A 134,436-nucleotide genomic window follows, 5' to 3' on the forward strand; every position below is an offset into this window, starting at 1 on the left:
TTTTAGCCAAGAAATTTTAAAAAACTTGAATGTAATTTTAACAAGTTCGAATTTCAATGACATAAATGATCTGACTAAATTAGCTGATAACGTTTGGGAAATTATCAGTAAAAATGAAATTGCTTTGATAAACAGTTCTCAAAATTCTAAAGGAGAAAATTCTATTATTACTAATTTGGTCAAGACAACATCTTTAATTTGCCAAAATTTTCACAAATTATCTTTGGAATTAAGTGAAATTAAGAAAGAAATTAGTCAGAATTTTTCAAGATCACGTTCAACAAGTAGTAATAATTATAGAAGTCCTGTTAGATATCGTTCGAAATCTCGTGATAATCCCAACTGGTTATGTAGATATCATTACAAATTCGGGAATAAAGCTAGGAGATGTGAAGACCCATGTGCGTTTGTAAAAAATAGTAATCCAACAAACTAAAATGTTCCGTTGTTGCAGCGACAAGTAACGGAATTTCAGAAATATCAACTCGTCGCTTATTTATATTTGACAAAGAAAACAAGTTAAAGGTTTTGATTGATAGTGGGGCAGAAATTTCAGTGCTTCCAGCTTCGAAATTCTCATGTACAAAAAAATCATCAGATATTATCTTAACAGCAGCTAATGGTTCGACGATTTTTACATATGGAAAAAAATTTGTAAATGTTAATTTAGGTTTAAGGCGGGAATTTCCTTTTGTGTTTTTGATCGCTGATATAGCGAAGCCGATTATAGGTGCAGATTTTTTATGCAAATATGGACTTCTTATTGATATTAAAAACAAATGTTTAATAGATCCATTAACAAATTTATCAGTTAGCACAATTTCGTACTATTGTAACATCTCTCTTCCAAAATTTCTTTCAGTAGAAAATCAATACACAAAATTGTTGAAAGAATTTCCTTCTCTTATAGAAGAGCCAAATTATTCAAAACCAGTTAAACATACCACAGTTCATAGACTAGTTACAGAAGGTAATCCTTTCTCAAAGCCCAGACGTTTAGACCCAATCAAATTTAAGGTAGCTAAAACTGAATTTGATTTTCTTGTAAAAACTGGAATTTGTAGACCATCAAATTCCTCTGTAGCATCACCACTTCATTTAGTACCAAAAAAAGAGAGTAATGATTGGCGTCCCTGTGGTGATTTTAGAAGACTTAATACTGTTACTGTTCCTGACCGCTATCCTTTACCACATATTCAGGATTTTAATATGAATCTAAGAAATAAAAAGATATTTTCAAAGTTGGATCTTGTTAGAGCGTATAACCAAATACCAATGGCATAAGAAGATATTTATAAAACAGCGATTACTACTCCTTTTGGTATGTTTGAGTTCATTCGAATGCCTTTCGGCTTGGCTTGAGGAACTCAGCACAAACTTTTCAAAGATTCATCAATGAAGTTGTAGGTGAATTAGATTTTGTTTTCACGTATATTGATGATCTTTTAGTTGCAAGTGAGAGTGAAGAGCAACATTTTAAAGATCTGCGTATACTTTTTGAACGTTTGTCTGAATATGGTTTAAATGTTAAACCAAATAAATGCATTTTTGGTGTTACTAGAATTGATTTTCTAGGGCATAGTATTTCTGAATTAGGAATATGTCCATCTGACGATAGAATAAAAGCTATTCGAGATTTTAAACTACCAAAAACCATTAAGCAAACACAAAAGTTTATTGGTATGGTTAATTATTACCATAGATATATTTCACAATTAACAGAATTTACTGGAGTTATATATGATTTAATTAACAAACAAGATGATGAACTAAACAATCTTGTATCTCAACAATCATTTCAAAATTTAAAATTAGTTCAAATTCCTTATTTAAATTTCTATATATGGTGCGAATCATCCAGAGATTGTCCTAGACCGTTCGTTCCAAATAATTTATGCAAAAATGTATTTGATAAGTTGCATCCGGTTACTAAAGCTACTCGCCGTCTTATTATTAAAAAATATTTTTGGCCAAACATGAATAAAGAAATTAATAGATGGTCCAAGGAATGTATTAGTTGTCAAAAATCTAAAGTTTATCGACATACGAAGTCACCAGTTAGTAAAATTTCAATACCGAACAAAAGATTCGAACATATTCATTTAGATATTGTAGGACCTTTACCTATTTCAAAGGGACATCGCTATATTTTGACTATTATCGATAGGTTCACGCATTGGCCAGAAGCATACGAATTAAGAGAAATTTCTGCAGAAACAATTGCAAATAAATTTTTACGTGAATATATACCTCGGTTTGGTGTACCTCTAGAAATAACTACCGATCAGGGTGCTCAATTTACTTCAAAATTGTTTACAGAATTAACAAAGTTATTAGGCAGTCATCAAATTACAACGTCAGCTTATCATCCTCAAGTGAATGGCATGGTAGAGCGATTTCATAGGCAATTGAAATCTTCTTTTATGGCTACAAATGGAACCAGAGATTGGTATGGAGAGCTACCTCTAATACTGTTAGGCTTGCGATCAACATTTAAAGAAGATATTTCGGCTACACCGGCTGAAATGGTTCTTGGACGAAACTTACGATTACCCGGTGAAATTATTGTTTCAACATCTGAAAATTCATCGTCAAATGAAATTTTGAGTAAATTACGTGAAAAATTTAGAAATGTTCATTCGAGTTTAAATCCTCATAACTCTAATGTTGGTTTTTATGTTCCGAAAGATTTACAAACATGTAAATTTGTTTTTGTTCGTTTAATTAATAAGCGTTCTTTACAACAACCATATGAAGGTCCATACATGGTACTTGGAAAAAAAATAAGAAGTATTTTAAAATTGAAATTGATAATGAAATCAAAACTATCCCGACTGACAGGCTAAAACCAACGATAATTGAAACGTTACCTAACAATTGTAACACTCTTCACAATAATATTGGAACAAAAAAGAAAGTCACATTTAATTTATTTAATGTTAATTCTCTCGAAGGGGGAGTAATGTAGGGTTCTTATTATTTTCATTTAACTTTGTGTTTAAATTACTTTGAACTTTGTAAATTTAATATGTTTTACCAATATTTTAATTTTAAATATTGATCTTGTAATTATCAAAAATTTTCTTTACATGAAAAATTGGGTTCGATAGAAACGATTTAATAAATATAAAAAATATATTAAGCAACCATATCATATAACTGCACCATCTACCGCATGCAAACCATTGGGAAACCACGAAATAGAAGGGTGGTTCATTTGGAGATGCTAGCAGCGTTTAGATCAGGAAATTTGTCTGATCGGGACGATCAGACTTAGGTGGAGGGCAGTGTGACGAATATTAGCAACACCAAGGCATACTATCATCTCTAAGCCGATACTAAGCAGTCACTGGTACCTACATAAATAAATCAATCATTATGTCTACACATACGTACATAAAGCAGCGGAGATATACTCACGAAAGTATACAATCATCAGCAAAGTAGTTCTCACACATACACATGCATATGTCTGAGATACTCACAAAAGTATGCAATCATCGCGCATATTGCTATGCGAGAAGCTATAAACGTGCATCTGGAATTTAAAGCTGGTGAGTTTATAGCTGGTAAACAAGTAGTAAATTCTAGAAGGAGAAACGCCTAGAAATATTCAAACGAGGAAAGAGAAGAGTATAAAAGCAGCACCAGCTAAGGCATGGGCAATCAGTTTGATTTAAGCACGCTATCAGTTGCGATGTATAAGTGCTATTGTGGAGTATTTTCAAAGTAGTCTAATAAAGACGATTTTGCAATATTGAATATTGGAGTTATTTATTCAACAATTTAGCGATACGAACGTTAGCAGAAGGTGTAAAATAAGCGGAGCTTCCATAAATTCGTTACACTATAATACCGTCATTTCTCTCATTTATTCTCCACTAACTTTTTCTCCTCGATTTTTCTCCCACTTCTACTCTTTCTCACTTTTTTTGGATTATTCGTATAGTTTTAAATTTACTTCTCTTTCTGCAACTTTTTTCCCTTCTTCTTCTTCTTCCTCTAAATTACTCCCACCTTATTCCTATCTTCATCCCTCTTTTTTCCTGTCTTTGGCTGTGCCTATCTTTCTCTTCTTCTCTTGCGATGCCTCTCTCTTATCCATGTAGATCAAAGCTGACCAAAAGTGAAACTTTGGCTGTGTTTATTTAGTCTTTGATCAATGAGCAAAGAGGCAAAACATTTGCATGCACATTTGTTGTAAATATGTTATAAAAATAGTATTTTATTGCTTAAATCTACAAAAGAATTAAGACATAATATACTATCATCATTAAAAAGTTCAAACATTCTGAGGATAAGCGTTTGATGAAACAAGCAAATAAACAATAATCTCTTCCGAAGATCCTGGGTTCAAGCCCCGAGCAAAGCAGGATCTAAAATTTTGAATCAAGTTTTCTGAATTGGAAAAAATTTGGTCTAAGCAGGGCGAAAATATACTTGGTTTGCCATTTGGTAAGCACTCTCAGTGTATTTCTGTCGGGAAAACCTTCTCAGTGAAAACGTATATACCTTTCAAATTCCGTTCGGAGTCGGCGTAAAATATGTAGGTTCTGTCCCGCCAAATTTAAGTTGAGAGAAATATGACGCAAATTGGAAGAAAAGTTACCCAAAGTTTTCTTTCTTAGCTGACGACTTTTGCTTGCGATATTCCATTTCCTTCGGTTCTCCGTCTGTATATCTTACTCCCTACTACACTACGAATTCAAGTATCCCAAATATCAGCTTAACCAGAAATGGAACTATTTACCAAATTTTAATCAATTCGTATCATGAATAAGATTTTTCACAATAAGAAACCCTGTTGCACTTCCCATAAGAAAAAGTATGCTAAAGCCAAAAGCTATCTTTACATAACTTTTAAAGGGAAGCGCATCATACACACGATTCTTTGGAATGGTCAGCCCTGAAGTAATATATCCCAAATATTGAAATGGTTGCCCAAGTAATAAATTTTGAACACATCGCACCATAAATATGATTTTTTGAAATGGGTTGTCCCTGGTAAAGGAAAGTAAGTGAAGTACCCGTTCACCAATTTTCAAGCAAATCCCAACTTAAATAGGTTTTTTTGGTCAACTTCCCGCAAATAAAAGAAAGAGTAGAGCTATTGTGAATTTAAGCCATTCCCTAACTGCCTGAACTCACACAAAAATTGATCAAAATCGGTACAGTTCTTCAACCAGAGTTCAGTGCCATAAACACACACACAAGAAATAAATATTTATAGATAACTAACGTTAGATAGCAATGTTTGATGCAACTTCTTCCACATATTTTTATCAACTACGAGGAAGTATCTATGGGTTTCTGCCTGCCTTGTTGAACTTGCCATGGGAGAGACGATTTTGGGCGCGGGATGTTATAATTTGCATTTCTCTGGCGGAGGCTTCATCACTCAGTATGCCGAATCTCGAACTGTCTATTTCCTCAATCATTACAAATCGCCAAGTCCCATTCATTTTTCACCGCCTTACAGCATACCAGTAGTGTACAATATTTTTATGGGCCCATAAAATCGATTAAAGGCGCAATTTTTCGAATAAGAATTGAGCTTTACGATAGCACAAAGCCAAAACTGGCTTTATTAAAATTAACAAGGGATGATTGAAAATCTCATTAAATATTTCAATACAATGCTGAAGTATTTATATCAGCCGGATAAGGGTGCACATCATCCTTTATGTCAGGTCGTTAAGTAATAAAATTAGGTTGAGTTTTTCTTAAAATGGTGATTCTTATTTTGTTACAATCTGATGTAGATTTGTTTGAATTATCGGTTGCAGAAATCGCTATCGCGTGTGTCTCTAGGAATTACTTCATTCGATGCTTACACTCAGAGAAAAAATCTTTCTAAAACGAACGAAACAAGTTCAAAATTAAGAACATTCGTTGACAAAAGTCTGCTAAATACGCTTTTTCTTAACTCGTGACCAATGGGCTTGTTTTAAGAACAGTTTTTCCAAGCACAGCGTTCGTATTTCATGACCAGTTTGGTATTGACATTCACACATTTCTGTGCTCATTTCAAGCACTACTTATGCTCAAAATAAGATTTTTCGTTCTCACGCTTCGAGAAGGACTTGTGGTTCATTTAAGAGTTTTCTTTCTCAATTGAAGAACGGTTTGTGCTTGATCATTGATGGGAGGGGAAAGTATTTTTTTTTTCAATAGGTACACATTTATTTTTTATTAATAATAATTTGTTTGTCATAAATAAAAAATATTTATAACAAAGAAATTTTTATTAAAATCCAAAATTGTATGAAAAAGTGCATAATATTCATTTCTTCATATGTTTCTCTTATTGAGAAATTATTCTTATTTGAAGATGTAATCTGCATATGTACTTAAAACATTTCATAACAAGTTTGAGAATTATCTTTGCATAAGTGAATGGAAATATAATTGATCGAAAAATAAAAGTTAAAAAAATCTTAGAATTTGACGGTGATTGAACTCGCCCCACGCGATCGCAACCACAACATTATAACCGCTGGGCCACCACGACTAATTTATAGCTTGTATCAAATATTGTATTTAACATTTTATTTAACGAATTGTACCGTTTTTTTTTTTTTTTTTTTTTTTTTGTTTAACTTAATTTAAGAACATTCTTCTCTTTATTAGAACATTTGTTCATATTTTAAGACCAGCCGTTCTCTTGTAAAGAAAATGGTGTCAGTTCAAGCACAAAGTTGTTGCTTTAAGAACTGGTCGTTCGTCTTTCAAGAACCAAAAAGTAAGAACATAAAAAGCTTGATTTGAGTCCGGTGGTGCTGGAGTGTAGAACATAGAATTTGACCGAAGTAGTGGTTACACTACAACCAATAAAACTAGCATTTGTGTTTTACATCCTAAACTGCCACCTTCTGCGGTTACGTGGAACAGCACGTTCTGGATGGCTTCGAAAACACGTGTAGAGGACTGATAAAATATATGAGGGGGTTCACAGGGTAGGCCTTATGCACAGCACTGCATGTGTTCATTGCAGACATGCTTTTCATCATACTTGTTTTCCATGCTCAGCTGATCTATCTTCTTCGATATACAGCAAAGAACATAAAAATAGTAGTGCAAATTTTGTCTTGCATTACATCAATTAAATTCTTCTTTTTGGATTTCTAATATTTTATGAAAAAACTTCTGACTGGCTGTGCAATCCAATCTCAAAAACGTTTTCGGAAAATTCGAAAATAAGAGAAAATTTTACGAGATTGGCAAACATATTATGTGCGATTTTTGGAGGATGCAGTTTTGTAGCCCTGTCAATTTTAACATAAAAGCGTACAAGTTAAAGGTCGTATTGATTATAGAATTTATTTTCCGAAAGGTGGTTTTCTTACATAAAAAATTTCAAACCTTGTGTGCAGGAAAATCAAAAACAACCAGCTGCAAAAAAAAAAATTCAAAAAAAAAATGCGAATTTCGAGAGATTTCTAACATGTTCTTTGTAAGACTAAAATTGGTTGGGCTTAAAAGTGACTGGTTAAAAAAATTAAGAGAGTTCCAAATAAAAAGTTAAAATTTTTTCGAATTAATATATTTTAAAAACTTTTTGTGTTTCATTGGCATAATTTTCAATTACAAAACTAACAAAAATGTTTTGTCGAAATTTGATAACTACAATTTTTGTCTTCGCTGCTGCACATACATATAAAGATAGTGAGGGACAATCTTGTTGGACATAATTTCGCCCACAACGATGATTTTGGAGTAAAAGGCTGCGGACCAAAAAGCCAATGCTGAAATAACATTACGTTAAACCTAAATCTATATTTTCTTTCCTTTTCTTTGCCTATCCCTTTCTTTCTCTTTCCCTCTCTCGTTCTATTTACCTATTGTTTATCGTCTCCCTTTCACCCCCTATCTTTATTTTTCTTTTCTCCCTCCGCAATCTTCATCTTGTTCTTTTCCGCTCTTCTTCTTCTTCTGCTAACTATTTTCTCTCCCTCTACGTTTCTCGCTTTATCTACACTGCCTCTTTTTCCCTCTCTACCTTCTTTTCACTCTTAGCCTCTTTACTTTTCTTTCTTCCTTTCACATCCACTTCACATTCCTCTCCGTTCACACTCTCTTTTATTCCTCCTGTTTTCCTCCCTCTCCTTTTCACTCAAGTATTTGTTGTCGCCGATGTAATAGTAAAATCACCCTCAAAGACTGAGGTGAGTCTCGCGGATCAAGGTAGTCGCCTTCCAGATATGAATCCAATACTAACATCCTCTGATAAAAGCCCGGCTTCACGGGCACTGTTCATTTTCTTATTTCCTTCTGCGCGTCTTATTGGAAGTTTATTCTAAACCCTTAATTCATTGGGATTGCTTTTTTCCTTTTCTCTTTTCTGTATCAGTTAAACCTTTCACCGATTTAATTCTACATAACAGAGTCTTAGAATGAAAGCTTCCTTTGCACTTTAACTTTAGCATATATCCGAAAGAAAATACTATAAATATTCTTCGTTTATATTTATAGATACGGGCATTTACTTACATATACATATATTTATATAAATACTTCCTATTGTGGGAGCACATTTGTGCATGGAGCCGATATTTTATTAATCATCACGTCCTCTACATTCCGTATGAATATACCTGGCCAATGTACATGTCGAACACGTAGGTGAGTACTATAAGAAACGATTGCACATCCAAACCACATTCAAGGATACACAAAAACAAAAATTTAGTTAAATAAATTAACAAAAAAGTATAACTATGCAATTCAACTTTTCGACAACTTTAAACAAGTTATCTGCAAAAAACATAAAAACATACAATGTAATCACTTACATATAAAAAATATTGAAATATGTACTCATTCAAGAATATGTAGTTGCTCATACGAGGGAAGGCCCATGAAATATAAATTCGAGTAGGTGATTTTTCGCTGTGCTATCGGGAGCCTAATTGCTAGCAAACCTGCTCGATAAGTTTGTGTTTTAATTTTCTAAAATCAGTGGATTAAGTTTTGAAACACTTCATAGTTCTCAAAAATTTTTTCGCTGAAATAAATGAGAATTTGTTGATAGGTACGAAATGATTAGTTTTCATTATATCATCGCTTTGTCGTAGTTGAAAAAAGTGATGATGTCGGGGTGGACGTCATTCCTAAAACTATGGCAGACGTTTGTTGATAGTTTTGAAATGACTAGTTTTCCATCTATCATTTTCTCATATTTAAAGAAATTAAAAATTTATTTTTCACGTTGTCGGGACGGACATGTTTCCGAGCACTATACTGGAAGTTTATTTATGGGTTTGATATTATAAGTCCATGATCGTAACTCTCTTCTGTCATAAAAAACAAACATTATATTCCTGATGATGTTCGGATGAATCGTGATTCACCACGTAGAAATTAGTTGGTAGGTACGAAATGTTTAATTTTCAATCAATTATCACCTTCTCGTTGCTGAAAAAAAGATTGTGTTGTTGTTAATATCGGGTTGGACGGGACTACAAGCACCATAGTAGAAGTTTGCTGAGAAGTTCGAAATGACTAGTTTTCAATTCATCATTCCTTTCTCTTAGTTGATATTTTTTAATATTTAGGTACAAAATCATACTTGAAAATAAAAATTTTAATTGTTTATGATTTCGGAATGGACGGGATTCCGCTTGTTTTTCAATATATCAAGGTTTACTCCTAGTTGGTTCTCAACGTGTAGTCAACAGCTCATTAATTTTTAATTTGAATTTTGTAATTTTATTTTGCCGTGAAGATCTGTACCTTTACTTGTATATCCGGAAATTTATCAGTCAAAATGAACGAAGCAAGCTTTCGAGTTTTAGACAGGGGTGAAGGCAATGCGGTTATTATTTCTTCCCACCTATAGAATGTGGATAGCATTGTCGAGTATCATTATAGAAATATATTTGTGATCTTTATTATATTTCTAACTTTTTGCTTAAATTTTCTTTTTCTCTCGCCTTCGCCAAGGAGTCTGATACTTTTATTATAAAATGTACTATTAACAACAAACAGACATACAATTAGTCTATATATGAAATCGGTTAACTATAGAAGCGTACAGAAAAACAGCATTGGAAACTTTTATCAAAGTATGATAAGCTATTTTTATATAGAAAAAAGTTTGAAACAGCCTTCGAAAAATATGTTAAAAATCAATGCGAGTTTTGAAAGAGCTATAACTTGCACTTTGCATGAATAAAATTGATTGGGCTACAAAACTGTGTACTTAAAAAAATGTGAAAAATTGGAATTTTTGTAAAAGTTATTCGAAACATCGAGCATAGATTCAGTTATAAAATTCATAGAATTTTTTCTTAAAATATCGCAAACGATAAAAAGAAGCCTTAAATTGACAAAATTTGATAAATACTGCCAATATTATTTTTCTATTCGCTGCTAGACTTTACTAAATTAAATTAATTAAATTTTTGAGTGCATTTTCTGTTCATCTAACCCACAATACCTAATTTTTTTGTGTAGTAGTTGCTAGCTCTGTATTTATCTTTGTACTGCATGATGTATAAGAGTGTTTAGTTTATCCCTGTGTTTAACTCTTGTTGTATCCGAAGGCCTTCTAAAATCGTCCTCACATATCCTCTATTATCTACGCCCAATATTTTTGTTTTGCGTAGTCCGCTATGTGATTATTTCCATTCTTTATCATATTGGGCATCTTTTTCTAGAAGACGTACATGCTTTGGGATCGTTTGGAATATCTGCAGGTGCATGTCGGAACCACTTCGATTCAATTTCGATAGTGTATTGGTACAGTTTAAGCGTAATTTTGGAAACATTTGGATACTAATATAGCACTTCTTCGAGACCCTGTCAGGAAGCATTTTGGGACTTTTATACACAGCGTGCTTTGCACACAGAGTATATTAACTCTGATTGGATTACGGTTGGTTGTACAGGTACAAAGGAATCGAGATAGATATAGACTTCCATATATCAAAGTCATCAGTGTCCAAAAAAATTTGATTGAGCCACGTCCGTCCGTCCGTCTGTCCGTTAACTCGATAACTTGAGTAAGTATTGAGATATCTTCACCAAATTTAGTACACGAGCTTATATGGACCCAAAATAGATTGGCATTGAAAATGGGCGAAATCGGATGTTGACCACGCCCACTTTTTATATATATAAAATTTTGGAAAACACATAAAACCATATTTTTTTTTAAATAATACACCGTTGCGTGATTGTAGCGTGCTCCGCCTACCACATCGTATGCCCTGAGTTCACAGCCCGGGCAAAGCAACATCAAAATTTTAGAAATAAAGGGTTTTCAATTAGAATAAAATTTTTCTAAGCGGGGTCGCCCCTCGGCAGTGTTTGGCAAGCGCTCCGAGTGTATTTCTTCCATGAAAAGCTCTCAGTGAAAACTCATCTGCCTTGCAGATGCCGTTCGGAGTCGGCATAAAACATGTACGTACCGTCCGGCCAATTTGTAGGGAAAATCAAGAGGAGCACTACGCAAATTGGAAGAGAAGCTCGGCATAAAATTTCTTCGGAGGTTATCGCGCCTTCGTGAGCCATAACTTGAAGAAAAATTAACGGTATTACGATCCGACATTGGGTACTCAAATTTTCCTTATAGCAGGAAATATTTCTAAAAAAAAAATGGACAAGATTGGTTAAAGTCCACGCCCACTTTTATATGAAAGATTTTTAAAAGGGTCGTAGATGAAAATAAGCAGTTATAACTTAGCAAAAAATAGTTTTGAATCAATGACATTTCACTTATCAAGTATTATTGTAAGAGGAAATGGAGAGAAATTATTTTTTTGAACGGGCGGTGCCCCGTGTTATGTAGAACAGTAATTTATCTGAAATGAAATGTACAATTGAAGCTCACGCTGAGTATATAATGTTCGGTTACACCCGAACTTAGACACCTTTACTTGTTCAGTTTACTTTTAGCATAACTAGGTCTACTTTGTAAAGATTATATCGGACAATATGAGTTGTTATCTGGACAATTTCTCCGTCACTTTGCAACTTTGCGTTATTTATGAAGACCATTTCCACATTATTGCCGAACCTTTTTTTTCACTTCTTAAGGATTATTTAGAGACTATTTTAGGTTAATTCGAGATCACTTCCCAACAACTTTGGGGGATTTTTGTTATTGTTTTGGGCATCTTTTTTGTTATATTTTACGCCAACATATTTATAGCTACTGCTTGACATTATAAATTCGACCATCTCTAATTTGCATGTGTATGTTAATACATGTACATTTGGGTGTATGTATGAGTTTGACTGCCTGCTAAATGGATTGTTTTTACAAATGCATAGCGAGCAATGCAAAAACGGTGAACTTTATTAACGAAATCGCAAACCTGGTAACGATGACGAGTTGCCAACAAAACACAAATAAAATCACTATATAATCGTGAATATGCCAGTTGAGCAAACATGGAAAACTGAGGTGAGTGAATAGGGTTTGTGAACTAAAAAGTTGAGTATGAAAAACAATTGACTGGTACACAGAGGTAAAGGTAGTATTAGCGCATACGCACACACACACACACAGACGAACTGAAATACTTTCTAGCAACTGTGTTTACCTTTTTTTAATGTTTCCTTCCTTTTTTTTGCATTCTTACTTCAACGCAAACGTAACAGTTTTTCTAATAAAAAAAACCTCAGCACAATAAAACTCATTCGAGAAAATTAAAAAAAGTTTACAAAAAAAAGTTGAACATATTAAAAACTCTTGTCAATTCTCCGACGTAGCCCTCATCATAACCAACAAGTTCTCATCCATACCAATGCATCCCGACCAAACAGCAGGTATTTACTTTTAATTAATTAAATTGGTTAGCTGAATGATAAAAAAACGCGCAAACTTTTATAGGAGCAAACGATGCAAGCAACGATGAGCACAACCTTAACAGCAGTTTTAGCGCCACAGGCAATGTTAACAGCAGCCATCGGCGGCAAAAGTGCAAAGCCAGTGTGATGAAACAAGGCTCTTGTATCCTACGGGATATAACGTTAAAATTTCTTGCAATTGTTCGTGAAAATTTCATAATTTCAGCGCCTGCTGGGAAATGAGTAAAGCTAACTGAAAAACTTACATACAAGCGTATGAAAACAATGAAAAAATTGTGCTGTTATAAAGGCAAATATACTCACATATGTATGTGTATGTACAGTGTTGTGAAATAAATTTGCAATATGCAATATGGACGATGTGGTAAAATGCAGTGACAAGTTGCAAAATATTTACCCAAAGATCAGATACTTGGTAGCTCTGACTATGATTTTTTGAAGGACCAATACTAATAGCTTATGTTTTGCTTTTGCTAAACATTTTGATCGGTTTTTGTTTCGAAGTTAAAAAAAAAAACGAAACATCAATAAGACATAAAAAATCTAAACTAAGGGTCATATATGTATGTAGACAGGAAATGGCACCCCCTCTAAAAATTTCTTTAATAGATCATCATGCATAACTGAGAGGCTACTTGTCCTACACCAATGATTCGAAGGGTTTTCGGGATAATTTTGAGGCTACTGATGGATCAATGTGGAACCATTCAGGATTAATTTTATGATATCCGACCAATTTCGGGAAATTTTTGAAACTTTTCTTGGGAGCTTTGACGTTGGTTGTGTATACTTTTTGGCATAATTCAATAAATATCGAAAAGTAAGCTATTCTTGGATAATTTTGAGAATATTAAGACATTATTCAACGACTGTTTCCGGATCATATCTGGACTGTTTTCGGAACTATTTCACAATGGTTTCGAAACTATTTCGGCATGATTACGGATTTTTCCGGAACTATTTTCGTATTATTTGAACGATATTTCTAGATCACTTAGGTTCCGTTTCGAGTTCAGATCTTCAGATGATTTCGGGATTGTTTCCCGAAAAAATTCGGAACTATATCTTAATAATTTGAGGGCCGTTTTCGAAATCATTTTGGGATTATTTCGGGATAATTTCTGGATCGAGAGTGTTTTGTGAGAACTATTTCGAGATTGTTCACGCGAATCATTTCATAAATATGTTCGGATTGTGTTATAGATGAATATATGACCCTATATGAATTTCGGAATAAATATCGATATCGTTTCAAGATTAATTTCGGATAAATTCTAGACAGTTTTGGGAAAGTGTCGATACGACTTGTGGTTGTTTTGGGCTAATTACGGAAACAGTTCGAAACTAGTGCTGGCCTTTCCGGGAATACTTTCGTGTTCGTTTCTGGATTATGTATGAGTCATTTGCGGGATGGTTTTGTATAGTTTCCTGTATCATTTCTTTGTTATCTACCAATAATTCCGAGGCTCTTTAACATAATTCCGCGAATATTATATGTAGGCCATGATTCAGGGACTTTTTTTGGATCATATCTGGACAGTTTTCGGGACTTTATCAGGATAATTTCGAAATTATTACGGCATGATTTCGGATTATTTTGTGACCATTTTGAAAATATTTTGTGGACATTTCAAAATCATTTTGGTGCTAATTCGGAATCAGATCTATTATTATTTTCGGGGTTACTTAGGAGATTATTTCGAAATAACAATTAGGATTATTTCGGGCCTAAATTTGTATTTTGTTTGGGATCACTTCGAGATTATTTCAGAGCAGTTTAAGGATAATTTCAGAAATATTTCATGATTGTTCCCGGTATCATGTCGAAAATATTTTTGAATTATGATCGAGTGCGCTTCGGTACTATTTTGGAACATTTTTTTAAGAATCGTTTAGGGACTTCTTTGTGGTAATTTCGAGATAAAAGAGTAATTTCGGGATGGTTCCAAATTATCTTTTGATGATTTCTGGAAGAGTAATTTCGTTTATATTTGTGATTGTTTCGGGAAATATTTTTGAAATAATTCGGAAACGGTGCAGGAAGTTTCCGGAAATGCATTCGAAATCATTTAAAAATTGTTTTCGGCATAATTTGGAATAATTCGAAATTAATTTAAGAATATCTGAGGAACTATCTTGTGTACAGGATTGTTACACAATTTATTCAGAATTATTTTAGAATCAGTCTGCAAATATTTCGGGATAATTTCAGTATAATTTTTAAACTCATTATGGGACTGTCAGCTAAATTCTAAGGAATTGTTTTCTTCACTATTTCGGGATAATTTTTTAGAATATCTCCAAATGTTTTCGGCATAGTTACACAACCTGCTTCTCTTCACGAGGAAGTACAAGCCACCTGCCTTCAGACTACCATTCTTAAACGGCCAGCAACTAAACCAGTCATCGAGTACCAAGTATCTGGGACTAACAATTGACTGCAAGTTGAATTGGAAAGTATGCATCGAAGAGCGGGTACGTAAGGTCTGCGTCTCCTTCTATGCCTGCAAATCAATGTTTGGTAAGAAATGGGGACTCAAACCAAGCATGGTACCTTGGATGTACGAGGCGGTGGTGCGACCGGTACTTACCTATGGTTCCATACTCTGATGGGAAGCTCTAAGTAAGAGCTACAATCTCACCAGCCTGCAAAAAGTCCAGCGCACTGCGTGCGTTGGTGCCATAGGGGCCGGACGCACTTGCCCCACAGCAGTTTTTGACGCCATTTTGCACCTGCTTCCGATCGACTTGCATATACTTTGTACATCGTCATAAACCGCACTGAGACTCAGGGAGTCTAGGTGTTGGAAGGATACTCAGCAAGGGCATAGTAGTATCCTAAAGAAACTGAAACTTCCGGATGGTACATGTAGTACCGAGACAGATTAATACCCTCGCAAACTGAATTTTTGGTACGGTTGTAACACCGCCATTCCAAGCAGGAACGAGTGGAAGAGAAACCCGGGTATAAGGGTCGATGACAGCCAAATCTACACTGACGGCTCCAAGATGGAATCGGGAGTGGGGTCCGGAGTCTTCTCTGAGTCCCTAGATTTGTCTGCATCATTCAGACTCCCATCGCACTGCAGCGTGTTTCAAGCAGAAGTTCTAGCTATTTGGCAAGCCTACAAATCACTGGAGGGCTTGAATGTAGCTGGTAAATTTTGCATCCTGTCGGATAGCCAAGCAGCGATAAAGGCGCTTTCCTCGCCACACATTAACTCAAAATTAGTGTGGGCTTGTAAGCGACTCATATCCCAGTTATCCACCAATCTAAAACTACGCGTTATCTGGGTCCCGGGTCATAGGGGGATACAGGATAACGAGAAGGCCGACGAGCTAGCACGCAGGGGCTCATCGGAGATGAACGAGGAAATAACCAGCAGTAGCCAAGGGGAATATCCAAAAGTTCTACTTGAAGAAAGCACAAACAACATGGAATAACATCACCATCTGTGCAATATCAAACTCCATTTGGCGAAACTATGATGGAAAGAGGACGAGAAGTCTTCTGAACAAATCCAGGGTTAACAACCGCAAACTTATAGCAGTCTGCACGGGTCATTGGGCAATAGGTACGCATGCGGAAAAGATGGGCATTCCGTATAACGACTACTGCAGAAGCTGCAAAAATCCAAATGCCAGGGAGACAGTAGAACACTTTAACTGTAAATGCCCGGTTCTAGCTAGAGCCCGGCTAAGGTTCCTTGGAACCCCGTTTCTAGAAGATCTCAGAGGATTATCTGTGATAGCATTCCCGAATATTCTTAATTTTATCAACAACTCTGGATGGTTGTAATACATTGACCGTAACATTCCGTCGGTTTTTAAACGAGTTACATGGCATCCAAACGCCTTTAAATAGCTACTTGGGCGACCAGTATTGCAGCCATTTCATCTACCTAATACCTACATAATTATTCCAGAAACATTTCGGAATTGTTTCAAGGTCATATTGCTATCAGTTTTTTTTTTTTTTTTTTCATTTTGGGTTTGGTCGAACTAGCTAAGCCAAGACGGAATTTAACGTATTTCAGATATGAAATAGATGGTTGAAGCTTATTGCTTAGTCGAACCTTAGACTAAAGCACTTCAAAGGTTTGCTTGTACTACAATTTTATTTCACATCACTGTACATACAAAAGTGAAGCAAGTGTTGCACTAAAAGATGGTCACAAGAGACAAGCTTTCCCTTGTTTCCTTGTATATGTTGATGAATGTAGTGCAATAAGTATTAGTTATACAACAATTTATGTACACATACACACACAGACTTATACACGCTTGTGTAAATATGATAGTTATAAATATGCGCACACATGCCCTTTGTTTTTGTTATGCGCCTGCAGTCAACTTTAGTTCATTGTCCCGACGGCTATGCGCACTGCAGCAAAATTGCTGTCGGCGCTTGCACTACACTGTGCGCCTTTAGCCAACAATACAACAACAGGCAAATAGCAAATAAATTCATACATTCTTTAAATTGTCGCAATGTTGATGAATGATGGTTGTGTGTAAAATGTATATTTGCAAATACGCATGCACACACAGACACACTGTATGTATGTATGTATGTTGGTCGTTAACGAATTGTTACTTGGCTGGTAAATTAACTTTTTAATATTGAGTTATTTGCACTTTGATGAATCTGCTTGCCGTTAATTAAGCACTTTAAGTGGTTTTTCTGTGAATCTCATTCGCTCCTTGCCCATCAGCATTCTTGTTTGGATATGCTTCCTTCGTCCCGTTCGGCATGTCTCTCACAGTGCATAATACGAAATATCTCGTTTTCTTTTCAAAGCCTTTTTTTACCATGCACAATTGTTTCTCAGCGTTTCTTTGCTGTAACCAGCCAATCGCTAGTTATAATAAAGCTTCTTAAATTATGGTATTGCACTGTTGGTCTTACACAGTGATAATTATTTATTAATTATGTAACAGCAGTTTAAGTAAGAAATATTGTGTGATTTTTATAATTTTCTGCGGTTGCTGGAGTGTAATAATATGGTGCAAGCTTATGAGGGTGTTGACACGCTGTTTCATAATATCAAAGAAATTTAAAAAAAAAAATTATTCTCCCGCTTCTTTTAATTCTGTATTAAATTATCACAAATATATTCGTATACCGGTGCATATACTTAACATCATAGCGATTTTTATACCCAGCTGTACTTGTACACAGGGTATTATAACTTTGATTGGATAACGGTTGGTTGTACAGGTATAAAGGAATCGAGAAGGATATAGACTTCCATATATCAAAATCATCAGTATCGAAAAAAAATTGTTTGAGCCATGTCCGTCCGTCTGCCCGTCCGTCCGTCTGTCCGTTAACACGATAACTTGAGTAAATTTTGAGGTATATTGATGAAATTTGGTACGTAGGTTTCTGGGCACTCATCTCAGATCACTATTTCAAATGAACAATATCGGACTATAACCACGCCCACTTTTTCTATGACCTTATAGAAAATTGGAAAAATTTTGGACAATGGGCGTAGCACCGCCACTTTTAAAAGAAGGTAATTTAAAGGTTTTGCAAGCTGTAATTTGGCAGCCGTTGAAGATATCATGATGAAATTTGGCAGGAACGTGACTCCTATTACTATATATGCGGAAAATAAAAATTAGCAAAATCGGATGCAGAACACGCGCTCTTTTTAAAATAGTCAAACTGTAACAAAAAATTTAATATCTTTACAATATATAAGTAAATTATGTCAACATTCAACTCCAGTAATGATGTGGTGCAACAAAATACAAAAATAGAAGAAAGTTTCAAAATGGGCGTGGCTCCGCCCTTTTTTGTTTAATTTATATATAAAAAGAATAATTTTAATGCCATAAGTTGAACAAAAATTTACCAATCTTTGTGAAATTTGGTAGCGGCATAGCTACTATGACGATAATTGTTTTTGTGAAAATGGGTGAAATCGGTTGAAGCCACGCCCAGTTTTTATACATGGTCGATCGTCCTTCCTTTTGGCTGCTAACACGATAACTTGAGTAAAAATCGATATATCTTTACTAAACTTAGTTCACGTACTTATCTGGACTTACTTTATCTTGGCATAAAAAATGGCCAAAATCCGATTATTACCACGCCCACTTTTTCGATATCGAAAATTAAGAAAAATGAAAAAAATGCCGTAATTCTATACCAAATACGAAGAAAGGGATGAAATATGGTAATTGTATTGGTTTATTGACGCAAACTATAACTCTAGAGAAAACTTTGTAAAATGGGTTTGATCTACTTGTTTTATATACCGACTCCGAACGGCATCTGCGAGGCAGATGAGTTTTCACTGAGAACTTTTCATGGCAGAATTACATTCCGAGTGCTTGCCAAACACTGTCGAGGGGCAACCCTCTTAGAAAAATTTTCTTCTAATTGAAAAACCTTATTTCTAAAATTTTGACGTTACCTTACCCGGGGTGTGAACCCAGAGCATTCGGCGCGGAGGGCGGAGCACGCTACCAGCACACCACGGCGTTTATTATTATTATACATAAATAAATTAGCGGTACCCGACAGATGATGTTCTGGGTCACCCTGGTCCACATTTTGGTGATATCACGAAAAGGCGTCTAACTATAGAACTAATCATTCTATAAAATAGCAAACCTACATACTATACTGGGTAGATTTATTGACCTATATCGCGCCATCGATTTTTCAATATAATTTGGGCTCAGGATAAAAAGTTCCACTACGCATACCCAAACAAATTATTTTTGAGCCTGCAAAATTTCAACGATTTTTTCGATTTTTTATGCATTTTTTCATATTCAAGGCTCCAAATTATTTTTTATGTATTTTTCTTCATGTCAATTGGCAAATGCAAAATTGGTAAATGCAGCTTTTTGAAAAAAAAATTTCTTTTATGGAGATTTAGAAGAATTTTGGTCGAAAAAATCGATTTTTTTTTTGCAGGCTCAAATAATTTTTTTGGGTATGCGTAGTGGAACTTTTTTTCCTGAGCCCAAATCCTATCGAAAAATCGATGGCGCGATATTGGATAACTTTCGTCCATACAAATCGACCCAGGTTACTACATACATTTAACTTCGTTATTCCCATAGATACAAAATAAGGTCTTGCTTAATATGTTTAAAATGTTTAAGTTTTTTTCTGACCACTCTATTACATATACATACATATATCAAGTAATATAAAATTGAAGCCTATTTGCATCTTATTTACAGCAGTTTTTCTTTCTCCATATAAATAAGTTCCCTCAGTTTAATTTCCCGTGAATGACAATGCAAGTATGCATTCAAATATCCGTCGATTTTAACAATTAAGTATATTGTACGATTTTAATTGCATACTTACTACCATTCCTTATTTTGTTTAAATGTCACTGGCAGTCGGGCTTAATTATACATTCTTTAATTACGAATGCAAGTTGTACAATCCAAATTGTTTCGAATGCAGAAAATTGGGGATGAGTAAAAAGTATGTGTAAATTTTTGAATACTAAGTTAAACTTACTTAGTTACGTAAAGGTGGTTTGAAATGAAGATAGATATAGCCTCCTTTATTTGAAAATTATCAACATTCCTCTGTAAGTTAATTACAAATTAGAGTTTGAACTCAGAATGAGTTTAATATCACAATGAAATTTGACAGAGAATTTACGCTAACTGCCAGCAAATTTGATTTGGCGTCCTTGTTTATGAATATTTGTTAAAAAATGTATAATACCGATATATTGCCCAGGTAGTACTATGGAAGCGCTTATTAAAAAAAAATTTTCAAATTTTAAAATTGACCGTGGCTCATTTTGTGTTACTTTTAGAGTTCACTTGCGAAGTAAACTAAAGCTCCAATTCACCTTCATGTTTACCTTTGTTTGACTCAAAGTGCTCTCGAAAATTCTACTTCAAAATTTATTAATAAACTAAGTTCAAGTTCGAAAAATTTGACATTACAAAATTATTCATATAAGTATTCGAAAATTTATCTATAAAGGTCAGATTATGTATTACGCCGTGACATTTTGAGTCGCAGTCAATGACAATCACAGCCACCACTACAAAATACCAAACATGTCATAAAGGCATCCAGCCTTACTGTCACTCACTGAAGTGAATGAATGCTCTTTTATGAAAGGAATTTCGATTTACGCGAGAAAATATGACTGGTGCGTTATAAATTATCAGCTCCTTAATTAACTGACCATACAATTCGTTGTTCGAAACGTAAGTTTTCTCCCAATGGCTCCCTTCTTTTATTTTTTCTTTTCCGCAACCTCATCTTTGTTTTTTCTACTTCTCTTTCCCTTGATATTCCTTCATTTCCTTCTCCCTCCCCTTTTCGGTTAATCTCTCCTTCCCTACTCTTTCTTCCTCTATTTAATACTCTTTTTTCTTCTTTTCTATAGTATTCTCTCTTCTTTTTTTCTTGGTAACCTTTAATTCTTTTCATCTTTTCCTTTTCAATCTACTTCTTCTTCTACTTCTCGTTCTCATTCTCATTCTAATTCACCTTGCCTTTTCCTTCTCCTTGTATTTCTCCTTCTACTTCTCCATCTCCTTATCTTTCTTCTTCTTCCTCATTTCCTTTTTCTACTTTTTTTTCCTTTCTTAATCTCCTAACACTTTTCTATTCTTTCTCTTTTGCTCCTCAGCTTTCTCCTTCTGCTCCTCCTACTCCTTCATCTTATCCTGCTTCTTCTCTATCTCTTTCTATTTCTTTCTCCTGCTGCTTCTGATTCCTGATGGTTGATTGCTCCTTTGACCGACCAGAGAGAGCCGGATCGAGTAATGCACATTCTCCTTTCACAAATTATTTAATAAATTGATGTTAAGTAAAAAAACTTGCTGATTTCCTGCTGATGATGATGTCTAGGGCTAGGCACTCACCAAGAAAGTGGGTGACCTTTTCTTCCAAACTCACTCGGCCGAGGCTTCCACTATTAGAACACCTAAATGGTTAATGCTTTTAGCAGTTGGGAGAAGAGCCCCACGCTAAGGTCGTATGTTATTTTGAACTCTTCCAAATCAAGTGATATGACAGCCTTTTACATACCATTCGGTATACTATTTATTCTCGAGAAAGCCTCTTCTTAAATTTCTTGTCAAAGCTCAACATGCGCCAAACAAGTCAGTTCTCCAATCCATACCAGGGAATCTATGAAGACAGAGTATACTCTCTTAGTTTCATCAGTATTATTGGTCTCCATCCACAAATCAGGGCACTTTGTTCGTCTAGAAAGACCGCTATTTATAGTGCATTGACTTTTCTACAAAACCCATATGCTCATGGATGGTGGATAATGTTTGTTATCTGCTTTTCGTATGAGCATTTTAGACCTTGTTATTCATGCCTTAGGTGTATGCTGAAAAGTCTCTCAAAAAACTTAGATATAACGGATGTGAGACTTACTGGCCTGTAGTATGTTTGCCTAACCACTGCATATGATTCAATGTTACTCATACGACATGTAGGCCCGGCCCAATTTCAACTACTTTTGTGGTTAGCTGTACAAAAATGGTCGTATTAACTTTATTCAGATAATTTAAGATGTTAAATTTTATATTCTTAATCTCATTGGAATATCTGCTTATTTATATTTTTTTTTTTTTTTAAATTTCAACTTTCATGGCAAGATGTTAAAATGGGGCGTTGCTACAATTTGCGATATGTCAAGCGAATTTACAACCAAATATCAACCTTAAGGATTCACAAAAACAAAAACATTAACGTTAGCATGAAAAATAGATATGTTCATAATATAAAACAAAAAATTACAACTAATAAAATTCAACGATTACCGTAAATTTACAATATGACAACCAAAAAAAAACTAAAACAATCACTTTTTTAAGACAACCGTTAAACGCAAGGCTATAAGGCAAATCAAGATGAGCGAAGTAAAAACATTGAACAGTGTCACCGCTCGCTGCTCTTGTTAATGGGCCACGCTAAAGTTTGCTGTTGACGATGCGAGCAACAACAATAACAAGACGATGAAGAAATAAACTGGCATTGATGTTGATACTGATGTTGATGCTGTTAATGATGATAGTAACAATGACGAAAACACTCATAAAGTGTGTGATAGCACACAAGTAAACAACAACAGTAACAACAAATCTTGCATGTTGATGATTACGACGCGGTAATCGATGCTGGAACTTTGACTGCTGCTTTGCTTGTATTTATGTATGTTCGTACATACTTGCAGCTCTATAACTTTAGACAGTCAGAGTGACTACGAGGCATTATTGCTGACATTGTTGATAAAGCAAGGTTTTTATATCAAGTAGTGTAGTGGATATAATGACTTTGTTTGCCCCAATGTAGATCGGAATACTTAACTTGAAAATCATCGAGATCAGCATCCACAACCATTATTATTTCATCATATGAATATAGAAAATTACAAAAACTAGAAGAAATCGTTTCTGAGTAGCACCACCGTCGGCTTCTCCCTTCTTGTTCCGTTTATAATCTATAACGGTTTCCCCTATTTCAGGAGCCATTGACTCAGAAGCGCGCGAGTAGGCTGCGAGCTTCTAAGGAGCTTATCTCTCGAATATTCCAAAAGTCGTGATTTTGTGGTTGTAGTGATGCCTTAAATACTACCCAAAGATGTAGAAGTGCATTACCGAACGTCGTCTAACCCTGCTTGACTATTTTATCAAAAGCTTTTGGAATCAACAACTAATAAAGCAAAGGAGAAGCCTAGCATTATAATAGTGGAGCTCTATATCAATACAGGTCTACCACGTGCAAGGTTAGGTTAGGTTAGGTTGGGTTAAAAGAACGTGCATCGGAATTTCCTACACTTCAACTTGGAAATATTTTTATTCTTTGTTAGTACCCTCATTAACTGCTGGGTGGTGGTACATCCATCCAACAATATAACTTCCTTATCCTTATAATTCTCAATGAGCCACTTTCTTTCCCTGATGCACTCTAGTAGAAGTGAAAGGTCTACCTTGCTAACCTCTTCCAGACTGTCGGAAAACAGTGAGGCCAGAAATCTGAATAATTTTGTTTCCATTTCTGTACAAAGGCAAAGAAAGTGATGAATTAACTCATCTTCTTCCTCATCCTGAGACCTTTTGAGGAGGTTACTATCATTTGAATTCCTCCACTTGGAATGCGAAAGCTCTAACCAGAAAACAAAATGCTGTACTGCTGATTTTTGTCATATTGAAACCAAATCAGACATTAACACCATACAAGTAATACACAAGTTGGGGTAGTAGGAAAATCAAGTCTTTCGGCATCTACAAGTGTGACCAGCAGGTTAGGGGGCTTAGAATAGACCCAAGGCAGGTATGCCTGTCGTAAAAGGCGACTTAAGTACCAAATTTATTCAAGGAACTGTGTAGCGCAACCCTTGCCAGCGTAATATATAGCTTTTCCAACCCAATTGTTAACCTCACCTATCCGTGGCGAAACCTGTTTCTTTAACAGCCGATGCTCTGGCGACCCCAAATTCCTTATGGATCTAGGCGATGGGAGGGCGGTATGGCCTAGAAGGTTTCATGTGGTCATACTAAATCGTTCCCGAGATGGTCGGGCTAGTTTATGGTGCTTGTTACCGAAACATACCGGATCTGCATCGGCAAAGAACCATCAATATTGATAACACTCGCCAAGGCCTTCGGAAGTATCCTTACCGCTACAACAACAACAACCATGTGGAGCTTCCACGATATGGGCCGTATATCAGAAAGCCCTTTCTGCAGTTTAATCGCCACAATCGGGAGATCTTTAGTACAGACACTACAAAACATCAATGACAGCAGGTGTTTTCTTACCGTTTCTGCAGTTTATACAATTTTTCGTACTAATAAGTGCTTTGGCTAATGTATCAGCTTCATATCGAGCCAATTCTCTTCAATGAGTCATGACCCTCCTAAAACCAGGCTTTCGCCTTTAGTCGATCGATGCTTCTTTTTTCAAGCCTGGGCTTCGAACTTTTTCGAACGCATCACATGCCCACAACAAACACTTGCTCTCATGGTAGGCTGGTTCGACTAGGGCTTTCAAAGTGCATCTGGTCCCCTTATCGACAATATTACTTTCTTTTTACTCCAAGTGTGCTCCCTATTAAAGCCTACCAGCGTTACATTTATTTTTTAGCACCAAAATACTACTTATAGCGGTTCCTTTTACTCCGGAATAATCTCTCTCCCTTCATCCCCAATGCTGTTTAAAGTCTCGGAACTAATCATCTATGCAATACCTAATCTTTATCATCTTTTATATAAAGTGTACTCAGCTATTTAGTCGTATATATGAAGCAATATTACTGTACGCCACAGCAGCAGCGTTTATTACGGTGGTTAGACCACCGTTACTTTGTATGGCGGTCTGCTATCGGGAAGAATACAAACAATAGAAAAGATACCTTGGATAAAAAGTGTTTTGAGACGGAAGAGTATAAATGCAGGTCCTGCACCATCGACAGATGGATGGATCTAGTGATGGATATATGCGGCTATGTTGCTGAGCTCACTACTGGGTATGAAATCCTGGCTCAGGTTTCTTCACTGAAAATCGTTTTAAAATATTTCCTTCCTGTTACTGTTTTTGCTAGTTTCCTTAACTTTTTTAATAATTTTTGTTATTATTTTTTCTTGTTGTTGCAGCAGTTGAAGTTTTCTGATTTGCCAGTTACAATGTCCTATGTGGATAAGCCATATCCGCCTATCAGCGAGACCACAATTGAGTTTTTTTTAATTGCTGCGTATTCTTATTTTTGTTTTTACTGTTTTGAAACATTTCAAAACCAACAACCATGCAACAACAATATATTATGTAACTATATCCTGCCAACACGCTAACTAGAACTATTATGCGCTAGTAGCGCTGCGCATTGTGTTAGCCAACCACGGGGAGTCAACATTCAGTAGTGATGCCAAGCCGCTGGCTACTTACTTTTCACTGAGTTTGTTGTCACTACAACTATTGTTGTTTTTAGTGTTGATTATATTTTCTATGTTTTTTCGTTTGTTGACTTTAGCGGTTGCTATTTGACCATTGACTGCGGTTACAGCTGCGTACTTCATAGTTTCTGTTGATTCAAAATTTATCAAGCACTCCAATTCAATGTTTGCGTTTCCATTGTGTTCTCCACTTACATTTTTTTATTTTACCTCGTTATTTATTCTTTACTTCTCCCATTGCATTGCCTGTGCAGCTCATTTGGTTTTTCTTTTTGTTTTACTGCATCATTTTTGTTTCTTATGCCGTTGGCATTTGCTATTTATCGAACGTGTATGAATAATTACAGTAACACCAAAATACAAACAAAAACCACTGCGCTCTTTGAAAGAGCTGTAAGCACGGGGGTGAAGGTGATAGAGCCTGAAACGATTAAGTAAGAAATGCATAATAGCACAACTTTAGTATTGTTGAGATTTTTTTTCATAATTTTTGCTTCCCTTTTTTTTACTTTTTATGTTGGTTGATATTTCTATGGCTTGTCGGTTTTACCTTGTTCTTGTTAAACGTCCAACTTCCACAAAATTTATATACTTACATATTTACAAAACTAATTATTCATCGCTTAAATTGCAACATCGGTTGATATTTAGGGGTAGGGAGACGATATCGGAAAAAAGTACCAAGTATTCAAGAAGTTCTATGTGTAAACAATCAGACTTAGAGTTTACGATTTCTTCTCGAAGACAAGCGATATTTCCGAGACCCGAGAAATCGAGAACTCGTCTGCTCGCGAGATTTTCGTATATCGAAATAGTCGTAAAGCTCGCGAGCTTCTCGACATTCAATTAAGTTGCTGCAATGGCAGTTCTCTACGCATTTCGGTATTTTTTAATTATAGTACTGCATAAATTTTCGCTTGTGCTCCAGAATAAATTGTATGTTCTATACAAAACAGCCAATGCATCGATTAAATGAATTTCGATAAGCTCGCGAGCTTTACGAGTACTTCGAGATTCGAGAAATCTCTTCTCGAACAAATTCGAGAAATCGTAAGCTCTAGACAGATTTACGTCTAAAAAACTAATGTATTTTAAGTTAATGAAATCTCGCCAGGGACTGAAGTCCTACACTGAAAGAAATGGTGCTAGTAGAATCAACAAATCGGTTCTGTTTTACTTAACGGAGATTCGGTGAAATTGATCGAATTATGGTTAATTCGACCGAGTTCTTTGTCAAGCGAACAAAGAAATTGTCGCTCTTAAATTAACAAAACTTTGTAAAATTGACAGATTCCTATTCAATCTAACTGATTTTTCTGTTTACACAACTGATCTCATTGGTCATTTTAACAGCGATCAACAGTCAATACATGAGTAAATTTCAAAGAGAATTTTACGCTCACTGTGCTCTCTACTTTGTACTTATGACGATGGTGCCACTTGTTAAAAAAAAAACACCAAATTAAGAAAACCATCAAATCGAAAAAACACACCAAATTGGAAAACAATAAAAAAAATTGTTTTTCAGTAATAAATACAAAACGTAAAAACCCTTTTTTGAATTTAAAAAAAAAATTATGAGATACCGGGACACCTATTTATCGGGTACAATTTTGCAACTTCTCGTCCAAGCGAAATGCAAAATTGGGTCTTCTTGAACGAACAGGATTTTCCAAAATTAGTAACATTTTGTTCAAGTTTTTATGAATTTTCACTCACGGGAACGGATCTAATAAGATAATGAAAAAACATCCTTTTTTAATGTTGATGGTTCCGACAAAATAAAAGTTTGAGTTGTTTTGGAATCGTTTCAACTTAATGTGTTACGAAAATTAAACTTGCCGAATTACATGTAAAGTTACTGCAGTGGTGAGTTACCTTCTTGCGATTTGATTCTTTACCTTTCTATAACTTACAAGTTTTCTTTTTAAAATGTAACGTCAAACATTTATACTACAAGTTTTTTTCGAAACAATCAAGTGTGGCAACTACATGCGAGAGAAGAAATTGGGAATGAGCTGAGCTGCAACTGAAAGAATTGAGAATCAGTTTTGTGACTACTATTTTCATTTCTATATTCATATGTATGTATATGTAGCAAGCATGGGTATTTATGTATTCACATATTAACGTATTTATATGGCGGCCGCCGTGGTGTGATGGTAGCGTGCTCCGCCTACCACACCGAAGACCCTGGGTTCACACCCCGGGAAAAACAACAACAAAATTATAGAAACAAGCTTTTTCAATTAGAAGAAAATTTTTCTAAGCGGAGTCGCCCCTCGGCAGTGTTCGGCAAGCACTCCGAGTTTATTTCTGCCATGAAATGCTCTCAGTGAAAACTCATATGCTTTGCAGATGCCGTTCGGAGTCGGCATAAAACAACTAGGTCGCGTCCCGCCAATTTGTAAGAAAAATTAAAAAGGCGCACGACGCAAATTGGAAGAGAAGTTCGGCCTAAAATCTCTTCGGAGGTTATAGCGCCTTACATTTATTTATTTATATGGCAACATAAATACTTTCATACAAAGCTGTCGCAACAACTCTTTTTGTTCATTTGTCTACTAAAACGGTCAATTACGAATCAACCATTTGTGCGCAGTTGATTCAATATCTTGTTGCGATGGATAAAAATTGACAGAAATTTCGGTTGAATTGACCCGTACTTCGGTTGATTTTACCAGTCTTTTTCTTTCAGTGTAACATAACAGATATAACTTTTCCAAAAACAAATAATTTCGGACTTTTTGAGAAAGACTTCGTCTGCATCTTATCCGTAATAATCGATACTAACAAGTTATGGTTTAATTTTATAGGTTATTGACGAGCTATCGAGCCGCGGCGAAGTCAATGAATCTCAACGTATTGGAATATAGTTTAGTTTATCAAATGTAGGACCAAAGACTCCCCTTGTTTACCCTCCCGTAAACGTCCGTTACATCAAAACCTATCGTACATATATCTGGTGTCTTACGAAAGGAGTCCTTATCCCCGATGTGGATCATAAACTATTGGTGCTTTGACGCAAGTAAATATTGTATTAAAAATCCTCACATTGCTGTGGTTCATGGTTAGATGATTTTGTACAGTCATTATGGAACACCGAAAGTTTCTATAGTCTTGCAGCCTTGTCTGGTTCCTGTATCGCAGTGATGTTTACCTTTCGCTTCCGAGGTCATCAACCAGCAGAACACCTCCTCATGCATGAATACTAGAACACCCACAGAAATAAAGTGCTAATTTTCTTCCCTCCCCACACATTTTCTGAAAGAAGGGGGATAAAAAATAAGATCTGTAAAAAAATCTAGCCGTCTGTAGTGAAAAAATTCCATTGAAATTTGACCTAAAGGCTAAAAATGCACTACAAAATTGTGTATATTTTTATTGGCTAATATCCCGTAAACCAGTAATTTTAGGAGAACTAATGACTTAACGACTTTTATTTAGATTGGAGTAGCGATTAAATTGCCCATATAAATGTTGTACCTGCGAGTGTCCTTTCAAGGACTTTTAATAAGTCGAAATTAATTTTTTATTTTTTTGTAATGCTCAAATAAAATACATGCAAAATAATGGATTAGATAAGCTATACGCCGTTTGGTAGGATATTAACCACAGTTTCATTTTAACTTTGCATTTTAATTTTATTAACATTTTTGCAATGGTGGCGTAAAACTAAGTAAAAACGGTTTTTAAATTTCTAAAAACATACAGAATAAAATAATTCAGGGGCACAGTTCTAATTTTATATGCTATGTTAAAGCAAAATGGTAAATATTAAGTAAAGAATCAAATTAAATAATAATATGAAACGTTATGAAGTTTTTTTATTATTTTTTTTTTTTATTATTATTTTTTTATATTATTATTTTTATTATAAATTTTTTGGCCTAGAGCTCACAATTACAACGCACGGTTATTATAAATATATTTCCTTTGTGACAATTTAGTACCAGTTTACTGGCAAAAATAGCTTATTTAATAAATTATTTTTTAAGAATTCGTAAAACAAAACCTTTGACTTATGAAAAGTCTTTAAAAGGACACTCGTTGGTAAAAAATTTATATAGGCAATTTATGTTATTATTTCTCCATAAAATACTCGTTTACGAGATGTTACCCAATATAGACATATATGTACAATTTTTAGTACATTTTTAGCCTTTAGATCAAAAGCGCATGGAATATTTTCACTACAGATTTTTTTACAGACCTTGTCTTTTATGTGGAGCGAAGAGGGTTAGAACTTTGCCCCTGAATTATCTCATTCTGTATATTTTTAGAAATTTAAAAACCGTTTTACTTAGTTTTACGCCATCCCACCATTGCAAAAATGTTAATAAAAATGACTCCAAAACACACCATTAAACATACATACATAAATATGTTAAACCGAGCCCGAGTTTATAAAGCTTCTCATTCGCAACGAAGAAGAACTTTACAAAAACAAATCTACATGGCACACAAATTAATTTAGAGACAAAATGCCTCAATTGTGTTGTTAGTGTAGAAATAAGAAAAACTGAATTAAGCATGAAAACAAATACCAGCAGGATAGCCTAGTGGTTAAAGGCAACTGCAGTTTCACCATGTGATTCACGGTTCGAATCCCGGTGAAAACTTTGATAACATTACAAAATTGCCTGACGATGATTACGTTGGCGGTTTTCGAAATGGTTCCATCGCAATATGCCAGTAAATGTTTCTTTCTTTTCAGTTTCTCTTAGAAAACATAATAATTGAAATTCAATTATTATAAGCCGGTGTTAAGCTCATGAATTCTTAAATATAACTATAAACTGAACACACCATTAAACAAGCATACATAAATATGTAAAACTGAGCCCGAGTTTACAAAGCTTCTCATTCGCAACGAAGAAGAACTTTACAAAAACAAATTTACATGGCACATAAATTAATATAGAGACAAAATGTCTCAATTGTGTTGTTAGTGTGGAAATAAGAAAAACTGAATTAAGCATGAAAAAAATACCAGCAGGATAGCCTAGTGGTTAAAGGCAACTGCAGTTTCACCATGTGATTCACGGTTCGAATCCCGGTGAAACCTTTGATAACATTACAAAATTGCCTAATTATGATTACGTTGGCGGTTTTCGAAATGGTTCCATCGCAATATGCCAGTAAATGTTTCTTTCTTTTCAGTTTCTCTTAGAAAACATAATAATTGAAATTCAATTATTATAAGCCGGTGTTAAGCTAATGAATTCTTAAATATAAGTATAAACTGAACACACCATTAAACAAACATACATAAATATGTAAAACTGAGCCCGAGTTTACAAAGCTTCTCATTCGCAACGTAGAAGAACTTTACAAAAACAAACCTACATGGCACACAAATTAATATAGAGACAAAATGTCTCAATTGTGTTGTTAGTGTAGAAATAAGAAAAACTGAATTAAGCATGAAAACAAATACCAGCAGGATAGCCTAGTGATTAAAGGCAACTGCAGTTTCACCATGTGATTCACGGTTCGAATCCCGGTGAAATATTTGATAACATTACAAAATTGCCTAATGATGATTACGTTGGTGGTTTTCGAAATGGTTCCATCGCAATTGCCAGTAAATGTTTCTTTCTTTTCAGTTTCTCTTAGAAAACATAATAATTGAAATTCAGTTATTATAAGCCGGTGTTAAGCTCATGAATTCTTAAATATTAGTATAAACTGAACACACCTTTAAATAAACATACATAAATATGTAAAACTGAGCCCGAGTTTACAAAGCTTCTCATTCGCAACGAAGAAGAACATTACAAAAACAAATCTACATGGCACACAAATTAATATTGGGACAAAATGTCTCAATTGTGTTGCTAGTGTAGAAATAAGAAAAACTGAATTAAGCATGAAAACAAATACCAGCAGGATAGCCTAGTGGTTAAAGGCAACTGCAGTTTTACCATGTGATTCACGGTTCGAATCCCGGTAAAACCTTTGATAACATTACAAAATTGCCTGATGATGATTACGTTGGCGGTTTTCGAAATGGTTCCATCGCAATATGCCAGTAAATGTTTCTTTCTTTTCAGTTTCTCTTAGAAAACATAATAATTGAAATTCAGTTGTTATAAGCCGGTGTTAAGCTCATGAATTCTTAAATATAAGTATAAACTGAACACACCATTAAACAAACATACATAAATATGTAAAACTGAGCCCGAGTTTACAAAGCTTCTCATTCGCAACGAAGAAGAACTTTACAAAAACAAATCTACATGGCACACAAATTAATATAGAGACAAAATGTCTCAATTGTGTTGCTAGTGTAGAAATAAGAAATACTGAATTAAGCATGAAAACAAATACCAGCAGGATAGCCTAGTGGTTAAAGGCAACTGCAGTTTCACCATGTGATTCACGGTTCGAATCCCGGTGAAACCTTTGATAACATTACAAAATTGCCTGGTGATGATTACGTTGGCGGTTTTCGAAATGTTTCCATCGCAATATGCCAGTAAATGTTTCTTTCTTTTCAGTTTCTCTTAGAAAACATAATAATTGAAATTCAGTTATTATAAGCCGGTGTTAAGCTCATGAATTCTTAAATATAAGTATAAACTGAACACACCATTAAACAGACATACATAAATATGTAAAACTGAGCCCCAGTTTACAAAGCTTCTCATTCGCAACGAAGAATAACTTTACAAAAACAAATCTACATGGCACACAAATTAATATAGAGACAAAATGCATCAATTGTGTTGTTAGTGTAGAAATAAGAAAAACTGAATTAAGCATGAAAACAAATACCAGCAGGATAGCCTATTGGTTAAAGGCAACTGCAGTTTCACCATGTGGTTCACGGTTCGAATCCCGGTGAAATGTTTGATAACATTACAAAATTGCCTGATGATGATTACGTTGGCGGTTTTCGAAATGGTTACATCGCAATATGCCGGTAAATGTTTCTTTCTTTTCAGTTTCTCTTAGAAAACATAATAATTGAAATTCAATTATTATAAGCCAGTGTTAAGCTCATGAATTCTTAAATATAATTACAAAAAAATAAAAAATAAAAATTAACTTCGACTTATTAAAAGTCCTTGAAAGGACACTCGCAGGTACAACATTTATATGGGCAATTTACTCCTTACTCCAATCTAAATAAAAGTCCTTATATCATTACTAACTTACTTACTTAATTGACGCTTAACCGTCTAAACGGTTATGGTCGTCCAACAAGGCGCGCCAGTCGCTCCTTCGCTCCGCCAACCGGCGCCAATTGGTCACACCAAGGGAGTTTAAATCGTTTTCCACCTGGTCCTTCCAACGGAGTGGGGGCCGCCCTCTACCTCTGCTTCCATAGGCGGGTTCCGATAGAAACACTTTCTTGGCCGGAGCGTCATCATTCATTCGCATAATATGGCCTAGCCAGCGCGGCCGCTGCGTTTTAATTCGGTGGACTATGTTGATGTCTGCGTATAGCTCGTACAGCTCATCATTAAATCTTCTTCGGTACTCGCCATCGCCAACGCGTAGAGGTTCATAAATCTTTCGAAGAACTTTTCTCTCGAACACTCCCAAAGCCGCTTCATCTGCTGTTGTCATGGTCCATGCTTCTGCCCCATACAGCAGGACGGGTACGATAAGTGACTTGTAGAGTATGATTTTCGTTCGCCGAGAGAGGACTTTACTTTTCAATTACCTACCTAGTCCAATGTAGCATTTGTTGGCAAGATTGATTCTTCGCTGGATTTCAGTGCTGATGTTGTTGCTAGTGTTGATGCTGGTTCCCAAATGAGCGAAGTCTTTTACTATTTCGAAATTATGGCTGCCACCAGTAGCGTGGTTGCCAAGGCGCGTATGCGCTGACTCTTTGCTCGATGACAGCAGGTACTTCGTTTTGTCCTCATTCACCATCAAACCGATCTTTACCGCTTCTTTTTCCAGTTTGGAGAAAGCAGAACTAACAGCGCGGGTGTTTAGGCCGATGATATCAATGTCATCAGCATATGCCAGTAATTGCACGCTTTTATAATATAATATTTCTTATCTCATTATTTCTCCTAAAATTACTGGTTTACGAGATATTAGCCAATAAAGACATGCAATTTTTTAGTGCATTTTTAGCCTTTAGGTCAAATTTCCATGGAATTTTTTCACTACAGATGGCCAGATTTTTTTACAGATCTTATTTTGTATCCCCATTCCTTCAGAGAATGCGTGGGGAGCGAAATAAATGTATACTTTTGCAAATCGCATATATTCTGTGGGTGTTCTAATGAGGACATGTTCGTCTTTAGAAAAAAGGAAATTTCGTCCAAACCGTGATAGAATTTTTCATAGGTAGGTGTGTTCACGTGGTGAATACACACATACCTCGGATACGAAGTTGAACTTTAGTCTCCTGTTAGAAAAGCGATGCCATGACAAAGTTTGTCCTTAACCCCATAACCCACTTATTCTCAACGCCATCTTCATTAAAGATTTCGGAGCCTCCACAAAATGGATCACAATTATGTCAGAGTTGAAAAAGAAGTCTGATAGAAGGGTTTCGTTGAAAGCATCTGGAGATGAATTTTCACTGAGAAACTTGGAGTGTTTGCCAAATCTCTTCCGTCGGGCGACCCCGATTGGAAAATCTAATTAAAAAAAAAAACGGGAGTTGGACCCAGGACCGTCGGTATGGCAGGTAGAGCACACTAGCACCACATCACGGCGGCCTCCTAAACTAACTTAATGTAAAATTTTAGCGGACTTCTTTGTCTTTAAACACAAAGCAGTTAAAACATTTTGGAGTTGCAATTCACATAAACTGACGTAAATAAATTCGAACTCATTAAAAACGCGCTAAAATTATAACATATTTAACGGTCGTCACCAAACAAAAAGGAAATCGCCAACAATGTAAACAAACCAGACGCGATCCCCGACTAGGTCCAAATGTTAAAAAAAAGCAACCAAATTTAAGTAAAAATGTGGATGTAGGAAATATATAAAAGGAAGCGAATGCAGAAAAAATGTTGGATACATAAACCGGTGAAGTGAAGTGAAGTGAAGTGAAGTAAAGGTGAGCTAAAACAAGCAAACCAGCCAACCAAAGTTCAATAAAATAGCTCGTACAAGTGTTTGGTGATGCTGTAAAGTGCATACTAGGATTGTTTCGAACGTAGATGCGGATGTCTCTAAGCTCCTTTTCATCTTCATCCTCGTCCTCATCCTCATTCTCCTCTTCATCTTCATCTTCATCCTCATCCCTATCCTCATCTTCATCCTCATTCTCCTCTTCATCTCCATCCTCAAACTCATCCCCATCTTCATCCTCATTCTCGTCCTTTCCTCATCTTCATCCTCATTCTCCTCTTCAAATTCATCTACAACGGCATCCCCATCGTCATCCTCATTCTCGTCTTTTCCTCATCCTCATTCTCATCCTCGTCGTCATCCTCATCCTCATTCTCATGCTCATACTCATCCTCATACTCAACCTCATCCTCATCCTCATCCTCGTCCTCATCCATACTCTCACCTTCGCCCTATCACGATCGATCTCCGTTCCGAACTATAACTATAAGAATACTCAAATATAAGAATATTCGCCGCATCCCCATTATCTACACATAAAATCTGCTTTTGTTATGCTGCGTTACGTTACGATGACTGCAACCAATTGCTCATCCAGCTGCCAGATTGTATGTATGTTGCTTCAAACTTAAGTAGTTGCTGAAGGAGAAGGTAAGTGGTAAATAGGAAAGATGGAAAATAAGACGAGTGTTGCATCATGCAAAGCACTTTTAAGCTCAAAATACGCGTATTTTCATTGCCAAAAAAGTAACATCAAAAACTGCTGCTGTTCCCTTTCCATTTGTTGACAGGTTTGTGGTTCTTGGTGCTACCTGTGTATGTAGAGTGGGGTTTTGCTACTTTTTCAAATTAGCATGAACGTCATCATGCTCGACGTTGTTTTTTTTTTTCTTTCATTATGCTACTTCACTTCAACTTTTGGCTGCAACTGAGCTTCTTTACTCTGAGGTTTTATATATATATATATATTTTTTTTTGGTAAAGGTGAGTTGGCAATAAAGTAACGGTAAGCACAGCAGCTTGAGGCGATGATGCTTATTCACGAATACCCATAAATATAAATACACGCACATTAGAGAAGTCTTAAGTAAGCACTTTTTGCTCACTCTAAGTGTTAGTGTGCGCGGGGTGTGGTGTGGCAGGTTCTGCGGATTTTGAGGAACAGCGTGATCTTTGACTGTGACTTCTCACTCGCAGCGATTTTTGTAGTGACTATGACTGAACCGAGACCGATAGATGAACAATATGAACGAAGTTGCAGTTTGCAATAAAACTTACGAAAAATCGCGACCGCTGCTCTCGTTACAGCAGAATTATTAGCTGTGATAATCTCAATCAATATTAGTAGTTGGGTTTGAACAGCTATTCTTATTCTCTTCACAAATCACACACTGATTGATTCATACTAGCTCAGCTGACTTTTTTTATGATGATAGTTATTATAAGACCTGAGATTGCTTTGACTGATAAGCGTAATTACGAACGGAGGCAGTCATTTACACAGATTTTTCAGTCACCCTAATAAAATGGCAGGTGCTTGAACGTTTTCCAACTCTAGAGAGACGACGCTGTCGCATTTTAGGGCATAGTATGACTGACTTGTCCACAAAAACTCCAAAAGACTAGGCAGTTGGAGCACATCTCGCACTCCTTACGTAATGGCTCTGCGAAAACCACAGAGTCCCGTCTAAAACAAAGCAAACGTATGCGTGGTAACCTCCATGCGATTTAATGTCTTATGGTATACTCCAGAACTGAACTCAAGGTTGCACATTGAAGAATTTGTTTCATGACTCCCACTTTCAAATGAGTTCGTAATTATCTTACATATTAGTTTCACATTAGGTCCACGGCATTCTCTCATTTAAACATTCATTTTCTCCACCAAGCAAGCATCAAAGGGTGAAAATAACTTAAATTCACACAGACATCAACTCCAGATGTTTAAGCAAGGTATGTACCTCCTACATACATGTAGACGATGAATAGATACTTTATATTTATATTTCCAAGAGTTCCCCGCTATCAAACATCAAGCTAGGAAAGAGTAGCAAAGGTCAACCAACAATTATTCCTTTATTGAATCAAACGATTCGGGATGTACAAGGCTGGACAACCGAAATCGGGTTAAAATGCGAAAAAGACGGGTTGGTCTTATTTACTACGAAATATGTTGTGGAAAATTTTATATCGGGTAGAGAGTCCCAAAATCATTCTTGAATATATCGCACACTGTCGCGAAATATTCCGGGAGATAAGCCCGCCCGCCTTGGTGCATAGAAGACAAGATATACTCTATTTCTTACTCCCTTAAACTATTTTTTTTTTTTTTGTAATTTTCCCAAAGTGGGTTCGAAAAAGTTCCAAAAACAATTTCGATATGATCCGCCGATATTACGGAACTGAATTGTAGAAGTCTCGAAATAATCTCAGGATGAAGTTTAGCGCATTTAGAAAAAAGTTTTTTTTTCAATTAGTAAGAAGTTTTTTTAAGCTTCTTAGTGAAAACTGATCTGAGTTGCTGATGCCTTTTGAAGTCGACGTAAGTTGACCAGTTTGTAGAAAAAATTAAAAAGAGCACGACGCAAATTTGAAGAGAAGCTCGGCCTAAATTTCTTCGAAGGTATTTCGCGATTTGTATTTATTTATTTATTTTTTAGTCTCGAAAACAATCTGGAACCTATACGAAAATAATCCCAAAATAGTCACGAAATGATCTCGACCATATTATTACGAAAACAGAGTTTCTTACTCATCCGAAACAGTTTTGAGAAGATCAGAATTCTCGAAACAGTATCAAAAAATCTATAAATAAATAGCCTGGAAAAGTTTCCGCAAATAATACCGAAACGGTCGCTAAATAGTCCTGAAGTAATCTAAAAAGGGATCCGTAACGATTGCAAGCACAACCCCGAAACGGTCTCAAAAGAGTCCAAAAAAATCTTGAAATAAACCCGAAAACGTTTCTCAAATAATCCCGTAACGGTTCTGAAATAATCCTGAAATAATTTCGAAATAGTTTCGAAATAGCCCCGAGATGAAAACACACAAATATATAATATAAAATAAAGGGAGTTAACATCATCACGAACTGGTCCGAAATGGATCCCAAATAGTCCCGCAGTGATCCAGAATTAGCTCCATAATGAACCCGGAACAAATCGGACAGAGCCGTGAAATGATCCGCAAATAGCCACGAAATAAGCTCTCTAGTAACCCGAAAACTTACTACTTTCTCATAACGATTTAGACCAAGATCATGTGAACCATATATACATTTTATTAGAAGCTGTGAAAGTTGGGATGTTTGAATGTCTGAATGTTTCGATTCAATTGTGGCTCAATTCAGCCATAACTGCTGGACTAATTTCGATGTAGCTTGACTCACATATGTATTGCTTCTACTCTACATAGCTCTACTTGGAATATATTTCTTTATTTATTTTTGACATTTACCGGGGGTGCCCTGAAATTATCTCGAAATATCTTCGAGTTTATTATACCGAAAATAATACCGTGAAATAAAATTTTATCCAGAGATAGTGCCGGAATAATCGAAGTAACGGCCCTGAATGGATCCAGAACACAAATTTCTCACTTTTTCAAAGTCGAGTTATGTGACCCATAGATCAAACCTCATTTGCGTAATCCGAATAGACCTCAGGCGTGAATGAGTCGCAAAATGTTGGAAAGGGTAAAAAGATGGATAAATCCTTCCAGACTATTGCCTCACTGCGTGTGAAATTTCATTCAAATATGTTCAGGTCAGTGCTGCCAATTCTATAACCAATTTCGTGGTCGGTTTTTAAAAAAATACTAGGGTGAATCTTCAAAACACCTAAGTAGAATTTCTAGAAGATGTTGTTCCAATCAAGTCGAGTTATCTTTTCTCCTTTATCTTTTCCAGAAGATCCCTTACATCCTACGCTTGAAATAGCAATTGATATTATTCAGCCTCCTATGGAGCTGTGCTTTACAAAATTAAAATCTCGATCCCGCTCAAGATGTTTTTATAAGGTGGACTTCATAAAACTCAACGAATTGATTGCTACTCATGACTGGTCAGATCTTTATTCGAGTAATGACCTCGACACAGCGACTTCATTATTTTACGGTATTCTTGATGGCTTCTTTGAAAGCTGTGTCCCCCTTCGATGTGTTAGTGCTGGAACAAGTAAACCACCTTGGTTCACAAGACAACTTATAAGACTCAATAATGTTAAATCTAGGCTTTATAAACGTTTCAAGAGATCAGGATCGTCTGCCGATTTTTCTAAATATTCGGTTGCTCGTTGCAACTTTCATTGTCTAAACCAACAATGTTATAAGTTGTACTTAAGCAGTTGTAAATTTCAATTCTTCAACAATCCGAAAAGATTTTACAGTTTTGTTAATTCCAAGAGGAAAACATCTGGTTTTCCAGCTACTTTTTTTTTTTGGTTGCAAGAATGCTAGTTCTGATAATGATATTGCGGAATTATTTGCAGAATTCTTCAGGTCGACCTACTCATCTAAACGTTTTCAACCCGGTCAACACTCCTACAACTTGGAAAGTTTTAATTGCATTCCTAATCCAGTAATTGATAAGAATACTGTCCTTCAGAGCCTTCTCGGTTTGAAACCGATTTTTCTCCGGGTCCAGATGGTGTTCCTAGTTGTGTACTCAAATACTGTGCAGTTAACTTATCTGAGCCGATACATAAATTATTCCAATTATCTTTGGAATCTGCCATTTTTCCATTGATTTGGAAGAAATCATTTATTATACCTTTACACAAAAAAGGTAGTAGGTCTAGTATCGAGAACTATAGAGGTATAGCTAAGCTTTCAGCTATTCCCAAAACATTTGAGCGAATAATTACATGTCAACTTCAACACATGTGTATGTGTATTATCGCCCTGCCAGCATGGGTTTGTGCCGCGTAGATCAACTACTACCAACTTGCTAGAGTTTACTTCTTTTGTAATGGATGGATTTTTAAACAATAGGCAAACTGATGTGATCTATACCGACTTCAGTAAAGCGTTTGACTCTGTCAATCATGAGCTTTTAGTTTACAAATTTGATTTACTTGGATTTCGAAGTATTTACTTGCATGGCTCGAAAGCTATCTCGCGAATCGGACTCAACAAGTTTTGTTTAAAAACAGCCTTTCTAGGTTGTTTGATGTAACGTCTGGTGTGCCTCAGGGTAATCATTTGTGTCCGTTACTTTTTACCTTGTTTATAAATGACTTACCACAAACTCTCATACATTCCCGAACTCTTATGTATGCGGATGATGTTAAACTTTGTTACTCATACTTGCCTTCGGAGTCTTCCCGTGTGGTGTTTCTTCAGGCAGACTTGGACTAATTTCAATATTGGTGTACTGCAAATTTACTAGTTTTGAATTGCTCGAAGTGCAAACTAATGACATTTCACCGAGTGAAGCCAAGTTTGACATCGTATACGTTAAACAGCACGCCTTTGGAGCGTATATCTGTCGTAAGTGATCTAGGCGTTCTTTTTGATCCTAAACTGACTTTTAATACGCATATTTCATCAATGGTAAGCAAAGCAACGGGTATACTCGGTTTTGTGAAGCGATGGGCTAAGGAGTTTAATGATCCGTATCTGACTAAGACCCTCTACACATCGTTGGTACGACCAATCTTAGAGTATTGTTCGTGTGTCTGGTGCCCAGGGTATCAAAACTTTATAAAGCGTATTGAGTCAGTACAGAAGCATTTCATTATATTTGCACTACGTGGTCTTAACTGGGATTCTAGTGTGCATTTGCCACCATATAGAAATAGGCTTCTCCTTATAAATCTGCTGACTTTAGAAAATCGAAGAACTTTACTCGGGGTAATGTTCATTCACAAGCTCATTATGGGCGAGATCGACTCATCTGATCTTGTTAGTCGACTAAATTTTGCTGTTCCTGGTAGAACGTCCAGGCACTTTGTGCCTTTTCCCGCAAAATTTTGCCAAAAATAATCCACTGCGAAGTTGGTGTTCGCACTACAACAACTTGTATAACTGCATCAGTTTTGAATGTTCGTTTTCCGAGTTGCATAATTCAATACTGTCACGTCTGGCCTGATATTTTGTACTTTCTTTCCTATGTATGGTTGAATTTAAATATTTTTAATTCTAACATTAATTTTATGTTTTATATATCTTAGTAGTCGACTGCATTGTGTCTGTGTCGACTTTAATCCAAATAAATTATATTAAATTAAAATTATTTTCATTATATACGAAAATTGTTCGTCAATATATAATTTTTGTATGCTTTTCAAAATAAAAAGGTAAGCCTTATAATAATTTCCGGTTACCAAGGGAGTATTTTGGAATTTATATTGAAGAAGTCTGTTCTGAAAGTTTTGTTATCAAAATGTTTCCAAGTAAAATTGTGGTAGATTTTTAAAAAATGAGGTAGATGAGGTAGAAATGAATATTGCCAAAAATGTGATAGATTTGTATGATGGCTACACTGGCTCAGCCATTCTGACGTGATTGAACCACAAAGACAAACGGCTGTACTACGAAACATCCACACTTTTACTATAAAATATATTTAATAATAATAAGAGAAGATAAGAAAACAGAGCTAATCCTCCATTCTACTTGCGAGCTAGTTCGGAAGTTGTTGATCTGACTGCAAGGTAACTGAACTTCAAGAAAATTTCAATTAATGGCATATATTCGCGACAAGAAACTCTATAAAAGCAATAAGACCAGTTTTCACAATTTGATTTTATGGTTGGTATCAACACCAAATTGGAAATAAATTAATTTGAAAGAAAAAAATTACACCACAAATTTGTTAAAGTCCTTTTTATGACAATTATATAAAACAAAAAATTTACAACATACGAAAAATATGTTGTTGTAATTGTCCAACCAAACTTTTCAGAAAAGTTCAATAAAAGAATTGTTGAATCGATATAAAAGAGATTGAATTGGAAAAAAGCCGTAAATTGTAAAAACCGTTGAAATAACTTTACAAAGTTTGTGAATAAAAATCAAAAATCATTTCAAACCCTACCATCGTTACAACACCGCAAGAAGTAATGTTAAGGCACAGAAAATCCTCTATACGAATGAATATGTAGCAGACAAAATCAGCTGCTTTCAAAGCAATAGGGCGTACGACGTTTTTAGTCCAATAACTTTGTCCTCTATTATTGGTAGAAGTATTCGGAAATGTTTTCAACGCTCTGCACATCCAACAAAAAAAAATATTTCATTTAAAAATTTTATATTATTCTGTTTTAATATCCTACAAACTTTTCAAGCATGACAACTTAGCTCTTCTTTTAGTTCAATTGAAGAAAGAAAAAACAGTCCAGAAGGACATTATACTATCGGCAGCATTAACTTCACCCTCATTTCGCTCTCTCTTAACACTCCGCAATATGCCATATGTTTTTAAAACGAAATTTGCTTAACCAGCCATAAATATTTCCATTTATTGAGTGCCATAAAGATTACAATGCAAAGAAATACAAACAAAAAGATGCATATACACACATACATACCCATCGATTTTCGCAACGCTAGAGAATATTGGTTGTAGCCAATTGTAAGAACGAAGGCGCTCAGCAGCACCACGTTCGACCCCGCGTTGCTGACATCTTGACTTACAGATTCTGTGTGTATTTGTGTATGTCTTCCCATCTTTACGTTATTCCGTACTATATTCATTAAGCTGGGTCGATTTATTAACCTATATCGCGCCAACGATTTTTCGATAGGTTTTGGGCTCAGGAAAAAAAGTTCCACTAAGCATACCCAAAAAAATAATTTTCGAGCCTGCATAATTTGAGTTTTTTGACTTTTTATACTCAGTTGAGCAGAGCTCACAGAGTATATTAGCTTTGATTGCATAACGGTTGGTTGTACAGGTATAAAGGAATCGAGATAGATATAGACTTCCATATATCAAAATCATCAGTATCGAAAAAAAATTCGATTGAGCCATGTCCGTCCGTCCGTCCGTCCGTCTGTCCGTTAACACGATAACTTGAGTAAATTTTGAGGTATCTTGATGAAATTTGGTACGTAGGTTCCTGGGCACTCATCTCAGATCGCTATTTAAAATGAACGATATCGGACAATAACCACGCCCACTTTTCGATATCAAAAATTTCGAAAAATCGAAAAAGTGGGATAATTCATTACTAAATACGCATTAAGCGATGGAACTTGGTAGGTGAGTTGAGCTTATGACGCAGAATAGAAAACTAGTAAAATTTTGGACAGTGGGCGTGGCACCGCCCACTTTTAAATGAAGGTAATTTAGAAGTTTTGCAAGCTGTAATTTGGCAGTCGTTGAAGATATCATGATGAAATTTGGCAGGAACGTTACTCTTATTACTATATGTCTGCTTAATAAAAATTAGCAAAATCGGAAAACGACCACGCCCACTTTTTAAAAAAAATTTTTTTTTTAATTCAAATTTTAATATCTTTACAGCATATAAGTAAATTATGCCAACATTCAGCAATAATATGGTGCAAAAAAACACAAAAATAAAAGAAAATTTCAAAATGGGCGTGGCTTCGCCCTTTTTCATTTAATTTGTCTAGGATGCTTGTAATGCCATAAGTCGAACAAAAATTAACCAATCCTTGTGAAATTTGGTAGACGCTTAGCTTCTAGGACGATAACTGTTTTCTGTGAAAAAGGGCGAAATCGGTTGAAGCCACGCCCAGTTTTTATACACAGTCGACGGTCTGTCCTTCCGCTCGGCCGTTAACACGATAACTTGAGCAAAAATCGATATATCTTTACTAAACTCAGTTCACGTACTTATCTGAACTCACTTTGTATTGGTATAAAAAATGGCCGAAATCCGACTATGACCACGCCCACTTTTTCGATATCGAAAATTACGAAAAATGAAAAAAATGCCATAATTATATACCAAATACGAAAAAATGGATGAAACATAGTAATTGTATTGGTCTATTGACGCAAAATATAACTTTAGAAAAAAACTTGGTAAAATGGGTGTGACACCTACCATATTAAGTAGAAGAAAATGAAAAAGTTTTGCAGGGCGAAATCAAAAGCCCTTGGAATCTTGCAAGGAATACTGTACGTGGTATTACATATATAAATAAACTAGCGGTACCCGACAGATGATGTTCTGGATCACCCTGGTCCACATTTTGGTAGATATCTCGAAAACGTCTTCACATATACAACTAAGGGCCACTCCCTTTTAAAACCCTCATTAATACCTTTAATTTGATACCCATATCGTACAAACTCATTCTAGAGTCACCCCTGGTCCACGTTTATGGCGATATCTCGAAAAGGCGTTCACATATAGAACTAAGGCCCACTCCTTTTTAAAATACTCATTAACACCTTTCATTTGATACCCATATCGTACAAAAAAATTCTAGAGTCACCCCTGGCCCACCTTTATGGCGATATCTCGAAAAGGCATCCACCTATAGAACTAAGGCCCACTCCCTTTTAAAATACTCATTAACCCCTTTCATTTTATACCCATATCGTATAAACAAATTCTAGAGTCACCCCTGGTCCACCTTTATGTCGATATCTCGAAAAGGCATCCACCTATAGAACTAAGGCCCACGCCCTTTTAAAATACTCATTAACACCTTTCATTTGATACCCATATCGTACAAACAAATTCTAGAGTCACCCTGGTCCACCTTTATGGCGATATCTCGAAAAGTCGTCCACCTATAGAACTAAGGCCCACACCCTTTTAAAATACTCATTAACACCTTTCATTTGATACCCATATCGTACAAACAAATTCTAGAGTCACCCCTGGTCCACCTTTATGGCGATATCTCGAAAAGTCGTCCACCTATAGAACTAAGGCCCACACCCTTTTAAAATACTCATTAACACCTTTCATTTGATACCCATATCGTACACAAAAGTTCTAGAGTCACCCCTGGCCCACCTTTATGGCAATATCTCGAAAAGGCATTCACCTATAGAACTAAGGCCCACTCCCTTTTAAAATACTCATTTACACCTTTCATTTGATACCCATATCGTACAAACAAATTGTAGAGTCACCCCTGGTTTACCTTTATGGAGATATCTCGAAAAGGCGTCCACCTATAGAACTAAGACCCACGCCCTTTTAAAATAGTCATTAACACCTTTCATTTGATACCCATATCGTACAAACAAATTCTAGAGTCACCCCTGGTCCACCTTTATGGCGATATCTCGTAAAGGCGTCCACCTATAGAACTAAGGCCCACACCCTTTTAAAATACTCATTAGCTCCTTTCATTTGATACCCATATTGTACAAACGCATTCTAAAGTCACCCCTGGTCCACGTTTATGGCGATATCCCGAAAAGGCGTCCACCCATAGAACAAAAGCCCACTCCCTTTTAAAAAACTTATTACACTTTTTGTTTGACACCCATATTGTACAAACGCATTCTAGAGTCAACCCAGGTCCACTTTTATAACGATATTCCGAAAAGGCGTCCACCTATAGAACTAAGGCCCACTCCCTTTTAAAATACTCATTAACACCTTTCATTTGATACCCATATAGTACAAACAAATTCTAGAGTCACCCCTGGTCCACGTTTATGGCGATATCTCGAAAAGGCGTCCACATATAGAACTAAGGCCCACGCCCTCTTAAAATACTCATTAACACCTTTCATTTGATTCTCATATCGTACAAACAAATTCTAGAGTCACTCCTGGTCCATCTTTATGGCGATATCTCGAAAAGGCGTCCATCTATAGAACTTAGGCCCACTCCCTTTTAAAATTATCATTAACACATTTCATTTGATACCCATATCGTACAAATAAATTCTCGAGTCAGGACTTGTTTAAGTAGGTCATGAAAAAAACTTTAAGAATCAAAGAAAAAAGTCAAAAAACTCAAATTTTGCAGGCTCGAAAATTATTTTTTTGGGTATGCTTAGTGGAACTTTTTTCCTGAGCCCAAAACCTATCGAAAAATCGATGGCGCGATATGGGTTAGCTTTCGTCCATGCAAATCAACCCAGCTTAATATTCATAGCTTTTGACCACCATCATGTCCCTTCTGCATACAACAAATACAATGAACCCAAGAATATGTGTTTGATAATCAAAAAATCAAAATAAAAAATATTTTGTTTCCAAAAAAAGGACTCATATAATGGGGATTTTATACCCAACGCATATTTGTTTTTTTTGCTACTGTTTTGGAGACCGCTTAAGTCGATTGAATAAAATTTGCTAAGTTGCGCACCAAATTCTAAGACTTTCTACGTAGGTGTTCCCCTTGAAGCCTCCTAAGATTAAACGGCCTGACAAACTTGCCATATCCATATCCATATAAAACAGCTGATCCAACCTACCTTATGGATGACTATGTCAAATTTGCCATTATCATAATACACGATTCTCCCGCGTTATAATGCTTTGACGCGAGAAAACGTTTTATGTGAAAACGCCCTGAGCATGTCATTATAAGATTGCCACCTATTAGAATTGAAAAAAAGATTTACGAGTCAAGCCAATAGTGTATAAAACGAAAGGTAATGTCGTGCTGTCACCTAGTTTTATGACCAATTATAATAATTTTTTTTATTTACTCCCTTCTTCTCGGAAACGGTTCACCTTATTTGGATGAAAATCTCTAGATACATAGCGTATCACATAACGGCTCGGCGGATAGTCCGTCGTTAAATGGTGCCTATTTGCTCTTATATAGATTGGTGGTGGAACGTATCTATATTAATGGAATTGTTCGCTCCATAACTTAAGCGCTCTCCGCAGGACTGTTAGCGTACATCTGAAGCACCTCTGCCTCAAAACGATAGTTGAAAAATGTGTTTACTCTAAGTAGGCGCCTATCTTTCTTCGTACTCTGTTGCGCCTATTATCAGCTTAGCTCAATACCTATGGAATCTGCAAAGGCCGTACATACGCGCCCAGAAATGTACTGGGTAACATCATCAGGTTGAAGAATGCACTCAGTGAGCAAGTGTAAGAGCCTATATCGTTGGGAGCTTCTCGGCCTCAAACTTTCTTTGGGTTACTGTGTGCACTTCCTTCAATGCCCAAAGGCGTGTGTGTATCTTAGATGCTGTAAGGTAGTGCTGTGAATTCATTTTTGACCTTGTATCCTGGTGTTCAGTATTATCGGATCATGAGGCATCCAAGTAGTTTGTTTCGTTTTATGCTGAAACCTGCTGCTGCAGAAGACCGTATTTCGAGCGAAAGCGAAGCCACTCAAATTTAATATCGTACATTAAAATTTGTCAGACTGTAGGACTAAAAATCCTCTTCCTTGCCCACTCTGGTTTTTAATACTTGCGTGGGCACAAATAACGTAATTTTCGAAGTCTCTTATCCACCTCAACACCAATACACTAGCTCTGAATGGTACTTCCCTTCTAATGGTCACTTCAAATAAGATTCGTCAGGGCTCTATTGGCCGTTTGGATTAGGCTGTCCATCATGTTTCCTGTATGTCGGTGAGGTCAAACATTCTTTTAACGAGTACATCAAGCAGCATTGCAACCGCACTTCTACAAGGGTGCGGACACTTCAGGTACTGTACACCAAGCAATTCTAGATCCTAGGTATAAGTTCCACTTATAAGTTGGGTATAATACTTTTACAGGCAAAGCGAAGGATGAAACCACAACAGCGTAACATGGAAATTGCAAATTGAGCGAATGGATGACAATTTCGCTTCATTCAAACAAAAAATAGCAATGATAACAAAAACAACAACAAGAAAATATTATATACATATATACAATGTGCATACATATAAATGAATAAACATTTGTTTATACTTTGATGTTTATATTGCATAAACATGAGCACATACATATAAACTAAGAGCTGTGCATCAAGAGAATCCAACCAAAAGCTCAAAGTCCAATGACGAAAACTGCTACGAAAATTGGTTAGGATGAAAAAGGGCAATATTTTCTTTACTGCAAAAAATATAAATAACAAAAAAACCTGTATATAAATGAAAATAAAAAAGATGAAGACAGTTGAAATATTTATTTCACATACACAACACGTTTTTTATTTGTATGTGTTGAGACGCACTGATTTTATTGAAAGTAATGGCGGCCGCCGTGGTGTGAGGGTAGCGTGCTTCGCCCATCACACCGAAGTTCTTGGGCTCAATTCCCGGGAAAAGGAACATCAAAAATTTAGAGATGAGCTTGGCAAGCACTCCAAGTGTATTTCTGCATTGAAAAGTTTCTTAATGAAAACTCATCTGCCTTGCAGATGCCGTTGGGAGTCGCGATAGAACATGCACATGCATTTTCCCCAACATTTGGACCCGGCTATTTAAAAGCTGGAAACAAATTTTGAATCCATTCTATTTTGGTATTAATCACGAACCCTGGCACTACCCGCTCCGGCATCGGAATGTAAATACTGTCTTGCGGCTTCTCTACATTAATATGTATATATATTCCACACTGTCCTTTTTTATCAGTCACAGAACTATTTTTCCCATTATTTAGTACTTTTCTTAACCTTGCTCTTTCACTAGAGCAATCGATGTAGCCTTTATTTCCATTAGAATCTTTTCTTTGCCAACAGAACTTTTCTTGTTAACAAATATCCCTTTTTCAGCTGATTCAGTACTCCAAATACTACCTACATATGTATAATAGTCAAAGTCGCAGTTTTTTTGGAAAATCAAAAACTTTGAAATTCAACTATAAAATAACTTTAATTTTGAAATACAACAAAAACGAACAAGGTATGTATGTCAATATATCCATTCAAGGAGCGCACAATAAATAGTCTCATGCATAGAGCTTATCAAATTAGAACAGCAAGTGTCGATGGCCTCCGGCAAGTCGTCGAACCTTGTCCCTTTAGGGCTATTGTTCTATTTATTGGATTTTATTTCTGCTACTTTTTCCCACTGACAAGTACGGTGACGTTCTGTTGCAGTTTTCCACTATTCGGGTCGTGGGATCAATAGTCAACGCAAATAGTTCCGAGTTATTTTAACTGCAAAATCATACCTGGAATATTCAGAGAATATAATGGATACGGTCCGGTTAGTAAATCTGGTGCGTTTCGGTGTTTGAATATTTTGGTATTAGCCCGACTGCGGCGGAAGCAATTTTGTTTGACCCCTGTCACCGTTGGATTATAGTCCCTGCAACTACCAGCATGCTGCAGATCATCGAGCTGTCATCTTATCCATTATTCCTTAATCTAAAATTGTGTTAAATATTCATACTCGAATTTATTGTACGCGTTTACCATGCTTGCTTTCCTAAAGTTTGGAAACGAACAAGGGTTTCTAGAGACTTCAAACTTCTCCACCTGTTGTTGTTGTTGTTGTAGCGATAAGGTTGCTCCCCGAAGGCTTTGGGGAGTGTTATCGATGTGATGGTCCTTTGCCGGATACAAATCCGGTACGCTCCGGTACCATAGCACCATTAAGGTGCTAGCCCGACCATCTCGGGAACGATTTATGTGGACACATTAAACCTTCAGGCCATTCCCTCCCTCCCTACCCCCAAGTTCCATGAGGAGCTTGGGGTCGCCAGAGCCTCGTCTGTTAGTGAAACAGGATTCACCGCGGATAGGTGAGGTTGACAATTGGGTTTGGAGAAGCTATATATTGCGCTGGCAACCTGAAAGGTTGCGCTACACATCCCCTTGAATCTGGTATTTTAGTCGCCTCTTACGACAGGCATACCTAACTTCTCCACCTTATATAAGGTGATGCTGAGCCCGATGTAAGAATGGCTTTAAAATCATGGCTTATCAAGGATCCAACACCATCGAACTATCGAAGGCGCAACAAAATTTAGGATGGATTTTATTTTCACTATGTGGCAATATTTTTAAATTCCAGAAATCATGTTCACATTTTTTGTATTTTAAATGTATCTTGTATACATATATTTATATGATTTTAAATTTATTTTTTAAAAACAAGCAAAGCTTTAAAATTATTGAAGCAGTATAAGCTATCTAGTCAAGAGAAACCATGCAGTATATTCCTATGTCCATCTTAAACACTCACCACTCCTAACTTCTCTCTTTTTCGACTATTTATTGCGTATCATGTTTTTTTTTTTTTTTATTATTTTAAAATACAAGTTTGTAGGGGCAAAAGTTATTTTATAAAGTAGTTTTTTGTCAATATATGTAGATGGAAATGAACAAATCGATTTGTCATTGGAAAATCACTCTATCTCGACTGCCATTTCGAGAAGGCTTTAAGGATTTGAGGACCTACCTGAGCATAAATTCAATGCATTTTGAAGTGAGAGGCGACAAAATGTCCCCGACGGCAAGGATCGATTACAAGAGAATTGTCCACACTTAAGACGACCATTACCTGATTTAGTAATCCTTTAGTATTCGTAAGTTTTCTAGAAGCACAAATCTCAAGCCGGAGAACCTGCTAAAGAAGTAGTAAAATCGCAAAACTCTAACATTTCACATTCATTGCTGGGTACGTAGACACAAACATATGCACCCGCATTTACTACTCGTTTAAACATAATATTTACTTAACCAGCAATGTTATCTTTTATCGGTATTTTGCTATGTTTATACAACTGTATCCTTTTCACTTATGCGACGCCTGAAAACTCATCCACAAACTTGTATGTATATATTCTTTTTTCTAAAAGCAATGACACCACCAACTAACTGGCCGACTTATTGTTTGCTTTTCCTACGTCAAAGGACAATCACTAAAACGATGCTTACGTAAAGTGTGTGTGTGGCCCTTCCCATTTTCTTTTGTTCAGCAATCGTTTGCTAGTTGACTTCTATACACTTTTCTTCTTGAAAATTGCATCTTTTTTGTGCTTGAAATTTATTTTCTCTTTTATTTTTATTAAATTTTTGCGATATTGTAACTAGAGAAAACTAAATTTTATTGGATTTCATCACTACGACAATTTGTGTAAATACCTATGAATATTTTATACATATACCAATTTATTTTGTGGTTACACGGATGATATGGAAAAACAATTGATTTTGTTCTTATAATATGCTCAGTGAAGTAATTTGCATGCTTCAATGCCACAAAGTATGCTATGAAAATGTCAAGTATTTGGCAAACTATTTACGAAATTTTATAAAGTGTTTAAATATTTAATAAATCTGCGTTCTACACTTTGAATATCTGTGTGAAATGTTTTGTGCTTTTTGTTAAATTTTTTGCAATTTTAGAGAATTTTTGGCATATTTCGATTAAATTTTCTACAAAATGACTTGTGATTTCTTAGATTCTATCATTTTTTTTAGCCGAAAAAAATTTCACTACTCAAAACTTAATTTGCAAACATTTTTGCAATTTATTGTTCCTTAATGAGTTTTATACAAGATCTCCTAGCAGAATTCACAAACTTTTTACATAGCCGTTACATTAAGTTTTAAGATTTCCTTTAAAAAGGATCATATATAGAAATTATCAGCAATTGTGATATCGAAGTGATGACTAAAACAATTTTTGGGCAGCTAAGTAAAGAAGAGACTGTATCCAGATTAAGAGTACAATAAAGCGTATCGCAATGTATGGGAAAAAACTTTATATTATAAGTTTTAAGCGACCTTTCCTTTTCAAATAAATAATTTTCTTGCCGGCTTGAGGTCAAATTTTGTAAATAAAAATTCAAAAACTTTTTGAGTTTTTTCAATATATTTCCGTTACCTACTGTAACCGTCTTCAGGATTAACTATAACAATATAAAGAAACATAAACAAATAATATCTGATACGGACAGTACAAAACTCGGCGTTGAGCAGTGAAGACGCGTAAAATAATGTATGTAAACAATGTTTTTATGAACGTTTGTTTTGATGCCAATTGTTATTTTATTTTGTTTATGTTTCTTTATATTGTTATAGTTAATCCTGAACACGGTTACAGTAGGTAACCGAAATATATTGAAAAAACTCAACAAATTTTTGAACTTTTATTTACAAAATTGGACCTCAATCCGGCAAGAAAATTATATATTGGAAAAAACTTTAAATATATCAGCCTTAGGAAACTGCTACTACTAGTAGGACAAGTCTGGGTTCAAGTTAATAAAGGTATGAGAGGCAATGAGTATATGCATACTTGGTAGCCATATGAACATATTTACTTTCGAGTGCGATGCTATCATCAGAAAAATAGAAATGCAACGATAGTCAGAGAATCCGAACATATACTCTCCTAACTCAAAGAAAACTCTTGAATACTTGAAGACCCTAACTAGGCCTGAATGGACGACGTATTCTTTTCTGTTTTTATACTCAGTTGAGCAGAGCTCACAGAGTATATTAAGTTTGATTGGATAACGGTTGGTTGTACATATATAAAGGAATCGAGATAGATATAGACTTCCATATATCAAAATAATCAGGATCGAAAAAAAATTTGATTGAGCCATGTCCGTCCGTCCGTCCGTTAACACGATAACTTGAGTAAATTTTGAGGTATCTTGATGAAATTTGGTATGTAGGTTCCTGAGCACTCATCTCAGATCGCTATTTAAAATGAACGATATCGGACTATAACCACGCCCACTTTTTCGATATCGAAAATTTCGAAAAACCGAAAAAGTGCGATAATTCATTACAAAAGACCGATAAAGCGACGAAACTTGGTAGATGAGTTGAACTTATGACGCAAAATAGAAAATTAGTAAAATTTTGGACAATGGACGTGGCACCGCCCACTTTTAAAAGAAGGTAATTTAAAACTTTTGCAAGCTGTAATTTGGCAGTCGTTGAAGATATCATGATGAAGCAGGAACGTTACTCTTATTACTATATGTACGCTTAATAAAAATTAGCAAAATCGAAGAAGGACCACACCCACTTTTAAAAAAAAATTTTTTTTAAGTAAAATTTTAACAAAAAAGTTAATATCTTTACAGTATATAAGTAAATTATGTCAAGATTCAACTCCAGTAATGATATGGTGCAACAAAATACAAAAATAAAAGAAAATTTAAAAATGGGCGTGGCTCCGCCCTTTTTCATTTAATTTGTCTCGGATGCTTTTAACGCCATAAGTCGAACAAAAATTAACCAATCCTTTTGAAATTTGGTAGGGGCATAGATTTTATGGCGTTAACTGTTTTCTGTGAAAATGGGCGAAATCGGTTGATGTGACGGCCAGTTTTTATACACAGTCGTCCGTCTGTCCTTCCGCATGGCCGTTAACACGATAACTTGAGCAAAAATCGATATATCTTTACTAAACTCAGTTCACGTACTTATCTGAACACACTTTATCCTGGTATGAAAAATGAACGAAATCCGACTATGACCACGCTCACTTTTTCGATATCGAAAATTACGAAAAATGCCATAATTCTATACCAAATACGAAAAAAGGGATGAAATATGGTAAGGTAATTGGATTGTTTTATTGACGCGAAATATAACTTTAGAAAAAACTTTATAAAATGGTTGTGACACCTACCATATTCACTAGAAGAAAATGAAAAAGTTCTGCAGGGCGAAATAAAAAACCCTTAAAATCTTGGCAGGTATTACATATATAAATAAATTAGCGGTATCCAACAGATGATGTTCTGGGTCACCCTGGTCCACATTTTGGTCGATATCTGGAAAACGCCTTCACATATACAACTACCACCACTCCCTTTTAAAACTCTCATTAATACCTTTAATTTGATACCCATATCGTACAAACTCTTTCTAGAGTCACCCCTGATCCACCTTTATGGCGATATTTCGAAAAGGCGAACACCTATAGAACGAAGGCCCACTCCCTTTTAAAAATACTCATTAACACCTTTCATTTGATACCCATATCGTACAAACAAAGTCAAGAGTCACCCCTGGTCCAGAAAGGCCCACTCCCTCTTAAAATACTCATTAACTCCTTTCGTTTGATACCCATATTGCACAAACGAATTCTAGAGTCACCCCTGGCCCACCTTTATGGCGATATCTCGAAACGGCGTCCACCTATGGAACTAAGGATTACTCCCTTTTAAAATACTCATTAACACCTTTCATTTGATACCCATATCGTACAAACGCATTCTAGAGTCACCCCTGGCCCACCTTTATGGCGATATCTCGAAACGGCATCCACCTATGGAATTAAGGATTACTCCTTTTAAAATACTCATTAACACCTTTCATTTGATACCCATATCATACAAACAAATTCTAAAGTCACCCCTGGTTCACCTTTATGGCGATATCTCGAAAAGGCGAACACCTATAAAACGAAGGCCCACTCCCTTTTAAAAATACTCATTAACACCTTTCATTTGATACCCATATCGTACAAACTCATTCTAGAGTCACCCCTGGCCCACCTTTATGGAGATATCTCGAAACGGCGTCCACCTATAGAACTAAGGCCCACTCCCTTTTAAAATACCTTTCGTTTGATGCCCATATTGTGCAAACAAATTCTAGGGTCACCCCTGGTCCACCTTTATGGCGATATCTCGAAACGGCGTCCACCTATGGAACTAAGGATTACTCCCTTTTAAAATGCTCATTAACACCTTTCATTTGATACCCATATCGTACAAACGCATTCTAGAGTCACCCCTGGTCCATCTTTACGGCGATATCTCGAAAAGGCGTCCATCTATAGAACTTAGGTCCACGCCCTTTTAAAATACTCATTAATACCTTTCATTTGATACCCATATCGTACAAACGCATTCTAGAGTCAACGCTGATCCACCTTTATGGCTATATCCCTAAATGGCGTCCACCTATAGAACTATGGCCCACTCCCTCATAAAATACTCTTTAATGCCTTTCATTTGATACACATGTCATACAAACACATTCCAGGGTTTCTCTCGGTTCATTTTCCTACATGGTTATTTTCCCTTATGTTGTCACCATAGCTCTCAACTGAGTATGTAATGTTCGGTTACACCCGAACTTAACCTTCCTTACTTGTTTATTGTATGAAACCAAAATTTACGATTTTTATCCCACTTCAATTTTTACGAAACCGCACTTCTTTCACCACAGCAACTTCTGAATATATTTTTACTTATCCTTTTACCACGTTGTACATATTTTATATTACACTTCGATTTGTACGAAAAAAATATTTTTTCGTATACAATTGAAATTGAAAATGAAAGAATACACAGTAAGTAAATCATACATATAAAAGATACTAAAATACTAGGGAAATACTACCAAACCAACACAGCAAGCCGGCGAAGAGCAATGATTACAATTATTATTTTTTGGCATCGTAATGCCACTGCTACTTTTATTTCTTCTCCTTACTGCAGCAAACTAAACTGGACGCACTTCCTTTCTTCCTTCCTGAATGCCCTTGGTTTCATTTTTCTTTTTATATTTGTAATGATGTGCAATTGCGTTGGTATGATATCATTGTTGTTGTCTAATCACGACAAACACGCTTCGGTGGCGGTTCCGCATCGCTTGGTGCAATCGACTGCAGCATACTGCATTTAGTATAGTTACCGAAGAGTGTTAGCAGCAGTGCTACGCCATAACCAGTGGCACGTTCACCCTACAAATAGAAAAAAGATACGAAGAGGGACCGTTAATAATCACTGAAACGAAAGTTTAATGAAAGTGTAATTTAAAAGAACAAAGAATTTGAAGTTTGAAAAAAAAATTCTCCAAGCGGAAATACTCAAGATACTAAAGCGATAAAAATCTTCGTCTGTTAACAGTTTAAAGATAGTGAAAATCTTTTATTTTTTGTCATAGTGAAAGGGAAATATATATGTACATTAGGATGGGTCAAATTGTGTTGGGAAAAATGGGGAAAAATTCAGGTGCACATCCAGTTTCTGAATCTATGGGTCATACTGAGTAATATTGTCCATGGGACCATAGGTCTGAATTGAATTTCGAGCCTCCCTAATTTTGTTAGAAAATTTTATATCCCAATCCGAATCCGATTTTGACACTTATTTTCATGTATTTTATTTGTGAGAGCCGCTATTCGGATTGGGATTAACATTTTCTACAAAATTGGGGAGGCTCGAAATTCATTTCAGACCTATGGTCCCATGGACAATATTACTCAGTATGACCCATAGATTCACAAACTGAATGTGTCTTTTCAACAATAAATTTTACCCACCCTAATGTACATATAGTAAAACATTGAAAATAAGACGTTTAGATTTGAAGAAGTTTTTATTTGTTTGCAGACAATTAACAGTGATTGTCCCCATTTTAAAACAAAATGACCCCGAAACTCTTAACTCTTTGGTTTTACTAAAATGTTTAATAAGTAATATAATATATTTAGATGGACATACCGATGCGACTGGTGCCGCCATATCAACATGCATCCAAACTCCAGGATAATCGAAACCCAAATGTGCTCCAACAAAGAGACCAGCACAAGATGGTTGCGCATTACTTCGTTCCTGTAAGAAAAAAAATAACACCAATTATTTTTTATTAGAGTATTTACAAAGTATAATGTATTTGTGCTTAATCAATGTATCTTCATAGGGAAAGCTAGCTGGCGGATCCGTAAGCGTTACCAAAACTTTGGGGTCACCCAACTGCACATCGTAGGAACGGTAATCAAAAGCTTGATTTTAATTTTTTTTTTTCAACACCAAAACATATTCTAAATTCGCCTTTGTTAATACGAAACCGAATTCAAGTGATTGTATGTACGTTTCTAATGTGAGCATATAGATTAAGTATTTTAGTTTGTATGCGTTTGTGCAGCACTTTAATGGCTTTTGTCAGAAATCAAATATCTGAAATGAAAGTGGCTATTGTCAATATAATTGACATTCATTTGACATATCACAATATCAATGTTGCAACAAAACCGTTATCCAAGCGGGACGATAGTCTATTGTAGAGCAGACAGACAGATGCTCGAATTGCAATTAAATTACGACTCCGGAAGAAAGCAAGAAAGATAATAAGGATGGGGAGCAGAACGGTCAGGGAAAGTTGTTGCGTGAAGAGAGGGGTACTAGACGAAGGAGAGAAAAACGCTTCCCAAGGCCGTCGGTTCTATGTACCGGAGCGACTCGGGATTTTTTCCGACCAAGGACTGCCATTTCAGTGTAACCCCATTTAATTTGTTGCGTCCCTCCCACAAATTGTCATCCTCCCAGCAGCTCCTTGCAGCGGGGCTCTCCATATTCTCTTGCTCCGGGAAGGTATCGAACCCAATCCGGGTTCGTCTCCTGACCCCGGTCCTGAGAAATGGTTTTGCTGCATCTGTCGGAAAAGAATATTTTTTAGGACGGTCATACTCTTGTCAGTGTGTCTCGTGTAAGGGATGGTTGCATCGGACAGGTTGTTCTGGGCTAGACCCCAAAACCAGACGTCCACGTAACTTTTATAAATCTTTTGTGTCTCCTTGCTGTTCGCGTGCTAGGACGTCCCGTAGTCTTCGCCTTAGCGCCCCCTGCTACCTTCCAGCAGCCCCGCTGCTCATCAAGCCAAAACAAGTACCCGCTGTTGCTCGAGCTCCACGGCGCCACCAACTCACACGGCTGCTCCCACTCATACCTACAATCATCGTAGTAGAGCCCGGAGCAATGTCGAGCATCAGCCCCTGCCCCCGTCTTCTTCCCCCCTCTTTTCCGGCAGCAATTGTGTAGGTCAGGGAAACAGACTCTTAGTCCCTACCTCCCTTTGCACCGTTTGCCAGCACAGAATATATACGTTTGCGACATCCCCCCAATGCAGCTCCTGCCATGGACGGTGCCACTTTCCTAGATGTTCTGGTATCCGCGACGGCAACCCCCGACGGATTTCATTGCGCCATGTTGCCAGGCCACATACCCAAATACACCGGGTACCCCAATGCCTACCCAAGGACGTCTAGTCCCAGGGCCTCAACAGCAATCGCGTTCTGGCCTTCCACAATTGGGGGTATAATGTCCACAGAAAAGATCGCGAGAGCGGAAATGGAGGCGGCCTCGCGTTTATCATACACCATACTGTGCAATATCATATATTTGATCCCGACATCGACCGCAGGGACAGTGTCTTAGAACGTCAAGGATTATCTGTCCGGTCGGGCGATGCAAATCTAGAAATCATCAACATCTACATCCCTCCTGTCACCTGTTGCCCCGGTGGATACCGCCCTGATATCAGCGGCGTACTCACTGGAAACAATCCCATTATCTTAAGCGATTTCAATGCCCATCACGATCTATGGCATTCAAACTTGCGGGTGGAAAGTAGGAGTGAGATGTTAGCGGATCAAATAGAAGAAACGACGTTCTGCACTATAAACGGAGACGCCCCCACACGTATGGTAGGAAGCTGTCACAGTTCGCCGGATATTTCAATCGTGAGTGCAGAACTCGTAAACTGCGTCAACTGGCAGCCGATGGTAACATTGGCATCCGACCACCTGCCTATACTTATTTCGCTCGAGCGTCCCGCCGACTTCATCGTCGCAGAAAAACGCACTTTCATTAACTTTAAAAAAGGAAAGTGGGACGAACACAACTCCTTTACAGACAACCGCTTTGCTGCCCTCCATATCCCAACTGATGCCCGCCAAGGGGAGCGTGCTTTCCGCAAGGTCATTGAATCCGTCTCGGCTCGTTTCACTCCGCCGGTAGAATTCCCGAAATTCGGCCCCACTTCCCGGCAGAGGCCGCAAGTTTAGCGAGAGAACGTGACCTTATAAGACAGCTCGATCCCGGCGACCCCCAAATAAGGGATAATAACCAACGCATCAGATTGCTTGTGGATGAACACAAGCGGGCGAAATGGGAGGAGCACCTAAGCGGTTGTAACCTCTCTGCCGGTGTATGTAAACTTTGGTCCACTGTAAAGTCCCTATCGAATCCGTCTAGGCACAATGACAAAGTTTCCATCGCCTTTGGCGACAAAGTGCAGTCGGATGCGAAAAAATGCGAGAGCGCTTTCTACAGACAATACATAATGCATTCTACGGTCGACAAAAATAGACGGAGGGCCAACAGACACGCACGTAAACATAAGTTCAGCACGTCACCAATTACCATCACCGCCAAAGAGGTTGAAGATGCCATCGGTCATGCTAAACCATCCAAAGCAGTGGGCCCAGAAGGCATAGCCATGCCGATGCTTAAAAGCCTAGGGAAAGAGGGTTTCAAGTATTTAGCACATGTCTTCAACCTGTCTCTTTCCACCTTTGTCATACCCGAAAAATGGAAAATGGCCAAGGTGGTCCCGCTACTAAAGCCTGGGAAACCAGCTAACATAGGAGAGTCATATCGCCCGATATCTCTCCTATCGCCAGTAGCCAAGATGCTTGAAGCCATTTTGCTCCCCCACTTCAAAGAAAATGTGCAGCTAGCCTGTCCTCAGCATGGCTTTAGAAAACTCCATAGCACCACCACCGCGCTAAATGCCATTAGCACCCAGATAAATTGTGGTTTAAATCAGAAGCCCCACCATAGAACAGTACTCGTAGCGCTAGACCTATCGAAAGCTTTTGATACGGTCAACCATGGCACGTTACTGCAAGACTTGGAAGGGTCTACCCTTCCCCCATGTCTTAAAAGGTGGACCGCAAATTATCTGGGTGGCCGGCAGGCATCGGTGCAATTCAGAAACGAAATATCAAAGCCAAGAAGAATTAAACAAGAGGTGCCTCAGGGTAGTGTCCTATCCCCACTTTTATTTAATTTTACATATCAAAACTACCTTCGCCACCAGGAGTTACTATCGTTTCTTACGCCGATGACTGCACAATAATGGCCACAGGCCCGGGCCCAAAGATCGATGAGCTTTGCAACAGAATAAACGGCTACCTCCCTGATCTCTCCAGTTTTTTCGCCTCGCGAAACCTGGCATTATCACCGACTAAATCATCCGCGACCCTATTTACAACTTGGACGTCCCAAATGTCGACCATTTTGAACATCCACGTCGATGGCACTACGCTACCGACTGTCCTACACCCCAAAGTCTTGGGTGTGACGTTTGATCAGGATCTACATTTTGGTGAGCACGCAGCCGCAATTGTTCCGAAAATCCAGAGCCGTAATAAAATCCTCAAATCCCTTGCTGGCAGTACTTGGGGAAAAGACAAAGAAACGCTCATTACCACATACAAAGCAATTGGCCAGCCGTTTGCGTGCTACGCGTCCCCTATATGGTCGCCAAGCCTAAAAACTACCCACTGGAAGAAGCTACAGGCCTGCCAAAATACTGCGCTCAGAACCGCCGCGGGCTGTCTCCTTATGTTCCCAGAACACCATCTGCATAATGAGGCGAGAATACTCCCCATCAGGGAGAGAAATGAGATGCTGACCAAACAGTTTCTGTTGAATACCCAGAAACCTGGGCATCCCAACAGACATCTGATTGACGAACCAGCACCGCCTAGGGGCCTAAGGAGTCATCTCCGTAAGCATTTTGAGGAAATACGGCACCTGAGAACTCAGCCGTATGAAGTAAAAAACACAAGCAGTTCCTTGGTGAACTCCACAAACAGGCGTCGGACATTTATGCCGGGAATTGCGCGGTGAATCCAGTACTCGGGGAACAGTACCCAAAACTTGCGGAAGAGGAACGCATACTCCCCAGGGAAACGCGAGTCACTCTGGCTCAACTTCGTTCTGGATACTGTAACAGGTTAAACTCTTACATATCCAGAATCAACCCCAACATACAAAATGTATGCCCCGCTTGCAATGTGTCCCCACATGATACCAACCATCTCTTTAGTTGTAATGTGGAACCAACGCTTCTAACAACCCTTTCATTATGGTCCACCCCTGTCGAAACAGCAAGTTTCCTTGGGCTCCCGTTAGAGGATATTGATGACAATTTGTGATCGGTCGCGGCTATTAGGTGGGCGAAACATTGCTACAACAACAAAAACGGAGAGAAAAAGGTACATGAAGACAGAGGGAGAGGGATTGCGAGGACAAAAAAGGAAAGGGAAATGGGAGGCGAAAATGGAGTGGGTGTACTGAAAAGAAAAAGATTTAGGTATGAAAGAGGAACCAAAATGGAAGTGAGCGAGATAAATGAAAATAGTATTGAGAGAAGGAGCAGAAAGGAACGAGCCAGATAGTAAAAGCAAATTGAAACGAGAAGAAAAGATCCGGGGAAGGAAAAGGGAAGAAGGGGCAGAAAAGAAATGGAAAATAATAGAGGCAGTTGAAAAGATTGGGAAAGGATTAAAGAGGGAATTGAATAAGAAGGGAGAAGAAGACCGAAAGTCAGGGGAGGAGAGCAAGGTAGCGGGCTACGGATGGGAGAGCAGGACAAAGAAGAAAAATAAAAAGTCAGTGTAAGGAAAAACCTACAAAAAATGAGGAGGCAGATGGAGAGATGGGCACGGGAAATACTATGCAATGACTAAGATTTCACGAAATTATTTTGACCAGACCGCATCGGAGCGAAGGGTATATAACTTGCAAGTTCGATAGATCACCCGCAAACGGCCGTCCCAGTTTAGAATAAAGCGGCGTCCCTGATAAAGGCGAATGTAACAGCGGTCATAATATAATGGATCAGCTTTTCTAGGATACCCACTTGCAACACCATGTCGCTTGGTAATAGTAGTTTGCTCCATCGCCTTAACTTAATCCAGATAAACGTACCGTCTGTCGTGGCTATAAGTGAATGAAAGCAACAAATCACTTCGAACGATTGACATTTTATAGTACATCATTGTATGTGTGTTGGTATGTGTAAATGCATATCTACAAGCATTTTCAATTACCATTCATACAAAATGATACAGGCAAAAACAATGCATTTGGAGTACATTTAATTGTGTTTAATCACATACAATAATTCATTACACATGCTCAGTGCTGTCAATGAGTGTTATTTTGTATCCTTGATGTGGTGACATTGCACTCTATTCTTAGCATTCAATATTAAGAATTGTTTTGATGTGGCTTTGTCAAATATTATCTAGTATTCAATTTAATTTGATTTAAGTGCACAAAAAGTGCAGAATTCTGTTACTCTATATCAGCATTTGTATTTCAAATTCGAATTCTGTTATTTGACACACGACCTCAGTGGAATGATCTTTAACTATGCACGTGTGTACTTCATTAGGCTATTTTAAATTAAAACAAGTAAGGAAGTTTAAGTTCGGGTGTAACCGAACATTACATACTCAGTTGAGAGCTATGGTGACAACATAAGGGAAAATAACCATGTAGGAAAATGAACCGAGGGAAACCCTGGAATGTGTTTGTATGACATGTGTATCAAATGAAAGGCATTAAAGAGTATTTTATGAGGGAGTGGGCCATAGTTCTATAGGTGGACGCCGTTTAGGGATATAGCCATAAAGGTGGATCAGGGTTGACTCTAGAATGCGTTTGTACGATATGGGTATCAAATGAAAGGTATTAATGAGTATTTTAAAAGGGCGTGGACCTAAGTTCTATAGATGGACGCCTTTTCGAGATATCGCCGTAAAGATGGACCAGGGGTGACTCTAGAATGCGTTTGTACGATATGGGTATCAAATGAAAGGTGTTAATGAGCATTTTAAAAGGGAGTAATCCTTAGTTCCATAGGTGGACGCCGTTTCGAGATATCGCCATAAAGGTGGACCAGGGGTGACCCTAGAATTTGTTTGCACAATATGGGCATCAAACGAAAGGTGTTAATGAGTATTTTAAAAGGGAGTGGGCCTTAGTTCTATAGGTGGACGCCGTTTCGAAATATCGCCATAAAGGTGGGCCAGGGGTGACTCTAGAATTCGTTTGCGCAATATGGGTATCAAACGAAAGGAGTTAATGAGTATTTTAAGAGGGAGTGGGCCTTAGTTCTATAGGTGGACGCATTTTCGAGGTATCGCAATAAAGGTGGACCAGGGGTGACTCTAGACTTTGTTTGTACGATATGGGTATCAAATGAAAGGTGCTAATGAATATTTTAAAAGGGTGTAGGCCTTAGTTCTATAGGTGGATGCCCTTTCGAGATATCGCCATAAAGGTTCTAGAATTTTTGTGTACGATATGGGTATCAAATGAAAGGTGTTAATGAGTATTTTTAAAAGGGAGTGGGCCTTCGTTTTATAGGTGTTCGCCTTTTCGAGATATCGCCATAAAGGTGGACCAGGGGTGACTCTAGAATTTGTTTGTACGATATGGGTATCAAATGAAAGGTGCTAATGAATATTTTAAAAGGGTGTGGGCCTTAGTTCTATAGGTGGATGCCCTTTCGAGATATCGCCATAAAGGTTCTAGAATTTTTGTGTACGATATGGGTATCAAATGAAAGGTGTTAATGAGTATTTTAAAAGGGAGTGGGCCTTAGTTCTATAGGTGGACGCCGTTTCGAGATATCGCCATAAAGGTGGGCCAGGGGTGACTCTAGAATTCGTTTGTGCAATATGGGTATCAAACGAAAGGAGCTAATGAGTATTTTAAGAGGGAGTGGGCCTTAGTTCTATAGGTGGACGCATTTTCGAGGTACCGCAATAAAGGTGGACCAGAAGTGACTCTAGAATTCGTTTGTGCAATATGGGTATCAAACGAAAGGAGTTACTGAGTATTTTAAGAGGGAGTCGTCCTTCGTTTTATAGGTGTTCGCCTTTTCGAGATATCGCCATAAAGGTGGACCAGGGGTGACCCTAGAATTTGTCTGCACAATATGGGCATCAAACGAAAGGTGTTAATGAGTATTTTAAAAGGGAGTGGGCCTTAGTTCTATAGGTGGACGCCGTTTCGAGATATCGCCATAAAGGTGGGCCAGGGGTGACTCTAGAATTGGTTTGTGCTATATGGGTATCAAACGAAAGGAGTTAATGAGTATTTTAAGAGGGAGTGGGCCTTAGTTCTATAGGTGGACGCATTTTCGAGGTATCGCAATAAAGGTGGACCAGGGGTGACTCTAGAATTTGTTTGTACGATATGGATATCAAATGAAAGGTGTTAATGATTATTTTAAAACGGCGTGTGGCTTAGTTCTATAGGTGGACCCCTTTTCGAGATATCGCCATAAAGGTGGACAAGGGGTGACTCTAGAATTCTTTTGTGCAATATGGGTATCAAACGAAAGGAGTTAATGAGTATTTTAAGAGGGAGTGGGCCTTAGTTCTATAGGTGGACGCCTTTTCGAGATATCGCCATAAAGATGGACCAGGTGTGACTCTAGAATGCGTTTGTACGATATGGGTATCAAATGAAAGGTGTTAATGAGTATTTTAAAAGGGAGTAAATCTTAGTTCCATAGGTGGACGCCGTTTCGAGATATCGCCATAAAGGTGGGCCAGGGGTGACTCTAGAATTCGTTTGTGCAATATGGGTATCAAGTGAAAGGAGTTAATGAGTATTTTAAGAGGAAGTGGGCCTTTCTGGACCAGGGGTGACTCTAGACTTTGTTTGTACGATATGGGTATCAAATGAAAGGTGTTAATGAGTATTTTTAAAAGGGAGTGGGCCTTCGTTCTATAGGTGTTCGCCTTTTCGAAATATCGCCATAAAGGTGGACCAGGGGTGACTCTAGAATGAGTTTGTACGATATGGGTATCAAATTAAAGGTATTAATGAGAGTTTTAAAAGGGAGTGGTGGTAGTTGTATATGTGAAGGCGTTTTCCAGATATCGACCAAAATGTGGACCAGGGTGACCCAGAACATCATCTGTTGGATACCGCTAATTTATTTATATATGTAATACCTGCCAAGATTTTAAGGGTTTTTTATTTCGCCCTGCAGAACTTTTTCATTTTCTTCTACTGAATATGGTAGGTGTCACAACCATTTTATAAAGTTTTTTTTTAAGTTATATTTCGCGTCAATAAAACAATCCTTACCTTACCATGTTTCATCCCTTTTTTCGTATATGGTATAGAATTATGGCATTTTTTTCATTTTTCGCAATTTTCGATATCGAAAAAGTGGGCGTGGTTATAGTCGGATTTCGTTCATTTTTCATACCAAGATAAAGTGAGTTCAGATAAGTACGTGAACTGAGTTTAGTAAAGATATATCGATTTTTGCTCAAGTTATCGTGTTAACGGCCATGCGGAAGGACAGACGGACGACTGTGTATAAAAACTGGGCGTGGCATCAACCGATTTCGCCCATTTTCACAGAAAACAGTTAAAGCCATAAAATCTATGCCCCTACCAAATTTCAAAAGGATTGGTTAATTTTTGTTCGACTTATGGCGTTAAAAGTATCCTAGACAAATTAAATGAAAAAGGGCGGAGCCACGCCCATTTTTAAATTTTCTTTTATTTTTGTATTTTGTTGCACCATATCATTACTGGAGTTGAATCTTGACATAATTTACTTATATACTGTAAAGATATTAAATTTTTTGTTAAAATTTTACTTAAAAAAAATTTTTTTTTTAAGTGGGCGTGGTCCTTCTCCGATTTTGCTAATTTTTATTAAGCGTACATATAGTAATAAGAGTAACGTTTCTGCCAAATTTCATCATGATATCTTCAACGACTGCCAAATTACAGCTTGCAAAAGTTTTAAATTACCTTCTTTTAAAAGTGGGCGGTGCCACGCCCATTGTCCAAAATTTTACTAATTTTCTATTTTGCGTCATAAGTTCAACTCATCTACCAAGTTTCGTCGCTTTATCGGTCTTTTGTAATGAATTATCGCACTTTTTCGGTTTTTCGAAATTTTCGATATCGAAAAAGTGGGCGTGGTTATAGTCCGATATCGTTCATTTTAAATAGCGATCTGAGATGATTGCTCAGGAATCTACATACCAAATTTCATCAAGATACCTCAAAATTTACTCAAGTTATCGTGTTAACGGACGGACGGACGGACGGACATGGCTCAATCAAATTTTTTTTCGATCCTGATTATTTTGATATATGGAAGTCTATATCTATCTCGATTCCTTTATATATGTACAACCAACCGTTATGCAATCAAACTTAATATACTCTGTGAGCTCTGCTCAACTGAGTATAAATATCACATTGAATATCAACTAGTGGTTCTTGGAACTTCATTAGGGTTTCCTTACACAATAGCAGGGATAATTCATGACAATTTGGGTCAATATGTATTTATTATTATTATTAGACCTCTTTGCAATGCGACTTTTATTTACTTATGGTTTCCCTAGTGTGAGCCTTTGTGAGGCCACAGAAGTGCCTTCTAAGCTGCCTGGTTTTCTACTCTTCAAGGATAATCCTCTCCGTATTCCTCTCGTATCCGTATTGAATGTATTTCTGCCTGAAAAATAGTGGGGTAGCATCCCATTGCTATCGATATCTTGAAGATCGGCCCATAGATGCCAGCTGCACTTCTTCGTCATCAAATTTCGATTCATCCGTGAGTCAGGGTCAGTATATGAATTCCCTATTCCCCAAAGAGTTCTGTCCAAAATGGACACCTCAAAGTTTCGTGAGATTTTGAGAGTATGGGCTATTTCATTATGTAGTCGCAATATGAGACTTTCTTATAAGCTTCATATGATGTCATGCTTCCGATCTTTAGCTCAAAAATATTTTGAAGTCTTAATGCAGCAAGTGTTGCTTCTTTCTCTAATAGAACAGGGAAGGGAAGTATTAACAAAAAAAGGACCTTCTCATCGCACTCATTATGACAATGCAAACTAGTCGATGCAGTTTGCTCAAATTTTGTTTTTGCTGTTCTTTGCGCGGTCTTGGGGCACAAAACTAAGGAAGCATAGGTGACTATTGGCTTCGCAACTGTATTAAATGTGCATTATACTATTTTTGGAGATAGTCTCATGTATTGTCCTAGAGTCGAGTACAGGCGAAAAAAGCTGTTGTTGTTGTTGTAGCAGTGCTTCGCCTCACCTAATAGTTGCGACTGATCACAAATTGTCATCAATATCCTCTAACGGTAGTCCAAGGAAACTTGCTGTTTCAACAGGGGTGGACCATAATGAAAGGGGTGAGAGAAGCGTTGGTTCCACATTACAATTAAAGAGATGGTTGGTGTCATGTGGCGACACATTGCAAGCGGGGCATACATTTTGTATGTCGGGGTTGATTCTGGATAGGTAAGAGTTTAACCTGTTACAGTATCCAGAACGAAGTTGAGCTAGATTGACTCGCGTTTCCCTGGGGAGTATGCGTTCCTCTTCCGCAAGTTTTGGGTACTTTTCTTTGAGTACTGGATTCACCGGGCAATTCCTGGCATAAAGGTCCAACGCCTGTTTGTGGAGAAAAAAGCTCTTGTTGGTTTGTTTAAGGCAGCATCTAGATGAGCATTCACTGCAAAGGATCTGTCTAGTGTAAACCCTAGGTATTCCATTGAAAAATGAATATTGGTGGCAATCCAGGTATGGTTCTAGCGTTTGTCGTTTTCTTCTTCAGGTAAAAGGCATTAGGAGAGTTTTGTTAGCATTGATAGACAGTTCTTTGGTATCACACCACCTTTCTGTGATAAGCAGGGCTTGGTGCATGCCATTGTATATTGTTTTCTTGTGCATTCCTGGAATGGAGATTACTAAGGCATCTGCATGCGCTTGTGTCAAACCCATTGGCTTATGGTAACTGAAGGATATCATATATAGCTAGGGTCTACAAGGCAGAAGAGAGCATCCCCTAGTGGTCACAATTCACTCTGTTTTCCCTCCCAGCTCCATACAGATTTTTATTCTCTTAAGCATGGATAGCACAATGCAAATAATGCTTCGGCTTTCATCTGTGCCAATTACAGTTTTTGATAGGTTGATGTGTCCTGTTATCGAAAGCCCCTGAGATATAAACAAATACGAATACAGATGATAACAAATAAACGAATACAAAAAGAACTAACGTGCCTTCTCGATAGCAGTTGCTTTCATTCGTGACTGTGACTGAACAGCGATAGAGAAGTATGATAAATCGCAGTCCGAACCACAAACAATCACAGAGCTATAGGGGAATATAGGGACCTCATGGACATGTCCTGACACCGTGGTATTGCTAATGAAATGTCACTCATTTCAAGTTTACACTTTACCCGTAAAAATGTAATGAGTAATCCATTGTTATAACAAGGCTTTTATATCAGTAAGTAAAATATAAATCATGCAACAGCGAGTCCTTAATAATAATAACAACATTTCATGTAACAGCCGAAAGTCCCAAAATGTTTAAATTTTCAAACTCCATAAAAGTCACTGCCTTTGTAAAAACAAAATAAAAAGGATTCTACAGCTAGCCCAATTGTAGTGAAAGGCAAAATGGAAAAAGTTGGAAAAAAATCACGAACCAAAAACATACAAAGAGGAAAAATATTCAAATGAGAAAGACAACCGCAAAGTAAGCAGAAGTGTTGTCAGCGATTAAACTTTTCAGTATTATTTAACCATCTTGATTATGCCCCCATACTGGGGTTCTTTAACTTCTACGCTTTTATAGGCGTGCGTATATATGTATGTAAAAGTAAAAATTTAAACGGCTTGTTTGCCTTTAATATTCACTTAGTTTTTGTTTTTTCTTTTCCCATTCAATTCAATTTCCTGTATTACTTGCATGTGATTGTAGAAAAAGTTTTCAAGGTTATTTTGTGGTTTCTGTTCAATAAGCGATTTCCTTACATTAAGCGAACGTCGTTTTCTTTTTTCCTCTCAGTTCTTTGGCGCCTTTATAACGCCACTCAAAGTTGGCATTGGTACTGCTTAGTAATGCACATTACTTTTTCACATTGCAAAATAATAGAAACAAAAATCTAAATGAAGCAACAATCTGAAGAAAATATTTTCAAAGAAAGTATAGAGTGGCAGATCATTTGAAGTTTGTGCTAGCTGAAGCTGTTGAAAGTTTCACAGCGATATGGCACGTCGAAGACACAGCAAGCGCCGCAAACGATAACATATAAGAAACTGCTGTTTTACCCAGTCAACAGTCGGAAGCGTTAATGTGTATATTTTCGTATTCGTTCGGTATTACACTATACTCAATCATACATCCGGCACACTTTTGGACTTTTATACGATCGGTCACGCGTAGGACCCGAATTAAAGAGTTAGCGAATCTTAATTTACCTGTGATTAAGTCACAGTTACTGGGGCTTTGATTAAGTTCGTAGCATGAACTTTCCACACTAACACAAATTTTTCCCCGTTATGCATGCCCTCGGGGCGTGCCGTGTAGAGGCACATTGTTCCCACCAAATGCTCATGATTTTAACTGAGAGCGAGAGACCCGCTACAGTGTCGATAAACCAAACGCCCAGAAAATTAAGCGGCTTGCCTGCGGTCCCGGATATCGGAACAGAAAGTGTTGAATCGACTCCTCTTCATCCTAACAGTTTCTGCAATTTGACATATAAGCAGAGGGGAAGGTATTGTAATACATGATGATTGCCGTGAGTACGTTCACGGCAGATTTATTTATTTTAAGAAGGAAGCTCGTTTCTTAGAACTTGAAGATTTAAAAATCGGATTGGTCTACAGCGGAACGCCACAGGGTAGGGTTTTCCCACCAATGCTGTGGACACTGGTTATCAACGAGTTGCTAAGGCGGTTCGACGGGGAACCAATCAAACTTACGGCACATGCAGATGAGGTTTCAGTCATCATAGGCAGCAGATGGCTAACAACAATCAGCTCTCTGATGGATCCGGCACTTCGGGATGTACAGGTCTGTGCATCTGGAGTTGGGTTAATCGCCAGCGCAGAAAAACGCGTTATAGTATTTACTAGGAAATATAAGGCCCCTTTTTTGACAAAGCCTAAGCTTTGAGGGGTAACCCTAAAAGAAAAATGTAGAAGAAAATAACTGGGAATCATCCTAGATAGCAGGGATGCACCTTAACGTTAAGCTAATCGTTTATCAAAAAATTTCCACCGTTTCCGTTGAAACACTTCGAAATATTATCGATAAAGAAATAATCAAGATAAATTGTATCTCGTTTTTAACCGAAACGAAAAGCTTTCGTTAACGTTAAAAACGTTAACGAAAACGTGATACTTTATGTTTGAATTGTGCTGGCAATGCTATAGCCATGGTGAAGCCGTAAGGTGGCAACAACGAGCGCACATACACACACAAACTCTATGTAATTTGTTTGTGTAATTCGTTGGTGGTAATGTCAAAAATACTCTGAGAAATGTTCGTACTGTCAAAATTCACGAGAAAAGTTGCAATCAGCTTGGATAATGCTTTCACCTTTAATGACTCCGCCATCAATCAGCTTTGCCAGCATAGTTTGAAATTAATAATCAACATAAACGATTTTATTTCGTTTTGATATGGCAGAAAACGAAACGAAATCATTTCGTTAATTTGACGATCTTAACGTTAATAAACGAAACGAAATGACTTCGTTTCGTTTATTAACGTTGATTATCGTAACGAAATGATATCGTTTCGTTGGTTAAGCATGCCTGCTAGATAGTCAGTTATCGTGCAAACTCCATGTGGAAGAGACAGCGAAGAAAGCCTCCGCGGCACTGTACGCATGCAAGAGGATGCTCGGATTTCTCAAAAGCTTTAATCACCTCAATATGGGCATTTTCAACAGTGTGCGTGTTGAGCAGCATACATCCAGAGCAACTCAACGTTTTCTCTTGTCAGTTGCTCAAGGGATTTCAGGATAATGAAAAAGAGGTTTATTGGCCTATACTTCTTTTAACTATTGATCACATGGAACTAGTAAGTTCAATCCTTAAAAGTTAGCTGGGTTTGTACTTCATTTCTATTTTTGTCTGTACGTACGTGCGTACCATCAAATGATGCAAATTTTTAGCACAACGAACATGCGAATCATAACAATATGACACCTAAGAAACGACAGGATATTTTAAAGGATCTATTTAAATAAAAAAAAAAAAATATATATATATATATTAACGGGAAAAATATGCTTCTTCACATCCGTGATGACAGCAAATGACTACACCATTGGCACTGATATATTTCTATGTGCATATCGTTAACTTAACTTACATAAGTAGATAGATATCAATGAACAAGAAAGGTATCAGGAAGTTGAGTGCTTTGATGAAAATTTAATTTAGAGGTTTAAGGTTCAAATCGGTTGAATTTTCCCCCAACGGAACATGGGGCTTAGTACATAGCCGCGATAAGGCATGCCAGTCATAAGAGGCGACCAAAACCTCTGATCCGAAGCTTCGAGGGGTCGAAAAAGTGCTTCATGTGGCAGAGGGTCTAGAGTTGAAGTAACATAAGATCAACGGCTAAAAGTTCAATGCTGTTATGGTCACTTCAAATAGCCCTAAAAACAATTGGGCGCATAAACAATTCGAATAGTCATTACGTCAATTACGATCACAGCATTGGTAAGAAGTTTAGCTCAATATATTCTTGCTATTTCAAAGGAGTCCGCAGCGGTTGAGCTATTAATTTGATTTTTTATGAGAAAGCATCGCCGAAGCCGAAAATTTGGAATGAAAAATCGCAATTTTTTCACCCCAAATTGTCTCTAAACTATTAACTCAATAAGCTCCTCTTATCTTAGCCCCAATGGCCTCATTTTTTATCCCATTTATTTTACTATAATGGGACTGAAATAGTCAATAAAATCGATAAATGCAAGGCACGATAACCTCCGAAGAGATTTAAGGCGATTTGCATCGTGCTCCTTTAAGTTCTTGCTACAAATTGGCAGGACTCGACCTACATATTTTACACCGACTCTGAATGGCATATGGGAGGCAGATTAGTTTTCACTGACAGGCTTTTCATTTGCCAAATCAGTACCGAGGGGCGCTTAAAAAATTTGTTTCTAATTGATAAAACTTGGTGCTTAACTTTTGATATTGCTTTGCCCGGCCGCCGGGTACCAAATAAAGATGGTCAGTATTCGGGCTCCGAATCGAAGGGTATAAGGATTAAATGGGAGCAGTATACGAAATATAAAAAAAAAATCCTTTTTTAATTCGACTGAAGAATAAAAATAAAATTAAAAAAATGTTAAGCACTTTATATATGTACATAAATGGACAAAAATCACCGAAAAATAGTCTTGTTCAACTTAGAACAAGAATATGTCTTTATACCAAGAGACATTATTCGCTGATTTTTGTCCATTTATATAAAGGAAGTGCTTAAAATTTTTTTATTTTTTTTTTTTATTTTCTCCTATTCTTACATTTTCTCGGCGTTTTATCATATCTGTGAAGTTTTACAGTTGTACCTCAATGAGAACTTACATAAAAATCAATCCCAAAATTCTCTCCGTTTCGTACGATTTTTCTAAATATTTCATCCCGTGCGCCCCCTAGCGAACCTTTTTGTATTGTGTCATCGGCTGTCATCGACCTCTGAATTAAGTTTGAAATTTCAAGTCTCTAGCTCAGCGGCAAGTTACTTACTTAAAAGCTGGGTTGACAATTTTCAAATTCTTTTCTAATTATTTCGATCCTTGCGCCACCTAACGGATTTTTTTCTTTTGTTGCATTGTCACGGTGTTCTAACGTATGTGTAAAGTTTCACGTTTGTAGCTCAATGAGAAGTTACTTAAAAATCGATTGCAAGATCTGTATGAAAAGCGGACAAGCATTCAACCGACCTAATATATAGGAAGTAATATATCAATAAAATGTAACGGTTATTCAACAGTTGTTACCATTTTAATACGTGAAGGTGTGAAACAAAATGATTGACCTTATGGCCGCTTAAGAAAAATAAAGCTGACTCCATGACCATTTCGGAAAAGCAGGATGGTCATAATATCAATATCGTTGACATTATTCCCATTTAAAATTTGGTGTTGAGACCATTTCATATGACTATTTAAAGTGGTCTAAATGTCAATTTGACGTTATGGCCGTTGAACTGACAAATGTCACCCATCTCGGCCAGAGAACCAGAATATGCTAATATCAGAACATATCGGACTCATATAAAAAGTGAAAAAAGTACCATATAATCGAACAAAATTTGTCAACGCTCTAAGGCTGAAATTTAAAAGCTGGAAAAGCACGATTTTAAGTAATGTGGAGTAAAAACTGCAAGAAGGCATTGAAATCAATAACGACTATGTACAGAAGATAACCAATTGTTGTTAGTCACCGCATTGATGTAGTTTTGCGAAGTCCTCCCAGACTTGAAAATAATAACAATAAAAATCTATAAATAACCGTCGATAGGGGAGCAACAAATTTAAAAAAAAGTAGCAAAAATTCAACACAAAATCACAATGAAAACACAAAATGCAGTAAATCAAAAGCTAGCTAAGCCAACAAACAAACAAATAAACCCTGTAATGTTAGTGGCTAGCAACTTCCGACAACTTTAACAGCGAAATATGCGCACACATATGGTGTAAGGTTTGTAAATATGTAGTTGTATGTGTGAGAAAACAGAAAGTAGCGTTGGAAAAAATTGTGTGCTACACCAGAGAGCAATTTCCAATATTTAAACAATACAAAATAACAGACGTGCAAATAAATGGCGAGGCGCAAAGTTCATCTAAAGGATTCGATTCACACATACACATACACACTTGCCAGTACACATATATGCATGTGTATGAAGTAGTATGAAATATTTGGATGTAACCTAAAAAGTGCAGCCAAGTGTTTTGTTTGTGCCTAAAAATATACACAGAGATTGCAATTTTTATGCTGGAACTTGCGGTTTTATTGTTACACATGTAAATATGTATAGATGTGCATGTATTAATGCGTGTTGCCTTGACGTTTGCAACCATCCGTTTGCCGCTTTGCATTGCCGAGATGCTATAACTAACTCTTAAACAAGTGTTGATTTATGGCATTTTCCGGTACGATTAAAAAATAAAAAAAATACAACAAACACATGAAAATAAAGTGAAAGGCAAATTGCTGTAAATGCAGAAAGGAAACGCAAAATGAGAGGAAATAAATTTCACAAATAATAGAAAAAGTAGCGCAGTACAAAAATGTTAAAGAAAAATTAAAAAAAAATTATGCACGTAAAAAAGTCTCAGCTGGGGTGTAATCAAACAATAATTATACCCAGTTGGGACATTTAACAACAACAGCAAAAATTAGACCTGAGAATACAAGAATCAGCAAACGAAAATAGCTGCAAGTCAGTGGTTCTTTTTCTTAACATTTTGTTAAACATATTGTAACGAATTTAGTGAAATTCCTCTTATTTGCAACCTTCCGCTAACGTTCGTATCGCTAAACTGTTGAACAAAATAACTCCAATATTCAATAATGCAAAATGGTCTTTATTAGACTACTTTGAAAATACTTCACAATAAGACTTATGGGCAAATCCCAAAAACTTTTACTTTTTTGGATACTCGGGTTTTACACACGGGCAAAAAACTTAAGGACAGAAAAAAGTACAAGGACATTAAGTTTGACCTTTTGACTATCCAATCTGATGATTTTAAAAATCAAGAAAGTTGATAGTAAGTTTTTGCAGGACTTCGAAACGTAAAAATCGTCGATTTTCACACTTTTTCAAGCGATACCCTTGATTTTCTTTTTTTTTTTTAATTTTTTCGTTAAAAGTTTGAGGCATCGCTAAAACGCTATGGAATTTCAACTGAATGTTGTTTTTGAGACGGAGATTCTAAAAGTATGAGCAAAACTAATGTGCCCCTCCAATACTGAAAACTATCATCAATCAAAGTAGCGAGACTTTTTTTTTGTCATTTTCAATATTGACAGTTTTTTGCTTATAGCTTTTTGAAGCAACTGTGTATTGAAATTTGGATTATGCACGATAATAGCCTTTCAGGTTTGAAGGTAGAGGCAGAAAAGTGGAAGCACTTGGTTGCGTAAATTTTTTCAGGAGCATGTTTTTTTGGTGGCACAGCTACAATTTTACTTTTATCACTTCATACCCGTTTGTTAATTTTTTCTCTACCCCACATTGGTATACCATCAATTGCCTCATCTTGGAGTATTCGCGCAAGGAAAGTTATTGATGTTTTTACATGGGGCAAATATACGAAATTTTCGGCAAAAATTGGCAATCGTCAAAAAGAGCAAAAAAAAAATTTTTTTTTAAACCAGGTTTTATTTAAAAGTAAATGAAAAGAAACACAAATTTAGTACAAAAATTAAAAAAAAAAAAATCCTACACTTTTTGACGATTGTGAATTTTTGTCGAAATTTTCGTATATTTGCCCCATGTAAAAACATCAATAACTTTCCTTGCGCGAATACTCCAAGATGAGGCAATTGATGGTATACCAATGTGGTGTAGAGAAAAAAATTAACAAACGACTATGAAATATTTGACGGTTACCCGGTTTCATATTCTTGCCGATATCTCTAAAACCGGATTTCGGGTATCAACAAAATTTTACCTAAATATACCGCACATAGATATGTACATCTTGATAAAATTTCAACACAATCGGTTAAGAAGTGTTTAAATAAGTAAAAAAATTTAAGGTTTTCCGGGTTTATATTTATATCAATATCTCCAAAACCGGATCTCGGGTATTAAAATTTTTACCTAAACATACTTCGTTCACATATCTATATGTTTTTAAAGTTTCAAAAGAATCGGTAGAAAGGTGTTAAAATAAATGTTTTGCAAACTTTGCAGTAAAAAATATTTGGCGGTTATTCGCTTTTATATTTTTACCGATATCTACAAAACAGGGTGTCGTGTATAAAAAAATTTTACATAGCTAACAGCAACATATATCTCCATATTTTGTTAAAATTTCGATATAATCGGTACAGAAGTGTTGAAATAAATGAATATTTATCATTGCGACCTTAATTTATATATATTTTTCTCGATCTTTTGACTATATCTTTTTAAGGCATTATGTAAGACGAGTAACGGCGATGCACTATAGCTCCCATTTACCCCTCAATGTCCCTAACAAAAAGATATTTGCGTGATACCATGTTTCAAAAAAAAATTTTTTTCTCCAAAAAAACCAAATTTTGGCGGATTTCCCCTTATACTTCGCAACCAAGAGCGTGCTTAAATCAAACTGATTGCTGCTTACTCAGCTTTCGCTCCTTTTATAATCTCTGCTGTCTCGCTCGCATACTTCTAGGCGTTTCTTCTTCTAGAATTTACTACTTAGTTACCAGCTATAAACTTACTAGCTATAAACTACAAATGCACGTTTATAGCCTCTCGCAGAGCCATATGCGCGTGTATATGTATGTGAGTAATACTTCCACCGATGATTGCATACTTTTTTGAGTATCCCAGATATATGAATGTGTTTGTGCATATCTCTCCGCTCCTTGTATGTACATATGTGTATACATAATGATTGATTTGTTTATGTAAATACAAGTATCGGCTTAGAGATGATAGTATCCCTTAGTGTTGCTAATATTCGTCACAATATGTATGAAGTGTTATGATCAACGGTGGGCACCACTACATTTACACGGTTACAAAATTGAGAATGTGTTAGTATACACGAACGCGTAGCGAGCACGAAAGCATATAAGTTATTTATTTAGTTGGTTTCAATGAACAGAGACCACGTGTCACACGCACTCTTCCGAACTATCAGAAACAATATTAAGATAGAGATGTTGCAGGCGCAAACTTCGGTGGAAAGCAGCGGAGCGTAACAAATTTCTAGTAGGTCACTTCCACCACATCAAAAACTTTAACATAATTTAAGCACACAATAATAATAATAATAAATACACTGATTGGAGTTTTAGGGAGTAAAAGTTAAAATTCTGAACACATTAGATGAATAAAAAGTGTACAAATAATTGTTAAATAACAAATACAGACAGTGGTAGTTTAACAAATTCTAAGTGGTGAATGTGACCTACTAGAATTTTGTGAAGCTTGCTTCAAACAATTTTTCTTTCCTGCAACATCTCTATTCTTATTATTGTCTCTGGTACTATGTTTTAAGCGCGTGTGCAACACTTCCTTACTGTAAGACCATCGAAATCAAACGAAAAGAGCTGTCGTTGATTTTGACGAAGTAGCCATTGTACTCTCGCTTATCGTATACATATATGGTCGGTTAGCAGGTGCTAAGCTCACGCCCACCCCTGGTTATGATAGTGTGGCGAATATTAACAGTTTCGATAAGTCACACATTCAGGTATACAGCAAAGCTAAGATCGAAGAAGAAAGAGAAAAGAGACATACATGTAAACATACACACAATGAGAAGACAAACGTGAGAAATAATGAGAAATAAATAAGCAACTGTTGGAGAGGGGTGTTCGTGGAAAGTCTAGACCCTTGAAGAAATATGCGAACGAGGCAACAGAAAATACAAAACTAGCACAAGTTGAAGAATAATCAATCAGTTTGATTTCAAACACGCCATAAGCGAAGTACGCGAGTAATGTAGTTGTGGAGAACTACTAGAAGAGTAGTGTAAATAAAGAACATTTTGCTGTACTGAATTTCTGAGTTATTTATTCTACAGTTCAGAGATTCGAACTATAACGGAAGGTGTAGAATTCATAAAAATCATATTTAACAGTATGTTTTCTTACAAAGATGTGATAGCTCAGTAGATAGAGCAAGGTACTACAATCCGTAGCACGTCGGTTCGAAACCAGGCCACCACGTTTTCTTTATTTGCGCACTCAAAAATGTTTAAAGTTTGGGCTCGAACTTTTAACCGTGCATCAATTATTCATCCTAACGGAAGATCAACAAAAGAAAATTATATGCAAGGACCCAAGCTGTTATTACTCTTTTAATAAAAATCCTTCAGAAAAATTATTTTCGGACTTTTAATTTTTTAGTCCGAAAGAAATTATTTAATCCGCACTTTTATTTTTAAGGGACATCATAAAAGCCTGTCCCTATAACGGCTCATCCAAATGAGACAAATTTTTGCTCATAGAAGATCTTCTTGTTTCAACAGCAAGCGGTGTATCAAATTTCAAACTTTATGGCGAAAAAACAGGTGCAAGCTCACTATGGAGAAGTATGAGTAAATTACTATGAAAGTTGGTTTTAGTTTTTCTAGGAAAAATGTATGATCGTACTACAAAAAAACTTTCAAATGACCATACGGTTTCAAATCAAGACATTTAGAAAAATCTATTGGTAAAAAATTCGTTTCATATGGATGATCCGTTCCATACTTAAAGCGCCGGACTTTTATTTGTCCTTGAAGTGTTGATTTAAAAAAAAAAGTCAGAAAAATAAACAGGATGCATGATTCGTCATGAAAGTGCTATGGGTATCCCCGGGATCCCATGAACTTTCACCTAGGGCAATTTTTCGACGCTAACTTTTTCAGCTCAAAAACAGAAAATACCTATTTAAATGGGTCCCTGCTGATAAACAAAATCCAAGGACTTTAATAAAGGGCAAGTGAACTCACCATCGTCCTTAAAGTATAAATAATTTTTAAAAAAATTATGCAAGGTGACGGGCACTTCTATCTCAGCGAAGATATGAATAGTTATATTTTCGAAATCGCTAAGCTAATTTAGAAAAATTACTAGCCGCCTTCAGTCGTAGTCCTCATACAATGAACTACCGAATCCAGTAGTCGGTCAGTTTTGAAGGAATGACAAGAAGTATGTGTTGCTGAGTGTTTTTGTCTATCCCTAGCCATTATTTATGGCCCTGTCCGTGATGCTGACGGCGAGCATCGAAGGAGGTACATATATAGATGAGCTGTATATGCTTTACGCAGATATGACGATAGTCCAGCGAATGACACCTCAAAGCAACTATAGCTGGCGTGACTTGTTACGAAACGGACAAAATCGCTTAGGCGGTTAAGCGCCACTTAATGATGATGATGGTCCCTAGCCTTTGACTTTTACTTCTCACTCACTCTCTACCACTTCATCTACACCCAACGAATGACAGCCCCACAAGATATTTTGCTATAAAGCGGCTGCTGGTCTCCTTTTAAGATAAAAATAGATGTTCTGTTTAAACTTTCATTTATCAACAGAACTTTAAGACTTTCAAGAATTATATCATAGCTCACTCCCTTTTCTCTTTTTCCACTGCTTGTCGCTTTTAGTCGACTTCTCTTCTCCCTTTCCCTGGCTGCATCTCCCACTGTTTCATAACCCAATCTCAGCATAACCTTTCAACTCACTTTCTCCCCCAAATTGTGATTTATAAATACTCATCGCTTTCAGGGTCGATTCCCGGAAAAATGTTTTATATGACAGTTTATGTTGAAGCAACACGCTAAACAAGTGAGTACCGAATTCAATTAAACACTACAACGATGGCAAATGGTTTGAAAAATAGGTGAACGGAGGAGCAGGATTTCATTCAATATCATTCTATTCGGTTTCCAAAATGTTTCGCATAGTTTCGTTCCTCAAAATTGATGAAATGCAAAATTAAACTTCAAAATGTACATGCGTACATTATATTGTTGTTGTTGTTGTTGTTGTTGTTGTTGTTGTTTCTGTTGTTGCTCGTACCAAAGAATTTTGAGTCTTACTGGTTGTGGATCCATAACGCGCCGATACAATCAACTTCTATTAACAAACTCACTGCCGGGGAACGATTATGGGGTTTAATCAAGAGCATAAGCTTACACTCCCACCAAGCAGGAGTTACAGCTTTGCCCTTTTGCTACCCCTACTGACTAGCTTTGGGAAGTATAAGATATGAAGCTCCACAATAAAGTTAACGCCGAGGGCTTTTACTGCTAAAATGACAGTCATTGGCAGTCGCTCAAAAAGAGTAGTATTCGGTGGTCAAGCCCATTTTTCTCTATGACCCCTGATACAATGCCCTGAATTTGCAACTCTGCCAAAAGCCGCAAAGGTTGCACCGCAAGGCTTTGTTTGGTATCAGCGAGGATCTGCGTACAACAACTATGTACACTGTCATGAATTGCATGCTAAATATATGACCGCTGAAGATTGTTCAGGAATATGAACTTCAATGAATGTCACCACAGCAGCAGGTTTCGAACATGTGCGCCCGGCAAATTGCAGCAAATATTCTTGACTTAACTGGAATGCCAAAACGTGAAACATACACACTAACATTGCTATCGAACAACTCAGTCAACAAAGGGTTAATCGAATGAATAGTCCGAGAGTACTGCTTTTCGAGTTGCTCATCTTACCTTTGACAAAAGCTACTCCGCATCATGGTATAACCAGAACAGAAAGTAAACACGTATTCGAAAAATAAATACCAACAAACACGGCATGGTATAAATGAGCAAAACAAGAAAACATAAAGAGATGGAGCCCAGTGCGAACTAAAGCAACACCAAATTGAATGCGAAAACGTGAAGTAAATAAATATGAAAAACCAAAACAAGAAAATATTGTAGCTGCAATAGGAATATGAAAAAATATGTATTTCAATAAATTGAAGAGTTATTCGTTCCATAATGCACCCGCTACTTCGTCCCCACTCACACGCCAGCAACTAACTATCAAATGCTCGAGTTGCTTTAGGATTTTTTCGGAATTCACTTCTTCCGCTGTTGGTTGAACGGTTGGTCACTTGGTTTGCGTATTGGCTCAATACTGCAGCAGCAAAAAAAAACTAAAATATTAATTACAACAAGAGCATGGCGTGCAGTTAGTTGCTCCTGTTTTGTTATACTCAGCTGAGCAGAGCTCACAGAGTATATTAACTTTGTTCGCATAACGGTAATCTGTAACGGCATAAACTAATCGAGATAGATATAGACTTTTATATATCAAAATGATCTGGGCGAAAAAGAAATTCATTTAGCCATGTCCGTCCGTCCATCCGTCCGTCCGTCCGTAAACACGATAACTTGATTAAATTTGGAGGTATCTTGCTAAAATTTGGTATGTAGGTTCCTGGGCACCCATCTCAGATCGCTATTTAAAACGAACGAAATCGGACCATAACCACGCCCACTTTTCCGATATCCGAATTTTGGACAATAGGCGTGGCACCGCCCACTTTTAAAAGTAGGTAATTTCAAAGTTTTGCAAGCTGTAATTTGGCAGTCGTTGAAGATATCATGGTGAAATTTGGCAGGAACGTTACTCCTATTACTATATGTGTGCTAAGGAAAAATTAGCAATATCGGATTACGAACACGCCCACTTTTAAAAAAATATTTTTTTAAAAGTCAAATTTTAACAAAAAATTTAATATCTTTACAGTATATAAGTAAATTATGTCAACATTCAATTCCAGTAATGATATTGTGCAACAAAATACAAAACTAAAAGAAAATTTAAAAATGGGCGTGGCTCCGCCCTTTCTCATTTAATTCGTCTAGAATTTTAAGGCCATAAATCGAACAAAAATTTACCAATCATTGTTAAATTTGGTAGGGGCATAGATTTTACGACGTTGACTGTTTTCTGCGAAAATGGGCGAAATCGGTTGAAGCCACGCCCAGTTTTTATACACAGTTGTCCGTCTGTCCTTCCTTGTCCGTCCTTGAGCAAAAATCAATATATCTTTACTAAACTTAGTTCACGTACTTATCTGAACTCACTATATCTTGGTATAAAAAATGGCCGAAATCAGACTATGACCACGCCCACTTTTTCGATATCGAAAATTACTAAAAATGAAAAAAATCCCATAATTCTATACCAAATATGAAAAAAGCGATGAAACATAGTAATTGGATTGGTTTATTGACGCAAAATATAACTTTAGAAAAAACTTTGTAAAATGGGTGTGACACCTACCATATTAAGTAGAAGAAAATGACAAAAGTTCTGCAGGGCGAAATCAAACGCCCTTGGAATCTTGGCAGGAATACTGTTACATATATAAATATATTAGCGGTACCCGACAGATGATGTTCTGGGTCACCCTGGTCCATATTTTGGTCGATATCTCGAAAACGCCTTCACATATACAACTAAGGGCCACTCCCTTTTAAACCCCTTACTAGTACCTTTAATTTGATACCCATATCATACAAACACATTCTAGGGTCACCCCTGGTCCACATTTTAGGCGATTTCTCGAAAAAGCATCCACCTATAGAACTATGGCCAATCCCTTTTAAAATACTCTTTAATACCGTGCATTTGATACCCATGTCATACAAGCACATTCCAGGGTTACCCTCCGTTCATTTTCCTGAATGGTGATTTTGCCTTATTTTGTCTCCAAATCCCTCAGCTGAGTATGTAATGTTCGGTTACACCCGAACTAAGCCTTCCTTACTTGTTTTTGTTTGGTTGCATTCTAGGTTTTATAGTGGTATTGGGGTTTGTGATTCAAAGAATTTTATGCTTTTCTTTATTCACATGAACTGACCTTAGCAGTTGCCAGCAAAACAACCAACCATAACATTGACCACTAAATAGCAGCACAAATTTTAAAAAATATTTAATTTTTTATTTTACTATTTCAAATTTAATGTAATTGATGTGGATGCAGAACGTCGTTCGAAGATGGTATTTTAAACTGGAAAAATAGAATAACGTTTAAAGATGCTAGAAAATAGGTAAATATTGGTAAGGGTTAGTGGCTGCCTCTTCAAATCTAGCTGATCTAAAGATGTTACCCTTCCACCTTTTCTTTTATACTGATTTTCACCTTTGATGTTAGACGGCACTCTTAGCTAAAAAATTTGTAAGATAAGACGACGTAAAAAGCTCAGCTTAATGGAATTTCCTGAAAAGTGTTTTTGTTGTTATTGTAGCGCTAAGGACACTCCCGAAGGTTTTGGGAAGTGTTATCGATGTTGATGATCCTTTGCCGGATGCATATCCGGTACGTTCCGGTAACAAGCACCATCCAGGTAGTAGTCCGACCATCTCGGGAATGATTTAATATTACGACATGAAACCTTCTAGGCCATACCCCTAGATTAATGACCAAATTGAGGTCGCCAGAGCCTAGGATGCTAAAGAAACAGAATTCCCCACGGGTAGGTGAGGTTGATAGTTGGATTGGATCCCTTGGAAGCGTTGCGCTACACAACCCCTTGAATTAATTTGGTATTTTAGTCGCCTAAAAAAGGCAGTACCTGAGGGTGCTATTTCTCGGGTGTATTGGAATCGCAACGACGGCAACTCCAAAAACGTTTTTGGTGCAACATTACAAGGACAAAATTGAACATCAAAGATTGCACAACGCCGAAGCCGTATTGAGTGGCCCTTAGTTGACGTAGACTTAGACGTAGACTACGGGACGCCCTTGGGCTTGAACAGCAAGGAGCCACAAAAGATTTATAAAAGTTACGTGGACGTCGGGTTTTGGGATCAAGCCCAGAACAACCTGTCCGATGCAACCATCCCTTGCACGAGACACACTAAACAGAGTATGACCGTCCTAAAAAGATTCTTTTCCGGCAGATGCAGCAAAACCATTTCTCAGGACCGGTGTCAGGAGACGGACCCGGATTGGATTCGATGCCTTCCCGGAGTAAGAGAATATGGAGCAGTCCTGCTGCAAGGAGCTGCTGGGAGGATGACAATTTGTGGGAGGGACGAAACAAATTAGATGGGGTCACACTGAAATGACAGTCCTTGGTCGGGAAAAATCCCGAGTCGCTCCGGTACATAGAACCGACTGCCTTGGAAAGCGATTCACTACTACGTGTTCATTCATTCTAAAATGATTAACATAAGGGGAGCACTAAAAACTACGCCAACAACAGCATTGGATGCCATTCTGCATACATAATATAGCTAGGTCTTCCTTAAAGCTCGCTATTTCAGAAGTTTTTCCATGATTTCAAGTTTATAAACCCTCAACAAATTCCTATACTCTTTCGTTAAAATCTTCTACCTCCCACCAAGAAAGCTACTTATTCCAATCATAAGTTCCATACAAGAAATTTTTTTCGTATTTTTTAGTATTTCAATAATTCTGCATCCAAAGGAAATAAACGTCATAGTCGATCACTTTTTGACAACTGATTTAAAGTAGAATTTGCTGCGCTTATCGAAACCATGTCAAATGTAATAAATAGATGTAATGTATATCTATGTATGTACATTAGGGTGATCCTTATTAATCATATAAACGATGTTTTCCACTCTCATCTGTTCAAACGGTATTAGGAAGGTTACAAGTATCACATAAAAATATTGTTTCCGATTGTATAAGATTAACACCCTCGCACACGGATCAAATTTAGGAGATCTTTATAGATTAGGGTCGGTTGAAATGGCCGGTCAATAAAGAGCACACATAGACTGAATGTGTCTATAGTGTTACCAGAATATGTTTGACGACCAAACGGAAGAACCCCAATCAGGTACCAGGACTTATTTTATAGAATAACGCCATGCTCTTAATCTTTATGGGACCCGAATAATTTTAATTCTTTTCCAATAGTCAAAATCGATAGTGTTATGGTTGGCGATATCACGTATAAATTTTGGTCCGGATTGGAAGCTGGTAATATAAAATACATAGAGTAAAAGCTCAGGTTACGCTATGAAGACTCAAAATATAAAAATAAGATCTTTACCCACTGTGCGACACCCCTTAATCGATTCCCTTATATCTGATATTGCATTCTATAATATAATCGATTTTGGGTATAAGAAAACAAAACATTTTATTTTATTTTTTTGAATCTCCATAGAGAACTCTTAACTTTAACGCCCCTTAATCGTCTCCAATTGGGCCAAAATTTATATGTAATTTCTTTGTCCTTTTGAAGGGGAAATATCGGTGATTCGATTTATAAGGACCACCTTAATATACATACGTATATGTACATATATGCGTGTCTAACATACATGATATACACATATCCAAATTCCATCAGATGTAAGCAAGTCGATACATCACACCAAAGGTCACATGAGTACATGAGTTAGAACAAGAAAGCATATTTTAACCAAAAAAAGTCAACAAATCGTATTGCCACGTATAGACAACCATGCTTGACACCGACATGTAATTAAGTGTCAAAATTATGACAGATGACCTAGAGAAAAAATTGTACTTCTATTTTAAAAAAAAATATGTTCAAATACTATTGAACTTTGAAGTCAAACGAAATACCATTCAATCAAAAATGGCGGGTAGATTTCACATTTGCGATAAGATAAATCGTATCACATATTTACACCCTGTAGGAAAATCTGGAGAACATTTTTTAAGGAAGGCTAAAATCAAATTAGTAGAGCTCTTAACATAGTTGCTTGTGGATCGATTAGCAAAAGTTGTTTAGTAAAGTAATCGTTTATCTAATCGGCTAGTTGTTTGCATTCTTTTACTGATTATCCGAATAGTTTAATACTGTTTTCACACAGAAACTTAATGATCTCATTTCACCTGCTAATGAAATCGTAAATTTTTTGCTTTCACACAGAAGTAATTGCTCGATTAGTATGAACGATGAGACAGACAATCATGGCGGAACGATACAAGGTGGGAGCATGGTGACATACCTACAAACAAAAAATTTCATGTACTTGTAAATTCGATGGACAAATGTCAAAATCGTAGTTGATGTATCAAATCAAATAAAAAAGGTTATAATCAGCTGTTCGATGCGGCCACCTTGTATCGTTCCGCCATGCAGACAATGACATCTACTTTGACAAATGACATTTTTAAGCACTGAACACACCAAAAACTAAGAAGCGGAACGCGGCTAACAGAGTTGCATTGTGCTTTTGACTTCATTAGGCATTCGATTAGCTACTAATGAAATAATTATAGATTCGAATTTTGTAGGGAAGATTGAGCTCAATAAGCGTCTTAATGTAGAAAACTGCCTTTATTATTCAATAAGCCGTCTGTGTGAAATTAGTATAATTGGGTGACCTTTCAATGGATTTTGCGATTGATAAAGTCGCTTTTGCAAGCCATCTGCAGCTCACATATTTTGTTGTTGTTGTGTTACACTGAAGTGACAGTCCTTGGTCGGGAAAAATCCCGAGTCGCTCCGGTATATAGAACCGAGTGCCTTGGGAAGCAGTACTTTAGTTCTTTGGCATTCTTGAACTTAGAAAAGAAATTCTATTCCCAGCTTCGATTTCTGTAAATAATTTAATGATATTAATTTTTATGGCAAAAAATTTAATTTATCAAATTTTTTAATTTTTTGTTTTAGAAAACTTTATTTATGAAACCATCTGTATTCGAATAATGACAGTCCAGCTACTCGACTAATCGACTGGTTGATTCAAAAGCCCTTCTTATCAGGTTTTCTATCCGATTACAGCTCTCTAAGCCCTTTTAGGCAAAAAGCTAGGCTTATTTTGCGAACCTTCTCATCTCTACAAAAAGAATATGAAGAAGAACGGCACGATAACCACATTTCACACCCTTTCCTTCCTATCATTCCTACCGACCATCTACTCGTACAAGTAGATTTTCACATGTGTCAGTTCGCAATAAATGACAAAAGAGAGTTATGCAATATTGGAAGATATGTGACTTTATGAAACTATTTATGATCTCACTTACCGCAACAGAGTTCTTCATATCAGCTACATATGAAGCAAATTCAGTAAAAAGTAATTCAGGTAAATAAATAATTGGCGCTAATAAATCACCGGATTTACGTCCAGCTTCTAATGCTTTGATTTCCCATTCTTCGGAGTTGGTGAGTATGGCTCCGTGTAATTTTCCTGTGGCTACACCCTGCAATAATAACAGAAGTTTGATTTATTAGTGAATTTAGAACATATACTTAAAAACATAAAAAAAATTTTATTGAGATTGCTTTTACTACAAATATCTAATGAAAATACTGAAAGCTTTTATTTAGCATGATTTTCTAGAAATCTGATAGCAGCGTGATTGCGCCCAATTTGGAGAAGTGTGTATCAGATAGCTTACCGTCAAACAACGCTTAGAACTTCAGTGGTAATGGGTAAATGTCATTATGAGTATAACTCGTCGTTGTATGTATGTAAAATTTTTAGTCAGACAGAGCATTTTACTTGAATAAGGCGATACGAGTCATTCCTTTACAAGATATTTCGAGCAAGTATTGATTAATCTGTTATTATGTTACAGCGAATTAAATAACACAGTAAATCGTAGGAACAGCGTTCATGAAATCGCCGTGACTGACTTTTTGTGACGCCATCTGCGTCTCGTTCTCAATCATAATTACAGACCCAATCACAGTTTTAGTCACAGGCAGAATAAGTTGTGATAATGTAAGCCAAATCATATAGTTATTTGTACTGCAACTGCGACATCTAGCGGAAGATAACAGCACAAATCACGGATTGTTGTAAGGTGCGAGTTTGATCATATTTCTCTGTTTTATTCAGTCACAGTCACTTATAAAATCGCTGCGACTGAGATATTACAAATCACGTTGTTCCACAAAAATCACGTTAACTGTCAAGTCTAATTCATGTTTCTGATTGTCATAAGTTATATACGTACGATGAAAAAACCGGCTCTTGTAAATAAACAGAAATCAGGGGATAAAAAAAATTCAAGAAAAAAAATTTCTAATACAATAAATTTTGCCCAACTCTGATTGAAGGTAAGAAAAGCATGGCGGAAAGATACAAGGTGGCAGCATGGGACCACTGATTGTAAACTTTTTATACCTTTCATGAACATGAAATGGTATATTAACTTTGGTCCGATGTTTGTAACATTGAGAAATATAGAAGATAGAATCACCATTAAGTATACCGAATTGATCAGGGCGACGAACTGAGTTGATATAGCCATATCCGTCTGTCCGTCAACGCAACTAGCCCTCAAATTTTGAGATATCTCAATGAAATTTGGCACAAGGATGTATTTTTGTATTATGTTAGACATTTGTCGGATCCGGTAGGATCGGACCACTATAAAAAATGAAGATATCACTGTGACACAATTGCAGATCGTAAAATTGCTTGTGTTGTTTTTTTTAAGCCACCAAAAGACACAGCAGGTAGAATTGAAATTGCCCCTACCCAAAAGTTCGACCCAAAGGGGGGACATCAGAATTCGTTTTAGAGGTATGGTTCCTTCGGCAAAGTTTCTTATTTTGATCCCTAGAATATGATTTTCACAGAGCAATGGACGATTTTTTTGCCTCCCCACAAATCGACCCGGCCTAGTATCGATGAGTTCAATTCATTATTAAGTAGTGTATCAACGACGAATCTTGTAATTTTGGGCGATTTTAATCTGGATCTATTAAGTACAAGCTCTGTACTTAATAATTATAACATGGTATTGTCAGATCATGGGTTATATTCACTTATAAACGAAGCTACTAGACCAGTGGCAGGTACGTGTCTTGATCACGTACTGTGCCGCTTCTTTGGTTTTTCTTGGTCTGCCTGTTCCGCTATTAACTCGGACCTGGGTATCACGGATCACTGTATGAGTGGTATTCTCTTTAAAAACACAATGGTTGAGAAAGACGTTAGAAAAAGAAATAGGCATGTTGTGGAAAAAATTAATTTTGATCAACTAAATATTGAACTTCGCTTAAATATTTGGAGCAATGTATACGCCGAAGAAAATGTATCAAGGGCATACGGCTTGTTTTTAGATAATTTAATGCAATGCATTAACTCCTCAACATACTGCGTTAACAAAAAAGCATCAGAAATCAGACTCAAACCGTGGATAACTAAATGCCTTTTGAATAGAATTAGGTTCAAAAATAAATTTAAAAAAAAGTGCAACAAACATCCATGTGACACCAATTTGAATACTCGTTTTAAGCAAATATGCAAACGAATCAATGGAGAAATTCGTAAATGTCGGGACGATTATTATAATAACTTAGTCAATAAATCCAAAGGTAATCCAAAAGAAGAGTGGAAAGTAATAAATAGGATTATTGATAAAAACACAAAAAGGCAAGATTCTCATTTTGTTTTACAAAAGGAAGGCTTTGATATTTCTGTTCCCATAGAAATAGCTAATGATTTTAATGAATACTTTACTTCAATTGTGAAGTCAAACTTTCCGCCAAATGTGACACCCCTTTGCGATTGTTGCTCTGATTTTGGAGTAGCTAAAGATTCTTTCAGAAGCAACAGCTTCTTTTTTGAGCCAATCTCAGGATCGGAAATTTTAACTGCAATCAAATCTTTGAAAAATAGTAATTCTTCCGGTCATCATGGAATCTCTAACATTATGTTAAAGAAAATCTCATACAATATTGTTGATGCTTTAAAACATATTTTTAACTTGAGTGTTACAACTGGGATTTTCCCAGAACAATTAAAATTAGGAATTGTAATACCGATTCTCAAAAAAGGTAATAAAAAAGATATGGCTAACTATAGGCCGATTTCACTTTTGTCATCAATTACTAAAATTTTTGAAAAAATTGTAAAAGTAAGGATGTTATCCTACTTTGAAAAAATAAATTTTCTTAGTCCTTTGCAATTTGGTTTCAGGGATGGTCTTTCTACGGAAGATGCTCTTTTGGACTTCTATTCAACTATATACAAGGTTATTGATTCAAAAAAAGATTGTGCTGGGCTTTTTGTGGACATTACAAAAGCATTCGATATGGTTGATCATGGCCGTCTTTTAAATAAGCTTTATGATTTGGGAATTCGTGGCTTGTTATACAATTGGTTTGTTTCTTATTTAGGAAATCGAACCCAAAGAGTGAAAATAGGCAACACTCTTAGTGAGACCAAAGTCATAAACTCTGGTGTACCACAAGGATCGGTTCTGGGTGCCATATTATTCCTTATCTATGTGAACTCACTATTTATTCAACCTTTTAAGGGCAAAGTCGAAGCATTTGCGGATGACCTAGGAATTGCATATAACTCAACGGATCCTTTAAATTTGATAGCGGATCTGAACCACGATATACACATACTTCGGTCATGGTTTGCGGAACATAAACTGGTTGTCAGCAATAAAACCAAATTAATGTGCTTTAGTCCAAAACTTCAAGAAGCACAAGATCTTAATATAACTTTTCACAGTGCAATATGCAAACGTAATATCCTATATAGTAACAAGTGCTCCAACCATCGTTATCAGTATTCTTTTCAAAATAATACAGCATGTGACTCTAACTGCTTTGAAATTGAAAAAGTGAATAGCTTCAAATACCTAGGAGTCACAATTGACAGTAATCTATACTGGAATGAGCAAATCGCAACTGTAAGAAAATACTTACTTTCAACCAATCGTATACTTTACCGTCTTAGAAAATACATTCCAAACCATCCACTGAAAACAGTTTATTATAGTATATTTCATTCAAAATTAGAATATGGAATAAGTTGCTGGGGTGGTGCTCACTCCAATAAAATAAATCAATTAACTGTACTGCAAAAATGTGCAGTAAGGAAAATTTTTAATTGTCCACGTCGGACTCACTCCTTTGACTTATTTAGAAGATCAAAAATATTCCCAGTTCGGCATTTGTTCTATTACAAAGTTTTAAAAATTTTTTACATGAGAGGTGGCTATTTGCAAAATCCCACACGAGGAATGTACAGCCTGCGTAGTAACCATAGCACACTTGTTTCTTTACCAGTTTTTCGAACGACATTGTTTAGAAATTCCTACACTGTATTATCCTGCAAACTTTTTAATTCCCTTCCAGAAAACATACGAGACATTAGATCCAGATCTGTGTTTTTAAAAAAAATAAAAACTTGGTTTCTTGAGTTTGATACCAACCAGATAGAAATTTTGATGCACTACGTTGTATAATATAGTCTTTAATTTTATACATATATGCATTGTATAGTTTTGAATTTTCTTTTTGCTGTTTTTCTTATGAGGAATTCTGTAAACTTAGCTTTTGTATTCTTTCTTCAAATTGTTTCATGACTTAATTTAGTCAATTTATTTTTGAAATATCTTATTCTCATTTTAAATAAATTTTTTTTATATATATCTTGTATTCTTTTTTTGTTCACCCCACTACTACTATTTATACAATGGAATTTGTTAAAACATGATGTGACATACAACACTATTTTTATTATATAAAATAAAGATGTCACTAACTATTCTCTAAGTAATGATATTGTAGACATGTAAAATTAAGCTATCGAATATGTACATACGCTTATGAGAATAATGAAATAAATAATAATCTAATCTAAATCTAATCTAAGTCTTCGGCACAGCCGAAGACAATCCCGTCCTTACTTGTTTTATTTGATTTGATACATCAACTTCCGGTGCAGGACGATTTTGACAGTTGTCCATCGAATTTACAAAAACAAAGTACATGGAATTTTTATTTATGTTTGTAGGTATGTCACCATGGCTGCCACCTTGTTGTTGTTGTTGTAGCGATAAGGTTGCTCCCCGAAGGCTTTGGGGAGTGTTATCGATGTGATGGTCCTTTGCCGGATTAAGATCCGGTACGCTCCGGTACCACAGCACCATTAAGGTGCTAGCCCGACCATCTCGGGAACGATTTATGTGGACACATTAAACCTTCAGGCCATTCCCCCCTCCCCACCCCCAAGTTCCATGAGGAGCTTGTGGTCGCCAGAGCCTCGTCTGTTAGTGAAACAGGATTCGCCGCGGATAGGTGAGGTTGCCAATTGGGTTCGGAGAAGCTATATATTGCGCTGGCAACCTGAAGGGTTGCGTTACACAACCCCTTGAATCTGGTATTTTAGTCGCCTCTTTCGACAGGCATATCTACCGCGGGTATATTCTGATCCCCTAAACCGCAGGGGCGCTGCCACCTTGTATCGTTCCGCCATGAAGAAAAATAACACAGCAAATAAATTGGAAAATCTAATTAAAAGTAATAGATGGAATGTAGAATCTTTTTTGCATCTTTGTATGTAGGTCAGATTTAATTGCAAGGTAAAAGAAAAATTTACGAACGTTTGTGTCAATTGACAGTTTACAAACAGGAATTGCTTACAATCAACAAGTGTTTGTGTGTGTTGAAGGATCTAGGAACACATTGATAGAAAGAAATAAATAAAACGTCCCCGTCGCATTCTTAATGAGTGTATAGTTCAAATAATAGCATACGTTTATACAAAGGTACATGCGAGAGGACTAATAAAAATTCGCTTAGTTGACCATAAAATTGTGTATTTTCATATTTACTCTTAATTTTCATTATTTTAAACACTCCCCATAATCATCAACACGCTTCTAGTTTTGCCCTTTAAGACTTACTTTTAAGAACAATCCACATAAAAGTAAAGACCTTTGCATTTAAAAATCCTTTAGTTTTATCAAATTATCCTTAATAACAGGAACAATATCCAAGAAACATGATTTGTGATATTCGATAGGACATAGCTATCGCACATAAATTTTGTACTCCATAGAGAAATTTTAACTTTGACCCCTGTGCTACACCTCTTAATCGTCTCCAATCGGGGCCAAAATTTATGTGTGATAGTTTTGCTTTAGCTATAACCGTTAAAAGGGGGTGAGGCTGGCATTGAGACTGGAATGGATGTTCGTTAATGAAGCTAGTAGCCCCGTGTAAAAAGGAACAAGTAAGGAAGGTTAAGTTCGGGTGTAACCGAACATTACATACTCAGCTGAGGGATTTGGAGACAAAATAAGGCAAAATCACCATTCAGAAAAATGAACCGAGGGTAACCTTGGAATGTGTTTGTATGACATGGGTATCAAATGGACGGTATTAAAGAGTATTTTAAAAGGGATTGGCCATAGTTCTATATGTGGATGCTTTTTCGAGAAATCGAACCGGGTGACTCTAGAATGTGTTTGAACGATATAGGTACAAATTAAAGGTACTAGTATGAGTTTTAAAAGGGAGTGCCCCTTAGTTGTATATGTGAAGGCGTTTTCGAGATATCGACCAAAATGTGGACCAGGGTGACCCAGAACATCAGCTGTCGGGGATCGCTAATTTATTTATATATGTAATACCACGAACAGTATTCCTGCCATGATTCCAAGGGCTTTTGATTTCGCCCTGCAGAACTTTTTCATTTTCTTCTACTTAATATGGTAGGTGTCACACCCATTTTACAAAGTTGTTTCCAAAGATATATTTTGCGTCAATAAACCAATCCAATTACCATGTTTCATCCCTTTTTTCATATTTGGTATAGAATTATCGCATTTTTTTCATTTTTCGAAATTTTCGATATCGAAAAAGTGGGCGTGGTCATAGTCGGATTTCGCCCATTTTTAATACCAAGATAAAGGGAGTTCAGATAAGTACGTGAACTAAGTTTAGTAAAGATATATCGATTTTTGCTGTAGTTATCGTGTTAACGGCCGAGCGGAAGGACAGACGGTCGACTGTGTATAAAAACTGGGCGTGGCTTCAACCGATGTCGCCCATTTTCACAGAAAACAGTTATCGTCATAGAAGCTATGCCCTTACCAAATTTCACAAGGATTTGTAAATTTTTGTACGACTTATGGCATTAAAAGTATTCTAGACAAATTAAATGAAAAAGGGCGGAGCCACGCCCATTTTTAAATTTTCTGTTATTTTTGTATTTGGTTGCACCATATCATTACTGGCGTTTAATGTTGACAAAATTTACTTATACATATACTGTATAGATATTAACTTTTTGTTAAGATTTTACTTTAAAAAAAATTTTTTAAAGAGTGCGCGTGTTCGTTATCCGATTTTGCTAATTCTTATTTAAAACATATATAGTAATAGGAGTAACGTTCCTGCCAAATTTCATCATTATATCTTCAACGAATGCCAAATTACAGCTTGCAAAACTTTTAAATTACCTTCGTTTAAAAGTGGGCGTTGTCAGGCCCATTGTCCAAAATTTTGCTAGTTTTCTATTCTGCGTCATAAGGTTAACCCACCTACCTACCAAGTTTCATCGCTTTATCCGTCTTTAGTAATGAACTATCGCACTTTTTCGGTTTTTCGATCTGAGATGAGTGCCCAGGAACCCACACACCAAATTTCATAAAGATACCTCAAAATTTACTCAAGTTATCGTGTTAACGGACAGACGGACGGACGGACAGACGGGCATGGCTAAATAATTTTCTTTTTTCGCCCAGATAATTTTGATATATAGAAGTATATATCTATATCGATTAATTTATGCCGTTACAGGGTACCGTTATGTGAACAAAATTAATATACTCTGTGAGCTCTGCTCAGCTGAGTATAAAAATAAATTCTTTCATTAAAAAATTGTTATTTCACAAAATTTCTGTGTGAAATTGGTATTACAAACTATTTCGACTGTTTGGACCTACATTTTCTAAAAAATGTGTCCTGGCAGAGAGCTAGGTCGCTAAAAACCGATATGAATCCGGCACCACCATCTTCTCGTACCAGGCTGTTGTTTTAAGCCTAGAACCTTGGCTCAAAAATCCACACCTCGGTCGATTCTCCCTCGCCTTTTTGTGTTTTAGCTGGGATATTGTCTGGTGGCGGAAGGGATGTTCTGTCGCCAGGGACTTGGGTATTGGGATAGTAAACTCCCTCCCTATATACTAATGAAAATAAGTTTTCCCTTCATCGGTTATGAGGTGCAAATTATCTTTCCTGCAGTAACGTTTATTTCTTCTTAGTCGGCGTCTCTCTTTGCCCTTCGTGTGACATGTCCGTGAGTACCCTGTTGTTATGCCTGCCTTCGATAATGTATGAATGTGAGTTTAGGATTCTATTACTGTGCAATCCGAGTACAAAGAGCCTGCGTTATCGTACGTGAATGCCCTATTGCGTTAGATGCATGAAACACACAGGCAAACAAACATATGGCACAAATAAATCAAATTAAAACAAATTGAAATGGCAAGAGTAAAAAATGTGAATGGCAAATGAAATAAATGTCAGTGGAAGTTGATTGAGACAAAAAAGGAAACAAACGCAAGACAAGGAAGCACAAAAGGAAATCACATTTGAAAGGAAACTAGCATTTTTACAAGCGGTTTATTGCCATTTGCTGTAGCAAGTAAATTCGTTTGCGCAAAAGTGCAGTAAATTAAATTAATAGGTACGGAAGCAATAGTTTTTATAAATTTTTTATTTACTTTTTTACTTTTATTATATGAAGTTAATTATGCGAGTATTAATAGATATGAAGTGCACATAGCAATTACCCGGTGTGTTCCTGCCACAGAAAAGCGAATTTCATAAAATGGTATATATTTGAAAAGGCTATTTTGTTACGTTACAGCTTAAGAAGCATACTATCACCGTTCACTCCTACTTTTCTCTTGAGTTCTCCTTTCTCGCACCTCCTTTTCACAATTTTCCTTATACATCTCTCCCTTCCGTCTCCCCTCGCCATCTCTCTATCCCCTCCTTCCCGGTCTTCTATCTACAATCCTTCTGGTCTGTCTTTCCTTTTCCGAGTTCCAGTCCCTTCCCGTCTCTATCCATCTCCTTTTCCATTCACATCTCTTCCCTGGTCCCAGTATATTTCCCAGTCCTTCATCATTTACTTCTTCCTACCTCGCCCATTGTAATGCCCTGGGAAATTTTGGAAATATAATTCTGTACGCATGCCGTCTCTGCATACCAGGGACCAATCGCCACAGTGTCTACTTGTGGGACCAAAAACCAACTATGCAAAATGCAACCGGGCATCAGATAATAGGATAAGACAAGAATACAGAGGCAGCACGAATGGAAACGAGATCGCAGACTGGAACGACGACAAGTGTAAAGAGTGTGGCCTACCCCAACGGTAAAACACACAGATCAGTGTCCGTTGCTTACCGGCCCAACAAAGTTGGTACCAATGGATTGAAATGAGCTGTTAAGGCCTATCTATACCCTTCCGTTCCATTTCTAGATAAATGGCACCCGGTTGCTGTTGTTGTCGTATTAACGATAAAGACAATCTTGTCTTGTTGATGATCCTATCCGGTACGTTCCGGTAACAAGCACAATTAAGGTACTAGCCCAACCATCTCGGGAACAATTAATATGACCGCATCACCATATGAGTGAGCTCTACCCACATTTGAGGATGAACCACAGCCTCCGCGTTTCATCCGAATCCCAAGGCAAGTGTTAAGACCTGTATTAATGATACAATATATAAAGACCACACCTGGTTGTTCCTGCTCCCCGCATATCAGCGATATTTAGATAAATAGCTGGAAAGTAATCGGAGTTTTTTAATGGCTATTTAGGTCAGGACCTAAATATTTTTATGCTGCAAACACGGCCACTCTAATACATAATTTATTAGTGCAATTACATTCATACAAACTTTCATGTACTGCACACCCACATGCATACACATTCATGTATGTTCACATATATGCAACACTAACACGGGTAACTGGGAGGGTGGAGCCGTGTGTAGAAGTCCACGAAAGTGGGGAAAGCTTCTGACCGCCATTCACCTGGGAATGGCCAGAGCGATTCTTTTGCATGCGGTTCAAGCAGCTCACTACTGCCGGTCACTTGCGGCCAAGTATCCTCTGGGTAGCCACTAAACATCCGTTTAGCGGTGAGCTAATGTGAGAAGGCGACAACCTGGCTAGGCCACTCTGACATAATCGGTTTAAGGGCTAGCCGGGGGAGATCTCATCGGCAGCGTCTGTACACCTCTAGGTGCGGTTGCAAGCGGGCGTCTGTCTTGGAGCAAGCTGCTCGCTATATAAACGTGCAAGTAATATTTACACCCCCGCTGAGCGGGTTGTGCGCTGGGCTTGGGACCAGCCACGTAAAACCATACTCCAATGAAATATACCAACAAGCTTCGGATAAATACATTCTGTATTGATGACAAGCATGGCAAACGTTTGAAGGACAATGAATTGAGGGCATGCACCTGGAACGTCCGCTCCCTGAATGGGATTGGTGCAGATGCCCGGCTGGTTGATGTCCTCGCCAAAGCAAAATCTGACATCACCGCCATCCAAGAAATGCGTTGGACGAAGCAAGGAAGAAAGAAGATCAAAAATTGTGACATCTATTGGAGTGGCCATACGAATAAATGCAGTTTCTGCGTCGGATTCGTGGTGGGACAGAGACTTTGTCGCCAAGTGCTGGCGTTCACGCCTGTGGACGAGCGTCTCGCCGCTATCCGAACAAAAGCAACATTTTTTAATATATCATTCATCTGCGCCCGTGCGCCGACAGAGGAGAAAGACGATGAGGTGAAAGACACTTTTTATGAACAATTAAAACGCACATAGGAGCGCTTCCCCCGTCTGACGGACTGAGGCTGATTGACTTTGCCGGTGCTCGAAACATGGTCATATCCAGCACGAGGTTCATGCATAAAAAGATACATCAAGCTACATGGCTGTCTCCTGATCGAAATACTCGCAATCAGATCGATCACGTTGTGGTAGACGGACGGCATGCCTCCAGTGTTTTAGATGTGCGCACGATCCGAGGACCTAACATCGACTCGGACCATTATCTCGTTGCAGCCAAAATACGAACCCGCCTCATCGCGGCTAAAACCAAGGAACAAAAAACATGAAGGAATACAGGAGCAGTGGGAGCATATCTCCAAAGCACTACGTACTGTCGCCGAGGAAAAAATTGGTTACCGGCGGCCACGGAAAAACAACTGGTACGATGAAGAATTCCGCGTTGCAACCGAAAGAAAAGACGCTGCCTACAGGGCTACGTTAAAAGCAAGCGCGACAAGAGGAGTGTGTGAACGCTATCGTGAGTTGAAAAGGGAAGCGAGACGCCTTTTCAGGAAGAAAAAAGCAGAAGCAGAAAGGCGTGAGTGCGAGGAGCTTGAGCTGCTAGCCACCAGGAATAACGCCCGAAAATTCTACCAAAAAATACGGCGACAGACGGAAGGTTTTAAGACCGGGGCAAACTCCTGTAGGAATGAAAACGGCGACCTTGTAACTGATGTCCAGAGAGTGCTTAGATTATGGAGGGAATACTTCTCTGCTCTCCTAAATGGAGGCAGCAATTCACCGCGCAGAGATGAAGAACCCGATCCCGCAATCGATGATGATGGAATATATGCCCCCCGCCCGATTATGACGAAGTTAGAATAGCAATAACCAGATTGAAAAACAACAAGGCCCTGGGCGCTGATGGATTGCCCGCGGAGCTATTCAAGTACGGCGGCGAAGAGTTGGTAACGCGCATGCAGTGCCTTCTTAGCAAAATATGGGCGGACGAGTGCATGCCCGACGGTTGGAATCTAAGTGTTCTTTGCTCAGTCCACAAGAAGAGTGATACTGCAAAATGCACCAACTATCGTGGAATCAGCATTCTTAATATCGCATATAAGGTCCTTTCAAGTGTATTGTGCGAAAGATTGAAGCCCACCGTGAACCGGCTGATTGGACCTTATCAGTGCGGCTTCAGACCTAGTAAATCTACCATCGACCAGATTTTCACAATGCGCCAAATCTTGGAAAAAACCCATGAAAAGAGAATCGACACACATCACCTCTTCGTCGACTTTAAAACCGCCTTCGACAGTACGAAAAAGAGCTGCCTATATGCCGCTATGTCTGAATTTGGTTTCCCCGCAAAACTTATAAGGCTGTGCAAAATGACGTTGAGCAACACCATCAGCTCAGTCAGAATTGGGAAGGACCTCTCCGAGCCGTTCGAAACTAAACGAGGTTTCAGACAGGGTGACCCCCTATCGTGCGATTTCTTTAATTTGATGCTGGAGAAAATTATACTAGCTGCAGAACTTAACCGTACTGGAACAATATTCTATAAAAGCGTGCAATTACTGGCATATGCTGATGACATTGATATCATCGGCCTAAACACCCGCGCTGTTAGTTCTGCTTACTCCAAACTGGAAAAGAAGCGGTAAAGATGGGTTTAATGGTGAATGAGGGCAAAACGAAGTACCTGCTGTCATCCAGCAAAGAATCAGCGCATACGCGCCTTGGCAACCACGCTACTGTTGGCAGCCATAATTTCGAAATAGTAAAAGACTTCGTTTATTTGGGAACTAGCATCAACGCTAGCAACAACATCAGCACTGAAATCCAGCGAAGAATCGATCTTGCCAATAAATGCTACTTTGGACTAGGTAGGCAATTGAAAAGTAAAGTCCTCTCTCGGCGAACGAAAATCATACTCTACAATTCACTTATCGTACCCGTTCTGCTATATGGGGCAGAAGCATGGACCATGACAACAGCAGATGAAGCGGCTTTGGGAGTATTCGAGAGAAAAGTTCTTCGAAAGATTTATGGACCTCTACGCGTTGGCGATGGCGAGTACCGAAGAAAATTTAATGATGAGCTGTACGAACTATACGCAGACATCAACATAGTCCAGCGAATTAAAACGCAGCGGCTGCGCTGGCTAGGCCATGTTATGCGAATGAAAGATGCTGCTCCGGCCAAGAAAGTGTTTCTATCGAAACCCGCCTATGGAAGCAGAGGTAGTAGGCGGCCCCCACTCCGTTGGAAGGACCAGGTGGAAAACGATTTAAACTCCCTTGGTGTGACCAATTGGCGCCGGTTGGCGGAGCGAAGGAGCGACTGGCGCGCCTTGTTGGACGGCCATAACCGTTTAGACGGTTAAGCGCCAATTAAGTAAGTAAGTAAGTAAGTAACACGGGTAACTGAGTTTTCCATCGAATAACAAATATCCTTTGGAAAACCCCCGCACGATCTCCGGTTCGACAACACGGAGATCACTTTCCATTTTCTGTTCAATTTCAACCACGAAGGAAGAAGGTCAACTGCTGCTGTCACGCCACATACCAAAGGTAAAATATTGTACTAACTTGACAAATAATAAATCAATTATTATACCATACTAATATTGAAATTATTTGTGTTTTTCCTTTTCTTCCAATTACGTATATTGGACCTCCGCGCACCGAGCGTTCTGCGAAGCCAAAATGGCTATAGGTGGGTACTATTTCAAAACTGCCTGAACATTAAAGTTCCGCGTCCTTTTCATAATCCAAGGAGAACAAAATGCCAAAAGTTTGTCAAAGGTTCGATAACCTTTCCTTAAACGAAATTTCATCAGAGGAGAGCCTTAAAATTAATAATAGCTGGAGAGGGCCTTGGAGTCTGGTCTACGGCTAGCTTATCTAACTAGTTCAAGCAACCAAGTATATTCTTCCTGGGGGGGTCCCAACCTTTCAATCTCAGCCGTTCTACATTGTACATAGGATATGCACCCGGGTAGTCTTTATTTCAATGGTCAACAAGAGACGTCATGCAAGCCCATGAACTTCAAATCGACTAGAATTTTGTGGTGTGTTTTGAGAGTTTAAAATACTACTGAACGTCTGCAATCGCAGTAGGGTTGATACCCAACGTTTTTATCTCAGGCGCCATGATGAAAGCAATAGAAAATGCCTCGATGCCCCGGGTATTCAAGATCCTATTGTACACTGGAGTGGGTCCGCTCTGTGGTCCAAAATGATTATTAGTCGACAGCTGCTAAGGTCACAGTACATCCGTGGAAAGGGACTCCACAGGGCTTTGTCCTTCTTCATCCTGCGTACCTAATAAAAAAAGTAACCCCTGTTTGTATATAGACACATATATATATATATACATATATAGAACATAAATAAGTAAGCACCATTATCATATTTCAGACAAATTGCAAAGATAATTTGCGAACGTTGTGACGTTTCGAAGTGCAGGAAAACAGAGTACCAGAAGAGCTTTCACATACAATTAAGTTTTTCGATTGCTTTCTTTCAACACCGCTGCCACCCTTTTACCAAAGTAGTACATGTATGTGTGTATGTAAATCTGATAGTTTGTTGTGTCAAGTGATGTTGGTGACACTGCTGCTGGTGCTATTGCAACAACAACAGCTAGCTATCGATTTACAAATTATAACCAATTAACATTATGACTTTATATAACGTTGGATGAATTTTATATATATTTGTTTGTATCTTAAAAATAACCCAACAAGCCAGACAGATAACTGGTGACTAACCAACCGTTGCTGCGATACCAAAGAATAGCCAGTCAATGAGCCTGTGCAGTAAGCAAAGAAGACAAGTAACATAAAATAAAAAAGTTTTACTAAGACTTTGTTGTTTAATTGAAAAGAGCGACAAAGATAAGTGGGACTTCGGTGCATTTATTAACGAACAGCTCGAGCTGAAAAAAAAAATTATAAATTTCACAGCATCATATTTTGTTTAATGCGATGAATGAACTGAAAATTTAAAGCGTAATGAAAAAGACTATTATAAATGGGAAAACGGTGTTCTAAAAGAAATAGTAGTGTATATGACGATTTATATCTGCCCAGCAAACAGGAAAAGCAAATTTAAATTTCAATCTAGATGCAGCCGCTCCTCCGGCCATATTTTGCATCAGAGTGGCTTGAACAATGCGGTGGAGAGTCTATCGTTATCCGACGCCTTCTTATTTGTTGACTAGGGTATTGCCTATTAGTCTGTAAAAAAGAATGGAGTATCGCGTTCGTTGTTGTTGTTGTCGCGTTCATCATCTTCATTGCTATCTACCAATTTGGAGCAGTGTTTCTTCCATAGCTTAAGCACGCTTTCGTTGGTTATGAGATCGCCATTAATATTTCTGCAAGAATGTGCTCCGGTTTTGAAGCCCTCCGCCATTATTCAACGTCCTTCGAGCTCACGTTTCTTTCCTCTTGTGTCAGGGTGACGTATAGGCACCGTCCGTTTCCGTGGCTGGAAACATGCGATGCGTAGAGATGTTTCTACAGATCGAAAATTGCCCTCAGTGATCTGATGTGAGAGCCGAATGTTAGTAGGTTTTTCCTCTTGGGGTTAGATGGGGTTACACTGAAATGACAGTCCTTGGTGGGGAAAATCCGGAGTCGATCCGGTACATAGAATCGAATGCCTTGGGAGAAGAGGTTTTTCCTCTTCTTCAATAGCTTCTCGACGGCAAGCTTGCTTTAGGTTAGAAAACGATTATAAGACGAATCGAATTCTAATGTATTTCTCTAAGGTAGAAGGTTAGAGGACGATTTGCCAAACTGTCGCGAATTATAGCATTCTCGACAAAAAGGGGCCTTCGTTCTCGATATCGAGGAAATGGTTAGAATTCTAATCGAATTCTGACGTCAATTTCTAATGGGTTTCTAATGAGAATTTTGAAGTGATGCGCAATTAAGTTCAATTATTTAAAATCAGCGAAATTTTCATTGTTTCATTATATCAAATAATTTTATTTGGTTATAAGCTTATGTATTAAGAAGGATCATATTTCAAAGGCATTTTCTATTATAATAAATTAAAACCGTACATAAATATTGAGCTCAGCATTTCCAGTGTTATTCGAATCGTTTTACAGTCGATTTCTAACCCAGTTTTCGATTCGAAATGCATTAGAGAACTACATTAGAATTCTAATGTAAAATTACAATATTTCTCTAACATTAGAAACTGTGTTTGCTGGGATTTTCTTCGTTGCACAGAGTAATTTTCGTATATTTGCAGCCACAAAGTAATGGTTTGAGGATATATTTGAGCGTGGTATAGTACGCACATTCAGGACGCTGATGCTTTCCCTGAAGCCGACTTCGTTTCGTGCTCTTCGATCAGTAGATAGCAAAACCCCAACCTGTTGATAGATGATATATCCTAGGGCCGACCTTTTTCGACTGTTCGGCCAAAAACCCCTGCATTGATCTCCCTGACTATAAAGTCGTCAAGCATTATTTTGAAGTCATCTCGGGGGAGTAATCCTATCTCGCATCATCTGTTGGTGTGTAATCCCAGAACAATGTTATGTTGCAAAACTTCTTCTTGATGCGGTTTACGTCGAGATGATTGTTCACAGCCAGGAATAACAGTACTTGGCGGCGAAGTCTCCTTCTTACCATAAAACCAACACTGTGCCTTCTGCTAACCTCCTTATGACCACTGTAGTAAATGCTGCCAGCCTCTTTTGTCCTTCTGCCTTTCTTCGCCCATTGGAAAAAGATCTTATCATAAAAAATCGTTCCCGAGATCGTTGGGCTAGTACCTTAATGGCGCTTGCTACCGGAACGTCATCAATAACAACCCTATATTCCACAGTTAACTACAGACATATATTTTAATTTTTTATATTTAACTAATTTTTTACTGCCCAATGTATGCCGTGGTGTGATGGTAGCGTGCTCCGCCTACCACACCAAAGATCCTGGGTTCACGCCCCGGGAAACGCACCATCAAAAAACTTTAGAATCAAGTTTTTTCAATTAGAAGAAAATTTTCCTTGGCAAGCACTCCGAGTGTTTTTCTGCCATGAAAAGCTCTCAGTGAAAGCTCCTCTGCCTTGCAGATGCCGTTCGAAGTCGGCATAAAACAAGTAGGTCCCATCCCGCCAATTTGTAGGAAAAAAGAGATAGGAGCATGACGCAAATTGGAAGAGAAGCTCGGCCTTAGATCTCTTCGGGGTTATAGCGCCTTACATTTATTTATTTGTTTAACTGGAGTTTAAGCAAGTCGACATTATTGGGTGGTTAAACTTAAGTCAACTCAACATGAAAATCAGAAATTGATATTAACTGTGGAATGTGGATAAGTTCACTAGCTACCGTGAAAATGGCCACGAGTGACATATAAAAAAAAAAAAAATAAATGTAAGGCGCGATAACCTCCGAAGAGATCTAAGGCCGAGCTTCTCTTCCAATTTGCGTCGTGCTCCTCTTGATTTTCCCTACAAATTGGCCGGACGGGACCTACATGTTTTATGCCGACTCCGAACGGCATCTGCAAAGCAGATGAGTTTTCACTGAGAGCTTTTCATGGCAGAAATACACCCGGAGTGCTTGCCAAACACTGCCGAGGGGCGACCCCGCTTAGAAAAATTGTCTTCTAATTGAAAAATCTTATTTCTAAAATTTTGATGTTGCTTTGCCCGGGAGTTGAACCCAGGGCATACGTTGTGATAGGCGGAGCACGCTACCCATCACACCACGGTGGCCGCCACGAGTGACATATGCTATGATTTATTAATAGAACCTGTGACCGCTAGTGTGACTGCCCTAGTTTGTGGACATAGAAATGGCTATTGACTGGCCTTTAAACTTTAAGAGTAAGCCATCGAAGCTCAATGAAACAGTTCCAGGGTAATCAAATGCTCCCTTGAAATAAAAAATACATACAATATATCATACGCACCTGAGCACCAGTCAACGTTGCCATATCCAAGATAATATTAGCTTTTAAATCTTTATTTGCATAGCTAACGCCATCAGCTAATACAAGACGTCCCTCGGCATCAGTGTTATTAATTTCAACAGTACGGCCAGAATACAAGGTATGAATATCGTCAGGACTGCCAATATAGAAAAAAGGTACACAGATCAGTACTGAAGAAACATACATAAATCCGCGAAAAACAAGTATACGGCTGCGTCTACTACACCCATCCGCAAGATTTTTCATTTTCAAATATTATTTAATTACCAATAACTAGCCTTAAAATTATGATATTTTTCCATAAGTTGGTGGGAGGAGGGTGTCTACCAATTTATTATACTTAATAAAAACTTACCGTGTTGCATTTGGTCCCACAGCATTCTCGGCTAAACATAAAACTGCATGTAGATTTTCTTTAAAACCACTTTTCACAGCTGCATAGAAGGCACCTAAAATAGCTGCAGCACCACCACAATCCCGCTTCATTCCTGGCATTGCAGTTTTTCCTTTAATACTTAAACCGCCAGTATCATATACGATACCTTTGCCTACCAAAGCAATTGTATTCTGTGCTCCTTTTGGCTCATGCGATAAAACCACCAAAGCCGGCGATACAGAAGCTGCTTTGCCCACACCATAGATACCACCAAAACCACGTTCACGTAACTCTTCGCCACGTATTACAGTTGGCCGAATGCACAACTCCTCAGCCACAATTTCAGCTTCGTTCACGAAATGGCCGACATTCATTTCATTGCATGGCATGTCTACCAAACGTGCAGCAAGACGTATTCCACGTGCGGCTTCCTCAATACATCCAATGTCATCTGCAGATAATGGTTCCTCGCTAATTTGGCCATCACTTTCGATAACAACAAATTCAACATTTATCTTTGGGCTAGTATTATCATTTGTACCAACATCGTTCATATCAGCAAACGTGCGAATTTCTCCTTTATTATGACCACTAGTTTTACGTGAATATAATGGAAAAGCGCGTGCTACAGCACAAGCGCTAGCAAAGAGATCAGTACGATCGCATACAATAACAATATTCTCTTCATTGGCATTCATAATGTGGGTCTTGATGAGACGGGTGATGGCATGAGAACGAGATGGTGTGTTGTGTCGTGAGCATTTGAGTGGTACAGCAGCTACAGTTGCAGAATCCAAATATAATGAACATTTGTCAGTTGGCGAAGGATGTAAACATGAGATGGCATTTTTAAACGTGCTCTCATTGACACGTGGCTCCAATTTGCAAGACAAATGAGTAAACTTTAGTAAATTTAAATTGCGCAATTGCCCAATGATTAGCACAGGCTTGTAATGTGGATCGGAAACAGTTAGCGCATTATTGAATTTAATTTCAGCAGCCATCTGAAATAATAATAAATAAAATTATTAAAATTTAAATAAATCAAAAAGCCGAAGACGTTCCCAGCTGAGTTCTAACAAACGAAGAGATCCCAGCAAGGAAACGCTTGAAGCAGCTCCGCCTCCCAAGCAAATCTGCACTGGATATTGTTAAGCTATTACTTATCCAGAATAACTTTCGGCAAATAGCGAGTGATCCATAGACTGAAATATTATTTGGTAGCGCTAAGTTGAAAATGAAGTGATTCAAATGATTGGTACGTTATCTTGTAACCGATCTCAGCATAAGCACTTACAAGCGAATCAAGTCTATTTAACATTCTGTTTTAAACTCCTGCTTTGGCTAGCTTAGGAAAAAGTGAATTTAATTGTTATATGGACAATCTTACTATTGCAGCTAACAAAGTACCAATCACAACTGTTTTAGTTAAAAGCTGAAAAGCTTGCAGAGTATAAAATATTGTTATTCCACAACGATCTGAATATAAGATTTATGATTGTTAATAAACAAATGTGAACAAGCCATAAATCATACCTTATCAGTCAAACAATTATACGGCCGGCTATTTTCTCATGTACATAAGATTAAAAAACTATATATTTACAACAAAAAATAACCTAATTCTTTGAGTCGTTGCACTCTCGATATACTAGATTAGATAGAGCGTCGTTTGAAATTGTATCATTTCAAGCATGGGAGCATAAAATACCTACATTGAAATAATCGTATATTTCATTACATGGACTATAGGATCTTCCAGATTTACGAGTTAATTCCTGTTTATAACTATACTATCCCTATCTGTGTTTTCTATTATATATTTTTTTAGTTGTATTCATATAAATGTAGTTCTATTTTTTAGCCACCCCCCGATCTCCCAGGAAATTATGTTCGACTATCGAAATCTAATGTGGCTTTGTTTTTTTTATTTATATGTAAAAAAAACAAAAAATAAATAATTGTAAGGCGTGATAACCTCCGGAGAGAGAAGGCCGAGCTTCTCTTCCAATTTGCATCGTGCTCCTCTTGATTTCCCCTACAAATTGGCCGGACGGGACCTACATGTTTTATGCCGACTCCGTACGGCATCTGCAAAGCAGATGAGTTTTCACTGAGAGCTTTTCATGGCAGAAATACACCCGGAGCGCTTGCCAAACACTGCCGAGGGGCGACCCCGCTTAGACAAATTTTCTTCTAATTGAAAAACCTTATTTCTAAAATTTTGATGTTGCTTTGCCCGGGAGTTGAACCCAGGGCATACGGTGTGATAGGCGGAGCACGCTACCATCACACCACGGTGGCCGCAGATGTATATATGGTGGGTAGAGCCGTGTGTAGAAGTCCACGAAAATTGGGAAAGCTTCTGACCGCCATTCACCTGGGAATGACCAGAGCGATTCTGCGGTTCAAGCAGCTCACTACTGGCGGTCGCTTGCGGCCAAGTATCCTCTGGATGTTTAGCGGTGAGCTAATGTGAGAAGGCGGCAACCTGGCTAGGCCACTCTGACATAATCGGTTAAAGGGCTAGCCGGGGATCTCCCATCGGCAGCGTCTGTACACATCTAGGTGCGGCTGCAAGTGGGGGTCTGTCTTGGAGCAAGCGGCTCACTATATAAACGTGCAAGTAATATTTTCACCCCCGCTGAGCGGGTTGTGCGCTGGGCTTGGGACCAGCCACGTAAAACCATACTCCAATGAAATATACCAACAAGCTTCGGATAAATACACTCTGTATTGATGACAAGCATGGCAAACGTTTGAAGGACAATGAATTGAGGGCATGCACCTGGAACGTCCGCTCCCTGAATGGGATTGGTGCAGATGCCCGGCTGGTTGATGTCCTCGTCAAAGCAAAATCTGACATCACCAAATGCGTTGGAGGAAGCACGGAAGAAAGATCAAAAATTGTGCCATCTATTGGAGTGGCCATACGAATAAGCGCAGTTTCGGCGTCGGATTCCTGGTGGGAGAGACTTTGTCGCCAAGTTCTGGCGTTCACGCCTGTGGACGGGCGTCGCTATCCGAATAAAATCAAAATGGTTTAATATATCATTCATCTACGCCCATGCGCCGCCAGAGAAGAAAGACGATGAGGTAAAACACACTTTTTATGAACAATTAGTACGCACATACAAGTGCTGCCCCGTCATGATATAAAAGTCGTGCTTGGCGACTTTAACGCTAGGGTTGGCAAAGAAGGTGTTTTATTGACTTTGCCGGTGCTCGAAACATGGTCATATCCAGCACGAGGTTCATGCATAAAAAGATACATCAAGCTACATGGCTGTCTCCTGATCGAAATGCTCGCAATCAGATCGAGCACGTTGTGATAGACGGACGGCATGCCTCCAGTGTTTTAGATGTGCGCACGATCCGAGGACCTAACATCGACTCGGACCATTATCTCTTTGCAGCCAAAATACGCACCCGCCTCAGCGTGGCTAAAACCAAGAAACAAAAAACACAAGGAAAGCTAGACGTCGAAAAGCTTCAATCACAACAGACTGCCAATGATCAACTCGACTTTCACACCTGCTCTCTGAGAGCACAACTCAGCCTGAAGGAATACAGGAGCAGTGGGAGCATATCTCCAAAGCACTTCGTACTGCCGCCGAAGAAAAAATTGGTTACCGGCGGCCGCGAAAAATCAACTGGTACGATGAAGAATTCCGCGTTGCAACCGAAAGAAAAGACGTTGCCTACTGGGCTACGTTAAAAGCGAGCGCGACAAGAGGAGTGTGTGAACGCTATCGTGAGTTGAAAAGGGAAGCGAGACGCCTTTTCAGGAGGAAAAAAGCAGAAGCAGAAAGGCGTGAGTGCGAGATCTTGAGCTGCTAGCCACCAGGAATAACGCCCGAAAATTTTACCAAAACATACGGCGACAGACAGAAGTCTTTAAGACCGGGGCAAACTCCTGTAGGAACGAAAACAGCGACCTTGTAACTGATGTCCAGAGAGTGCTTAGATTATGGACACACTAACACTTCTCTGCTCTCCTAAATGGAGGCAGCGATTCACCGTGCAGAGATAACGAACCCGATCCTGCAACCGATGATGATGGAATATATGCCCCCCAGCCCGATTATGACGAAGTTAGAATAGCAATAACCAGATTGAATAACAACAAGGCCGTGGGCGTTGATGGATTGCCTGCGGAGCTAAGTACGTCGGCGAGGAGTTGCTAAGGCTTCGTTCTGGATACTGTAACAGGTTAAACTCTTACCTATCCAGAATCAACCCCGACATACAAAATGTATGCCCCGCTTGCAATGTGTCCCCACATGACACCAACCATCTCTTCAATTGTAATGTGGAACCAACGCCTCTAACACCCTTTTCCTTATGGTCCACCCCTGTTGAAACGGCAAGTTTCCTTGGACTCCCGTTAGAGGATATTGATGACAATTTGTGATAGGTCGCGGCTATTAGGTGGGGCGAGCATTGCTACAACAACAACAACAACAACCATCAGCTCAGTCAGAATTGGGAAGGACCTCTCCGAGCCGTTCGAAACTAAACGAGGTGTCGGACAGGGTAACCCCCTATCGCGCGATTTCTTTAATTTGATGCTGGAGAAAGTTATACTAGCTGCAGAACTTAACCGCACTGGAACAATATTCTATAAAAGCGTGCAATTACTGGCATATGCTGATGACATTGATATCATTGGCGTAAACACCCGCGCTGTTAGTTCTACTTACTCCAAGATGGAAAAAGAAGCAGTAAAGATGGGTTTGATGGTGAATGAGGACAAAACGAACTACCTGCTGCCATCGAGCAAAGAGCCAGCGCATACGCGCCTTGGCAACCCCGCTACTGTTGGCAGCCATAATTTCGAAATAGTAAAAGACTTGAGGGCAGAAGCAAAGACCATTACAACAGCAGATGAAGCGGCTTTGGGAGTGTTCGAGGGAAATGTTCTTCGAAAGATTTATGGACCTCTATGCGATGGCGAGTACCGAAGAAGATTTAATGATGAGTTGTACGAGCTGCGCAGACATCCACATAGTCCAGCGAATTAAAACGCAGCGGCTACGCTGGCTAGGCCATGTTATGCGAATGAAAGATGACGCTCCGGCCAAGAAAGTGTTTCTATCGGAACCCGCCTATGGAAGCAGAGGTAGAGAGCGGCCACCATTCGAAATGGTCCCACGAAAATCAAAAGAGCTAGTTTTGTCAGGGATGGGCCATAGAGAAGTTGATGCAGCGGTATTGATTCCACATTACAATTGAATTGGTTTGTACAAGATAAACACCACATGACAAGGGTGATTCTGTAAAGGTAAAAGTTTAACATCTTACGAAGTCTTTTGTCGAATTTGAACCAGGGTTACGCTCGACATCCTCGGAAGTGTGTTTCTTTATTTACATTCAAATCATCTTTATTGATGAAATTTTTGTTTGGATTTTTTTATATAGCCCCATTATGCACATGTGAGTGCTTATCACCAAGCCCTTGAAACAAAAAGTATACATCAAATCGAATGAGATTAACGCTCAACAATCCAACAACCCACATATCTTTATCGTGATTACAACTACAACATCGCCTCACAAAATCCTACCTCCATGTGAGTTAATATGCGATTATTTTTAGACTTGCAAACATATAAGTGATAACGTCCGACTCTTTTATTTTTTTAAGTTTGTCTCCCGCCGTTTAGTGAGTGAAGACAACACTAAGGTAGTCGTCGGTTCAACACCCAGCATGCGCTAGCCATAAACTTCAGAGGGCTTTTGACGACGAATCCAAACATATTCAAGATAAGACAGAGGCGACACGTGGAGGTTACATTTATAGAATCAAGACTTCCTGACAAGCTTCGTATGTAAAAAAACAGCGTAATCTGCATAAGCAAATGGAATCAAAAATGTTTCTAATAAGATGACATTTGCACATTCAAGCCATGTCCACGACGGAATTTTGCACGTTCTTTCCATTAAAATTGCTTACCGTTGCTGGTGCTTCTCGATGGCAAATCGTTGTTCCCTGTGGTTATTTTCGATCGTATTACAGTGAAAGTTAGTTGGCACGATGAATAAATATGTTTAAAGATTCTTGCTATCTGCAACCCCTTCACGATGATATGCATAAATTTTGCAACAAGAACCAAAATGGTTACCGGCTCATGTTGGATTAAAAATGAAATGTCATTTCGCAATTGCTTCCCATGACGTTTATTTGTTTAAATCACCAAACTCATGCTACCAGACTGTCAACCAATTTAGGGTTGATTTTGTTAAGGGTTGCCAGCCAATAAAAAACATTTATAAGGTAGTATCGATTCTTCAATACTCCAATTAATGCGCGAACTGCAACAAATTAGGGCTTAGTAACACAGCACTGTGCTGTGTTATTATGTTAACACTCAGTAATGTGCGGCCATAGTGTACAAGTACAAGTGTGTTGACTTATCTGTCAAGCATTCTGACAGGCACTCGCTGGATTCGGAATGACAGCGAATTCAAAATGGATACCATTACCGAATGCTCCGAATGATTGAAAAATTGAAAAAGTCCATACGATTGGTAGTCAAAAATGTTGTCGTTGAGACCAAAAATGCGACTCTAGACCTGAGATTTCCATCAGGTGAGCGAGGCTGTTTGTAGTTTTGACGTTTATCGCTTAGTGAACACACTTGGTATAGGTACACTATGTGTGCGGCACGCACACGCACATTTATCGATTAATTTATAACACAGTGGCACACTCGATGGCACAAGCTGACTGTTTCTATAGCACAGAGAATGACACTCAGATCGTAAGTGCACATTCATACATACATAGTCCATTGTGCTTGTGTTTTGCTTGTGTGTTGGTTGTACTCATAATCTTGCCTGTGTATTACGTTTAGAAGATGTGGGCACAAAATGTATACTCAAAGTTGAACATGGGAGTATGAAAGAAAATAGATGTTGCCATGATTTACTTTTTCTAAATGGCGTCAAACGTGGCGTTAGAGGTAAGTAACACAGTACTGTGCTCTGATATTGTGCCAACACTCCTATCGACTTTCGATAATCAGTTATAACACAACTGTGTCAACACAATGTGTTAACACTGCGAAGTGTGCCTGTGCTACTGTGTTAACACTCAAAAAATAGTGTCATTACCCACCACTACAACAAATATCTCAAACTGGAGATTGAAATTTCACAAAGCAGCTAGTACACAAATTACAAAATTGTTATTATGATTATGAACACGTTCGCTGTTGCCATCTATTCGATATATATATAAAAATCAAATTCTGTGTGTGTGTGTTTCCTATGCAAACGTATTTCCCACTATTCAATCAGCACAAATTTTGGCTATATGTTCCTTCGATCAAGACGAAGGTTTTTCATATTTCAGAACTAAGAATTTTAAGTAAATTTTTTTTTTTTTCAATTTCACGTGCGCTAAAGGGTGGTGCGACAAATTTTGTATGTCAGCAAAAGTTATTCATACGCCATGTACGTACTTAAGTGCAGAAGTTTTTTTTGGTCATAGCATTGAATTCACAAAAAGTTTAAGCGATTCCACTGAGTGATTTAAAGGTTTTTATTAAATTTAAGCTTTCGATTGTAAAAATAGCTGTATATATGAGATGATAGGCAGAAATTGTGCAGCTAAAATATTTTGATTATTTTGAGTATGAATTGTGTGTGACAAAATAAAATTAGAAAAATAAAGCAAAGAATGGTAAATTAGAGGAATGAGGGACCTAAGAAAAAAGGAGATAGGTAGAGGGTGTACAAAAAGAAGAGGCAGAGATGAGGAAATTTTAAAGGATACGAATGAGAAAAATTGGGAGATACATTTTGAAGAAGATCAATAAAATCTTATATACTGTTACGAATATTAGCAACACTAAGGGGACTGCCATCTCTAAGCCGATGCTAGGAAGTGACTTGAAGCACATCAATAATTCAATCATTATGTCTACACATATGTACGTACACGCAGCGGAGAAGTAACGCACAAACACATGCAGATATCTTATCTGAGATATGCAATATAATTGTGGATGTGTCGCTCACAAACACACGCACATGATCTGTGAGAGAAGCTATAAAAATTGTGCATCTGTAGTTATAGCTGAGAAACTTATAGCAGATAACCAACTAGTAGATTCTAGAACAGAACCACCTAGAAATGTCAACAAGTAAACCAAACAGTATAAAAGGCGACACCAGTAGAGGCGCGAGAGCCAGTTTTGATTAAGCACGCTATCTGTCGAGCAATAGTAGAGTTATTGAAAGTAGTCTAATAGACTATTTTGCATTACTGAATAGTGGTGTTATTTACTCAACAGTTTAGTGATTCGAACTTAGCATAAGGTTGCAAATAAGAGAATTTGCTGTAAATTCGTTACTATTGATATCAGTTTTGTTTGTTGAATAAATTCCGAAGATTGGGAATACAACTTGGACATGGCAAAATTGAGTGAATTGAGGATCCAGCAACTGAAAAAGGAGTTGGAGAACCGTGGATTGAATACAACCTGAATTAAACTCGAACTCCAGGCACAACTACGAGAGGCAATGGAAGCAGAAGGAATTAACGTGGAAGAGTGTGTCTTTCATCTTGATGTCGACGAGACAACAACAAAAATTGAAGAGAAAAACGAAACATCGCAGACAGTTACGAGCACAGACTTGAACATGATATTGGCTGCAATAACTTCTCAAACATCGATAGTGGCATCTCAGCTGAAATCGCAGGAGACACGTTTAACATACAAGATGGAAGCACAGGAGGCACGCATTTCAGAAATTTCGTCACACATGTCATCTCAACTGGAATCACAGGAGACACGCATAACATCCAAGATGGAAACTCAACTGGAAGAACAGAAAACATATATGGCATCTCAATTGGAATCGCAGGAGACACGCATAACATCGAAAATTGAAGCACAAGAAACGCGTATTTTAGAAATGTCGACACAGATTACATCAAAGATGGAAGCACAACTGAAAGAACAAGAGACACGCATAACAGTACAACTCGAAGCGCAAGAGGCGCGTATATCATCAGAACTCGAAGCGCGCATGGACGAGAAAATAACGCAGTTTGAGGAAAAAATCGAGGCCGAGGTGGATGCTTTGAGAGGTCGTATACTGGAGTTGCAACTAAATCGGCCAGCTGTTTCAGCAAGCAATACGAAGGTAAAAACTCCATCTTTTGACGGCTCTGTTCCTTTCCAGGTGTTTAAGATTCAGTTTGAGAAGACCGCAGCAGTGAACAACTGGGGTGCTGAAGATAAAGTTACTGCACTATTCGTGGCATTGAAAGGATCTGCTTCTGAAATCCTACAGACTATTCCCGAGGGAGAGCGGAACAACTACGAAACATTGATGAGCGCTCTAGAGAGGCGATACGGAAGCGAACGCAGGAAGCAGATACACCAAATAGAGTTGCAAAACCGCTACCAAAAAGCTAATGAGACTTTGCAGGAGTTTGCGTCAGATGTCGAAAGGCTTGCACATTTGGCGAATGCCGACGCACCCGTGGAATACACCGAAAGGGTAAAAATTCAGAGCTTTATAAATGACATACGGGACGTCGAAACGAAGCGAGCCACATACGCAAACCCAAAGCCATCATTTGCAGAAACGGTATCACATGCATTGCCTCAGGAAACCGCCCCACTATTGAGTAAACCGGCATACAAAGCTCATCGCGTGGAAGTGGAAAGACCAGATTGGGTAGACACAATTTTGGAAGCACTGAAGGGATCACAACAGAAAAATGCCGGAGTTATTACAGGTTTCAAGTGCGGCAACCCAGGTCATATTGCACGACATTGCAGCACCGGTCCCAATAGCTCCAACAATGTGGGTGGCCGTAAACGCAGAGCTGAAGGAGATGAGCAAATCTCCAAGTCCACGCAATCTTTAAACTAAAGCGAGTCAGCCGCAAGGGACGACAGCTGGCTCCCTCAATTGAATGCCCCATAATCTCTATCTCGCAAATTGGAAGAAGGTCAAACAATCTTACTGTCGGAGGACATGTGGATGGAAAGGAACGTTTGCTGACTGTAGATACGGGTGCATCTCATTCCATCATTCGAGCGGATTTAGTCAACAAGAACATAAGACCATTGCATGGAGCAAGATTGCGTACAGCCACTGGAGAAGACACCACGGTTCTAGGTGAAGTAGCATGAGAAGTCGCAATTGGGAACGTCACGGTAGTACACAATTTTATAGTGGCAGAGGTTGTTGAGGAAATCATAATTGGAGTGGACTTCTTAATCGACCAAGGCATCAAGATCGATATGCAAAGCAAGACGATGCGATATAAGAACTTTGATGTGCAACATTGCAGCAATAAGCGAGTGCTGGTGGAAGAGAGTCAGCGAATACCACCAAAATCCGAAGCAGTCATCTGGGCGAAGGTTGATGGAGATTGTGGGACAAACAAATTGTGGGTTATCGAGGTAGCAAAAAAATCAGCACCGAACATACTTTTAGGAAAAACCTTGGCTATAACAAAACAGGATGGATGTTTCCCAGTAAAAGTACTCAATGAGTTCAAGTCACCACTCAAACTGATCAGAGGAGCTATTTTGGGAAGATACCAAGAGGCTGAAGTAATAATCAATTGTGAACAGCTCCAGGAAGAGGTTTCAACCAGCAATATTGATCTTTCAGATGACATCATGGCATGGACAGAGGGACTAGAGGGAGACTAGCAGAGTAAGGCAAAGCAACTGCTCCTAAAGTACGGGAACATATTTGACCAAGATGGCTCCAAACCAGGCCGCAGCAACCTTGTGAAACATCAAATTGACACTGGAGATGCGAGGCCGATACGTCAATCTCCACGTAGTGTAGTTTTCCACTGGCGAAGCGGGAAGTTGTGAGTCAAATCATACAAGAAATGAGCGAAAGCGGCGTAATCGTCCATGGAGCTCGCATGTGGTACTTATGAAGAAGAAGGATGGGAAAATGAGGTTTTGCGTGGACTACGGCAAGTTGAACGACGTCAGATAAAGGATACCTACCCATTGCCAAGAATTGACGACACCCTGGACTTGCTCTCTGGTACGAAATGGTTTTCCACACTGGACTTGAAAAGTGGCTACTGGTAAGTGGAGGTGAAGGAGGAAGACAAAGACAAAACAGCCTTTAGCGTCGGAGATGGTCTTTGGCAATTTACAGTAATGCCTTTTGAACTTTGTAATGCACCAGCTACTTTTGAGGGACTCATGGATCAGGCATTGAAAGGACTGCATTGGAAAACATGCTTGGTATACCTGGACGACATCATCGTATTCGGCAAGAACTTCGATGAACATCTTAAAAACTTGGAGGAAGTTTTCCAGAGAACAGCTGGCGCTGGTTTGAAACTAAGCCCCAAAAAGTGAGCGCTGTTTAAAAAGGAAGTAAATTATTTGGGTCACAAGGTAACAACAGAAGGTATCCGTACAGCGAAGGAAAATATAGAGGCAGTAAAGGATTGGCCAAGACCATAGAACTTGCATGAATTAAGAAGTTTCCTTGGGCTGTGCACATATTACCGGCGATTTGTACCAAACATTTCCAGCGTAGCCCATAGCCTCCATGAGCTTACAAGAAAAAATAAAGCTTTTGAATGGAAGAAGGAGCAAAAAGTGGCTTTCCAAACATTGAAGGAGCGTTTGTGCACTGCCCCAATGTTGGCATATCCGATTCCAGGAGCAACATTTATTCTAGATACAGATGCGAGTGGATGTGCTATAGGAGGCGTTTTATCACAACTGGTCGATGGACAGGAGAAGGTAGTTGCATACTACAGCCGTTCGATTGGAAAACCATAGAGGAACTATTGCGTTACACGGAGAGAGCTGTTGGCATTGGTAGAGTGCATTAAACATTTTCACAAATACCTCTACGGCCAGCGATTCCGTGTCAGAACGGAACTTTTCCATTGAGCATCGGAAAGGTAGTACCCATGGGAATGCCGATGCAATGTCACGAAGACCATGTAGTTTGGAATGCAAGCACTGTTCAAAGGCCGAGGCTAAAAAAGACATTATAGATGTCCGGCTAATGGGTATAACGTGTACGGATGAATGGGACAAGGAACAACTAAGAAAGTGTCAGCTAGAAGATACAGATCTGTCACGTGTTATGCAAGGGCTCGAACGAAACAACAGAGTCAGCAGAGAGTCCCATTGCGAAATCATGTTGGGCACAGTGGAAACGTTTAGAATTGATATCCGGTTGCTTACATCGAGTATGGGAGAGTGATGGTCAATGCAAGAAGAAGCTGATAGTTGTTCCCAGAAAGAGGATTCCTGACGTGCTCAGCGAGCTGCATAATGGTCCAAGCGGGGGTCACCTTGGAATCACGAAGACGGTCGAGAAGATTAAACAGAGATGAATGGAAGAAGAGCTGAGAGAGATACACGATCTTGTAAGGCAACGATCAAAGATTATGAGTGACAAGATGAAAGTGAGATACGATAAAGCAATTAATTCAGAAGGGTTTCAGGAAGGAGATTTGGTGCTGTTATACAACCCACAACGAAAAAAAGGTTTGTCCCCGAAATTGCAGTGTAGTTGGGAATGCCCATACAAAGTTGTAAAACGGATCAACGATGTAGTGTACCGTTTACAAACCATTGGCAAACCACGAACCAAAATGAAAGTGGTTCATTTGGAAAGGCTGGCAGTGTTTAGATCGAGAGATTTGTCTGATCGGGACTATCAGACTTAGGTGGAGGGCAGTGTTACGAATATTAGCAACACTAAGGGGTACTGCCATCTCTAAGCCGATGCTAAGCAGTGACTTGATGCATATCCATAATTCAATCATTATGTTTACACATATGTACGTACACGCAGCGGAGAAGCAACGCACAAACACATGCAGATATCTTATGTGAAATATGCAATATAATTGTGGAAGTGTCGCTCACAAACACACGCGGATAAGCTGTGAGAGAAGCTATAAAAATTATGCATCTGTAGTTATAGCTGAGAAACTTATAGCAGATAACCAACTAGTAGATTCTAAAACAGAACCACCTAGAAATGTCAACGAGTAAACCAAACAGTATAAAAGGCAACGCCAGTAGAGACGCGAAAGTCAGTTTTTATTAAGCACGCTATCTGTCGAGCAATAGTAGAGTTATTGAAAGTAGTCTAATAAAGACCATTTTACATTACTGAATAGTGGTTTTATTTATTCAACAGTTTAGTGATTCGAACTTAGCAGAAGGTCTCGTGGGTTTTATTTCCATTTTTTGTTATATCAAAATATGTGTTCCCAACGTTAAAGAACAAAATACTTGTACAGCAGTTTTCCTGTAGTACTGCTAGATTTACTGCTGCTTAATTTTTTTTTTTTTTAACACACGTGCAGTTTTATTTACTGGCAACTCTTCCAGCGACTTATGTAAAATTTTCGACACTGGGGGTCAATTCACGTTCTATGAAGTGATGAAGTGAAAAAAAAAAAATCATGCTCGCTGAGAAATAAATTTTTTCATTTTCTCACATCACTTTGTCATATTAGGCGATTCGTGTTCTTTGCAATACTCGTTGTGAAAATCTAATAACGAGCACTGTGGTGAGTAAAAAAAATTATATTTTCAGTAAAAAAAAAATAAAAAATTTTATTAATGAAAGTAGTAAATATTTTCAACTTTTCAATAAGAAAAGAAGAAAATGCCCAATATTCGCCTCTTAGTTTCTTTGAATTCTCATCTCCCTCTCGCGGCTGCATCGCATTCCATCAGGATGTGTTCTGCAGTCTCATCTTCGCGATCACGGAATCGACAGAGGCTACTAGACGATATACATATGTACCTAGTTTATCCATGCGGCTCTTTAGCATGCAGTGATCTGTGAGTATGCCTGTTAAAATTCTAAGAATGCTTTTTGGGAGCTTAATCATGACTATATATCGCTTATCCTCCTATCCTGGACTTGCGCGCCAGTGATGTTTTCTGAGGCACGCTTCTGTTTGCCTGAACTCTTCACTTATTGTGTGTGACACTATCGGTACGATTGGCTCGGGTCCTATTAGCTTTTCCGCCGCCACCAACCTGGCAAGCTCATTACCATCCACTCCTCTGTGTCCAGTTACCCAGGCTAAACGGATGGTGTTATTGGCCCCTAGACTGCTTAACCTCTCTACGCACTCACGGACTGTTGATGATTTAATCTAAACTGAAGATAGCGTCTTGAGCGCAACCTGACTGTCGCTGAGTATAGCTATTACCTCGTTTGTATATCCCCGCTGTAAATTTATCCCTGCACACCGGCTCGTGGCGAAAACTTCGGCTTGGAAGATGCTCGGACACTTCCGATTGGTAGGGACATTTTGGTTCGGGGGCCGAATATCTCCACTTTTATTCCCTCCGGTGTCTTCGAACCGTCGGTGTACCATGCTATAGTATGTTCCTGGCGAAGCGCTTCAATTCTGGAGGTAACCTATGTACACTTGTTCCCCAGCTCTATTTTGAAGCGCTTCTCAAACTTAATTAGCTTCCTCGTCTCATCACTGGGAAGTTGGATGAGTGGAATCTGCTCCTTCAGCTTCTCCATGTTCCGTGACTGTATCACTTTGCCTCTTCCGCAACCCACTTTAGCTATGTTTACTGAAGTACTTCTGGCTGACTGCTCAATTATTATGTGTAGAGGCGTTAACTTAAGCAGCACCTCTATTGCCGCCGTCGGCCATGTTCGCATAGCTCCCATCCATGGATGAGTCCTCTTCCCCATTCCTCTCCCGGGGAATGACTGGGGTGAAGGTGGCACAGGGAGCAGTTATCGGCACACAATAGTACGTCCTGTCAGGGATAAAGTCGAAGGCTAGAGTGTCCAAAGTCAGAAAGCCCATAGCCCATATCAGTGGATCCCCTAGTAAATAATAAACAACTTTTTAAAGATATTTTGGGCATTAAGCATCTCTTTAGCCTAATTCTTATGGCTCTTCCTCTTCTCTATCTATTTATATCCCTCCCTCTCATTCTCCTTCCCCTCGGTCTCCCCTTCTCCCTCCGCCTTTCCTCTCCTCTCCCGTTCTTTTCCCTCTTCCTTCCCCTTTTACTTTTCTGTTCCGTTTTTCTTCTCCTTTCTTTCCCCTTCTTTTCGTTTCCTTTTTCCTTCCCCTTCTTCCTTCTCTTTCCTTCCCCTTTTCCTTTTCGTTCTCCTTTCCTACCCATTTTTTTCTTCCCCTTCTTCTTTTCCCTTTCTTCTCTTTTATATCTCCGTCCCCCTCTCCTTCTCCTTCATCTTTTTATCCCTCTCCTTCTCAGTCTCTCTCATACTCTTACTCTCCCAATCTCTTACTCTTTTCCATTTTCCTTTCCCTATTTCTTATTCGTCGGATAGGGAACATTCCCAAGAAGTGGGTTTACCTCGAGTGGTATACATCACTACTCTATATATATTATACTAGCCTTTACCCGTGGCCTCGTCTGCAAGGAGAAAATAAAATATATGTACTATTCACGTTATCCTGCTTATCAAGTTATTTGCTTTAAAAAAATTATCTGTCTAATATATTTCATTATTGTAATAGAGTAAAAAAAAAAAAAAGACTAAATGAGCTGATAACCTGATAGGATCCCCAAATGATCTAAATTATCCAGAAAAAGCCACGAAATAACCCCGACGGTATCGCGGACAGATCCCGAAAACCATCCAGAAATGCTCCCGGAAGGGTCTCCAAATGGTCGCAGAATAGTCCCAAAAAAGTCCCGAAATGGCAACGACGCGATTCTAGACTGATCCAGATAACCACACAGAACTGATCCCTGAAGGGTACCCAAATGATCCCGAAATAGTCTCGAGAAAGTTCCGAAATTACCCTGATGCGCTTCCGGATGGACCGCAAGCACCATCCGGGAAAGGTCCCTAACTTACACCGACGTGATCCCGTACGGATCCCGAAAACTATCCAGAAATGTTGCCTGAAGGATACCGAGAATGTACCGAAATAACCCCGACGTGATCCCTGATGGATGCCTAAAACTATCCAGAAATGTTGCCTGAAGGATACCGAGAATGTCACGAAATAACCCCGACCGGATTCCAGATGGATCCCGAAAACCATCCAAAAATGATCCCGGAGGAATCCCAAAATAACACCACTTTCTTTTATATATACAGATTTTTCACAGGCAAATTCAACGGTGAAAAAATATTCGTTAAATGAAAAAAATTTGACAATAAATATCACTTTTTTTTTTTGAAACTGAATCGCATATCAGATGAAGTGGTGAAAAATGATTTCATAGAACGTGAATTGACCCCCTGGTTTTCAAACGCACTGAATATTGAACTTTTTAGCCCAAAAGAAATTTTAAAATCCATTTAAATGAGTAAAGCAACCAAAATAACTCAAAAATATTTGTTTAATTGGCATGTTGTGTTGTGCTTGCTCGGAATTGTTTCGGTTTTTTGCTACCCAACATTGATTTTAGGTCATGCCAGTTCATGTAGTACACTCCTTAGAGTGCAGAGATATATGTGTTTTGCGTGGTGTAAACCTGCGCAGTAATTTTGCACTTATATTTTGAGCATAAAATTGGCAAATTTCAATTAATCTTTCCCCGGCGGTGAATTACCAACGCCCGATTTGATTGTTCGTTCTGTAAGCGGTTATTTTATCAACATTGCCGCTCATAGGCGCGCCGCGTAGTGCTGGGGTCGCTAGATGTGAATAGCCTCATTAAAATGCATGCAAAGAATATTTTGCCGCGCAGTGTAGTGCAGCGCAGTGTGTCCTTTGCTTTATTCCGAATGTTGCAAGGATTATTATGTTCCGGAGTATCGTGTAACGGAAACCCGCGTCCAGTCAATTTATCCTGGCCTACACTTTTATGCTGTCAAAAAACAAAGGTGCGCAGTTGAAACTAAATGTATTAATATTGTTTGGAAGTTCGTGTTCAATCAAATATTTATCAAAAACGTACAATTTTTCGTGGTAACAAGACACAAACAATAACAAGAGCTCTGGAATCCAGCGAGGAATCACTCTTGCCAATAAAAGCTACTTAGGACTAAGTAGGCAATTGAAAAGTATAGTTCTCTTGCGGCAAACGAAAATCATGCTCTACTAGTCCTAGTTCAATACCCGTCCTGCTATATTGTGCAAAAGCATGGACATGGAAGTAGCTGTGGAAGTGTTGGAGAGAAAGGTTCTTCGAAAGATTTACAGACCTCTACGATTTGGCGGCGGCGAACACCGAAAAAGATTTTATGATCATGATATGAAGACATCAACATAGTCCAGCGAATTAAAACGCAGCAGCTAGGCTAGCTAGGCCATGTTATGTGAATAAAAGGTGAAGAAAATATCTTTATCTGAACCCGCCTATGTATTTGGTATTATTGTTGTTTATAGGAGTGAGACTGAAAAAATCGGTAGTCTGATTAATAAGGACCACCCTAATGTACATTCATAAACATATGTTGGAATTGAAGTGATTCATAGACACAATAAATAACTAAATAATTTCACATTTACCTTTCACCTTTCTACTGCACATACATACATGGCAAGCTTGCAACGGTTGATTGACAGTTCGTGCAACACTTGAGAACATTGCGCTTTTTTCTCATTAGCACTGCAAAATTCGCATGGACAAAACAAGTATTCAATGTTTTTTAATCGTTTTCAACATTTTCAAATGGTACTCCAGACTTTGAGACATAAGCATGCTTCTGTTTTATACAACCTAAAGATTATGTAATTAAACTATTTCAAATATGGTCATATGGCAGCGCATTCACTTCCTTTATGAACATAAATATGTACACGTTGTTGTTGTATATTTTTAAAATTATTTACGTTAACACTAATTGGCATATAACGTCGCTAATTACGAGAAATTCTAAAACAAGATAATCAATAACGATGTGACACGTTAGAAAATGTTAATAAAACTTGGGTAAAATTTAGTAATTTTCCTTGTTATGGACATAATTAATCGATTAATGAAAACCGTGTTTACGAACATCCGGCTATGGCACCGAAAACATTTTCAAATGCATTTACATACATAGATTAATTAATTAAAACATAAAAACAGTATAAGGTCGCATTGCCTCTAAGTACCAGATAGTCTTAAAATTATTTAACAGAACCCACCATTTGTCAAAGCTCTCATACTTAGTTCGAAGATAGCTTCTTTCCATGCAGGATAACCTAAAAATAATAATAATAATTAAGAAAAAAGTTAATGGCTTCATGCATCTTCAGTGGAATGGTCCTTATAAAAAAAATGTTTGATTTTTTACACCTTTCGGCGTTTATATCTGCGGCAATAATATCACATAAACATTTTGGTCTCGATTGGACCAGGCGTAGGCGTGTTATACAAGGATCCAGGCTCAGATTATCCTATATTATATGAACTTCAACCATTATGCTACAGTTCTTAACAGCCTTCAAACGTGCCGAAATGTATATGTGATACTCTAGAACTAGGACTTAACCCCAGAAGGAGTGAGGCCGAAAATAAATCGTTTATTTGATCACCTTAATCGATATGCACTCGTTTTACTAACAAACCAAAGACTTAGCAAACGAACCTGCTAGTTTTGTTCTCAAAAGGAAAGTTGTCAAGCGCTTCCACTTATAAAGAATTATTCATTTATTTATATATTTAATTAGCAAAGTTTATCTAACTAATACGCATACCTAAAAGTTAATCACAGTTGCTTAGAAGAAACATTCAAAATACTAAAATAAATCGGTCCTTAGAAAAAAATTAAGAGCTGAAGCATATTTATTTAAGTTTACTTATGTCACGTGAGAGCATAGATTGTATACTTGGGCTTAAATTATCACCATAAGATGTATAGAAACTCGGAGGAATATTAAATGGAGGAATATTAAATGGAATCCTATTCAACAAGTGTGAACAGTCAATGAAGCCAACCAAAGTATTGGCCTACGACTAGGAAAAGCTTAAAGTCATAATAACGACAGGGAATGGATACAATTCATGCTCCGAGAAGTTCAATGGTCGAACAGGATGTTTTTGTGTAAAAAGTTATATTTATAGCAGTTTTGCAACTTAATCACCATATCGGGAGATCGGGTTGACAGCCAAGGCAGAGAAGAATGATATGGTCTCCTTAATTAAGAGGAACAAGGTGCGAAATCGGACCAGGCCTTAGCTAGAGGGGTAACTCTGCAAGAGAAACTTTGCACAAATTATCGAAGAATCATTCATTGGACATTCACAGTGATGCAGTCTTTGGTTGGTGGACAGCCACCCCAGTACATTCAGTACATTCACCCCTATTTCAAAAAATTAGAAGGTGTAATCAGGCTATCAATGCTGACCATTAGGGAAGCCCTTAAAACAGCTATGACGACTGCACTGTGTACCATTCTGCAATTTCCACCTGCAGGCCTGGTGGCAAAGAACTTAGCGTTAACAACTGCAACGAGGACCGTGCCTCGGGACAGCTACAGCGCAGACCAAACGGCCATAAGAGTAAAGCGGCATCAAAACAGGGCAAACAGACTACCTCGAAATTCATATCAGACATATGGTCCCATGGACAATATTACTCAGTATGACCCATAGATTCAGAAACTGGATGTGCCTTTTCAACAATAAATTTAATCCACCCTGATATAAATACTTATTTATTTGAATAAACATAAACACAGGGGCGTGTTCAGTACATTCACAGTTCTTCCATTGCCTTAACCGATGATTAATGAACCCTTTTAAATAGAACCTTTTCATTATTTAAATTATTACTTGTAAATGATGCGAAATTGTTTATAATAAATGAGTCGTGTGATGTGCATTTGTTAATCACGTTGCCGGTTTAATAAACATAAATTAAGTAGGTGTTTGGGAAATGTTGCACCCTCCCCCTACACGTTACCATAATTGAACATTTTATCATGCAATTTAACAAATTATTACATTAGGGTGTCGCGCCAAAAAACTGCGCTTTCAGCTGGAAGGTTAAAATTTAAGAAATACATTTCATAAACAAGTAGGGGAGTCTATGCTCGGGTGTAACCAAATATTTACTAAAATTTGAGCTCCCGTCGTAGAGTTCATTTCGTGAAGTTTTTTGACACTAAATATAATCAAGAAGGGGCGTGGTTATAAATAGATTATGCCATGAAAAAAGGATGGTGCTAAGCCTAATAATTTTATCGTTTGTCTTCTTAGTTTCGATAGTTTTAAAAAAACATTATATAACAGTAGGCGTGGCTATCGTTGATTTTGCTCATTAAAATAGCGATGAAATATGGTTGCCAAGAAGGTTAGGCAAGGTTAAGTTAAATGTCAGTTTTCCAGTTAAGGAATAATACCAAAGTACTGAACCCTATGAGATAGCACCAGCTGTATTCCCCATAATAGGGAGTAAACAAAACGAATTCGGTTTTGCAAGGATCGGCAGCTTATCCTCCCTGTGGCGTGCCCTTGTCTTAGCTCACAAGGGCCCTCTTATAAGTTTGATAACTGAATGTGGAGCTGTTTCCGTAGATCTTCACTTACAATAGAGGTGTTGAGATGCTAAAAATTGCTCACGAGGTATCTTGCTCTTTCCGTAAAGATTAATGAGGCGTTCCAGCATTGGGGATAGGCTAATTTGTTGAATAGGTGCCCAAGAACATACAACACATTTGCTATAAAGTACCTTAAAATTTATTCAGTTAGATTGCTCACTGACGGACGGTGGGACAGAAGAGCGGACATGGCTCGAAGAATTTCCTTCTTCATTAATTTTTAAAGTATAGAATTACTCCCATTAAAAAATATATAAAATATTTTTGCTTGAAAGGTGGGGCAATCTAATGTACCTACATGTAAATATTTGTTATACAAATATGTTCCGCATATGCCACAGTTAGCAATTAAGATGAAACAAGTAAGTAATTATGCAAAAACTACAAAACTACAGCAACAAATCGTACAAACACACAGTTTAGTTCAGATAAAAAAGTAAAAGCTCAATTGCGCTTGGCCAAAAACAGATGGCAACAAACACAAACATACATACTTATGTATATACGAGCAAATAATAAGTGACGGTAAATTTGTGATGCTGCAACAAGCTACACACATACTTACACAAAAGAGAGGTTTTTATTTGTTTGATCATTACTAAATTGTCTGAATAGCATACTGAAGCGTTAGAGTGAATTCGTGAACTTGCCATTGAATATCTTATAAAGATTACACGTGATCATGCATTTAACTATACTGTATGTTCACATTATTGTTTGTGGGTTTACTGACTGATCACATCCGTAAGTATTATACCAATCAATATACATACAGCAAACAAACCCATAAATATTTGCTTCTAGCATCTGCTAGTGTGATAGATTATTTTACTGAATTGCAGATACATTCGAAGCTTCATATTTCAAGTTCAAGGTCACTCATGACATAGCAACATTGAACGAGTGAACAAATGAGCGAGAGTAGCTAAATTTGTTGAACTTATGCGGGCAATTTTTGCTGACAAATGCCAAAAAGCGGTAGCATTCAAAGATGTTGGTTTCTGTTTCGGAGTTGTTTTTAGACGTATTATGCACATTGAATATATTTAGAAGTTGTTTGTGTCAGTTAGCTGGATGGAGATTTTTCCGATGAATGGTACATTTGACTGTTTTCATCTCACGATTGTATAATTGGTAGCCGGTTTTCACTTCTGCTGCACTTATATAGTCAAACCTAGCACAATGCGTCTTTCTCTTCACCCTGTAGCGATAACAAAAATGAACTGGTAACTTTTCCAGAGTCAGCAACTTTTTAGGATCGGGACATATTTTAAGAACCGGGTTCTCTTTAAAGTTCGCCTACTAAAGCACTTAAAGTGGTGGGAGATACTAACAACCAGAATACACTAGATCTAAGTCTAAAGAAGAATTACGTACTCACAGGGTAGATATCCATCACTGGCCTCTTTTGAATTCCGTACCAGCACCATCACTATAACCAGGGCAAAAATTCTCTAATCGGCGCTCCTGTTTGCTAGTCATCTAGGCGGGTGCGGCTTTCCAATGATAAAGAATGCACTTACACTATTTTGACCTTGAATAAGTCAGAGACTTCGTCCCCGGAACGGGTACTCACTGCTCTCTGCTTGATAGATACTCATGCCGTTACGATGGGCATCGAGTCTTAAAATTACTGCCCCAGCTGCAGTTGTATTGAAGAGAAGAAAATCGTGCAGCATCTTGTGGGCAACTGTCCCGCACAAAGTAAAAGGAGGTTCGTTGCTCGTTTGGTAGACAAACTGGGACTTTTAGTACATATGGAAGGCACGCCACTAATGTTCAGCAAATCTTTCAGTCAGCTAATGAGATCAGTCGTTGAGTATAAAACTGATCATAATTTGCCAAGAAAAGTTATCATCTAGTTTACTAGCTTGCATACACCACTCGGGATATTACAATGAACAAAGTTATCCGTTGGGTTATTATTATTATATTATTTTCGTTATCTAAAAATAGTATATACACATATAATATATAATTTCCGATTTTTCAGCCTAATCCCTTCAAACGCTAAGACTAATGTCTAAAATATCTCATTTTAATTTTGGCCCCTATCGGAGATGAGTAAGGCGTGTTCTACAGGCATCCAAGCGTAGATACGTATTAAAATATGTGCTTTAACCGCTGTGCCGTACCCCTCAACCCATTTCAGCCAGTACCAAAATTTATATGTTATATCGCTTACCATAATATTATCGATTTTGGGTATTATAAAACAAAAATATTAATTTTCATGTTGAGAAATCTTAACTTTAATACTTATACGACACCTCTTAATCGTCTACAACCAAAATTTATATGTGTTGTATGCGTTGTTTGTACTACAGTTTTATGGGGTGACACTGCAAAAAATCCTTTATTCGTATAATAGGGATCACCCTAATATATAAATAAAATAAATGTAAGGTGCGATAACCTCCGAAGAGATCTAAGGCCGAGCTTATATTCCAATTTGCGTCGTGCTCCTACTGATTTTCCCTACAAATCGGCCGGACGGGACCTACATGTTTTATGCCGACTTCGAACGGCATCTGCAAGGCAGATGAGTTTTCACTGAGCGCTTTTCATGACAGAAATACACCCGGAGCGCTTGCCAAACACTGCCGAGGGGCAACCCCGCTAGAAAAATTTTCTTCTAATTGAAAAACCTTTTTTCTAAAATTTTTATGTTGCTTTGCCCGGGGTGTGAGCCCAGGGCATACGGTGTGGTAGGCGGATCACGCTACCATCACACCACGGTGGCCGCTAATATATACTGTGACGAATATTAGCATCACAAAGCTGCTACTAAATAAATGCACAACAACAATAAAGCAGTCACTCGTATGTAGAAGGTGACGAAGAGATATCTCACACACACAAATATGTAATCATCAGCCGGAGTAGTTATGGGAGAGGTGTGGACCACATATATACATGTATATAGATGGTAACTAACCAAGCATGAGATACCACTGTTTGCGAAATTACTAGACCTTTGGAGAAGTGGGTGAACGAGGAAACCGAGAATATTAAAGCAGCGCTAGCTGAGTAATAACTAATCAGTTTTGATTTTAACACGTATTAGGTGTGAAGTATTCTTGTGAAGTACAACTCCCAAAGTCATCTAAATAAAGATCAGTTTGCAGTGCAATATTGGAGTGATTTATTCAACAGTTTAGCGATTCGAACGTTAGCAGAAGGTACATAATAATCAGAAATCAGCAGAATTCGTTACAATACATATACATACATTTAACTTAAATATTTTACAATTTCCACTTTATAAAACCGAATAATACGCAAAGGTTAATAGCCTTTATATCTACTCACTGTGTATTTACGCCGAATAATTTTTTAATTTGATTGATTATGACAGCTTTTATTTACCACTAGCTTATTGAAAATTGTCATTAAATATACTGGTCAACACAGGTTTTGTTGCATGGGACTTTATGCATGATAGTTAAAGTATTTTTTACCATGATACCCTTTTATGAGTTCATTCATGAGCAGTACTGTGAACGCTCCAGCAGTAATCAGCTAACATGTGCGTGCTCCAGTGTCCTTGTTATTGCTCTTTTATAGTGCGGAGGTCGTGGCGAAAACGCTCACCCTGCTCTTCAATGAGTTGAACTAAGTTTTCAGGAAAATGCTGTAGATGGCTTTGGAGAAATTGCAGCTTGATATTCATGTTTACACCCAGATGTTTAAAGTTTAGCATCAGTTGGTCTATATGCTCAGAGAAGTTAGGTAACTTCCTGTTTCCTAAACGTTTTTTACAACCCAAACGAACTGGTCCCATACAGATTTTTCACCTGCTTTTATGCGGCAAGCGAACTCTGGATTACAAATTAATTTTATAATAAGTTGACCATCCAAAATGTCAACTTGCATCTTTTCAAAATTCAGTTTTGGAAATAATTTAGAAATTTATTTCACCACTTTTGTCTAAGGCCTTTACCTATTGTTTCATAAGACAATTTGATATGTAGCGGATGTAATATTACACGCGAGCCGTCCAGTGTCAGTAGGTTGGGATAAATCTATTCAGAGTGATTTCTACTTTTTATTCCTGTTATGTTTACCACACAGAAATACCAGACGATGTGACGAATAAAAAATGTGTGCAAGATTTGAAGATTTGGTTTTTGTGATTTCTCTCATAAAAAATGCAGTGTGTTTTAAATTAAAAAAACAAAAACAACACAACAATAAAAACTATAATAGGGATATTCATGTCAGACTGCTTATCATATTATATCTGTTTATACATAATTTATTTCTGGTGTATTTTGTTTTTGTAACAGAGTAGAATATATAACCACATAAGTTGATAACCTGATAAGCATGCTTACGTGAATAGCCGTAACACCGTAAAAAAATTAAATCCCGATTACTTTTAGGAATGACTTATACATACAAGTATTTTTGCATAAAGAAACCCCTTATTATATTATTTATAAAAGTTAAGTTTTTTGTTATTAGTGATTTTGGGCCAGAGTATAGTTTTTATTAATTTTTCCAAAAGGAGCTTTTCGGGCGATAAATAAAAAGACAAAAACTTTTGTCTTTTCTTATTCTCCTACGCGTTTCGATGTTTTTTATAACATCTTCATCAGGGAGTCTGGTTTATTCTAATAAAACATAAAACGAAAAAACAAACATTAAAAAGTTATTAATAACTAACATCAAGCAATAACATATTTTCCAACAGTTCACTTAAATTTAACATAATACAATAACATTTGAACTGCAATTTAGTCTTCAGACGTAACATTTAACATAAAACGTTTACCTTTAACATAAAATGTTTCCTTTTTACATGTAACATTTATTAACAAAAACGTTCATTCAACAACATACATATATATACAAACTAGCACAATTAAAATTTTCGACTGCGTCCATTGCCTCGTCCATTGTATTTGATGGCAGTTTTGTATGCGCCGTTTATATTATTTACGTCTTCTTTGAAGTTTACCGTCTTCTCTATTTTTTGTTGTATGCGTAACCCTTCGAGTGTTAGTCGCGTCCTCTCTCTCCTCTCTATATCTAAAATCTTAACATTATCGAAGTCCGCTGTATGGCATTTGTTGGTTAGGTGCTCAATGGCAGTAGTCGTTTTCATATTTTCTGCATCTGATTTGTGCTCACTAATTCGGATGCCCAATGATCTCTTCGTTGTACCAACATAAACTTTTTCGCACACTTCTCCTTCCTTTCCGTTGCATTTTATTTCGTAGACTACATCGTGTTGTTGTTCCTTGTTAATTTTGTCTTTTGTTTGTGTAAATATTTTATTTACAGACCAATTCTAAATATTCTCGCGGAATTTTGTTCTCGCGGATTTTTTTATTCCCGCGGAAAAATTCCTCCAATTCTGTTCTCCTAGGTAGAACAATAATTGTGGAATAGGAATTTCGAATTTTCGAAGTCAGCTGTTTTGTTAATTGAAATTTCGTTGCACATCTCTTATTTTGTTTAAAAAATTGAAAAGTTTAATTATTGTTGCAAATTTGTTGGAAATTAAGAAATAAAATATAAACATTGCACAGTATTTATTGCATTTCATGTGGTATTCACTGAAATGAGTAATGAATTGGTGCCACAGCAACATCAACAGCGGAACATAAGAAGAAGATGGCCGCATAACACAAATCTGCCGGAGTTGCCTGCTTTCATTCAGCAAAGCAATTTTCTGGCGGCCAAGTTGAGTTGAATTCGTCCTTCATCATATGCCAAAATCTATTTAAGCCTTATTAAAAAATCCTTGCGCAATTTCTGGATGGCTGCATCAAATTTGTATACCAAGAGCTCTACCGTTGCTTATGATATACTTTTCAACTTAAAATAAAGAATATTGTGGTTGTAGTTGTTGTTGTATTAGAAGTGAGAATATTGTGGTAGAATATAAATACATCTTTTAGCACAAATTTGTACAAATAAGTGTTCTTTCTTAAAATAACCAATTTCCTTTAACTATTTTGATGCATTCCCTTTAATTTAACAAGTGAAAAAACTCCTATGAAATGGCAGAGAAATCTCCCTCTCCCTCACATTCATAATACCTACTTTTCTCCCATAACCGGTTTCCGCTTTTTCGAACATTGTTCAAAATAGGAGGAAAGGGAGAAGTGAAAAAACTCACAAGGAATTTTTATTTAGAATGCGAGGAATGGGAGAAGGGAGAAAACTCGCACGGAATTTTCGTTTAGAATTGGGCTGTTAGTGTTTGGTTTGGTTTATGTGCTAATGTTATGTTGTTGTTTCGCATAAAATTTTCCATTGATTTGTTGTCCGTTAGTCCTGGTATGTATGTTACACCTGTATATAGTCTCTTATTGTTTTCATTATTCAAATTTGCATTGTTGGTTACATTGTTAGTGCTGATTGTTTTTGTTGTTGCCAGCCATGTGTCTATTAGTTTATTAGGGTACGCATTTTTGTACAAAATATTTTTAATTTTTCGGTTGTTTTCAGTTATGAACTCCTGATCACTTAAGTCGCGTACTTTCTTTATAAAGTTGATTGCCGTGTTTCTTTTTTGTATCCATGGTTGATTAGAATGATTGTTAATTATTAGCGACGATGCTACAGCTTTTGCATACCAATTCGTTTTCAACTTTTTATCCGATTTTATTATTTCCATATCTAGGAAGGCCAATTTATTTTCTTTCTCTTTTTCTACCGTGAATTGGATTTTTGGGTGTTGTGCGTTAAAAGTTTTTAAAATTTCTTCCACGTCCTTTGTTTTAATTATTGCAAATATATCCTCTACATACTTATTTATGTATTTGATATATATATCCCTGGATTTGAACTCGGTGATGCTGTCGTCAAGTATTTTGTCTAGCACTATATCTGCTACTGTAGGTGATAGGGGGTTTCCCATAGGCATTCCGTATACTTGTTGGTAGAATTTGCCGTCGTATGTGAAATAATTGTTGTCCCTCAAGCAGAATTCGAGGCAAGTTTGAAACTGTTTATTTGATAAAGTAGTGTGTTCTTTTAGTTTTTCCCATTTTCTCATTATTGTTCGAATGGCTAATAGTATGGGAATATTTGTGAAGAGGGAAACTACATCAAACGATATTAGAATTTCATCTTCCGCTATGTTAACTTCTTGGAGGTTGTGTTTTAATTGGAGGGAATTTTTGACATTGAGGGTACCACATATTATGTTTTTTAAGGTCTGTCCAATGTGTTTTGAAAGTTTGTAGCATGGTACACCTACAGAAGATGAAATCGGTCTAAGTGGAGTTTGTTCTTTATGGATCTTGGGTAGTCCATACAATCTTGACGCTGTAGCCGCAGTGCAAGTAAGTTGCTTCTTAAATTTTAAAGATATGTTTCTCTGCTTGTAAATGTCATTTATGATGTTGTTGTTTTTCCGTACTAGTTGTTGTGTAGGATCAGTTCTTATTGTTTTGTATGTGTTTTTGTCACTTAGTAGTTGTTCCATTTTTTGTTTATAGTCTACCTTGTACATTAGTACTGTTTTGTGTCCTTTGTCTGCGGTTGTAATTATTATATTGTCTTTATGTTGTTTCACGAAGTTCTTAGTGTCCTCAAAAAGTTAAGTTTTTTGGCTTATTTGATATATGTATGTATGTAGATATATCTTACATGCGATTTTTATTATAAGTATAGGAAAACAATTATTGTACCTGTGAATTAATGAATTAAATATATTTCAAATACCAAAAAGTGTTCTAATTTAACATGGAGGATAGTGTTAATTTAACATGACAAATCGTGTTAATTTAACAACAATTATAACGTTAATTAAACATAATAAAACGTGTTAATTTAAAAGAAATGAGTGTTAATTTAAGTGTCACGTTAATCGTATTAATTCCATAGGGAAAATAGTCTTAACTAACATTGAAGATAGTGTTGATTTAACATGAATTACTGTTAACTTAACAAAAGATAGTGTTGGTTTACCATGAGTTCATGTTAACTCAACCACTGTATTCATGTCAATTCAGCATGAATTTATGTTAATGTAACAAGAATTTATGTTAGTTCAACGCGATTTGATCATGTCAAATTCACACTATTCCTTCATGTTGATTTAACATGTGGGAACAGTAAAAAAGTTTATTCATGTTAGAAATATATTAACCCGAAAAAGTGTTAAATATTTTAATATGTCAACTGAGAAGTGTTTTTTGTATAATACGCGTATTTAAACTCGAGCTGCTAAAAGAAATTTTAGCGACCCTAAATTAGTGAAAAACAAAACAAAAATCAGACAAAAAGTGTTATTTTGTTCACCAGTGTTGCTATAGTCTTCCAAAGAAACCATACGTTTGCAAAATTTGTACATATGTATGTATATCTTTAAATATAAAATTAATATTGAAATAATTGCACAGCATTACATTCAAAGTAATTGTTGTCTCAAAGAAAGCGACTTCCGAGTTCTTTTCTTAACTTTGACCTTAAATTTGTCAGCGATAACAAAACCGTGCGAAAAAAAGTGGACAAATCATTATGAAATAATTAACTGTGCAATAAAATGTTAAAAATGTCATTTGCTAAAATATTTAAATGCTTTTTTGCCTATTCTTATGTTTGGTTTGCTTGTAATTGATTCCTAATCATAAAACTCCATTAGCACTTACCTTTCGCGGTTAGGGTGTTGCACCTCGTGCCAAGTTTTTTTTTTTTTTTTTTTTTTGAATTTATTGCTTCCTCAACTAAACCATACAAAATAGTGCTTTAAGTACCTAAGTATATGCTGCAAATAGGAAAAAATAAAAAAGCAAAAAAACAAGTATAGTAAAGAGTGTAATTTTGCATGAAGGCAAAAAAAAGATATCAGTTTGTGGTTTAAAAGCAATCAAATAGATTTTCAATAAATTTTGTTCGTTGTTAATGAAGTTATTAATAAGGTTATTGGTTGCATAGTTGATTAGCTATGAGTGATTTCAATTTTTTGCTTTTTGCTAACTTTTATTTCATTTTTTTTGTAATTTTTTGCTGCAAAGAGAAGTCTGAATCTTATAATATATAGTTGTAGTGCGATTATATAAATAATTACATATTTACATGCAACTGGTATATAATTTGATACTTTCAAGATTTTCAAGTTCAAAAATATTTTAAATTTGTTATGTAATTGAATAAGTAATTGACTTTTAGGGCGGAATTAAATTTAAAGTGACTTACGTTTAGCATATGACCTTAATATGTTGAGCCTGCCCTTCAATTTTTTTGCTATTTTTATAGTTTTTCCTGTAAGTTTTCTTGATTTTATTACGTTATTGTTGCTATAACTTCTATTGGTGTTGTTTTTGTTGGTAATAATTCAACTAACCTGCCGGACGAATAGGAAAATAGTTTTTCATTCGGAATATCCTTAGGGAGTTTCCGCCAATATTTTTATATAAGAACAAACAAAAAGTAGGCTAAGTTCGTGCGAAAATGAACATTATGTACCCAAGGTGAGTTCTCATACATATATATAAAATATATAAAGAATACATTTAAGGAGGAATGCAAGAACAATAAATAATATGCATGCAAATATCGCCAGCTTAAGCAAGAAGAAGACATTTATTTACTTACTTGTTTGGTGCTTAACTGCCCAAACGAATATGGCAGTCAAACAAGGCGCTCCAGTCGCTTCTTTGTTGGGTCAACTGGCTTCAATTGGTCAAACCAATAGAATTTAAATCATTTTCCACCTTCCTGCGCTGAACTATGCTGATGTCTGGGTAAATCTCATGCAGCTCATCATAAAATCTTCTTCAGTACTCGCCGTGGCTAACGCGTAGAGGTCCATAAATCTTTCGAAGAACTTTTCTCTCGAACACTTCCAGAGCCGCTTCGTCTATTATAATTTTAGCCAGTTGAGGTCCTTCCAAATTCTCACTGAGCTGACGGTGTTGCTCAATATCATTTTGCACAGCCGTATAACTTTCGCGTGGAAACTGCTGTCGAAGACGGCTTTAAAGAAGAAGAGGTAGATCGACATGGTGAGGTCTAATCAGTCGATTCACTTGACGAACCTTATATGCCATATTAAGAAGGCTGATTTCGCGGTAGTTGGCACAGTTTACAGGATCCTCTTTCTTCAGGACACTTAGATTCCAATCGTCAGGCATGCAATTCCCGACCATATTTTGCAAAGAAGCAATCCATCAATGCCCGCGGCCTTGTTGTTTTTTATTTGGTTATTACTACTCTG

At 37.5% G+C, this 134,436-nt stretch overlaps 1 protein-coding gene across 2 annotated transcripts; it reads right to left on the reverse strand.

The window, feature by feature from the left end:
• Positions 1–54,768: 54,768 nt before the first annotated feature.
• Positions 54,769–109,873, reverse strand: grsm (granny smith). 2 transcript variants are annotated; one of them, XM_067775764.1, is made up of 6 exons: positions 109,734–109,873; positions 103,757–104,781; positions 103,381–103,537; positions 85,904–86,080; positions 56,063–56,173; positions 54,769–55,299 (listed from the first exon to the last, which is right to left on the reverse strand). In XM_067775764.1, exons 2-6 carry the CDS (start codon positions 104,779–104,781, stop codon positions 55,168–55,170), a joined length of 1,602 nt encoding a protein of 533 aa, XP_067631865.1. In that variant the 5' UTR covers positions 109,734–109,873; the 3' UTR covers positions 54,769–55,167. The 2 variants fall into 2 exon arrangements, with proteins under 2 accessions (XP_067631865.1, XP_067631856.1); XM_067775755.1 differs by lacking the exon at positions 109,734–109,873 and adding an exon at positions 105,075–105,163.
• Positions 109,874–134,436: the final 24,563 nt, after the last annotated feature.

The sequence above is a fragment of the Eurosta solidaginis genome, chromosome 1 (assembly GCF_040869045.1).
Source record: "Eurosta solidaginis isolate ZX-2024a chromosome 1, ASM4086904v1, whole genome shotgun sequence".
In the NCBI taxonomy this organism is placed as follows: Eukaryota; Metazoa; Arthropoda; class Insecta; order Diptera; family Tephritidae; genus Eurosta; species Eurosta solidaginis.

What these genes read in the sequence shown, in the direction of transcription:
- grsm (XM_067775755.1), bottom strand. Translation starts at nt 105,098, where the DNA reads ATGTTAAATAGACTTGATTCGCTT. An exon ending in GTGGGACCAAATGCAACACG is followed by an intron (nt 103,538 to 103,756) that starts GTAAGTTTTTAT and finishes CTATATTGGCAG; the next exon opens with TCCTGACGATATTCATACCT. An exon ending in CAACGTTGACTGGTGCTCAG is followed by an intron (nt 86,081 to 103,380) that starts GTGCGTATGATA and finishes TTATTATTGCAG; the next exon opens with GGTGTAGCCACAGGAAAATT.